The following is a 121,896-nucleotide window of genomic DNA, read 5'->3' as shown; positions in this document are numbered from 1 at the left end:
TTTCTACAATAATGTTCTTTTCAACGAAAAAAATCTTAAGTCTCACGGTTATGCCGAATAGGCTAAAAGAGGTGGTAATGATGAGAAATGAATGAAAGGGTGGAATGAAGAAAATGGGAGGAAACAAAAGAATCCCGAGAAAAACCACGCACACGATGTTTGTCCACCACAAGGCCTACTTGGCGTGGACCCCATGCACCAGAGGCTCTTCCACTTAATCATCGCGGACTCTACCTTCAATGAAGTTCCTATATGAGACCCGTTCTAAGTACCTCCAATGAAACTACTTAGTTTAATGCCCAGATTGTTGAGCAATAATATATATATATATATTTAATGGGTACGGCTCGAGGCTATTTTCTGGACACGGTCTTGATGAGGAGGTAAATTCACTAGTTAAGATTATTGGTTCAGCAGTATACACCAACAAATACGGAAGTTGCTTAATTGATGAAAAAAATCTAGTTTTGCTGCTTAAACAAAACAAATTCTTCGGATGTATCAGGTATCTTCGAGGCATTGAATGTATTAGGTTTAATACCGAGGCACCCATTTTGCAATTTGTTGTTTTTCTTTAATGCTTGTTACTATTATAATGCACGGGAGGAACAGTATAAGTCAGAAATTGGCCAAAATGAGATAAGTCAAAATTGGATATCTACAGTATGTTATGCTAAACCTCCGGTTAACCTGGTATAAGCAGGCCCGTGCTGGCCCACCGGCACGTGTCCCGGTGACCTCTCCGAAATATCACAGTATAAATGAAGGTACAATGCGCGGCAAAAAACCTGCAACATGAGCATATAAGTTTATTGTGAAATGACAAAGTCTTTTGCTCCAAAATAAGTGTGCACGGGAGGAGGCCGAGGTTTATCCTGGCGTGATTCGTTCCACTTAGACGTTATGTTCATTCCCTGTGCTGTTAGGCGTAGTTTCACAATAAACTTACATCCTCATGTTGCAGGTTTTTTGCCGCGGATTGTACAAGTTTTTAGTAATAAATTCTTACAGTTTTGTTGGTAAAGAACCCGTGAAAGGTACAGTGCGCCGTTTACCTTAGGCGCCCTTGCTAGACCACATCAAAGATGAACGATTTTATTTACTCTTCTGTATAGCACAGTTCTGTACAATAAATACATACAGTTACTGTTGGTAAAGAACCCGTGAAAGGTGCAGTGCGCCCTTTCTATAAGGCGCAATACGAAACATCACATATTAGATACCGGTATGTGGTTTTAGTTATCCTGTATACCAGCTTTGTATAATAAATTCAAATACTAACTGGAAGTCAGCGGCGTAGCACACTTTTGCGGGCCCCCCCGCAAAGTATAGAGAAGGGGCCCTAGTTGTAAAGCTGATAGAAGTAAGATTGAAGTTCTACTTCTTTAAATCTTTACTCATAGCTAGACTTCGGGGCACCCTATACCTCGGGCCCCCCCCGCACTGCGGGGGTTGCGGGGGCAGCTGCTACGCCACTGCTGGAAGTACAGAATCTGTGAAGAATACAAGGCGCCCTTTATATAAGATGACATGGGAAATATCATATATATATATTTTATTTTATTCTTCTGTATTTCAGTTTTGTATTATAAATTTACACAGTTGTTAACAAAAAAAAATGGTTACTTACCAATGAATCCTCCCTTGGAATCTTTAAACACTTTTTTGACGTTTTGGAACTCACAGTGACAAGGTGACTCCTCAGTGACAAGGTGAAAGAGATTAAAATGGAAAGGAGATAAAAGGTGTAGAACAAGGAATACATACCACTAAATAAAATTAACGTACAGAGTGGATCCTGAGATGAGTAGAGCGAAGTGAAGAAGGAGTGAACTGAATTAAAGAAAGCGCGGTGTCTATGTTACCTCACTGTTGCCAGATTCAAAGTATGCATCAAAGTTAGGTACCCAAGTTCGATCAATGTTACCAGTATCAAGGTTCAATGAGGTTTGTACCTGTATTTATGAATAAAGAACGATTCTTTAAAATTTCCCATTGTCTTTTTTTTTTGTTTGTTTGTTTGTTTTGCTGAACCTATTGCGTTAACCTGTTTTATATTGTGTGAATGTTGTTTTAAATGGAGCGCCAAACCCGACATGCCTTCTTCTTGGGACTTTTTGATTGTCTAACATGTTTTTTAACACGCGTGTTAATATTGCGTTTCGTTTGGCCAATATATGAGGAGTCACATTCGCATTGGACGCGGTAAATACCTGATTTACTTAACGGATCAACAAAGTAGCTTTTAAATCCAATGAGATGTATTTTGTGTTTAAACTTTTCAAGGAGCCAATTTTTTTGTTAATTTGGATTATCCCCCCATGCTCCCATGTAATTATAATCATACAGTTGTTATTGGCAGAGAACAGGTAAAGAGTATAATCACTTATAAAAATATTATAAAGTTATGTAGCTATGAAACGAACCAATGTGATACATCAAGAATAGTTCGAATAGTCAAACGTACGATGCATTTATGTAATACCACACTGACACTAGTCTCTAATTTACGACTTTTACGGCATCGAAGCTTTCACAGTCTTAATATGCATCCATATATCCGTACATATTGATTGTTCCTGTGTGTTTTAAAGCATTGTTCGGATAATCAGTACCTACTGTATTTCTGAAATATAGCTATATTAATTTCAAGTAAAATGTGGCTTTCCCGTCACCACTGCACGGCGCGTCTTCAGGTTGTGGAGAAGGCCTCTGGGATTTAGAGGTCAGCTGGGAATATACTGAATAAACAGTCGCGGACAGACAAGGGCTGATACTCCAACTTGAGGATTTGGTGTGGGGCTAACAACCTCATCGGGTAAAAGAAGAAGGATTGTTCAGATAAGTTCGCAGAATCCTCGGATCAGAACTGATTACTTCTCACAAACTCAACAAAGTAAAATCGACATGAGATTTGGAACATGGAATATAAGAAGTCACTATAGGCCAGGCGAGTTAAAATTTGTAAAGAATGATTTTAGAAATAGAGGATGGACCTAGTGGGATATCAGGAAGTTAGATGAGAAAGAAATGGAGGAGCCAAGTCGGGAAATTTTACGTTCTTTTACGGGGAACTAATTAAAAATTACCAACTAGGAACAGGCCTTCATGTTTTTCGCCTTAACTATGTCTGCCTACAAAACTACTTTCCTGTTTTTCTCACACAATTGCATTAAAATCTCCCAATATAATTATATTTGCACCCACCTTCTTCCTTCTATAGTTTCTTCTATTTTCCCGTAAGCTTCCTCAACTTCGTCAGTTGTTACGCGAAGTGGCCAGTGCGTATATCTGTGTCACTACTAGATTCTTCATTTTTTCCTTTAAGTCTTAACATCTTAACTCTAACATCAATAAATTCTACTTTCACTGCCTTCTCTTTTAAACACTTACCAAGAATTATTCCTACACCTTATGACCATCCTTTTCATTATCTGAGTAAAACATTCTATATCCTTCGCTGTTCAACATCCCTTCCCATCTAATTTCCAAAACTCCTACCAAATCTAGATCGTTTTGTTTCAGTTCTTCAGATTTTGTAACTTCAATTCCTGTAATATGATGAGTACGTTCCACGTCCCTATTCTAAGTTTTATACTCTTGCTTGTCTTCGGTTTCCTATCTGTCTTCCCCACATTGTTACTCTATTGTTCCATAATCCTTCCCTGCGTTCACCTCTGGTGCATGGGGTCCCGGGTTCAAACCCTGCTCCCGCCAAGTGAACTTTGTGGTGGACAAACACCGTGTGCGTGGGTTTTCTCGGGGTTCTCCCGTTTTCTCCCACTTTCTTCATTCCACCATTTCATTCATTTTTCATAATCACCGTCTCCTTTAGCCTAACCGGCATAACCGTGGGACGTAAAACTCAAAGATTTCATTTTTCATTTTCATAATCCTTCCCAAAACATCTGCCTCCCGGAGATCTGAAGATCCCCTTTGAAACTATATTTTGACCTGCGGAAGACCATTATACATATGCTCTTTTCCTGCTGTCTGCAAACTAGAGAAAAATAGAGTGGTGGTTGTCCGTTGCCTTTTGACCTGCACAAATAAGTATCTTCGTAAAGGTGAGGATCGTTTATCGAGGATGGACTTCATTTCCGCTATACAAATTCAACCGTTTTCTCATTTGAAGTGAATTTTTGTACGTAGTTGGTACGTATGGATTGGGCTGGATATTTATCATTTCGTTTGCATTCAAATATGCATCATAAGAGGCAAAGTAGTTCCAAGATATCATTCAAAAATTTTCCATAAATGTATTCTTCTTGCATAACGTTGGTTCTTTCGCTACATTAGAATACATTTTGAGAGCAAAACATTGCTCCACTTTTTTCACTTGTTACAGACTTTAAAATATTTTTGTAGCACGTGTATTTATCTCTTTACTGAATAGGAAGTAATTTCGTATTGATACACACTTCTTTATGACCATGAAATTAAGACCTTCGTTTCATTCTTCTTAAGATAAATGAACATTTGTATAGTAATATTCCATTAGGCAGTAAACAACACGCGTACTTGATATAGGAATATGTATATAAAGAAAACAACTAAATATACCTGGCACAAAGTTTGTCCGTATGATCATTCAAGTGTACCAATTCATAATGATACTTTGTGCGTTCCTATTGTTCTTTCTTCAGAAAGGCGGTAAGTGTAAAATAAGTATTGTGTTACAGTATGATCTAGCCAATATGCATAGTGATGTTCAAAACACTTAGAGCCTTGCTTCTACTTCACAAAATTTAGAGTCTACGGAGGACGAAGTTAATTTACTTCAACTATAAACTACAGTACATTATCGTTGCAGGTAGTGTACATTGGGAACTTCTTTGAGACAAACGTCATGTTAATTCAAAAATGAGATGGTAAAAATATGTACAGGGATTAAATTATAATGCATGATTTAAAGAAGTTATACAAACTACTCCCTCCAATAGTGAGGTCGAGCAGGTTGCCCCATTGGGGTAAGTGAGTACCTATAATAAAATTAAGATAAAAGAATGTACTACTGCTACACGTATACTTACTGTCCTAGATGATCTGTGAACTCTGAAAACACATTTCCAGGAGTGAAGCAAGGAGTCCATTTTATAAAACTTGGGGGTAAAACAATGCACGTACGTGTATATGTTTGTACTGATAATGTAGAGAAAAGTAAAATCTCAGAAATGGTATATTTTTACTCCACATATTTTCAGAAATGACGGTGTAATCTTATTATAGATCGAAGCATAATAAACACTCTTGTCTCGAAAGTAGACAAATTGATTTTTTATACTTTTTCTGCAATCTTTTTTATTTATAGAAGGAAATTCTTTTAATGATATTATTTGAAAATAAATTAAATATCTTGCAGAATTTTTACATTTCCAGCAAAAAGTTAGCAAAGACCACCGAAGCAAAATCGTAAATACGTCACTAGTTCCCATATATATATATATATATATACATTCTGAGAAGGGAGCTGACAGGCGCTTACTCTGAGAAGGGAAGAGGCGAGACTCATATTACAGTAGATGAATCTGATTTCTAGGTGAAAATGGGCCTCCCCAAATTTACAGAGAAATCGGCGCTCTTGCTAATTTGTAAAACTCGTCTATTTTTCTTCTTATTTTAAATAAACAAATGTTTTTTTTTCTATTTGGTGAAAAGAGGAGTGCATAATCCTTTATGTAATGCAATGAATGTTCAAATCAGATACATTTTAAGGATTATAGCCTATCCTTTGTCCCCTTATGTATGTAAATAAAAAGTTATGAAACTCCATAAGATGACGAACTATGGGTTCTGCTAGTTCGTTCCAGTCATCCTATTCATTCTTAAGAGCGAAACCATATCATTACGTTGGGAAATATGCATTCTCTGCTACGGCCAAATAGGAAAAGAAATATTTAAATATTATATTACTTTTCAGAGCAAATTCTGCAAGCTTTGTTTCGTTATGACAAAATTTATGCAGTATTGGCCCTTGTATATGTTAAAAGATAACTTCATTTCTTTAGTTTTTAATTGTAGGTTAAGGTATGGGTACTTCAATTATGGCTTCAATCCTTCCAGTTTCAACCTAATTGAAACTAATTTGGAGCCAATCGGTACACTTGGGGAAACTGGTGCTCAACAAACGAGATTTTTTGTTGTGTACAAATGATGCACTAACGATTCACACCATTTTGGTGCCAATCGACAGAAGGGGGCGGGGGGTGCCCGTAAGGCAATCCACTAATTAGTTTCTGAGTACCTTAAAATTGGTTTGTGCATAAACAGTTTTGCGTACAGAGACGTGCACAAATGATGCACAAACACTTGAGACTATTTTGGTGAAATTCGGAAGAGGTGAGGAGTTGTCTAAACGGACGTGTCCAAATCCACCTGTGTTAAATTATATATATATATATATATATATATATATATATATATATATATATATATATATATATTACAAAGTAATGAAAAGTAGTAGCTGTTTTGACACCAGATACACTGTCAAACATTATTGTCGCATGTCTATAAATATTTTGTAGGAATAAAATTTGATAACGAATTCACCCTGTATTTCTTATAATGTTAGTATGTGTATAACCGGCAAAGACATGTATGTGGCAAATGTCATGTCAAAAGAGGAGTAAATAAGAACAATAAAACGAAAATAAAACTTTCTTGTCCTTTTAGCAACATTTTGTCTAATTTTCGTATTTATAATTCTTTTCCTATGAAATTTACCACAAATATACATTTCCCGATTACACAAGTAGTATCAGTATTAAAAGTACCCTGCACAATCATTATCAAATTATATTCCTACAGGAAGACAGTTAAAGATATGCGACAACCATTTTGGACATGAGTGTACGTATATACATTATAAAGAAGTAATATAAAATAAAGCACATTTAAAAAAGAAATGTATTGAATGCAATGATATAGTAAATTGGAGTTCGAAACACGAAGTCGAAACCTTGCGCCATCTTGTTATGAAGCTCATAGTACAATTCCGTGACATCAACAAAACTGACAAATAACAGAATAGATTTCCTAACTTCTATGTCTAAAACACTTTGTCCGATAAGTTCCTAACTATTTTTCTACTACCCTGAAATTCTCCTCGGCGCTACCTCGATTTAAAATTTTAATACCGACGCTAGTTAGAATCACTCTTCTTCTTTGAACCACGCTTCTTCTTTTTTCGCCCAAATTCTAACATCCCTATTTTGCCCTCAAGCTCGTATAATCGATATTGTCATGCGCCCATAGTGCCATCTCTCTCACCCATCTCCTCCATGGCCATAGCGGATATATCGTTAGTTAATTCCTAGACTCGTTTATATAAAGTCCCGTAAATCATATTCTCCTCTTTCTGATGAACAGCTCTTCCCATTCTTTTGTTGGTTGACCCACTTAGTAATTTGTTTCCTTGTGTCGGTACAGTCATCATTCCTTACATTTCTTTCTCTCTGAGATTTCTTCTCAGTAATCTCGTGTCAATGTTAATTCAGTTCTCTGTGCATCTTTTGTCGAATCATCATCTGAACAATATAATTCTATCAGATGGAAATACATTTTCTAGTTAGTTACCTTTTAGGTAACGAATTGTAGCGCAAGCTGTGGCGAAGCGTGAGATGAAGAATTGGGTAGACACAACACCAGACACACACACACACCTATATATATATATATATATATATATATATATATATATATATATATATATATATATATATATATATATATATATGTGTGTGTGTGTGTGTGTGTGTGTGTCCTCTATGATCATTCTTACAGAGGGTATGGGAAAATGATGACCCTCATTTCTAGGAAATGTGGTGCCATTCGGAAAATCTAGACTTCGAAGGAATAACATACTACATGTATAAAATCAACTAATTATGAACTTTTATACTCTATACTCAACGAAAAAGAGTAAATAGATATATAGCAAATAATAATAAAAACTCAAAACATAAAAGTATGAATGATCAGGGATCATCAGCGACGGCCTTTACATAAGGCGACTGGGACACCTACCTGGGGTACCGCACTTCAGAGCACTGCCCTTGATCATAAAGGACACATGTATGATCAAGTGCGTCATCCAATAAAATTATGAAGTCTACGATGTCCTAATCGATTCGATCACAGTTTTATAACTGCAGGACACCAGAAAATGCAGCATGGATAAAAGTATTTCCATTATTCTCTCCATCAGCATGGAATCTGCGACTAGACAACCTGTCTAGGGTCGCTGAGCTCAGAAAAAACGCAAAACAAAAAATCAACCTTTGGAACAATTTCATTAGTGGATAGCGTAGCAGCAGGTAATACAGTGACGGGCGAAGTGGGGGCATTCGACCATAAGTTGTCTAGGCCGCAAAATACCTAAATCCAGAATTGCCCTCCATCTACGTATATTTCAGTGTTTTAATGAGTCCCGTTGTTCTTCAATTTATCCTGTAATATCCTTGTAGGTAAATTAATAGAGTTGTAAAATTCAAATTGTATTTTCTGAGCAGTCTTACGCAAGCGATAGCTTTCTGCAGCAGCATAGTGACGTAAAACTAAAACAGAAAGGTTATTTTCCAATACTAGTTCAACTTGCTTTGGTGTGGGAGACAATGATACGAAAAAGATTGTAGTTCGTAAACGTCAAAGTTCGCTGAAAATAATTATATTAAAAAGTATAACAATCCATTCAGTGACTTGCACACATTTGAGAATAATTTCTTTAAATGAGCTGCTAACCAACATTTTCGAAACAGCTCTTCCCAATAGTATAGTGTCTAATGCGTGGGCCATTAATGTATATACATAGTTCTGGGTTAGAATCCTATTTGGAGAGCGTTGAAAACTTCAACGCATTTGTAACGTACATACATTAGCATATGTAAATATATTAAAATCATGCTATGCATATAATTATTTTCTTCAAATTTACATATTTTACAGATATTTTACGTATATTAAATTGAAATTAGGATAGAATAAGTAAAGGATTAGCTGTGGGAGTAATTGTGTATAGTTTATTTCATTTTTGTGTTTATTATTATTATTATTATTATTATTATTATTATTATTATTATTATTATTATTATTATTATTATTATTATTATGTGTGTTATATAAATGTCATGGGAAGGATTAAATCAAGACAGAAGTTGAATTAAACATCTTGATTGAGAATAATATGTGCAGAAAGCAATGCTTTGGAAATCTTAGGGAGTTGGACGGTACATCGCATGAACCCAGCACACAGAACAAACAAAAAAAAAAAAGCAAAGTTGGGAGATTCTTTGTCTCAAGGAAAAGAACACCCAAGAGTTAAGGCAGCTGGTCCAGGGTTGCTAACTATAATTTTCAGAAAAAAGAGAATATGGATGAATCTTCAGTGTGCATAAACCTGCGATAGATACACATGGGAAAATTACTATGGTCAGAGACGATGTGACATGTAGTCTCCAAGTCGGATACAGCTATTGTTTAAGTTTGCTTGCTGGAGTTCGTAAGTACATGCGAAACTTCGATTACAAAGAGGTGTGATAATTTTAGAAGTTGGCCAGAAGTAACACTTTTTGAGCAGGTGGCGTCCCTTCCAACGGAAATTCCGCCAGCCAGAACCAAACCTAGAATTTCGCAGCTCCCCTCACCTCACCGGAGAAAAACCGAGGAACGAAGCATTTCATGTAGAATCCTTCACCCCTGTAGATAATTTTACTTCCACAAGTAATTCTTTCAATATTGTAAAGATTTTAGTCGCTGTATTGCGTTATTTTTGTCTTATCAAAAAAGGCTTATTTCAGTACAGGACGACAAGTCCGGCAGTACTTCATGGAAGGAATGCATGATAGATGTAAGAGCATAAACATCGTGTATCTTGACAGGCGACGTCCTGAGGGGAAAAACTGCACCAACATGGGAGAAAATGTAAAATTTCTATGTTGTTAAGATATGACAGCATGTCACACTTACAAATAAGCTGTCTTATTGTATATAGGTGTTAATTCTCGTGTGTGCTATGTTGACAAACACTTTAATTCAACAACAACAATGAAAATATGACAACTTCACATAGCAACCCCTCACCCAGGTGAGTGGTCGCGGAGAAATCCCGCTAGGTGTCAGGATTGTCAGGTCTGCATGAGAGCAGCGTGTGTTCTCAGCTGAAAATTAAACAATTTTAGTGAGAAAAACGTGAAATACATTTTAATAAGAACATGGTTAGTGTAGTGCTATGCATCATTCTAAAGCTGGACATTTCAGCTACACTGTGGATACATCAGTTTGCGAGTATCTATTAACAATTTTAAATGGTGTACATTAGAAACAGTGAAAGTGTAAATTCAGGTCAGAGGGGACAATGACCTCTGTAGGAAGGCAACCCCTTTTCTTCCCCACTTCACCCCGTCTTAAGACTCGCAAAAGCTGAGATGCGAGCCCAGCTTTTTGTGTGGAAGGTGGTTTTGACAAAACCAAGGAGGCAGGGGGAAGAAAGGCAATTCGTGTCTCGTGATCGGAAGAGAGGATAACTCTTCGTGTGCTCGTATAGAGAAATTCGGCTCTGGACGTACAGAGAAACTTGTGACTTTAAGCTCATGATATGAGCTATGTACGTAAACAGTTTGTAAATACTTAAACTATTATATATTCAATATTTATCATAGTTCCGATATTTATCATAAAATGTGTATATATAGTATCTCTTGTTCATAATCCTGCACGACGAACTTGCAACTGTGTGCGCTTAGTACAGTACAGTGGTGTACGAACATTTTTTATATGAGCAGGATATTATAATCCGTTAAGCGAACCCGATAGTGTCATCTTCCCTTTTTCTATAAGGGTGATGAAGGTAGCTAGTCGAGCAATAGCCACCTAACAGGCTGGATCGCGTTAGGTTAGGCGAAACAACCTGTGCCAAGATCCACTGCAGACACAAGATCCAGAGATTGTTTATTATTCTCTGAATATTCGACTGGGGACAAACCAGGAGGAAAGCAGAGTATTGTCATGTTCAATGTGGAAGAAAACGTGACCTCCGCGGGACCTACGTTCTGCTAAAAAGGGAAGACAGCAGAGCCATCGGGAGCAGCAACCATCCAGGAGAAGAGGACATCCAGGAGAAGAGGAGAACCATTGAAGATGCGATAAAACGTGCACGAACATTTAATACAAACAAATAAGATCTTAGTTTAAAAATCAAACATTTCGGCGAAACAATTTTGAAAATTTCAAAATTATTTTTTTTGTAAGTCACAGTGTATAGTGTTGTTGCGTGTGTTATTACACCTAATTAAAAGCTTATCCAATGAATTTCGTGTGCACATCATTCTCCACAGGAAGTCTTACAAGGTATGTGATCAGTGTGATATTATCGTGTCTTTCCTTTCAGCTGCCCTGGAGTAGTCAATGTCCGGTAAAATGCGGTCTCCCAACAACCAAGTGTTGTTGTGGGAGTGAGAATTAGTATTGTCTCTAACCACCTGGGGAAACACGTAGACCTGAAATTAGAGTCTCACTTTTGTTTGAAATGCTATTCTAAATTACTTCCATTTTGTTCATTAGATCACTTTATCTTTCTAAACTACATAGTTTGCTCTACCGACATTTTAATTTAAAAGCTCTACCGGCTTAGCTAGTTATTTACGTAATTTTCAGAACATTAGCATTTCAAGAGTAGCATATTCAAATTTATTTAAATTTTGATTTAATTTACATAGTAATTAATTTATTCTCCACTCTACGGCCTTCCCCTTTACACATTACAGTGGTTCCAATTCCACCGTAATCTGTAACTCCGCGTCTTATATAAAATTGTTGCTAAAAAGGGACGCTAAACTTTATAGAAATTTTCGAAGTATTATACGTTAGGAATTCCATAATACAGTGTAAGTAAACACACATCCAGAGCGAGAGAGAGACCGCCGTAATCACCTCACTTCCAATATCTTAACACAGATATTTTCCATAACATACAATTGCATGACATCAACCTAACTTAACATTAACGGATATATTTTCTTGTTTTTCTAAAACACTTCCTTCAATTATTACCTCACAATTTCTCATTACCCAACATTTATGTAGAATAAAACAAAAATTTAATTCAAATATCGAAAGTATACAAATCATTTGTCTATACTATTAAATAACACAGCAGGAGGAACTGATTCAGCATCGCGAAGACCATATTACACTACTATAGATAAGAGCATGAAATTTGGACAGAATACTTCTTTTGACATGGAAGTGGAAGATAAGGAAGGATTGTTTGAATTATGTATCTTAAGAAGGGTAACTAAAGTGTTAATTGTAATGCCAAGAATAGAGTATCTCATGAATTTCTGAAGAGATATTTGACATTAAAAATATGTATTTCTGTGTTTTCGAAAATTTTGCATCTAATGGGAAAGCAAATCATTTCTAGAATATTTTAAAATTTCCTTTTCTTTCTTATTTCATATATTTCTTTATTCTTATTTCATATATTTCTTTATTAAAAAATCCCAGATATGAGGATTCGTTTAAGTTAAAGATGAGAATTTCTGTTTGTAGACTCCTAATTAAACTTAAAAAACATATACTTCTGCTATTCAAAAATTTGGTTCGTGAAGCGTAATGGAGGTGCATTTCTATAATGTCTATATTTCTCTTTTTTACTCACAAAATGCTGAATGTGAGGATTTGTTTAAGTTCCAGGTATGGAAATCTTGCTCTAAACAATTAATTAGAAATAGGGGGTTTAAGGGAATGCATGTTTCAACGTTTCCTAAAAATCTGCTCGTAACGGAAAAGGGAAAATTCGTATAATATTCAAATTTCTCATCCTTTATCGAGAAAATGCTCAATGTAAATGTTTGCTTAAGTTGGAGGTGTAAAGTAAGTTCACAATATCTTTATTAAAAATAGATTCAATGTTTCGACGTTCTCAAAACTTCCACTTCTGAAATGGAGAAATTTTCTAAAATATTCAAATTATTGATGTTATATTTATTATACTTATTTTTTACGTGAGAAAAACAGTCACTTGTGCTAGTATATTTCACTCTAAAATTCAGAAGGTATACTGCAGGCTTTTGCGTACTTGTAAATCAGTTGAAAATCAAGTCAACAACATTCACATTTTTTCTTTTCTTTCCAGGAGCAACCAATTCTGCTGATGAGCTTATGAAGATTGTGGGTGGACATAATGCAACTAAAGGTAAAGCCATAAGAAAGCCTACGTTGAACTTTATGTTGTGTTTGTCTTTTACACATGTATCATTACCTGGTTAGTTATTTTTGTGTTTTGTTATTTCCTTGTTCTGTAAATGAAATATATAAATATTTACTTGACTTCAGTTGCTGTTTGTAGCTGCATACTCATCAATGGTCAAATGCTTATATTTATCAGTTATCACAGATTAATAAATCTAAAAGCCAGTTGTATGTAACGTGTATGTGTGAACCATGCTTTGCAGAAAATATGGCAGAGTCCAGAGAGAATCAAAGATGTAAGATGTTACATTTCTTCATTCCAGAAGATAGTATTAGGGGTCTTGCCAAAGAAAATATTGTAGATCTACCGGTAGATGGCAGATATCCCAGCCAATCGAAACTGCATTCGAAAGAAAATACAGACCGTAGAACCGAAACAATTTTCAAATTGTATCACACATTCTGGCTCAACAATGATTTAGAAACAAACAACCATTCTTGCTGGCAATTTATAGCCTAAAGACTCGTGATTACCGAGGATCTAAATAACATTGGAAGTGACTCAACACCTCGAATATGTAGAGTAGCGTTCCCCTTAATTGTCCTGAGCTAGAAACTAAGAACTATGTTCCATAATTGGGTAAGGAAATAGGCTTTGCTATACACTCCACTCTTCCTCTTATCGGTCTTAGGTGATAATATATCTGAGTGACAAACTATACACGACACATAAAGTTCAGGGTTTTCTTGAGGTGCAAAAGGAAAAGAAATTACTTCAATACAATTCAGACAAAGTCTAAGAAAATAAAAAACTTACGAAACAAAGAAGAGAAAGAAAGAAAGAAAATAAGATAGAAAAAGACATCTGCATATCCTCATTCACTCAACTCTCTCTCAACAAGAATTAGCTGTTTGAGTTCAAGGAAACAAGTTTTAGAATTCTACTATTTAATGAAAATTAAAAAAAATACTAAAAAACGACACCAGCGTTAAATTACAAAACTAACGTAATTGATCTAATTACTCTTAGTAAAATTTCGTAATCTCCTTCCTTGCTGTCAATTCAGAATAGAACGAACATCTTAGTTAATTACTAGTTAGCAAGTGTTACTCTTTATTCAGTCAGCTATGTATTAAAATATTTAAATTAAGATACTAAAATATGAAATTCAAAAGAAGCGCGTGAAGAGAATTAACTTTGATTCCATTAAATTCAAATGATTTTAACCTAATGTAGCTTTAGCTTAGTCAGCTAATTATAATTCTTGTTGCAATTGATACTCACCAATACGAAGCAGGAAATAAGAAAATGACAGTAAAGAGTATAAAATGCCAATCTACGTAGTTCCTGTATACAAATATTATGCCCTCTTCAACATATAATTTATTACATCTGTCTTATAACAGTTTACAAGTTGCTTTTAGTTATCGTAGAATAAATTTAGATATTATCCTTTTTATCAGACTAAGAGGTCATACATTCAATTATTAAATTGGACTAACATTTAAATCTTTTTGTATTATTACAACAAATCCCTTTCATTAAAAAATCAAATCAATCCCCTATTTCAACTACAAGTTATGAGAGCCAATCGGCCATTTTAACTTCTTCGGTTATTTAAGTCATGATTACTTTCAATTGTTTACAGTAAAAGTTTTAGTTTATTTTGTTTAAATTATTAAACAAATCTATACTAACGAAGTTTTTAATTAATAAGATTTATCTAATGAACCAAAATCATGTTAATTATTATAAATTTTAAATTTCCATAAGATTAATCAGAATTCGCTTAAACTAGTATAAAACAATGTAAGGATACTAATTTTAAGATAAAATTAAATTATTAAATTAAATCTCCAATTATTTAAATAATTAACTAACTACAACTTAAATAACTGATTTAATGAATTTTCAGGTATATTACTGATCAGGTAGTCTTAGTTTTAAATGAAGAGTAAAAAGTAACTACTTATAATCCATTTTCGACAGAATTATGTTTCTTCTTCGATTTTGATGTAACTTTCCCACATAGACTAAGATATGAAGAGAAATTCTGGTGAATTCTGAGTTCGTAACGTAAACGGGTTTTCATAACGGTCCGCGTTCATACGAACACGCTAGACGGATATGGAAGCAAGTTTCTTGATAATATTTTGATGGAGTAGTCAATTAAAATTTTAGACATTTATTAAAATAAATATAATCCTTTAGTGTCTTAAGCACTATTATATTCTAGAAGATAACGTTATGGACGTTTCATCTTGATACACCCTTGTAACTTTTCAAATAATATATAAAATTCAATGAAGTTTTGTAACATTCAAATATCGACAGATGGATATTGTTTGACAATTCTGCAAGACGAACAAATCAGCAGCGTTTCCAACCCAACTTACCTAAAGTCATGTTTCAAACACCATTTTATTACATATTTCAAATCTACATATTAAATCGAAACTTACAATACCACATTTATTATTCAGCGTTACAAACGAAGGCTACTTCAAAATCATAGACATCAGTAAACATCAAAGTACTAACTACATTAACTTCTGGGAACATGATTATCGTAGCGTAATTCAGGGAAAATCCGAAGTTTCAGAGTTATGACAGCAGATAAGTTGTGCTCGGTAAAGATCCAGAAGCTCCAATCTGAATTCAAGTGTCGTATATTATTGATGGATTATGCTATACTCGAGTAGATATAAGCAAATATGTGCGTAAAAGCTGAACACCGAAGAACATGCTACTTATTTGAAGTTCATAAAACAATCTTGAGTACCTTCTAAATATTACATATTTAACGATGGAATATAAATATGACAATGATTTAATAAGTGTTGTTCAAATAATCTTGGCTAGTGAAAATATCGAGATAATACGTATATATGACTTCCCACTAGAACTTCAAATGACTTCATTAGGAGAACTTAGTAAATATGGGCGGGTGTATACGACCTAGGAGCAGTATTGGAGTCCGCCGCGGCCGTTGCCCCAGGAGTTGATAGTGCTGTGAATTTGATTCAGATGAAACTGTCACTCACCATTAACAGTGATAGTAGTGGGATATAGAATGGGATTATCATATAAAAATCAGTCAATAACCTGTTCTTTTTAATATAATTTTCAATAATAACAACCCTTAATTGATGTGTTCTAAAAGTGTTTACGAACACCAGATTCGGAAAAATGAAATGAAATCTAAGTTTACGTCCCACGGTGATGCCGACTAGGTTAAAGGAGACAGTAATGATGAGAAATGAATGAAATGGTGAAATGAAGAAAGTGGGAGGAAACGGGAGAACCTCAAGAAAACCCCCATACACGGTATTTGTCCACCACAAAGTTGACTTGGTGGGAGCTAGGATCGAACCAACGACCCCATGCACAAGAGGTGAACGCTCTATCACTGAACCACCGCGACTTCTACCAGATTCGGCTCTCTCATCAAGGTCATAAATGTAATTACAAATGACAAACTTAAGTCAACTTCCAGTTCCTCCTACCACTACACCTAATTTTGAGGTCTTTAAAAACTGTGTCGGCGAATGTACAGGAACAAAAAGTAGATCCAGTGCAAGCAGATTCTCAGAATTTAATGAAACTTATTTTTCTACAACTGCCCCATGGAGTCAATAGAAGAATATATATATATACATAGTATATATATATATATATATATATATATATATATATATATATATATATATATATATATATATATATATATATATTCCCGTCTTACACTGTATTTTGAATATTAATGAGGACTACATATTTTATGTTATGCTTCTTTTGTTTCTTTATTTATTCTTCTAATTTAGTTTGTTTACGTAATGCTACGTGTAACAGCATTTGACGTCATGTCAATGAATATTCTTCATATACATTCGGATCAAAACAAACTGTTCCTTTCATAATTTATCACGAAGGATAAATGTTACGTGGTGTGCGTCCAGAAATATATTTTTCAAAGTGGCCATTCCTTTCGATGTTACTGATCTATTGTAAACGATAGTAACTAAATTAGTGTTGCTATTTTGGTTAAGGAGGGGGGGGTTATACGTATCACATTGTGTTCGATGATGAAGGATGAGTGATTAGTTTGCCATATAGATTACTACACTACACCCCATCAGGCTATTCACATATGAAAGAACGAAAATCCTTTTACGTAACCGTGGTCCTTTCTCCACACAAAGAAAAAAAGTTGCGTATTCTGTAAATGATGTCAAAAATACAAGAAACATTGATTAGTTTAATAGTACTTTCTGTTTTCTAGAAAATTACGCACATAAAATAAAATGGGTTATTCTATCTGAAAAGGGGTTTTTGAGGTTTGAAAAACGAAATTTTCACACTGTTCTAAATTATTATTTTCTTTAGTTTTCTGTTCACTATAATAACTTATAACAACAAATATACTAGTGGTTCAACACGAGAACCAATATTTTGAGAAATATTAGTAAATTTGAAAAATGCTCTGAACGGAGGGGATAACTAATTGACTGGAGGTGACTTCATACCAGCATGGATGTGGCATCACATGAACGAAGGTGACCAGACCATCTGTAACCAATTGAAAAGTAAAAATTTGTAACGAATTTCGAAGAAAAAGTAGTATTACATAATATAATATTAGTATTACACATGCGCATAAATGATTTCCAATGTCCAGAACTCAATTGTTAACATTAGCATTCAAATGAAGTACAGTATTTTGTTTAATATATGCTATCCTTAATAAATTGTTTATTATAAGAAGAAATACAATGTGCGCATTAAAAATATAGCTACTTAAGAGGCTTCATTGTGACGAAATTAAACTTCCGCTAATTATACAGTTTTTGTGTAATATCTTCAAAATGGATAAATTTTTTTAGTCAAAAAAGTGAAAACTTGTTATACTAAACGATATTATTTTGCATGAAATACCGTTATCAAGACTCACCTATGTACTTTCATTTGGCAGCTATTATTTAACGCGAAAATAAATGTCGTATCTATAAATGTCCGCAAAGCGAAAGCAAATAGGTGAGTCATGAGAACGGTATCTCATGCAAAATACTCTTGTTTAATATACTGCATTTCCACTTTTCGATTAATTGTATCTATTTTGAAGATATTACAGAGAAAATGTAAAATTAGCGGGAGTTTAATTTCGATCCATTGAATCGTTTGAGTGGATAGCTCTTAAAATCAAATAGAGCCAGGCACGAAGAATCACATCTTCCAATTTAAAGTTTCAATATAGGTTTTGAAAATAAGGCAAGTCTTCCGTAAACATATCTTGCCCTCGACTGGTTATAGCAGGCCATTTCAAACTAGCAACAATATCCTTTTTGTCCACATATGAAAAATCATCACAAACTGGAAAGGTAAATGTCTTTTCACAAGGCTTCCTCATATTCTTTACTTCAAACTCGTCATGGGCCACAGATAATATCAATCATACGTAATGTCTGAAGCTCTTAACTGTCAATAACAAAATTATTTTTACATAATGTATGTTGTGACTTATCTTCGACACAGTGGTCTTCCTCGCTTTCTGAACTGGTGTAAGCTTCTCTGTATATCGATTTTCTTTGTATGTTAGTACCTGTTAATAAGTTAAGGAAATGTTAGATACACATAAAAAGAACAACTTGACACACATACAGAGAGAAAGAAGTACATAAAAATGTTGTGAAAACGAAAAGGGAAGGAAAATTCTATTTTTAAGTTAACTAGGTAAAAGTCAACAAGTGGTGCCTTTAAATTGAGCTAAGCAAATGCAAGATCTTTTTTTGGTTTTAAAGAATAATTTTCTTTGCTGATGAAAAGTAAAAAGTTAATTTTTACAGAGTTAAAAACTATGTTTAAACTTTAAAAAATGTTCTCATGCATGTCTAATTAAAAGAATCATTTTTTTTTTTTTTTTTACCAATTTTGCGAATGTTGCAGAGTTTTTGATACATACTGTATGTATACAAATGGAAGTGAGTGCTTGCTTTAAAAACGTTCCATATTATAAGGTATCACATTGCCAAAAATGGTGTTGATATGTTCAGTAGTTTCTGAGTCTATAAGCCTCAAAGATGAGTATAGAAGCCGATTTAAAGAGTTTCTCTCGCTGTCACTCAGCTCAATAGTTTAGAAAAATTCATGAAGGTGTGATGGAAAATGTTCAGTGGCCTATTGAAGTCTGATGGTTCCAATATGGAAATGCTGGCAGGAATCATCGGGTTTGCAATGAAGGCGCCTTAAGCTTTTCGGCTGCAGAATACTTTCATCTGATTTCCTCCACACTATTTGGTGAACCTTCATTCTTCCTTTCAAAGTAGGCTAATCATCAGGTATCATTTTATCAAAGTAGTCGAATTTAGTTTCACCTATTTCCATAATTTTTATCCCCGGACACCTGTTCGTGAGGATTCTTATGAAATCTTTGCAGGTTGTTATATCATCTGAAAGTCTAACAACATTGTCAGCCATTCCTTTCCGGCATCCACGAACTCCATCTGGGGCACCTTTACCGTGGCCACTCTCTGAATAATGTCACTGTAAATGATCAACGCAAAGTTGTTTAGTCAAATATGTGCCCATAAGATAAAACATCTTTTTGTTTCTATACTGCGTTGAAGGATCATCGCTTAGGAAATTAATTATCTTGAGATCTTGGACATGGTTTTTAATGCAAACGATGACTGGATCAAGATGAGCGCAAATTGCAGCAGGATCAAGTTTCGTATTTGAATAGGATATTAAAACAGTAATAGTTAACACTAGATGAGAAAATGAAAAAGAGCCTATATGATGATGATGGGATTTAGGTAGGAGGTAGAATGATTAGATGCATAAGATTTGCAGACTATATGGGGCTTATTGCAGAATCTGAAAAGAAAATCAATAAAATTTTAGAAAAAATGAGGAAAGGCTTTGAAGAATATGGGATGAAAATACATGTTAGAAAGACAAAAGCCATGGTGATTGGAACGAAGGGGTCTGTGTCAAATATAAAAGTAGGAGGGGAGAAAATAGAACAAGTGAATAGTTTTCGATATCTGGATAGTATTCTTAGCAATAACATGAAGTGCGAAAGTGAAATAAAAGCAAGGATAGCAATGGCGAAAAAAGCCTTTAGGAGGAAGAAAAGTCTGTTTTGTGGGACCTTGAATAAAGAGTTGAGAAAAAGACTCATAAAATGCTTCGTGTGGAGTGTTGTACTGTATGGGGCGGAAACGTGAACATTACGTAAAGGTGATGAAAATCGAGTGGAAGCCTTCGAAATGTGGGTGTGGAGAACAATGGAAAGAATTAGTTGGGTCGAGCGGAAAAAGAATGAGAGAGTGTTAGAAATGGTGAGTGAGAAAAGAACACTTTTAGATATTATTAGGAAGAGAAAGAGAAACTGGTTGGGACCAGGGGCATCATTTAGGGGAGGCAGGGAGGGGTATTTGCTACCCCCCTGAGTTTGAAATTTATATAGATTTTATCAATAGAATAGTAGTAAGCCAGTGAAAAACGCGAAATTTTACATATATCAAGGGGTCTTGCCCCCCCTCAAGCCAAATCTGAAATGACGCTACTGGTTGGGACATTGCCTAAGAAGAGATTGTATCATGAGGGACGTCCTAGAGGGAGGGGGCGAAGGAGACTAAAATTAATGGATGATATAAAAACAGAAAGATCATACGCGAAGACGAAGAAGTTAGCGGAGGACCTTGGAGCATGGAAGCTTCCCAGCTGCGGCAAGCGACCTGCCAATAAAGGCAGAATACTTATGATGATGATGATTCATTGATATTCATACGTTAAAAAAGTCGTCTAATACTTGCTGAATAAAACATAGTACTTTAGTTATTTCGAATCATTCAAGTAAAACTGTAAGTGGTTACAACGCATGGTGGTGACATATCATCTATTTTTACATCAATATTTTAAAATAAAATTATAAAAATATTACTGAATTCATTATTAATTGTAAGTTACCCTTGCAAAGTATGTACTTATACAATTTCAACGTGTTTTGACTGCTATCTGCCTATCAACATATCAGTTACATCAAAAGTCCCATTTCAAATAGAATGACCCTAATATCGTTTCTTTCATTTCTGAACTACTGTGGAAAAGAGAACTGGAAATGAAGCTAATAAGCATTTAAGGCTTGAATATACAAGTCACGAGTTACTTGAAAGACCTTAGTGTCAGTTTGTTTTATGGAAAGATGTTTAATGTTATTGCAAGTTGGTGTCGCCAGATTTTGCGTTATTGTATGCACTTAGTATATACTTCGTGTATGATTAACTGGATGTCGACACTTACTTGCTTCATGGTGGTTCGTAGCATATCACACGACTTCGGTAATCACTTACGTGTTTGGATTTCACAATAAGCTATAGACCTACACCTGAATCTTACTAACCGACTTCGACGCTTGAATATTCCTGTAATGTCAAGTAAATATATATTATACGGCAGGAATGCGCAAGTTGAAATAGGGGATAATGCAATTTAAGAGAACTTACTAGCATCTAGGGCCCTGCAAGACTATGTGTGACATTTTCACAGAAACTAAAGAGCCATATTCAATGGAGAAATTTGTTCATCCTACATTATCGCAGACACACAGAGATTATTATAACCGTAAAAAATGCATCACTTATTAAGGAAGAGCAGAACAGACCTATTTGCTTACCATTTGAATTTGCAACTTGACCCTTTATGTCTTGAATCAGTCTTTTCCTGTTCGGAGGGGTACTGGATGTTTCAACACGAAAGCTGTTTTCAAAATCAACATCGTTTACTCTTGCCTCTCCTTTGACTTTCACTTGATATTTCGTTTACGTGGGATATTCAGGTCTGAAAACGAATTGGTTGGTTGGTTAGTTTGAAGTTTAATGTCCCTCTTAGATCCGAAGCAATACAAAGCGTAAGCCTACAACTTAATGTGGAATTCGGACCACATGATCTATTACTTTACAAAGTTAGAAAATTGAATCTAGGGCGCATCCTAATCATACAGGTACTTGTCGACATCAGGTGAATATATGTCTATACACCAAGAGTATTAACCAGGGATGGGAAAAGAACCGGATCTGACCCGCTTTTGAACCGGTTCAGGTACCAAGAACCCATGCTAAAGATAGAAACCTGTCCAGAGCGTTTTCGCAAGAACCGGTTCATTTCCTAGCCCTGGTATTAACTGTATCCGGTAGTCTGAAAGGTGGTGACAACTACTTGTGACATAAGAACGTAATCGCACAAATTTTATTTATATGAAACAATTTGATATTATCGTTTTTATACAAATTTATGACTTGTGTATTCGAGCCTCAGATGCTTCTGATATCATCATTATTTTTTCCAAAAATAATTAAGAAATAATAGAACAATATTATAATTTGTTTGTTTTATTTTCTAGAGAACACAAAATATTAATTACTAACTAACCAATGTTTTTTTAGATGGTCCTTGTACTTGCTGAGTTTGCTATCAAAACGAATGAAATTATAATTAATTGAAGACGTCAACACAAACTATTCCATTAAGCGGTATTTTCTAAGAACTAAATACAAGTAACTACGTAGAGAAATTATAGGACTATTTTTTTCTTTTGCAATGTTTTGAAAAATGTAGAAAAGTGGTGGCGCTTCTGATAAGCACCCAATAGACATAAAAAAAAGTAGTAACCTTAAAGCCGGACAGCTCAAAACAAGAAAAGTATTGACTCGTCTACAGTATGTTCATTGTTCGTCCTGTACTTCTGTCATCCGTTACTTCTGTCAAAAATTATATTTGCTTAATTTAGATCAGAATGTTGAAAATTCCCAAAATTTTAGTTTTTTAATTATATATTTTAACCCGTATTAATTTCGTTATGTGTGTAGATCCGAGACGAGAGAGATTTAATTCTTGTCTCGTCTCATGCACATCTCTACTGGTGTCAATGATCTTGTTCGGCATCCTTATCTATAATGGATTAGCTCTAAATTAATTTCAGACAGCACTAAATATAATAACGTTTCTGAATTGAGATGTCTAATATTGTTCTATTATTCGTATGGAAGCGATATGTCGACACATCTTTGAGAAAAGATCATTGGTTTACCGAGAAATGGGCAGACCATTACGTATAGAAAGATATCAAGACACAACAGATAAAACTATTCTAGAAAGATTGACTTCTTCACTCAGGGAAAAATTTACAGAGAAGCTTTTGTTTCTGCGTTCATTGCCCTTCGAAATCCTTACACCTTATGATTAAATAATTACAACATATTTGTAAAAGAAAAAGCATTATCTATAGGATAATCTTATTAATACATAAAAGGATTATATGTTAATTTGAAACTGTAATAGCCTAGGCAAATTAGCTTTATCAGTGGAACAAATTCGGAACAAGCTGAGTTTTGGTATGCAGGTTCAGAATAGCATTAGAAACAATTCTAGAGAGTTCAATTTATGTCCTAAAAGATCGCCGCCATCTTGAACAAACTATTTTCGGTCATTTTTCTTCACAATTTTGTTTTTGTGCTAAATAATGATGTCAGCAGAATCAGTAGGCCAACGTCATCTTCTACTAAAACTACAGGCTTATTATTGACTCCGGTACCCAGTTTAAAGCCGTTTGCACGATGAGCCTATCTGCATCATCATTTGCTTGAATGACAGTAATTCCTTTGTCTTGGAGTTATTATGTGAGTTGCTGAATAAAATGAGACTTAATCGCAAGATTTGACAAAAACTTACTTCTTCAATCATTGAGTTAATACTTTCTTCAAAAACTATGTCAGGGCAAGTTATTTTCAACGATCGTCTCTATTTTTGTTAGTGCTGATATAGATTCATAACCATCAAACACTACTAGTGAGCTATAGCCAAAGAGCTTGATCACATAACTGCTGTATGTTTTGTATATATTTTTATATGTGGTTGGGGTAGGCCAAACCACTTTGTGTAGCAGATGACTTCCATCAATTACGTATTCAGTTTTCTAGAGGTAGATCCTCAGTTGATTTGAAAAGAGAGTAGAGAGAAGAGTTTAGGGGCTTTCTCATTTCACCCTCATCAAACAATGATAATGGTACTGGAGCTAATTCATACTGAAAGAAGGATGACCATTCATATTTCTCCTTTACTGTTCTTATTACTCGTTGGTACAGTGCACCTGATGTTGTTGGTAGTACAGTATCATTTATCTTGGTGTGTTTATTTACAGCAGAATGTGGCAAAATTCTTAAGTTACGCTTGTAGGTGACACAGGCCGGTAGCCAGCCCAAAATTGTAGGGGACCAGTAGAAGTTAGGGGGGGGGGCCGATTCAACCACATTATAGTTCGTCACCACATTATAGTTCATTTGCAAGCCAACCGTGAAAAGTTTAAGGGGCAGCCAAAATTTAGGGGGCTGCTCCCTAGACCTCCTGTGGATAGAGCCTGAGGTGCGGCATGGAAATTCTTGCCAGAACCTCCCTTAGCAAGATACGTTCCGACTTTTTTCTACTGCTATGGCAGTTAATACTGTCGTTATCAACAATTCCAGTTGCTGAGGACACGATGTTGTAATTTCGGGGAACAAAAGACTGGTGATCTTGCAGCCATTTTTCAAATATTTCAATGTCTCTCATCTCACGTTTGAGAGAAGAGCTGGGTGCGGAAGCGTGTTGGTCTCCTCCAACATATTCACGACCAACAAACATTTCAAGTTGATAACTGGCTTCGATATAAGCTGGCATTTCTAGAAACCATCTGACTAACGTTCATGAGGATACTCCCTCCCGTGAGTCAGGCTCCCAGAAGTCTTCATGGATTCCATCAGCGTCTGCTCAATTGTAATGTTAGTCCATGTTCCTGCCCATGCTCTTTTAGTTCTCCATACGGTGAAGTATCCTTTTTCTACAAAATCTTCGAACTCTTAGATAGTAAGTTCACGTTTACGTTCAAGCATTTCTTGCAAATATAACATAAAACTCTTTTCCTAACTGTAAATTGCGTGTCCTTTAGTGAATGTCCACTGACCTCTACGGGTCAGCGGACCACCATGGCAGAAAATAGTTTTTTCAAGATGGCAGTGATTTCCCAGGTTTCCCATCATTAACATCAATTGAAATCTCCAGTATTGTTTCAAATGCTATTCTCAACGTGTGTAGCAAAAATCAGTTTGTTCCGAATTTGTTCCATTGATCGCCTCTTTTTTAGTTTAATTTGCCTGGACTATATAATGGCTTTTGAAAAAGTATGCTACACTGTGAATCAGATGTATTTTTCTTAAAATTACCATAATTACGCATCAATGTAGAAATTCTATTTTTCCAAAATATATCATTATATAAATTACATGGAATGAGAAATGCATTCAAGGGTCAGAACTTCTTTACGTCTTCTTGCCCATATTTCAATTTCTTTCAAATATTAAAGGTCTTGTTTCGTCCAGACGATACTTTTAACAAGAAGCAAGTTGTTTCTTGGTGTGTATGGTAACACTGTGCCCTATTTCAAACGTATGTGAAGTTGGCTCCCCCACTTTCAAATTTCGATTCGAAACCGAAGCCAATCGTTTGTTTTTCGTTTGTTATTGATTGTTTTGGAGAAAAATCGTTTGTTTCGAAATACGTACAGAAATATTTAAAAAATAAAGTTGGGGGTGCAACTTCACACTAGCCCCCACTTTCAAATTTCGATTCGAAACCGAAGCCAATCGTTTATTTTTCGTTTGTTATTGATTGTTTTGGAGAAAAATTCGTTTGTTTCGAAAAACGTACGGACATATTCACAAAATAAAGTTGAGGGCCAACTTCACGGGGGTCTACCCATAAGAAATCCACCCCTGAAATTTTGCCGTACATTTTGGTTACATATAAAGGTAACCAAGAAAGTTCTATCATCATACTAGAGAGCCCAACGGGAAATTGCCCACCCCAAATTTTATTTAGTAAAAATCTTCGTAGTTTTTTGGAAACAAACGATTTTTTTAAACAATCAATAAAAAACGAAAAACAAACGATTGGTGTCGGTTTCGAATCGAAATTTGAAAGTGGGGGGCAGCGTGAAGTTGGCCCCCCAACTTTATTTTGTGAATGTGTTTGTACGTTTTTCGAAACAAATGTTTTTCTTCAAAACAATCAATAACAAACGAAAAACAAACGATTGTCTAGGTTTCGAATCGAAATTTGAAAGTGGGGGGCCAACTACACATACGTGCATTTCAATGTTTTTTTTTTCTTGCAGACCTGTGCGAACCTTTTCTACTAACTTATTTTTTTCCCTTATTTCATAACAACACTTATAAAAAGTATTTTTCATTGGGTGAATTCTACCCTCCTATCCTTGGTTTTATTAATTTCGTTTTCTCTTCACGTTACCACTCAACTACTTGTCTCGCTTTGTATAATGGCTAATTTGTTGGTCTATATAAGAAGGCAGTTGGATAAGTTTTCCATTCACGTATTTCGATACAAAATTTCATAGTTTGCATCATAAAATTGTGGAGGAATATTTATATAAAAAATACTGTCATACTGCAGCTAGTATTTACAATAATACTATGACAGAAAAAGACCTGGTAAGATTTGATACTATGTTTTCAATGTAGTAGTTCTGAATCCACGATAGTCTTGCTCTTCAGAATGAAGTTGCAAGGTTCAGTGCTGAGTAGTGCCAGTTTCCTTCTACGAAATTACCTTGTAACCGTGTTGCCTTCTATTAACCTGTCAAACAGTTGTAACCCTTAAGCGCGCAGCTTTGCATATATGCATTGGCACCGATTTCTCTGTAAATTTGGGAGGCTCATTCAGATGCAGAAGGCATATATGAGGAATTTTAAGACGAATTACATTCAATTTATGCCAAATATTGTATATTCATAAATACAATGTGGGGTCCCACATGAGCTAGCCCTCCCCTTCCCCGGATCGGCGCCATTGCATATATGCAAAGTTCATTTTGAAATTGTATTGGACCACATATTTCTAGTTCGGACATAGAAAAGCAGCTTTGCGTATCAGCTAAGACACCCTTTCATTAATGAAGTTCTGAATTCCCCGCTAGATGTCATAGTAAGCCAGCGTTGGTCTCTTTGTATTACTTGCTGCACGCCGAGTTGTGATCTTGTCATCTTTAAGCTGTCTTTGTTCGTTTAGCTGGACAAGTTTTGAGCTGTTAACTTTTTCTGTTAGACAGAAGGGTGATGAGTGCAAAAGTGCAAGTACGCTGATATTCGTCACATTTTATTGGTTCTATCTGGTTTTAGTGGACTTTGCAGATGTCAACGCGCAACTTTGCATAGACCCTACATGCAAACACCGTAAAATATCCCATAGACCACATATTATTTGCATTAATTAAAAAAAAAAAAAGATCCCATGTTTCCTACACAAAAATCACTTCAAATTTAAAAAAAAAAAGAAATCAGTTTGATCGAAAAAATGGTTCGTTAAAAAGCTAATATAGATATATAAAGAAAAATGAAATAATTTTGATAAAACGTCATTTACAGGACTACGTGATATTTTTTTTTTTTTTTTTTGCACATAATGGTAGTCGTATTATTGTAGTGTCTGGAGCTCTTAAATGCCCATACACAGCTCTTAAATGCCCATATACATACAACGCCCGTTGGCAACTTGGCATACTAACCTTGGCAGTAGTCCTTTTCAAATACATTACTCAATATCTTTTTCGTTCTTTTACTTTTTAACAAAATTAATATTTCAGAAACGAACAAAACATTTGTATTTATGACAGGGCCGTGCCGTGGAAAATCAGCGCCCGGGGCGACAGTATACGACGGCGCCCCATACATATATTCCAAGCAATTTTTCCCATCTTTTTTCCTTTCCCTTAGTTCGGCGCCAGTGGCCGTCGCCCCACTCTGCCCCCCCACGGCACGGCCCTGATTTATGAAGGAGCAAAAGCATGCATTTCAAATGTAGCCGGGATCTACAGCTGTTACAACTGTCAGAGGCTAGAAATATGTTATGATGGAAGACGAGTCTTAATTTTTGTTTATTCTCGAATTACTCAATGTATACACAGTAGATATATGGTTGCGGCATTGTGTATTATTTATACAACTTCATTGTTTCCATATCAATTCTGGAAGATTTCTCTAACAATTGAATCGGTCATTGCAGAAAGGGCACAGACAGAACATGTGCCCTTTCTGCAATGACCGATTCAATTATGTAAAGATATTTCATAAACACATAGACGATTTTCTCAATTCTGTGACAAATTAATTAAGTTTATTTCCTATTTATGAAGGAATCATTGATTTAACATTATCAAATATAATTTTGTTACATATTGTTTTGAAATATTTATGGAGTACTTCGTTTACTTATCTAAATGACAAATCTGTTTGCTGTTCTAGGTCAATTTCCATATCAAGTAATGTTACAAATCAAATCTGAAACGGATTCTCATAAGTTTTTGTGTGGAGGGTCCATCATAAGTGAGACATGGGTATTGACTGCAGCTCACTGCGTAGATGGACAAAAACCTGCATCTGTTAAGGTAAGGTAAAAAAAAAAAAAAAAAAATAGTTTCACGTAAAGTTTAATAAAAATGATCTCTGGAAAAGGCGCAGTACAGAGGACCATTCAAAATATATGTATAGGAAATGGGTAACCACAGTCAAAGTCACAATTACCCGTTACAATATTAATGGATGGACTCCGTTAACAAAGTTGGTCGTTCCAGCTGTCTACAGCAGAAAACAGAACTCAAAAATTCGTTCGTAGCGTATTGGCTATAGATATTTACTGTTATCCGTTATAATCCGTTAAGTCCGTTATCCGTTAAAATCACTTACATGTATGTAGGCTATAGATATCTACTGTTAAAGTCGCCGTTATCGCTTAATGTTCCAAAAGATTGGCTCAATTAACAAGCTTGGCCAAGGTACTCGCTCTATCCGTTATTACAAGAAACAGTACTTTAAAAAATCCCTTGCATGTATGGGATATAGGCTAGAGACACCTACTGTTAAAGTCACCATCATCCGTTAATGTCCTTAAAGATTGGTTTCATTAACAAACTTGGCCAAGGTAATCGCTCTATCCGTTATTACAAGAAACAGTATTTAAAAAATCTCTTGCATGTAAGGAATATAGGATATAGTACCTACCGTTAAAGTCACCGTTATCCGTTAATGTCCCAAACGATTGGTTCCATTAACAAACTTGGCCAAGGTAATCGCTCTATTAGTTAATACAAGAAACAGTATTTAAAAAATCCCTCGCATGTATAGGATATAGGCTAGCGATACCTACCGTTAAAGTCGCCGTTATCCGTTAATGTCCTAAGCGATTGGCTCCATTAACAAACTTGGCCAAGGTAATCGCTCTATCCGTTATTACAAGAAAGAGTACTTTAAAAAATCTCTTGCAAGTATGGGATATAGGCTAGAGATACCTACTGTTAAAGTCACCATCATCGGTTAATGTATCAAAGGATTGGTTCCATTAACAAACTTGGCCAAGGTAATCGCTCTATCCGTTGTTACAAGAAACAGTATTTTAAAAATTCCTTGCATGTATGAGATTTAGGCTAGAGATATCTACTGTTAAAGTCACCATCATCCGTTAATGTCCTAAATGATTGGTTCCATTAACAAACTTGGCCAAGGTAATCGCTCTATCTGTTATTACAAGAAACAGTATTTAAAAATCCCTTGCATGTATGGGATATAGGCTATAGTACCTACCGTTAAAGTCGCCGTTATCCGTTAATGTCCTAAGCGATTGGCTCCATTAACACACTTGGTCGAAGTAATTGCTCTATCTATTATAACAAGAAAGAAAATTAAATTCTCTTACATGTATGAGATATGGGTTGAGATAGTCACCGTTAAAGTCGCCAGTATCCATTAAAACGCTAACTGATTGACTTCATCAACGAACTCGTCCGAGGTAATCGCTCTAGTTGTCTATTCCGAGAAACATAAAAGATGCGCTTACACGTATGTGATATATGCTATGTAAAGCCACCGGTAAAGTCGTTATTACCCGTTGCAATATTCACACATCGACCATACTATCGAATTTGGTCGAGACAAACTAACTACCTGTCTGTTGTAAGAAACAATTTTTAAAAATGTATGAAACATGGTCTATTGATGCCCACCGTTAAAATTCGACACTATCCGTTAATACTTTAACGGATTGACTCCATTAATGAAATCGGCCGAGATAATCGCTCTAACTATATATTGCAACAAGCAGAATTCAAAAATTCGCTTACATGTATAGGATATGAAAGGTAGATAGTCATTGTTAAAGGGTTTAAGGTCCGAAAACGTTTCCTCCACGTTTCTCTATCTTCAGCTTTCTCCTTTATCTCCCAATATTTTCTTCTATTTTTCAAATCATTGATAAGTTGTGTTCTTTTCTCCCAACTCCTCGCTTTCTTTCTACTTTATCTTCAATGGTAGTATGAAGAAGGTAATTTCTACACAACATATGTCCAACCCATTCGGCCTCTCTACAAAGGATACTAGGTAAGAACGTTCTCTTCTCTCCTACTCGTTGTTTCTCTCTCTTTTCATTTTATCTTCTTCACCTTCCTAAAACACCACTTTAGAGCTCTCGAAGTTCCGTAATGTTAAATCTCTGAATCATACAAGACATATACAGCACATGCTCCATATACAGCACATTACCAGCTTCTTCCTTAGTTCAATATGACGTCTGCTAATTAGGTGTGATCTTTCCTTGTTGAATATCTCTTTTGCTACAGCATTTCTTGACCTGTTCTCTTGGATGCAGAAAACACATCTCGTCAAAACACTTCCCAGATATCTGGCACGAACGATCTCTTCAAGCTCTTTTTTGTTTTCCTTAATAGTCTGTTTCCTCAGGATGATTTTGGACTTTCCGATGTCCATTTCCATTCCATATTGTTTCCTAACGGTAACACTTTACTCATCATCTCCTGTACTCTTTCTTCAATTTTACCTATATATGTAACAACCATGTTGCCCACATACCTAACCTTGTTGATGGTCTGTTCCCGAATTTTGAGATTTCCATCTTCCGTTAATGGTTCCTTCATTAAGCATTCACTGTAAATGTTAAATAATTGGGACGACATACTACACCCTTGAGTAACTTTTCTTCCAATCTCCACACTATTAGTTTCCCCTTCACTCGTTGTCCTATTTACAGGTTACAAATAAGTCGTCGGTCTCTCCAGTTGACCCTGATTTCTTTAAATATTTTCAGAAGTGTTGTCCAATTGACCCGGTCGAAAGCTTTTTGTCAGTCGATGAATCGCAAACATAACTCTTGCTTTAAGTCAAAAACTCGTTAAGATATGATCATCATCAACCCAATAGCGTCTCTGGTGCCTTTTCCTTTCCGGAATTAAATTTGACCTTTTTTCAGTATCTTTTGTTTCTTAGTTTCCAACCGCTTATTCAATATACGCGCAATAATCTTCCCAGTGTGTAAAATAAGGTTAATGGTTCTATGATCTCTGTACTTATTTCTTACTTTTCCTTAGGCAATACAGTCATTGCAACATCTATAAAATCAGTCGCCATTCTTCACTCAGGTAGCTCTTGTTAATAAGTGAAGTCAGTACTTTCATCTTATTGTCTCCTATCCCTTGAGAAAGTTCGCTGGTAATTCGTAGTCCCCTACATTGCCTATAATATTGACTCACTAATTATGCAGGAATTCACAAATGAAAAATCATTCAATTAATGGTCAATAACCTTCATTCGCTCACTTTATATGGATTAACTCTCCTGCATATAGTATATGTATAGTAATCTTAAGTATGATAAAAGACGATGAAAGTAATAATAGAAAATATTGAAATGTTACATTTTCTACGTAGAAAATAAACTTTGATTGAAAGTATCGTATGGGTTTCTTAGTAATTCACATTAAAATCGTGAGAACGGCATAAAATGTAAATAAAACTGAGTAGTAAAATAATTTATAATAAACTTGAAATATACATGGTGAAGATATGTTTCAATTGAATATTTCATTATTAAAAATACTCTACATGAACATTTCTAATGTTCCAGGTTGTGGCTGGCGAGTGCAATGTGAAAGAGGAGGAAAATACAGAGCAATACCGAATAGCAAGCAAACTGGTTGTGCATGAAAAATATAACGGGTAATATTCTTTTTTTATATATTTGATAACAGTTTGAAATAAAAGTTTTAGAAATGCATGTAGAGAGGCTGCTGAAAACAAAAATTGAAGTAAACATGAGTATAAACACAATACAGGATGATTGACGGAGAAATGGAAATATTTTCGGTGCTGGTAATATGGGCGATTCTAAGCCAACAAATTCGTATGTTTATTCTCAACGGTCCGATTCTGAACGGTTAGCGATCCACAGGTTGTTAACCAGTTTGAACACCTCCTTACAGAAAAATATTTTTGTTTTACATGTAATCGTGGTTTTGAGAAATACTAAATGGGCTTTGGAAAGGTACAGGAGTGACTTTTTGAATGATGTATTTGAGAACAGACAGTGAAGCACAAAGACAGATTTTGTCGTTGGTTATCCCATAACCAGAGAGTTGCTTCCGTATATTTTGTATAGTATGGTGCTGTAATGCACCTGGTAGGGAAATATAAAGGGAAGTTTTCAATGTTCACTTTGTCCAAATAATTTGTGGGAATTGGATGCCAACACTGTCGCCGAGGCAGGCAAAAAAAAGTAGCACAAAATATTGATAAAAAGTTTCAAGTTGTTAGTCTCTACAGTGCTTGAGAGCAAAAAAATATTTTAGATACTCAATCTGACAGGAAGAGAGTAGCATTTTTTTTAATTATTTAAAAAGTCTCCCTTCCTTTCCATCCTGAGTGGTTAACAACACACACTGGGCAATGCAAAGAACAGACATAGTGTGAAGATATGTGATAACACTAGTATTTCGTTCATGCAGTGTATGTCCGGATAGCGTTAACGTAGACATTAAGTGGTGACAGAGAGCAGTGCTAATTCTCCTTTAGTAGCGACCAGTGTTGTGTTTGAGAAGTTGTTGTGATTGTTGAGTTGTGTGAAGAAAAATGCCACACCCACTTACAAACGTGTTTCGTGTCTTGTCGTTAGATCTCGGTGTAATGCAACTACTAGGGAAATATAAAGGGAAATTTTCAATGTTCACTTTGTCCAAATAATTTGTGGGAATTGGATGCCAACACTGTCGCCGAGGCAGGCAAAAAAAAAAAGTAGCACAGCGTAACCCGTAGTGCGTCAAATATTGATCAAAAGTTTCAAGTTGTTATTCTCCACAGTGCTTGAGAGCAAAAAAATATTTTAGATACTCAATCTGACGGGAAGAGAGTAGCATTTTTTTTAATTATTTAAAAAAATCTCCTTTCCTTTCCATCCTGAGTGGTTAACAACACACACTGGGCAATGCAAAGAACAGACATAGTGTGAAGATATGTGATAGCACTAGTATTTCGTTCATGCAGTGTATGTCCAGATAGCGTTAACGTAGACATTAAGTGGTGACAGAGAGCAGTGCTTATTCTCCTTTAGTAGCGACCAGTGTTGTGTTTGAGAAGTTGTTGTGATTGTTGAGTTGTGTGAAGAAAAGTGCCACACCCACTTACAAACGTGTTTCGTGTCTTGCCGTTAGATCTCGGTGTAATGCAACTACTTGAAGTATCCTCGTCGCCAAAAGTGCCTTTACATCGCCGTGAAGGGTATGTGACCGCGCAGTACTCTAAGGAAGGGATGATTGCATAAGAAATTATGATTAATTTTGAAGAGTTTTTATTTTGACTAGGGAAATAACGTAGGTATAGGAAGTAAAGGCATAGATTAGAAGCATCAGCGAAATGAAAAGATTCGTATTCTCAGTTTTTCAATTTACTGTCTTATATGTTAATAACTGCTAACAACTGCTACTAGCGCTTTTCACTCTTCAGGAATTTACTACGACATATTCTCAGGGCACTTTTCTAAGTCCTAAATGTGTGCGTGAATTATTTCATTCCTCTCACTGTAATTATTTGAGAATGGAAACTGATTACGCTGAACGTGAATATGTTTCGCTGCCGTAAAGCAAGGACCGTAATAAATGTAGATAAGGTTCTTATTATTATACAAAACACAGAAGTATTTATTCCGTATATAGAACAATATAATACAGTAACTAAGAAACATCATAATCACTAACGTCCGCAGGATTTTTCCAACGGGGGGGGGGGGAAGGACAAAATACCGATATAGAGCTTTTCATTTTATTGCCCTATATGTGTTAAGTTAAAATCCATAACATTAATATTGATAGCGTATATCGTCTTTCGCCGCTGTAGCCCATTAGTCAGAACATTCATCTCCAGACATGATGTCGAGAGAATAGAAAGAAAGAGATATGAACAGTGGCGTAATTAATTTTACTGCGCCCTGGATCGATCGATCATTGATTTACTCATACTTCACCAGGCCCCCTGTCCCAAGTATTTCAGCTGCTGCCTTATATATATGGTTCCATGTCAGAAGAGCAGACAAAATAGCAAACACAGAAAGGCCCGACTCAAAACGGCCCGCGACAAAAAAGACCCGCTACAAAAGGGCCAGACCAAAAAAGCCCCGCGTCAAAAGTGACCGGGTAAAAAGGTCTCCGCAACAAAAGGGCCTTAGTCAAAAGGGACCGAATCAAAACGCCCCTCATAAAAAGGGCCCTGGCCAAAAGGATCACACAAAACAGAACCCGAGTCAAAAGGCTCTGCGTCAAAAGGACCGTGTCAAAAAGGGGCCCACTACAATAGGGCCCGAGTCAGTCCTGCATCAAAAGAGACCGAGTTAAAAGGTCTCCGCAACAAAAGGGCCCGAGTCGTAAAGGGGTAGAATCAAAACGACCCATATCAAAAGGGCCGGGTCAAAAGGGTCCCATGACAAAAGAGTCCTAGTAAAAATGGAACTGCCTTAAATAAGCTCGGGTCAAAGGGGGCCACACTACAAAAGGGCCCGAGTCAAAGCGGACCCGCGTCAAAAATGTCCGGGTGTAAATGTCTTCGCAACAAAAGCGCCTGAGTCATATGAGCCCGCATCAAAACGCCCCACATAAAAAGAGCTCTGGCCAAAAGGGTCCCACAACAAAATGTCTGTGTCAAACGAGCTCCGGCTCAAAAATGGGCGTCGCTACAAAAGGGCACAGTCAAACGGCCCCGCATCAAAAGGGCTCGGTTCAAAAGGTCTCCGCAGAAAAGGTCCCGAGTTATATAACCTTTCATCAATAGGACCTGGGTCAAAAGGATCCCATGACAAAAGGGCTCGAGTCGCAAGGACCTGCGTCAAACGGGCCCGGGTCAAAAGTGGCCCTGCTACAAATGGGCCCGAGTCAAACGGTCCAGTTTCAAAATTTCCCGGGTCAAAAGTTCTCCGCAAAAAAGAGCCCAAGACAAAACAGGCCAAATCAAAACTCTATTCATCAAAAGAGCCTTGGTCAATATAATCCCGCGACAAATGGGCTTTGCGTCAAACGAGCCTTGGTCAAAATTGCCCCGCTACAAAAGACCCGAGTCAAAACGGCCGCAGGTCAAAAGGGTACGGGTCAAAAGGTTTCCGCAAGAAAAGGGCGCAAGTCAAATTTGGCCCCGGTAAAAAGGGGCAGGAGTCAAAACGGAGCCGCGACGAAAGGGCTCGGGTCAAACGTCTCAGCAACAAAAGGGCAGGAGTCGAAAGGGCTCGGGTCAAACATCTCAGCAACAAAAGGGCAGGAGTCAAAAGGGCCCGAATCAAAACGACCCTCATCGAAGGAGCCGGGTCAAAAGGGTCTCACGACAAAAGAGCCCGAGTCAAAGGGGACCTGCCTCAAACGAGCCCGGGTCAAAAGTGGTCCCGCTATAAAAGGGTCCGAGTCAAAACTTCTCCGCGTCAAAAGGTCTCGCGTCAAAAGATCTCGGCAACGAAAGGGCCTGAGTCAAAAGGGCCCGAATCGAAACGCCCTACATAAAGGGGTCGGGTTAAAATGGTCCCACGACAGTAGGACCCGAGTCAGAAGACCCTGCGTCAAACAGGCCCGAGTAAAATGGGGCCCCGCTAAAAAAGGGCAAGAGTATAACGGAACTGCGTCAAATGTCTTCGCAACAAAAGGGCCGGAGTCAAAAGGCCCGAATCAAAACGCCCCTCATCAAAAGAGCCTGGGTCAAGAGAGTCCCACGACAAAAGGGTCCGAGTCAAAAGGGCCATGCGTCAAACGGACCCGGGTCAAAAGTGGTCCCGCAACAAAATGTCCGAGTCAAAACAACCCACATCGAAAGGGCCCAGGTAAGAGGTCTCCACGAAAAATGGGCCCGTGACATAATGGTGCTGCGTCAAAAGGGTGTGCGACAAAATGACCCAAGTCAACAGGGAACTACGTTAAACGGACCCTGGTCAAAGTAGCACCGCTACAAAAGGGCACGTGTTAAAACGGCCAGGTTTCAGCTGGGCCTGAGTCAAAAGGGTCCCGAGTCAAAATGGCACAAGTCACAAAAGTCCCTCGTCAAAAGGGCCCGGTAAATACGGTTTCACGGGTAAAAAGCTTTAAATTAAAGTAAGATTGGAGATCAAGCATGCACAGGGGGTTTATGTCCTCTTAGTAAATTGAAGTGTTTGTGCAAAAGAAGGATATATGTCTGTGGCTATTAGTAACAAATAGGAAATTTGAATGGTGATATTAGTTTTGTTTGCTTGTTGATTGGTTTTCAACAATCGCTTTCGCTTAAGTCGGTCTCCATGAAAGTTTGCTTGCACTCCCGTCATAGGTGGACTGGGTGTGTTAGGGCCTAGATAGTGGTTACCATGGAGGGAGTTCAGACTATAACACCAATTTCTAAAATATCGTACAATCAGTGGCGCAACCAGCTATGGGGTCGGGGGCTCATGCCTCCCCGAAACAAACCTGGTATATCTTATACAGCCGCGCTGCAGACAAATTTCGGTGAAATTTCAAAATAGATCGATGCATAAATGAATATTGAATTAAGTCAAAGCACTGTCGAAAGAGAAATACACAGAAAACCCCTACATTAATTTCTTAGAATAATAAACGTTAGTAAAGAGTGCATCATTTTATGCAAAATTAAAGATGTACAATATAATAATTATAGTACAAATTTTAACTTGTAACCGTTAATAATAGGGAATTTGTGAATTGGAATTTTCATTTTAAGTTTTTTTTAGCAAGTTAATAATAAGGATAACTAAATTGCTTGTAATGAGGAGAATTCAAACTTTCAATTTTGTCCATATCAAATGGTGCAGCACGTCGAATTGCGGACTACTGTATTGAATATTCTTGTCCCCTCCCGAATGAATTCCTGGTTGCGCCTGTGCGTACAATGAATATATGCGATGAGCCATCGCGTTAAGTAGATGTAACTTCGTTGTTACATGATAGCTTTTGCAAGCTATGATTTTTCATTGGTCATTGGAAATTTGATGTCATAACAAGCACAGGATTTCCATAAACAAACTTTCAAGAGAATATTTTATAATTATTATTGTAATGCCACGCGGGGTGTCTAGAAGTCCCCTGACTTAGGATAACTCTGTTATTATCAGAGTTACAACAAAATGTAAGAGAAGAAACCGTCTTTAAATAAAGTTTTTAATAGATAGTAACTTCATCCATTTATGTTCTGGGTCCAGGTAAATTGTAACGTTGCATTTTCATGTAACATTATGCGCATATAGAGCGTACAGCCCAAACGGCTTGTCCGATTTGAAAAATTCTTGCACTTTAGATTGAAAACATTATATTTGGAGACGGTTTCCACTCCTACATTTTGTTGTAACTCTTATAATAAGAGAGTTACCGTATGTCATGGGACTTTTAAGACACTCTGTATAGTAGCTGAAACACTAAACAAATAATAGCCAATAGCTTTTTACTATGGAAAGAACAGAACAGCTTACTGAAAATTGTAACAAACAACTAATAATAAATTTTCACTCTGGAATGAACACGACGTTTTACTGAAAATGAAAAACACTGCTGAACTACTAAACAACTAATCATTTTAAAACGTTAAGATTCTTTTCAGTTCAGATTATGAATGGCAGAGTTCCTGAATAACTTCCTTCACAGACACTAAATTTAACATATCTCTTTCCATTTTCATTAGTAAAAATGTGTCCAAAATGTCTTCACACAAATTAGCTCTGAGATTTGTTTACTCTCTAACTTTAACTTTGAGAAGCACCTTTCACATGTCACTTGTGTGCATGGTAGAGACAACGCATGTTTGTATGCAATGTATAAATTATTAAAACAACTAGACTGACAGAAATTGGTACAAAATTTTCCCTGCACATGACAAACAATTTTTACACAAGGTGTTTGCAGCATCATTATCACTCTTGCCGCGAATCCCGTCCAAAATGTTCCATCTTACATAGCATGCTCAGATGCTTAATGATCATCATCTTCTTCTACGGATTCAGGGGCATCATTCTCTTTAGGATCATCAAAACCAGAACGTTTTGTGACAGAATACACGACAAAGAACTGCTGGAGCTCTTTGTATATTTCCTCCTATTTTATATTTGGTTCTTTCTCAAGAACTCTGAAAGCTCCTGCAGACACACCATTCTTCCCGATTTCCGAAAAGTGCTTGGGATCCAGCATTTGGAGTTTATTTGGCTCCTGAAATCTATCACTGACACATGTAAGAATTTTCGTTGAAGTTTTTTATTCTGAATAAATAATTTTCACTTGTATTTAAGTTCTTTCCCAGTTCAACTGCCGCAAGCTTACCTGACATTTTCTTCTTCTTTAGGATTCTTCTGGGCGGAAAGTCTTTTTCCATTGCTATCTCTACACCAGATTGCACAAGCTGTTGTTTTTTTACACAAAATATTTTTGTATTTTCGTAAAGCTTAAACAAACATCTTTTGCCTCTATTTTCTTCTGAAGCTGCTGCTGCAAATTGTCTACAAGTTTCCAGGTTGTACGATAGTCCAATCCGTGAGACTGCAGGTATTTTGAAACACGCTTCGTTTCTGTAAACAAGTCCTGAAACACAGAGCACATCATTACAGTGTTAAATTCTGTCAATTTATTCAGCAAAGTTTAGCTTGAAATGTTGTTTCGCATGAAAACTTCTGTCCTGTACATCATCATTGAGGAACAATAAAAATGAAAGAAATCTTGATGATGATAGACAGTAGTCTCGTCTTGGCTTCATGTTTCGTAGCGAAACTCGTTAGTGTCGACTACCGCATTCAGTGCCTTGTTTTTGCTCTACAATCGTGTTGCACCAACTTGTTGAACTTTTCGTACTTTGTCATATCCCTCGTGGCTTGCATCAATCATTTTCTTCCAAACATTCTTTCTTTTGTAGTATTCAGACAGAACACGGCACTGGTTTCAACCACACCAAATAAGTTTGCAGCTTCAGGGATCTACTCAGTCAAATTTGTCATAACCAAATTAAGAGCATGAGCCATGCATTGGGTGTAAATGATTTCAGGATTATCCTTCTCCAGTAATGCTTTAACTCCTTTATAGCATCCACTCAAGTTAGTAGCTCCATCAAAAGAGCAACTTACAATATCAGACATCAAAACATTGTTGGCACAAAGTACTCTTTTGTTTTCATTTTAAGTTACTTGTCTTAGTGTCACTCTTTACGACAACTGCTAACAGCCGCCCAAATACTTGACCGCTTATAACGCAGAGAATTACTATAGTAAGCTGATTCAGCACTGAAACATCTTAAATAGAATCAACCATTATGCTGCAAATGCCCGCTTTCTTGCCGTCTTCCACTGTTTTCTCCTGCAATTTTGTAAACGTTTTTGATAGAAAATATTTTTTTTAAAAAATACGCTGTTTTTCCATTTTTGAGTTATCAAATATAGACCTACAAGATGTATTAACATCCATAAGGTACCAATCAACCTGTGGTTAAATATGAACCCAGCTACAAACCAGACCCCAGTCTTCAACGATGATAGGGCCCCGACTGTCCAACATAATGAAAAAAGTTCCAGCTCCCAACACCTCAACATGATGAAGAAAGTGCCTAGGAGCCCAACTGCTCAATGAAATGAAAGAAGGTCCCCAACTGCCCAATATAATGAATAAAGCACTCAGGGCCACAACTGCCCAATGTAATGACAGAAGGCCCCAACTGTCCAATATATTGAAAGAAGGGTCCAAGGCCCCATGTATAAACTAAATCACAGTTTCTGTTAATAAAAGACCGTAGTGAAAGATGGACCTAGCCACAGATCCAGTAACAAAAGGGCCCTATTGAAAAAGTTAACTTACTGATTGATGAAAGGATGGAAGAGGAGTGTGTGTTGGCAGCATAATAACAATGATCTACCGAATTATTTAGCTTTCTTCTGTTTTAGCTTTTCTCTCTTTCTCTTTCTTTATTGTTTCATAATTTTTTCTGAGAGGGCCTACGCCGCAATTGCGGCCTAACGGCTCTGGCCAGTCTGCCCCTGACTCCCGTCTTTCCGAGTTTGTATTCTCGAGACATAGCCCAATCAAACTTTATCTATTGTTGATTTTCCCCTTACTTGTAAAATTCCATTTCTACCCCTGAATCAAAGTATAGTATGAAAAATATTCTGTGGAAAAGATTAGTTTAATTTTACTGTGAGAATACATATGTGGATCTGTATACAGAGTTAGTGAAAAGTATTGGAACAGAACAATAATAACGACATGCGCGGACGGAGGAAAAATAAATGTTACAAATGGTATTATTGCAAAACCTGCATTGACATGGAGTGTGGGCACCATGGAAGGCATCTTGAATTCCGCAATATTGCATATCACACAATATTGTTTTAAATGTAAAAGGTTATGATTTTACACTTTAACTTAGGCTTGAATATTCCCACAAATGAGAATGTGAACTCATTTACTACACATCATTTGTTTGAGACAGAGTGTTCTATGTTTGACATATGTATCTAATAGAGAAAATGTATCATGATAGGGCAGTAACAAAAAGATGCATAGACGGAGGAAAAGCAAATGTTACAATTTTTCATTGGTGTAGAAACTGCGTTAAATGATTTAGTATACAGATGGTGATCAGAAAAATGGAAACACCTTTAGTTGGCAACACGTCACATGTATGGGTTGGCAGTGGTGTCGTGGCGCCCGCAGCACCGGACCGCTGTTGGTGGTGTGTTAGGTCGGTCTCCATACTACTCAGGCGCAGTGGAACAGAAGTGTCCAGTGGCTGCAGCAGGCGGAGGTAGTGTAAAATGGGAGACCTCTCAGATTTTCAAAGAGGCAAAATTGTTGTTACGCGGTTATGTGGAGTGAGTGTGACGGCAGTGGCTACTGTGTTAGGTGTGTCGCGTGGGACAGTGTCGAAGGTGATGACGGCCTACTCAACACACGGGAAAACTACATCGGGGAAGCGGAACAGTGGGCGGAAGAAAATCATGAGTGACAGGTAACGCCGGGTTAAAGCGCATTGTCACGCAGAACCGTAGTGCCACTGCGGAGCAAGTGACGGAGGAACTCAATCAGCACCTCCCCCACCCTGTTTCGACAATCACAGTCCGCCGTGAATTACATGACATGAACTTACGGGGTCGTGTTGCACAGGCCAAACCTCTCATCAGGGATCATAACGCTTTTGTACGCCGCAAATGGTGCCGCGACCATGCAACTTGGACCGTTGAAGACTGGAAACGTGTTATATGGTCGGATGAGTCATCCTTCACTCTATTCCCAACCACGGGCCGTGTTTATGTGTGGAGAACGCCCAAAGAAGCTTATGATCTACAGTGTCTCCGACCAACGGTGAAACATGGCGGCGGCTCGGTGATGCTGTGGGCCGCCATATTATGGTTTTCATTGGGTCCTGTGGTCACACTTAGCGGACGAATCACTGTCAACGATTATGTAGCAATTTTAAGAGATCACTTGCATCCTATGGTCCGGATGTTGTTCCCGGACAATGACGCCATCTTCCAGGATGATAATGCACCCATTCACACAGCTCGCGTTGTTGCAGAGTGATATGAGAAACATCGGGATGAAGTTCAACACCTCCCCTGGCCCGCTCAATACCCAGATCTCAACATAATTGAACATCTGTGGAAAGACAACTCCAGAGACGATTTCCACCTCCATCCTCTCACACAGACCTGGCCGATGCCCTGTACAAGTAGTGGTGTAAAATTCCACTTGGTGCCATTCACGACCTCTATGCCTCCTTCCCACGTCGCATCAAGGCTGTTCTGAAGGCGAAAGGTGGCCCGACACCATATTAATCTGGTAAGTTGCAATTTCGTTAGGTGTTTCCATTTTTTTGATCACCATCTGTATATCTAATAAAAACAAACATGTATCAGATAATTTTGTTGTGTAGATACAATTTGCAAAAACTAAGGTTCTCGTTTGGAATTTCACCGTTCCTTCCCGTCCCCTTCACCCACTTATCGTTGGACCGTTTTCTAGGAATTAGAATTCCTCCTTTGCATTATGGCGCCTTTACTCTAATCATCTTCTCCTCCGATGCAACATTTTCGAGCCGTGGAATGATAAATACTCTCTGTGATTTCCTATAGGAGTTTTATTCTGTTCATCCGTTATTATCTTCAACCGTGTTCATATTAGTGGTACTGGACGTGTTATCTGATACAGGCAAGATGTCTTGGCGACCACTTTGAAAACGGTGGCCCATGTGAACAATCTTTTGTCACAACGCTGTTTAGAGTATGAAGATCTATCGAATGAGGTATCACGTGACCCATATTTTCATATAAAATTTCTAAGTTGGGCCTGGGCTAAGATGAAAGGCGGCCCAGGGGGCACCGCGACAACATTATTCGATTTGCCCCATGACTTTGCTATTTGAGGTTTGGTTTGGTTCATTTTTGTTCAACCGTTTCCATATTAGTGCTACTGGACGTTTATGTGATAGAGGCAACATATTTTGGCGGCCATTTTGAACACGGTGACCGATATGAAAAATCTTTTGCCACATCGCATTTTAGATTTTAAAGATCTATCGAAAAGTCTCACTCGCCCCATGTTTCCATTTAATATTTTTAATTTGGAACCGGGGCCCCTTGAAGAACGGCCCTGGGGGCATCGCGACATCGCCGTTCGATTTGCCCCATGGTATTTCCTATTTGAGTTTTTGTTCAGTTTATTTATGCTCAAACGTTTTCGAGATATTTCCGTGGAAAGATTAAAATAGGCCATCCTGTATATATAATGTGTGTGTCTACTCCGCCACTGGTTTAACGTCCCGTTCAGCAGCGAGGCTGTGTGAAAAAAGGCATGTGTTTCACAAATTGATGCTAGAATCTTCCTACAAACTACGTTCATCGTCCGTTTCAAAAGCGTCGTAGTCTACATTATTTATTATTTCCGTAATTTCTCGGGGCGAAAATACGCCACTATCATAAGAACCACGACTTGTCGAGGTGGTATTCATAGCCAAAAGCTCAACGAAAAAGAAGAAGGAATAGTAAGCAAACTACAAGAAGGATGTGAAACAACCGTACACACTTTCACTAACTAATAGAAAAGGGGAAAACAAAAATAGCTATATGTTTTTGCCTTTTGAGTACTCATATCTTTCTGGGAATATATACTTGACCCCACACTTCATTTAAATCTACGCAATACGTGACCTGTACGCATGAAAGTGAAAAATATTCGTGAAAAGTAAACAATAGTTGTATGTTGCTGTTGTATTCTAACAGTCAACTCAATGTTCAACTAACGGAACTGACCTTGATAGGTACTGACTATACGCCTTGTAACAAGAGAGCAACTAATTACTCATGGGTGTCTTGCAGCTATACAGCGAGCTGTGTGCGTTCTGAGTCACTCGCCTGGCTGTATTTCAGGGCCTCGCGAAAATATTGTTTGCTTTTCCTGCCTTGGGGCAAGGATTAAGAAGGCACCTTTGCAAACCTTCGGAGAGTGGGACGGAGTAACATAAAATGATCGAAAGACGACCGACGTTAATATAGAGCAGTGTTGGGCAAATTTCAATTGAATTAACGATTAACAATTAATCTGTAAATTTAATTGTTAATTGCAATTAACAATTGAAATAAGTAATGGTTAATTGTTAATTGCAGTTGACCATTAAAAAAGGAGAATCAATTGCAATTGATCAATCGATTGAAAGTAATTGCAATTGAATTCTGTAATTCAATTGCAATTGAAATTAATTGGCAATTGATTCAATTGCAATTGATTTCCACAGCAATTACTTTCAATTGATGATCAATTGCAATTGATTTTCACTGATTAATTTTCAACACTGTAGTTCAGAGAGGGCGTGGGGCAATGAAAACTTTAGCCACGACCAATTGACTCACCACCCGTCGTGCCCCACGACCCACCGTGACCCATTCTGACCCACCAAACACCATAAACCACTCTTACCCACTGTGACTCACAGACCCATCAAAACCCATTGTCATCAACTCTGACCCATGATTCACGCCCTTTTCTCTACTGACTAAATAGTTTAAACTTGTAATAAAACAAGCCTATAAAATTATCGCTCATTGGAGTTTGAATTTCTATGATCAATCGCTCAAGCACCGCACTAATACAATAACGGCAGATCTGACCTTTCTAATAAAAATAAAATAGAGTTTGTTCGTGTGTCTCTCTGTCTATCTTTGTGCGGCCTGTGGACGAGACGAGTGGACCGAAACTTTTCAAAATTTGGTCACGGGTAGCTTGGTCTAGGCCCCAGTCCAAAACGAAGAGGTTTTTTTTAAATTTCTTACTAGGGTGTCTCCAGGGAACGTTTACCGGGACCGGTATGGGAACCAGAAAAGTCGACCGAGAGTTACCAAATTTTGATCAAAGATATCTGGTCCAGGTCCCACGCCAAGGCAAAGCGTTTTCAACAAGATTCGAACCAGGGGGTCTCAGGGGGGCGTTAACCGGGACATGTAAAAGTAGAACGATATCAGTGTCGATTTCATAGTTTTCGCGGTCGCTGAGATCAATGGTGAAACTCTGATCGCATTAACTTCCAAATTCACCGTATTCGGCTACGGGCCGTGGGTCAACCGGGGGGGGAGGGGGATACCGAAACGTAAAAGTAATCCAAAATGACCGATATTAGTGTCAAATCCATAGTTTTCGCGGTTGCTGATATCAATGGCGACACTACCATTAGCGATGAGTCAAATTCATCCACGGTTGTATGCGGGCCTTCGGTCACCAGAGGGGGGAATTCTAAGACATGTAAAAATAATCGAAAATGACCGATATTAATGTCAAATCCATAGTTTTCGGGGTCGCTGGGCTCAATGCTGAAACTTAAAACCGCGCAGCTAAGGAACGAGGGCATTATAAAGGGGATCACGAGACAAGTAAAAATAATCCACAATGACCGATGTCAAATCCGTAGTTTTCGCGGTCGCTGAGATCAATGGTGATACTTTCATTAGCGATTTTTTTCAAATTTAGCCACCATTGTATGCGGGCCGGGAGTCACCGGGGGTGGGGATTGCGAGACATGTAAAAATAATGGAAAATTACCGATATTAGTGTCAAATCCATAGTTTTCGCTGTCGCTGAGATGAATGGTGATACTTCCACAGGCGTTGACTTCCAAATACAGCCCCCATCGGCTGCGGACCAGAGGCGTTGTTTTTTCAAAATTGGAACCAAATGATCATAGGGGCTTTTACCGGGATATGTAAAAAGTAGTAGAAAAGGGCAGATGTTATTTTCACATTCATAGTTTTCGCAGTATTGGTTGGGGACCAGAGGTTTTTTTTTCACAATTTGAACCAATGGGGTCTGAGGGGGCGTTCACCGGGACATGTAAATGACCAATATTTGTGTCGAATCCATATTTATTGGGGTTGCTCAGACGTATAGTGACACCCCCGATAGTGTATATGTTCAAATTCAGCAGATCGGCCTTCCCAATGAAAACACATGTACGTTGTTGGATATATATTCACACAAAATATATCCAATTTTAGAAATTTTTCTTAATTGTTCTCCCGTTGTTCAGTTCGTTTATATTGATATTTTATCTGATCGGTGCGAAGAACGGGCATAACAGCTAGTACGAAATGGTAAAGTGTTTGTTATGGAACAAATTACAATGAATTCAATTATATAGATAATAATTATAATTATAATTAATAATTATTTCCTTGTTGAATTATAGATACTTTTCAGTGGAAAACTGAATAAAATTTAAAAGTCCCAAATCAACGTAAAGTAGACCAACGTAAAGGAAAAATGTATAAAATTTTCCATATAATTAAGCTTACAAACTTAAATGGAAATTTAGCTTAATTACATGGAAATTTTTTGTGTCGTTTTGTGCGCCTATTTCCTCGTTTTCTGCGTCACCGGAAATGGGTCAATGTTATCCTACAAATATGGCGGAACAAGTTAATGCTGTTCCGTCAGGAACGATTTCGAGGTCGTTTCTTTCACATCATCTTGTGCGTGTTTTCTACCGTTTTGTGAGCCTATTTCCAGGTTTTGTGAATCAATGGTGTTGGGTCAAAATGGGCATTCAATGTGGGAAGAAAAATGATCCACTCTCCCATTAGTATCGAATTTCAAGGTCGCTTTTTCGCATTGTTTAGTGCATGTTTTTACCGTTTCTGCGCATATTTTCACGTTTTGTATGCCAACGAAAGTGGGTCAAAGACGACTTACAAATATGGCAGAAAAAGACATATTCATTCCACTTTCAAGGTCCATTTTGACCCTCTCCCACTGATGCACAAAGCGACACAAATCATGCATAAAAAATGTGAAGGAAAAGACCTCGACATACGATGGTGACGGAACAGCATTAAGTTATTCCGCTATACTTGTAGGCCATTTTGACCCATTTTCGTTGTCGCACTAAAGTGGAAATACGAGCACAAAACAGTACAAAGCAGACACTATACGATGCGAAAGAAACGACCTCCAAATTCGATAGTGGCGGAATAATGCCTCTATTTCCTCACACATTGATGGACCATTTTGACGCATTTCTGGTGATGCTCAAAACGTGGAAGTAGGCGAACAGAACGGTACAAAATACACACTAAACGATGTGAAAGAACCAACCCCGAAATTCGATAGTGGCGGAACAGTGAGCCATTTAACTCCCACTTTTAATTCCTGTTTAACTGACTTCAGATGACGCACAAGACGACGAAGTAGGTACAGAAAACTTTTTAAAAAATAGGCACTAAACGATGCGAAAGAAACGACCTAGAAATTCGATAGTGTCGGAACAATGGGTCATTTTGGTCACACTTTGGAGCCCCATTTTGACCCACTTCTGGTGACGCACAAACCGTGGAAATGGGGGCACGAAACAGCACGAAAATTCAGTAGTCGATGCAAAAGGAAGGACCTCGAAATTCGGTAGTGCCGGAGAAGTGAGTCATTTTCGTCCCACCTTCGAGGCCCATTTTGACCGTCTTCCAGTGACGCACAAAAGGGTACGCGATGTGAAATTAACGACCTCGAGATTCAATAGTCGCGGAACTCTTGGTCATTTTCGTCCCACCTTGGGGACTCATTTTAACCCACTTCCCATGACGCATAAAACGGAAGTAGACGCACAAAACGGCACAAAACGATGTGAAGGAAACGACCTCGAAATTCATTGGTTGCGGAAGAGCAATAATTTGTTCCGCCATATTTGTAGGCCCATTTTGACCCACTTTCGGTGATGCACAAAATGTGGGAATAGGCGCACAAAGCGGCACAAAACACGCACAAAAGATGCAAAACAAAGTACCTCGAAATTCGTTGGTGGTGGAACAAGTTAATGACGCCGTGAGCACCAGTATAAGTATATTGCAATTGATTTTCAGAGCAATTACTTTCAATTGATTGATCAATTGCAATTGATTTCAATTGATTTTGCCCAACACTGATATAGAGTTAATAGTTTCGAGCAGTGGCGTATACTGGTTACAAAGCATGGGCTACCACTGACCTTGTATATTATTATTATTATTAATGATAATAATAGAAAAAATTAATAATAATAATAATAATAATAATAATAATAATAATAATCAATAAATTTGCATAACAATTAACAAAAAGTGGTTGTGTTTTTTTTCTACTTTTGTTTTGAGACCATTAATGTTTTCCACCGTAAATGAAATTCCACCATACATTTGCGCAGTTCTCGCAGATTACATTCGTAAAATGTTAATTTTTAAAATTGTAACTTCCATCAAATTCGCCTCTGTTACTGACGTTGGTTGTCATTTCTTAACAGTCTTCGCAAAAATTCTGAGTATAGTAACGTAATGCAAAAAAGCAGACAGTCATCATAATTGTTATGTTTATTATCGCTACCTAAATCCCAAATTTTTGAGTAACAAACTATTCTCGGGCCCTTTTGTTGCTGAGATCTTTTGACCGGGCCCCTTTTGATGACGGGCGTCCTGATTCGGGCCTTTTGACTCGGGGCCTTTTGTTGTGGAGGCATTTCGACCCGGGCCCTCTTGACGCGGGGCCGTTTGACTTGGGCCCTTTTAGAGCTCCTCCGTGGCTAATTGGTTTGCGTATGCGCCTATGGCGTGGGAGATCCGGCTTCGATTCCCGGCGGGAGCTCATGTGGTTCGGATTCCATGTTAATTAGTAGGTCCAAGTCGCATATAGCCTCGCTGGAGAACGGGACGTTAAACTCAAAATCAACTCAACTCAACAATTGGGCCCTTTTATAACGGGACCATTTTTGAAAAAGGCCCGTTTGACGCAGGTCCTTTTGACTTGGATCATTTTGTCGTGGGACCCGTTTAACCGGGCTCCATTTATGAGAGGCGCTTTGATTCGGCTCCTTTCGATTCGGGCTCTTTTAACCAGGTCGTTTGACTCGGGCCCTTTCTCACCTGGGCCCGTTTGACGCAGGGCCTTTTGACTTGATTAATTTTGTCGAGGGACCCTTTAACCCGGGCTCCTTTTATGAGGGGGATTTCGATTCGGCCCCTTTTGACCAGGGCCCGTTTGATGAGGGGCGTTTTGATTCGGGACTTGACTCGCGCCCTTTTGTTGCGGAGTCCATTTGACCCGGGCCCTTTGACTCAGGGGCCGCGGGGGCTCAGTAGTAGAGCGTTCACCTCTGCTGCTTGGGATCCCGGGTTCGATCCTAGCCCACGCCAATTGAACTTTGTGTTAGACAAATACCGTGTGCGTGGGTTTCCTCGGGGTTCTCCCGTTTCCTCCCACTTTTTTCATTCCACCATTTCATTCATTACTCATCATCACCGTCTCCCTTAGCCTAACCGGCATAATCGTGGGACTTAAAACTCAAAGATTTTTCTATATCGGTCTTTTGCCCCCCCCCCCGTTGGTAAAAATCCTGCGGGTGTTAGTGATTATGATGTTGCTTAGTTACTGTATTATATTGTTCTATTCACGGAATAAATACTTCTGTGTTTTATATAATAATGAGAACCTTATTTACATTTATTACGGTCTTTGCTTTACGACAGAGAAACATATTCACGTTCAGCGTAATCAGTTTCCATTCCCAAATAATTACTATGAGGCGAATGATATAATTCATGCACAGATTTAGGACTTAGGAAACATGTTCTAGTAAATTTCTGAAGAGTGAAAAGTGCTCTCAGTCGATCCCTATAGTTCCTTAGTGAATTACATAAATCTTACAGATGTTGTATCTCTTTCTTTCTCTTCTCTCTACATCATGTCTGGTGATTAATGTTTCGACAAATAAACTAAAGTGGCAATTTTAAAAAGTAAGGTGATCTACGCTATCAGTGACAGATGTTATAGTGTTTAACTTAATATATAAGACAATAAATTGAAAAACAGAGATGACAGTGCACTGATGCTTGAAATATGTCCCTTTACTCCCTATACCTACGTTATTTCCCTAGCCAAAATAAAAACTTTTCAAAATTAATCACAAATTCTTATGCAACCATCCCTTCCTTAGAGTAGTGCGCAATCACATACCCGTCACGGCGATGTAAAGGCACTTTTGGCGACGAGGATACAAGAGAATATTGTTATGAGTATAGAACGAAGCCCGACCACCGGCTCAAGACGGAACCATCGACAAATCCAATAACTTCAACCGGACAGTGAAGCACAAAGACAGATTTTGTCATTGGTTATCCCATAACCAGAGAGTTGCTTCCGTATATTTTGTTTACCGACGAGTCCACATTTACGTGAGACGATATCAATATTACCCGTAACATTTATAATTTGTCAGTGAGTACTCTGCATTCTATTGTCGAACCCAATTTCCAACAACGTATTTCTGTTAGTGTGTGGTGTAGCTTTGGAAATTATAGGGGGAAACTTAGGTAATGACACGCGGTTTTTTCAATTGCTCGGAACAGCAATGAGAGAGCACCATGGATTCTAATGAATAGTGCTATACATACCTACGTTGAGTTCTTAGTTATTTTTTTAACTTCCATATGATGATATTCTCTAAACGTATTTGCTTTCTTCGCTCTTTTTATTGCAGAAGAGCCTTACGACGCATTGCTGTTAGAATTTCTGAGCTTTCGTGCTTTCCTTTCTGCTTCAATGTCGATAGTTTTTGCCTAGGAATTGGAGAAATTGCTGTTAACGGGATTATTGCGGAGAATGTTTCGGAATGTGTGACTTTCTTTGATGGTCCAGCGGCTGACAGTTCAGAAACATCACTAAATTTTTGTTTCGTCGAGTCCGTTGCATCATGAAAAAGGTCTCTTTCCATATTCTCCTCAGTCTGACTACAGCACTGATCACTTACAGCAAAATCAACATCTATAAAAAAACTTCTGGATTCATGGGGAACGTACCACACTTTTCAAAGCCTGATGAGGCATTTTTAATCACACGCACTCTTGTGTTCATGCATGCTATTACCCCAAATCAGGCCATCTTGATTCTTTTTGTTCTTGACTGGCATGCATATATATTATAATAAAATACTAACTCTATATTTATTCTAAATTGACTATTCATACATATTGACTACAAAAATACCGTACGCCAGAAGTAGGTTTCAACTTAACCCTTAAAGAAAACTGGTGAATTAAAAAAAAAGATTTTTCAATATATGATCACACTCCGCAGCGTTCTCCCACTCAAGTGAGGTTCGATGGGCACGTTGTTGGTGGGGTGGAGCACCATGCAGGCATTCTCCTTCTTCTGCTTCTTCGTAAACAGGGATACGTGCAATTACCTCGTTTTCGCCTATGTCGATTGATCCTGTAATTTTTGCAGAACGAATGACAGACTCACGTTATCACTTTTCTTAGAATACGACTTACCTGTACAAACAGGAAATGTACCTTATCATGTCTAACCCAATAGGTGGATTGGACGAGGGAATCTCGTTCACTGGCCTACAAATTTTCCTGATCTCACTCGTTGAATTTCTGTGTATGTGGGGTGGTGAATGAGAGAGGTGCATGAAACCAAAGTCAATACAATAGAGTTTTTGTTCGTATCAACAATGCCTGTGCCCTACTGAAGGACAACTCGATGCATAGACGTTCCAATCAAAGTGCCTTAAACAGAGTTGACAAATGTGTTGAAGTTGGTGGTGGTATCTTTGAACACTTACTATGTGACGTATAATACGTCAAGGGTAAAACAGAAATTTTCGAGTCTATCTCGTCTTGCGAAACTCAGTGGCATGTAGTTTGTAGTTACTACTTACTGCTTAGATTAAACATTCATTTTTGAAAAAAAAAAAAAAACTTTTCGTTTTATTATATTCCATTCAACTCTTCCATTCAAGTTCCATTCAACTCTTATGTGCCACATTTCTCTGTTTTATGATTATTGTAGTTCTTCATTAAAGCTTGCCTTCTGTCTCCGATTTTATTATGATTATTCACTTCCGTATTCGTTCCCCTTACAATCATTTGGTTTCCAGTTTTTCTGTTAGACGATTCTTATATCATCAGTGACCAATGTTAGTGTTTTTTCTCATTCATGAAGGCTAACGACTTGAAACATTTCATCCATGTTGGGCGTACAACTGGTTACATTGTGCATTTTTGCCTCGAAATATATCTATATGAAGAAAAATGAAAGTGATAATGTTTGTAACTTAAGAACTCTTTAACTACCCGTTCGATCTCGATCAAATTTTCAACATAGATGAGGTTGGGACCTGCTATGGATTTGGTCATTTTACTTTGACTGTGCAGCTTAGGGGAGGAGAAGAGGAAGATGTATATAAAAATGATGGAAAATAACCGATATTAGTGTCGTTATCATAGTTTTCGGGATCACTGAGATGCACGGAGACACTTCCGATGTGGCTTAAATTCAAATTCAGCTCTTGGGGAGGGGGAAATATATAAAAGTCATCCAAAATGTACGTATGAGAGAGTAGTAGTAGTAGTAATAGTAAAAACTGACTGACTAGAGCAACATATTACTAACTTTCCTTATTTTAATCAAGCGATGCGCGTAATTGACCCTAAGATAGACAATCTTGATAAAACTTTGCACTTTGACAGAAGTCATTCAAGGCAATGTTTCTTTCCTTGTTTTCTTTTTCTTTCTTTTTTTATGGTGCTAAGGCGTACACCTTATCTCATAAAGGTTGACTGCACGCTTTATTGCTTTTTTGAGGCAAAAAGTTTCTAAGTCCAACTTCGGGTATCTTCGGAAAAAAAGCAAACCAGGTTCGAACCTCCAAGCCAACCTTTGCAATCGTGAAAAATTGCTTTGTCATTTAGCTCTCCATACGTAATGGAACATTTAGATACGTAAACGAATCTTTCCATATGTAAGAGAATGATCAAAATTAAGACATAGAACATAATTCTCTCCTGAGTACTAAAATAAATGGTGAAGTAGAACAAAAACAGCGTTTGTAGTGAATATGAATGTAATAATTATCTTGAGAGTCCTTATACATCGCTAGAATCATCCTCCGAAGAGTACTTGTGTTAGCTTAGTGTTAAGCCGTTGGATTTCAAATCATAAAGTTGTGAGTTCGATTCCCGTCTGAGTCCATGCCTTTTTATGAAATTTTATTTTCCGCAATACATGAAAAATTTTATAAAATAAATACATTAAAATATATCACTTGTATATATATATATATAACAATCAGTGCAGAACATTGTAATTGTTATGTTTAAAATATAATATCTGAGATAGGTGTTCACAGTAGGTTGGTGTTCTATATGTGAATGTTAAATACAAACTAAGAAAATAATATTGTCATACGGAGGTTACTTCTCAATATTTTCATTAAAGCAAGTGATTTGCGTTCTTGAAAGGTAAAGAGAATATGCAAGTATAAACAGATATTATTATACAAACTCGAATCTTGGTTCCAGACACAAAACTCACGAACCCCAAAACCATGTAAACAGGAAAGCTACGAACACGAAGTCATGCTAAAAAGACTTATTTATATTTAGAAAGAATGCAGAATAGGATTTCTTTCGAAAGGATTTTAGTTCAATAATCTGCAATGCTTTTGTATAAGGAAGTGGTCTCTTTCTTTCCGCCTCTTACATGTATAAATTGTGTGTGTGTGTGTGCATGTACGTTCCATCATGTAAACAAACTTCCTACATATAGTGCTTACGGTCTAAAAAATAGTACCGTTGGGGTAAGCTATTGGGAGTTGGAGGGGGATATATATAAAGTAAAAGCGATCGATATTAGTGTCGAATCCATAGTTCTCGTTGTTGCAGATATTAATAATTATAACTCCGATAGCGTTACAGTCCAAAATCAACTCGCATGGTAAGACTCCTTTCTGGCTAAGCGCATAGCGTACACGCGTTCGGCGTGGGATACCCAGGTTCGGCCCAACGAGAGCTCATGTAGTTCGGATTCTACGTTAATTAGTAGGTCTAGTCTCATATAGCCTCACTGCTGAACATGATGCTAAACACAATATCAACTCAATCGATTCAAATTCCATCGTCATGGCGGGCGATAAAGGATGAAGAATAAAATGTCTCAAATGACTGAGATTAGTGTCAAATCCATAGTTTGAATTCGTCAAGGTAGTACAATTGCAATGGCATATAATGCAACGTTTTGGCATGACCGACTATGTCACCTGGATTTTGAATTTACAGGGCCAACATCTAAAGCGTTGCTCACACAGCTCTAAATATTCTAATGTATCTATAAGTGTATATTCCAGAGAAACTCCGGAATGTGTGGAGCAACTTTTACCAAACGTGCGAGACATACTACTTTCAAACTAAGAAAAAAATATTGTGAAAGTCAGATACCCCAAGGGATGAAAGTTGAGAGAAGTGATATGTAAAAATACTGTAAAACGACTGATCGTAGAGTGTTACTAATAGTTTTCTGGGTCGTTGAGATGAATAGTGAGACACACTCAATGGCGTTCTATCAAAATTCATTTCCATCTTCACAGGATGCGGTTCTCGAAGATATGACTAATAAAATGTAAAAACTTACTTAAATATTTGTAAAATTGATAGTTTTCTGGGATCGCGAAAGCGTTTCAAAATGGGCTTTTAATCGTATGAATTTCTCACCTTAAGAAGAAATGACCATCTCAGCTAGTACTGTATCAAACCAGCCTTCGCAATCGAGAAAAAATGTGTAGATGTATGTTTCGTCTTTTAAATGATATACTACATGTTAAAATCAGAGGTTAAGTGGGACGATGAGTCAAACGAGTCAAAATTTCTGAGTGGGTCAGTGGATCGTGGGTCAACAAGGCGTGACCCACTGCGAAACACCACTCACCGTGACTCACACTGACCCATTCTGCTCAGTTTCTTGTAGATAGCATTTTTTTAACTCTGGTGAGTTTGTCTACGTTTTACTTTCAAGACCTCCATTTTTCTTCTTTTTTTCATTTGGTTCTAATGAAAAAACAAGTTGAGGCTCTTTCGGATTTTGATATTTGCCATTGTAACAATGGCAATAGGACTTACTACTTGGATTTTGAGATGCAGTCTGTGAGTTTTTAAACGAGCTAACTACTGGAAAAAATGGTTTATTACATATATAACTTCTTTAGTCAGTAGAGGCGTGGATAATGAGTTAATTCAGGATGGCGTGGATCATGGATAAAGTTAATGACGATGTATTTTAGTGGGTCGGAGTTGGTCACAATGCTTCAGACTTGTTTATAGTTAATGGTGGGTAAGCGTGGGTCATGGTAGGTCAGAGTGGGTAATGGTGGGTCAGTGGGTCACGTTGGGTGGAGAGTCATTGTAGGTCACGGTGGGTTGTGGGTCACGATGTGTGGTGGGTCAGTGTGTTGTGGATCAAGGTTTCATTGGCCCACGCCATAATGAGGAGAGGCTCTGAAGGTGCGCTGTGGCGATTTTCTCAAATTTTGCACATAGTTCGTACCCCACCAGAAAGCAATAAAACTCGAAACGGTTCACAGTACTATTTCACAGAACTCGAGATAGAGGGATTTGTTTGATAGGCTAAATTAAGACCTCAATAATTTATCCTTTGACAACCGAGATATTCTTCATCGTTTCCGTGGCGAAGTCAGAAGAATACGCGGCTAGTAAACTTAAGGTTGAAGGTTCGCGCCATCCCGCGGGTTCTTGCTTTTTTCTAGTGCTTTTTTGCACTCACCTAAATATAAACAAATCAGGCATATAGGCGATTTAACATATTTTGGGGGAGTAATTTTGTGGTTTGTTGGCGTTTCGTCGAGTCTCTGCCGTTGATGGTATAATTTTCAAAGCGGAAATGGGTCCACCCCATATCGTAGCTGCAGGATCACCAACTTTTTTCGAGAGGTCGTCAGTTGCCCATCGGTGATCCACTGAAGCTTATGGCATGGGGGCCTGTATCTGAAAAGTAAGAGAATAAATAAGCATGATGCCCGTTATCACTCCTAAAAGTCTGAAACAATTAAAAGATGTCAAAACCGGAAAACACTTTTTTTATAATTTCAAAGATACCCCATATCGAGGTAAAAGATTTGCCCCAAGGTCCCTCGGAGGGTCTCAGGAGGAGTGCAACTCAAAATTTGTAAATGACAGGGGGAATCAAGTAGTAAATCACTTTAAAGTATTGCTAATATTAAAAAAGATGGTAAGAGTCTCGAGTCTTTATGCTAAACTTGTGCAAAATAGCGAGCGTCCAAGATGGTAATAAATCCTTCATTGAAAACTCCGTGACCAGCTCTAGAAATGTGAAACTGATATCAGAAGAGGTAAACATTTGTCTTAGCATTGCAAAAGAGTAATGTACCAAGGTAAAACAAGAAGTGCCCAATGTGAGTTTATTACATCACTAATATTAAATTCTACGTTCCACGGTTGTGTCTTTAGGCTAAAGAACAGGGTGATTGTGAATTATGAAATTAATGGTAGGATACAGAAGTGGAAGGAAAGCTGGGGCATCAATCATGCTGGGACTAGCTCTTACGTAGCCAAGTGCTTGAAAAAGGTAAAAGCAAAACAAAAAAATGTGGATATTGTCAAAGTTTATGACAAACTGTCAACTCTACTAGTAAATAAAACTCATCTTGCCCAGCATTCTTTCCATTTCTATATTCTAGCATTAATTTCATAATTCATAATCACCTGTCTTTAGCCTAAAGGACACAACCGTGGAACGTAGATTTTAACATTAGTGATATAATAAAACTACAATGGGGCACTTTTTGTTCTACGTTGGTGCATTATACTTTGCAATGAGAAATGAAGTGTTTACATTTTCTGATATCGGTTTTACAGTTTCACATTTCTAGAGGTGGCCACGGAGTTTTCAATGAAGGATTCATTACCATCTTGAACACTCGCTATTTGGCTCAAGTTTAGCAAAGACTCGAGATTCTTAAAATCTTCTTTCTTCTAGCAATACTTTCAAATGATATACTACTTAATTCGCCTTGACATGTTCAAATTTTGAGTTGGACCCCTCCTGGGATCATGTTGGGGGCCCTCGGGCAAATGTTTTTACCTCGACTCGGGGTACCTTTGAAAATATTAAATATGTGTTTTCCGGTTTTGACATCTGTTTCACCATTTCACACTTTTAGGGGTACCAACGGACTTCATGGATACCATGCCGTAAGCGTCGGTGGACCACCCGTGGGAAACAAACGAACTCTCGCCAAAAATTGACGACCCCGCAGCGACGATCTGCGATTGCTCCACTTCGGTTATGAAAATTATAACACCAGCGGCAGAGACACGACGGAACGCAACGAACTACATATCTACATTCCCAAAATACGTTAAATTTCCTATATGTGTGATTTGTTTATATTTAGGTGAGTCAAAAAAAAAACACTAAAACAAATACCCCGGGGTGGGTGGGAACTATCAACGTTACGATTATTAGGCATGTGTTCTTCTGACTTCTCCACGAAAACGATGATAAAAGCTTCTTGTTGAAGGATAAATCGTTGAGGTCTTAATTTAGCCAATCAGACAAACCCCTATATCTCGAGTTCTAGGAGGTGGTACGTGAATCGTTTCGAGATTTCTTGGTTTCAGGTGGTGTACTATCTATGTGCAAAATTTGAGCATAATCACCGACGTGCACCTTAGGCGCCTCTTCTCTTTAGTACAATTTTAACCAGAGATGGTGTGGGTCAATGAAAATTTGATCCACGACCCACTATTACCCACCACCTAAATGACCCCTTGACCCACTCTGACCCACTACTCATCGTGACCTACTCTGACCCACCAGCAACTATGAACCACTCTGAACCATTGTGAACAACTCCTACACACCAAAACCCATCCTCATCAACTCTGACCCATGATCTACGTCCTCTCCATTAACTAAAGAGGTTACACTTATAATAAAACTAGACTGTGAAATTATCCCTTACCAGAATTTGAATTTCTAGCGTCAATCGCTCAAACACCACTCTGTTACAATACCGGTTGATCTGACCTTTATGATATACAATGGTAATGTGTTTCTCATCTTCCGAATGAAGATGAATTTAAATTTATCATATATAATTATTTTTTTGTTGGCTTACAGATACATTTCAGTAGAAAATAGGATGAAATTTGAAAGTCTCAAATCAAGATAAAGTAGACCAACGTAAAAAAAGAAAAACTAGTTTTCCGTATAATTAAGCCTGCCGTACTAATTTAAAATGCTCATGTAATTAAGCTTGGAATACAAATTTTATGGCCATTTTTCTCACAACTTTAGGGCTTGATTGCCTTATGCTCTGAAAGCTCCATACTTAAACACCAACTTCAGTAATTATTGTAATAGGAAGCAGTGGATATAAAATGCGAATAACTGTAGTTTTCATTTCTCATTTTGTTTCTCAACTAATATCAATCATTTTCGATTATTTTTACAGATCAACCCATTACCAATTTCCAATATATAGAAAATGCCCCCCGCCCGCTCATACAACAAAATTTTAAAAAATGCCAAGACATGTTTATTTTATTTTTAATAAAGAGTTATATACTGAATTTCAGCTCTCTAAGTTGAACCCTTGTGAGATACTCAATTTTTCGCAAAAATTCGGACCCCTACTTCCCCCTAAGAACATGTATTATAATGAAAGTGATAAGCGTATGATAACTTCACAGTTGAGATTGGGACGTGATTATATACCAAACCTCATTTCATTTGACTTTTCAATTTGACCGTGATGAGCACGTAGACATAGTTACTTACAATTTTTTATATCATAATTCATACATTACAGGCGAGTCAAAAATATTTTTCCAGCAGCTCCTCTAAAAGCTCACAGGCTGCATTTCAAAATCCAACTCTTATTGCTATTGCCACTCTTACAATAGCAAATATCAAAATCCAAAAATGACTGAACATTTTTCATTGGAGTTAAATGAAAAAAGAAGAAAAATGGAGATCTTGAAAATAAAACGTACAGTGTTCAGAAGATGCTGTCTACAATGCACTGAACAGAATGGTTCAGTGGGTCAGTGTGAGTTACGGTGAGTGGTATTTCGCAGTGGGTCACGTTTTGTTGACCCACGATCCACTGACCCATTCACAAATCGACCCATTTGACCCAACGACACACTCAATCTCTGATTCTAACATCTCTTATTTCATTTAAAAGACGAAACATACATCCACACAATTTTTTCACCGAAGGTTGCCTTGATATAATAGTTGAAATGTTCTCAACCTCAAAAGCTATTAATTCGACAAATATTTCAGTAATTTTTGGGATTTTATTTTTAGCTTTAACAGGACATCATTCTGTGAAGATGGGGCTGAATTTGGATGTAAACTCCATTGGGTAAATCACTATCCATCTCAGCCACCGAGAAAATTATGGATAAAGATTAAGATCTTGTTTTACATTATTTTTACATGCCACACCTCCCAACTTCCATAACTTCAAACTACCACAATATTTTCTTCTTAGCTTGAAAGTAATATGTCCCCCAAGTTTGGTAAAGGTTGCCCCAGACATTCCGGAGTTACGCTGGAATATGTATTTATTCAGAAACAAAGCTGTGGGAACAATGCCTTCGATGCTGCCCCTGTAAATTCAAAATCCAGAGGACATGTTCGTTCATAAGTGTTGCTATTTATCTCGGGGATAACGAAACTATGGACTCTATACTAATATCGGTCGTTTTGAATCATTATGTATGTTACTCCCTTCGACTCTCCTTCTTATATGTGCTAGGGAATCTTACTCCTACTGGATGTTAAACTTAAAGGTCATCAGAACTGATCCCAATGAACTTGGTGACCCCGAAAGATATGGATTCGACACTAACATTCGTCATTTTTAATGACTTCTACATGTCACAATTTCACACACCCCTTGAGGGTACTAATGTAAGGTTTAACTTACATGGGATTTGGAGTACCACTCTTTATCTAAGCGACCCCCAAAACTATGGATTTGACACTAATGTCGGTCTTTTTAATAATTTTGATGTCAGTCCCTTTCATTGCTCCTAGGGAAGCAAACGGATACTGCCACCGCTAGAACTAAATTTGATCTTAAATGGCATTAAAATTACTACCAATTTTATTCAGCGACCAGTGCTGCATCTAGCAGCTCGGCGTCCCTACGCACTTTTGCTCTCGGCACCACCAATAACTACATATTTTTCCGCCCCTTCATCCCTAACTTAAAAATGAAAGTTAATTCGAATATGCGTAATTAGTCAATTTGTTACAGTAAAATACCACTCACTAGATGCTACAGCTACAACTACGTAACAAAAAATAACAAGTTAGAAACATGTTCTGCATTATTCTGAGATTATTTACGCTATCATTAAATATATTAGAACAGTAACAAAGGGTTGTTTATGAAATAGTATATTTTCTCCTGACTTTTTTAACTTTTCCATACTAAAAAATTAAAACATTATGCAATTTCTAAACTTTGCGCTCTTCAAATATGTTGCCCTCTAGGCACGGGCCTAGTTGGACTAATGGGAAATGCAGCACTGTTAGCGACGCTGAAAACTTACGATTCAACTCTAATATCGGTTGATTTCGATATTTTTATGTCGCTACATAACCACCCTGGGTGCTAATGGGAGCTTAATTGGACTTGAATTGAAAGCAGAACTATTTACCTAAACGACCACGAAACTATGGATTCGATACAGTACTCTTTTCTAGACAAAGAAATATGGTTAAAATTGCTCTAGACATATCAGAATTCAGCTGAAACATATACATACATCCACCTTTATATATATAAACACAGATATAAATACAGAGTGAGCGAGCAAGCGAGCGAGAGAGAGAGAGAACGACTCAAGTTATTACCACTTTCACGTTGCAAAAACATAGATCAGGAATTAACTTGAAAATCTATGTATAGACTTTCTGCTGTGGCGTGCTTCATAAGGACAATTCTAGTCTGCTTACGTGACCATTGAAGTTCATGAATCTCTTGCGAGCGTTCCGACATTGCAGTCTCTGTTTATACCCTGTTCTTTATACCTCGGATAATTTTTCAAGAACGTAAATGACATGCTGTAGTATGAATGTTGAAAAGTAACTTCTATATAAAAAATAGCTGCAAATAAATACACTAACTAACTAACTCTATTGCCTATGGAACCCGGAGGTTCAGTGCCGCGTTCACAAAAGCTCTCCACTGACTTCTATCCTTAGCTAATTGCATCCAGTTTCTACTTTGTATTCCTATCTCTGCGAGATCCATCTTAATATTATCCTCCCATCTGCGCCTAGGTCTTCCTAATGGTCGTTTTCCTATGGGTCTTCCAGTCAAGGCTTTGAAAGCGTTTCTACTTTCTTCCATTCTAGCTACATGACCTGCCCACCTAAGCCTCCTAGACTTGACGACCCTAACAATGTTGGGTAAACCGTATAAACTATGTAGTTCCTCGTTATGAAGTTTCCGCCATTCCCCATTCTCGTTCCTCTTGGGTCCGAATATTCTTCTCAGGATCCTGTTCTCAAATACTTTCAGTCTATGTTCTTCCCTGAGAGTAAGTGACCATGTTTCGCAACCATACAGAACAACACTACCATTCGCAACCATACACTACATAATTTATTTACTGCTATAAGCGATTTTCTTGATTTATATTTAACATTTTAATATATAATACCGAAATACTGAGAACACCTATCTCAGATCTTATATTTTAAACATAAGAATTACTATGTTCTACATGATTACATTATATATATACAACTGATGTATTTTAGTGTAATTATTTTATATAATTGTTCATGTAATGCGGAAAATAGGATTTCATAGAAAAAAGCATTTACCAAGATGTGAATCGAACTCACAAACTTACGATTTGAAATCCAACGGCTTACCACTTCGCTAACACAAACACTCTTCGGAATATGCTTTTAGCGATATATAACGACTCTGTAGGTAATTTTGACATTCATATCCAGTGCAAACGTTGTTTTTGTTCTACTTTTGCTTAGCCCTTAGGCAAGAATTATGTTCTATGCCTTAACTTTGAGCATTCTTTTACATATGGAAAGATTCGTTTACGTATCTAAATGTTTCATTACGTATGGAAAGCTAAATGACAAATAAGCATGTGCTGACATTAATATAAGGTTTCAAAATATTATATCATTAGTATTTCAATCATTATTTCTTTTTTCTACACTTGGTGATAAGTCTTTTTATATTTAAAAGAAGAAAAACACATCTGCAAAATTTTTTCCGATTGCAAAGGTTGACTTCGAGGTTCAAATCTGGTTTGCTTTTTTCCGAAGTTACCCGAAGTTGGACTTAGAAAATTTTTGTCTCAAAATAGCAATAAAGCGTGCGGCCAACTTTTATGAGACAAGGTGTGCCTACTAGCAATTTTCAAATTACACTCTTTGCTAGGGAGCTTGCTGAACTGAATTTTGCATTTTAATGCCTTTGCCAAGCTATATGTATGATACGATACAATAAAATAATAGAATAGAAAATATGTCTCACAACCTTACTTAATATTGACCAGGATTATGTCTCATGCTCAATTCAGTCACGAAGCTCTCTGTGAGTTTGCAGTATGTATTGAAATTACCTTCGTCTTTAATGAACTTCCCAAATATCTTATTGCTCCTTAGAATTCTATCACTTCCACTGAGCGGATGAATTACTATTTAAAGAGCATCTAGAGCATCACTGTTCATCTGAGCGACCCCGAAAACTATGGAAATGGCACTAATATCGGAAATTTCCATCATTTTTAAATATAACCTCCTCCCCTCATCCTGACATGCTGACGAACAATGGATTTGGACTTTTGGAAGTGTTACTATTCGTCTCAGCGATTCCCTCATCCCTTCTGTCCCCTATATCGTAAGATATCATAAGAACCTAAGTTACCATAATGTCCAAACATGTACCAAAATTCAAGATTGGTGCAGTGATCTAGAAAGAGTTATTTGTCAAACATCACAACATTCATCCGTACACATATATATCAACACACTAAATCAACACAGCGTAGTGAGTAAGGTTTGCGTACGTGCGTATGTGTTTATGTTCTTATCTTCCTCTATGCTTAACTCTGTCCAATAAAAAGTTATACAACTAGGGAAATTTCTTTCCAAACACCCAATTCAAACATGAATCAGGGAAAATATCTTTCTACGCTTTGGAAAGGGGTATATTTTAAACCCAAATCTCTTATACCCTCGTCACAAAAAAAGAAAGCAATTATAATAAAGAAACAAAAAATTATGAAGAACATTGTGACACGTATTTGATATTAAATAAGGATGATTCGTTAAATGAAAAAGCGATTTGTTAATCAGGAATTTTAGTTTTAATTTGTCGAACCAATTAATACTTTTTAAAAATAATATTTCAACAAAGGTGATGATGTCATAGAAACATAGAAATATCATAGAAACCAATTTATTATGTCATTCTTTGAGTTTAACTTTTCTTTTTAAATATTAGAATGTGTAAACAATATGTGTAAACTATATTAAGATAAAATAATACTAACTTCATTTTCATAGGAATCTTGTAGAAAATGATATTGCTCTTATTGGTTTATCTTCACCATTTGAGTTCAACGCTTATGTTCAACCGATCCAACTATTAACTTCAGGACCTAAAGCAGGTAAGATTTTGATTGTTGTTAGACCAATTGAGTTTAAATGTTAACGCACATCGTGCGATTTGGTCCATCATATGCCGCAAAGGCTGTTATTCTATACCATTATGGAATATTTTATACTCGTAAATCATTGTACCTGTTCCAGAGAACATTTTGTTTACTTATATTTGCTGCTACTATTCTCAACTAATACTGAGTTCTGTTCTCAACCAATACTGTAGAAGTAGATACGCTGTTCTGGCAGGATATGTAATAAGGACAAATACTATAATCTGGAAGATGTTATGGAAAATACACAAGTGTTCAAAACTTAAGCATAATGCAAGAAGTTGCATGTAAAATCCGAGAAGGGCATCGCGAGCACGGGAATCGTAGTGGAAGACGTGTATTACTTGTGAGGAACATTGAACCGGATACGACAAACGTCCGCCTGGCCTTCTATGGGAAAAAATCGAACGCTAGTGCTTGGATTCGAAATAGGCACATTCCGTGTGTGCAGTAAGTGGAGTATGAGTAGTGAGCGGAGGGTATTGTTGAGTAGAATGTGGCAAGAGATTAATGGAATGTAGCACAAAGACGTCATTTGGATGCGTTTACCAAAGGCCGTATCGCCAAGCACTTGGAAAAAGATGACACACAGGAAGCAGTAGCACGAGCCATCAATGTGCCACAAAGTGTCTTGTCTTGGTTCTGCAAACAGTTTATCGACACCGGAGACATCAATCCTAGGCCTGATGGAGGACATTCAGAAGTAACATTCCAAAAGAGGACCGCTACTTATCAAAAACTGCGCGTTGGAACCGGAGCATGCATACAAAACAACTATCAGCGGAGCTTGCAGCTTCCTCAAGGGTGAGAGTATTACGTCAAACAGGCGTTTTTGTGTGCCTGAGTCAGTGAAACGCATGTCGCCGTCTGGCATACAGACTACTGGCTCTCAGTCTCCGGTACACAATCTGGCGGATGTGGTGGCTCGCTGGATATGGTAGTGTAGAGCATCAGCAGTTGGTGTTAAGAGCCTCGAGATCTTTACTTCCTTTCCTAAAAGCATAGCCTCTTACTTTATTTATGTTCACAAGCGGTGATGATGGAAGATGTAGTCGTTAGACAAACTCCTCCGCTTTTCTCAGCGTGTCTTTGATCACTTCACCTTTTCTTAAACCGTCAAGGAGAAACGGCCAGTTCTTGCAAACATGCCATTCAGTCTTTTTTCCCAATGCCACAAAAATAACTAACAGTATCACAGTCTGTAATATGAAAGGCTACGATATTATACCTCAATTCATTAGCAACACAATATCATGGACAGCAATAAACCTAAGTTGATTTGTTGTTCTGCTTTTAAACATATTTACCTTGGGAGTTGATCAGTAAACTGCATCAAGATCACAAAAATGTCTGTGTCGTTGGCAACAACAAGTATACATTTGAAACCTCTTTGCCACGCGTCAATCCCATGAACAATTACTCTGGTGTTACCTTCGAGTTTCAACTTTATCATCGATACATCTCTCTGTGTTGAACATTGAACCTCTTTTGGTTCAATAAACCCACCCGATACTATTATTTCATACCTTTCCATTTGTTTGCCTTTTATAATCAAGTGTTCGCATAATACCTCTGCCAATTAGCTTTGTTCTCTGGCATACTAAAGAACTAGTTACAATTCTTTACCATTGGTAAGTCATAATCAAGGGAAATTACTCACCTAACTGAAGAACGTTCTGTTCCTTGTCTTTTATTTGAGTTGGCTGCTTGATGGAGATATCATAATATCAATCAAATACAACATCTACCCTAGAAGAATTAGTGCTTAAGTTCTCGAAATCTTTCTCTGAGTATCTGTCTGCATACTTCCTAAATGAAGAGCATCCTGGAATTCTTACCAAGGCCTGCACAAGTTGTTGTCCATCTGTGATAGTGCATGTAAACACATCACTAGATAATGGAGATGACGTCACTATCCTAGCTGCCAATATGTGAATGAGTTCGGACTTGGTACACGTCGTACGAAGACCATCCTTAAGATCAACAATATAGAATTAAACCGGAGCGAGTTTGTGTTCGAGAGTAGATTGCAGATTTATTTCTCGACCTGACTCTATTTCAACCAGCAATCTATGAAAAATGTCTACATTTCTTCCACTAATTTCACTTTTTCTTCTTTAGCATATTGAGATCTGTCTCTAATATTCTCCAATGTCAACGTCTTGATAGGTTTCAGAGACTCATGAAACTTATGAGGTGTATTCAATCGATACTGATCAAAATTGTTAATAATATCAGTTACTCTTTTGTATGTCGACAATGAAGACTTTGTAATATGAGGTGGGGCTAGATCACGTGTCGAAATAGACATAACATTTTCTTAATTTACAGAGAAAACACCTAATTTTTCAAATTCATATAAAATCTTTCTAAGCTTCCGTTTATATCTTTCGAATCTAGATTTTGAACCGTCCTTGGATTCTGAAAAACAATATTCATTATCCTTCACTCCAAGACCGAACTATCATAGGTCTCCTGCAGGATACGACTGCGTTTGTTTACTGTTATACACCACCTTTCTGTTGCGAAATCGTTCCAGGTTATTCCAATCAACCCACTTGCAACTTTACTTACACAGTTAATGGTTGTAATCCATGGTCAGTTGATATTCTATTGAAAGCATTCTGTGTGTACTGTAAAACTACCAGCATAAAATTGCTCAAATACATATGGATGAGTCTCAGGTAACAGTTTCATATCAGCTAAGTAGATAGTGCCCCAACGGACATAATTGTGATTATTGTAAGTAGCAAACCAATTAAGCATCTTCGTAAATGATTAGATGTGAAGTTCCCAGTTTCTTTCTCTTTCTGCTTTAATAAACTGAAGTAATATTTCAACCATACTCATATACTGTTGCCAGAATTTTGAAGCGGAATTTTGAGCGTCAAACTCTTTTAACATTGATTGCATATTGATATCTTCTAATACGTGTTGCTACACAAAATAACCTATCTTCTTCTTACAGCCTTCTGTACCTATGGACTCCTGTGAGCCTTCTTATGAACTCATGTTGATCTCAATATGAGAGCAAACATTATCAACTACTTGTTCTGTTTCATCTAATGGTATTTGAATTCCTTCATTGGTTGTTCATTCTATAACATATGACAATAAAATTCTTTGCAATGCTTCGTGCGAACGAATAGAACGATTTACGATATTTCAGCTAAGATATTTATAGCTGCCTTTGCTCCAAACATGCCACTTTAATACTAGACTTCAGTAAGATCTGAACCTGCCATATGCTCTTCAATAACACGCGTGAAGTTCAGAGTTACGTGAAATCCCCGAAGTTTGATCACAAGGTTTCTGCAGGCTTCACTGTTTTAACATGTTAATGATTTTGCTTTGCAGTAAAGATTTCCGTCAAATATTAAAACTGTTGGATGTCCAGGGTTGACTTTGTTTGATATTTTCAGGCCTTGTTTGTACACAGTATTTTCTTTATGAGCAGCAGCACTGATAATTGGCATACATCCCATAGTTGTTAAACTATTTTTGATCGATATAGAAGACAAAGTATTGAATCCTGTAAACGAAGGAATCTCCTGAGCGTTTCAATCACTTATTCTACAAGTACCCAGGCAATCTGTTGTGTAAGTGCCTTATCAGCTTCCGCACTTTCATTATTTATGAACCAATCTGACTTTAAAACTCCAGGTGAATATACAGGAATTGGTCGGATTTGCCCCCTATAAGGTGCTTCTATCACTTGGTTAGGAAGTAATTTAGAAAATTGGAAAGTTTTTTCCATAACTACTTTAAGTTCCTCCTGTTGTTCATTTTCTGCAACAACTGAAGACTTAACTTCATATGCTACCACCTGCGTTGCATGGAAAGTTTCCGCACCATCAAGAGTCTCTTCAATAATATCAATTTATCTGGTGTGACGTGCACAAAACTCCTGCTTAAAGATTAGAAGGAATTCCTATATTTCAATTCAGATCAAAGTTTTCACATTCTTTCTGTGCTAATGTTTTGTCGATACACGGGACCTAACCGTAGCGTATAGTATTTCCCGTTTATGCATTAGATCAACAAGTGACTTTGATCTAGTAGCTTGAAGGACTGCCATGCCAAGGCCAATGTCTTTTGGAGTTAATATACCACCTTTAGGAATAGCATAAACTATGTCCTGACACTGACTGAGTACATTATATTATCTTTGATGTTTGTAGTATCTTCATCCCATGCATCATCTGTAAGAAGGGTATGAATAAATATGTATAGACTTTCAGGAATCACTTTCTTAATTAGATCCTCACTAACATGAGCACAATTACGATATGTTGTTAAGGCTTTTACCTATGTTCTGATCTTTTTCGCACAATGATATCAAGTGAGCAGGGTTTTTGATTCGCAGTTCGTCGTATGTGCTAGTCTTGTGTCCTCTTCAGTTTCTTCACGTGTAACCAATGTTTGAGATTCTTTATTGCAGATTTTCCATGTCTTGGTGAGAAGATGAGTTACATTTCATGCGGATCAAGCTAAGAGACAGTCAACCTTACCAGGCATAAGTTTTAGCAATTTTTTTCTGAAGTGGTGTTTTGAATGTTTGTATGTCCCTACTGTAATATTTTCCTTTTTGCCTCGTAGTATTTCCACATATTCAAAAAATCGTCTTGCCCTCTTGCGATTCCTGCACGAGGAGAATTGACGACCTTAAAAACACAAGTTTCCTGTGGATTGTTTAAGCCATCACTATTTTGGTACTGTCTGTTTTTCTTCACATAGCATGGAAGATGGTATCTAGCGTTACCTGCGATGAAATCAAACATTCCTAATAATTGACAATTAAGAGTTCCATCTCTTTTTGATATTTCTAGTATTCTATCTGACATGGGTTTGGTCATAACATTTTTTGTTGGTTTACCTGTGTCAGTTTGACAGAACACACAAAGATATTTATTAGACGGTTGAACATAGCCACTAGTAAGTAGCTGCAAGTCTTCTAATACATGTGTCTTCTTTGAGGTAGCAGGTGTTAGTGGTGTTTTGTGACATTTTTGAACTTAGTTTGTAATTTCTTGATATTGGTTTTGGTTATGTCAGAATAGCAGCGAAGGTGGTAAAAATATCAGTATTATTCTACTCTACTTCTAAGTCAATTTCTTCAAGTCTATCGAAAATATCTACATTTTTCTGGCCATGGTACTTGATACGATCCTTTACAGGTTCTTTCAATTCAGGACACCTTGTTCTCTAAGCTTTCTAAGACCATCACACAGTTCACTTTGGAAAATGACGCACCTCTTCCAGTTCAGAGATGTATGAGTTAGTTTTCTAGAAGATAAAACAATAGCTGGTTGCATCTTCAATTAAGAATATTGAACCTGAAAATAAATTAAAACAAAATGAACTTTAATATTTAAAAAATAATTATATAATCGTAAAGTGACAATTTATACTTATAGACTAACTATTAAGTGTAAATTCTGTATCTGCTCTAATTTGAATCATGCTATTGATAATCACTGCTGTTATGCATACAATTATCACACAGTGCTATTGTAGCGATTTTGGAGAAAAGGCTTTTATTTGAAATTGAATCAGTAGTGCAACATGTGAGGGTTTCAAATGAGTTGATAATTTTAACTTGATAAACAAATATTCATAATGTTGTTTCATATACTTTTTGCTTGATTTTAAACATCTTCACTGAATTTTGCATTCTTTTAAATATGTTTGATATCGAACTTGGGTAGGTTAATACGTAAAAACGCGACGGCCATTTTGAAAATTCTTGTCCGCAATATTGAAAATACATTTTATGCGCCCTAGTATCAAAATTTTAAACAATTTGTCTTAACGTATACAACCTCATATACAAACTTATACTAAATATTCATATATTGAGCACCTTTCATGTGTATATTTACTGACAAAGTAGTGTATTTCTGACAACTACGAACACTTTAGAAAATGGCGGCTCCTAACGTAATTTTTGAAATTCAAGAATACCAATAAGCCGTTTCATGTTCCCTAGGGACCCATAAACCAAGATATATTAGTTGGCACTCGGTAACATATTGTACCCCCTAACTCAATTTCTAAGCCCCTTTTCAGAAAACGTCGCCAGACTTAGACGTCACTCGAACCAGAAAATGAGGAGAGAGCTTCTGCCCCTATTTCGTGGTTGACGTATCATTTATCATCTGTCATCTGATATATTTGAAAAAGGCTTTAATTTAGTTACATACTTGATTTGAACATAACAGCACAATATTTATGTTCTTGAATTTACACACATTGGCATCCAATGAGAAAACTTGACTTATTCATTTAATATACAAGAGTAACTTTATTAATGTAAGAAGAGCTCCTTCGTGGCTAAGCAATTAGCGTACGCGCCTTTCGCGTGGGAGACCCGGGTTTGATTCCCGGCGGGAGTTCGTGTGGTTCGGATTTCACGTTAATCAGTAGGTCCACATCTCATATAGCCTCACTGCTGAACGGGACGTTAAACTTAAAATCAATCAATCAATCATTAATGCAACAAACGTTGGAAGGTTGTTCCTGACACTCAGAGAAGCAAACAGGTCCAATGAACATAGAGTATATTGGACATATTACTAAAGTTAGCGAGAGCCAAAAGCTTGGGATCAGTAAATTCGACACTGTATATATCCTAAAATAAGAAGCTTAGAGATGGCGGTCTATGAAAGTCTAGGCGCTGGTATTCAATATGTAGTTACTCGGTTTGCACACTGTAATGTTAGATTGGGTGTTAAATGAAATAACACAAATAGACCTACATCCGGGAGAGGGATACACAATATTAATAAAGGTCTCCCCCACACCAATATAAATCAAGTCTATCCAATGAAAATATATTAAAAAATTAAGCAATAAATGGGTTATTACTCTGAAATAAGTTATATGAGGTTTGAATATAATTTTGACTTAAATGATAATTTCAAACTTACTACAAATATGTGTGAGACATATATTTGAAACAAATTCTCCAACAAAATTAGCGATATAAAAAAATAATAACAATCCAACTATAATTACAAGTACAGCAAAAAGCTCTAAATCGAAGGTACCCTGCTAGAATAGCATTATATTAACTTTACAGACTCTTCATTGGTCAAATTCTCTCGTACTTCGATAGGTCACCAGCACGGATTATAAACCAGAAATGCCTCGGGATACAACAGACCAAAGAAAGTACGTAATGTATAGCAAAATTAAATTTAAAAAAAAATCAATTAAGCAAGCAAAATATGACTACTGAAAGCAACTAGTTAAATTATAGAAAACGAGAAAAAATGCAATACTTACGTTTCCTGTTGGATCACGTAGGGCATATGGTTGATAAATCCGTCTAATGCCGACACAAAGTTACAATTATCAAACCAACACTCTTAATAATGCTTTCGACTAAATATTTTCAGTGCAGCACCATATTAAATAATGAATTACCGTATATCACTTTCACCCAAAATATAGCACTAACAAAGAAGCCCTAATGGCACGACTAATGATGAAGAAAAAATTGCTCCCGTAAGTCAAGTAGATTTCATGGCTCCTAACCTGGTCATAGATGACGAGGGCCAGAAATCATGAAAATTCCCACCAGAGGGCAATACAATAGAAGCTTACGTAGATAGATACATATTTCAAGTACACCAAGGAGCAAAAGTTCATACATTCCATCTTGACTTGTTTACCAACATTTAAATAAAAAAATACAATGTAGTAAATTAAATTTAGAAAAGAGACTTGGGTAAGAATAATAACGTAAAGATTGAAGATCATACGTTACAACCCACAGGTGGCGTTTGTGTTCAAGACGCTACAGCGAAGAAGTGCAGTTTTGTGCTGTGAGAGTTGAAGAGGAAAGTGGCAGTGCTCGACCAAAATATATGTTATTCACCGCGAAGGCCGACTTGCAATTTATGTGCGGTTCTGCAGCTGGTAGTGGATGTTTAGCAGCACGACTCTTTTCAGGAGCATTTTCCTAACAGACAACAACCATTATATAGAATGTTTGCAGCAATTTATCGCCGCGTGCGTGAAACAGAAGCTGTACTCCTGCTAATGATGATGCTGGTCGACCCCATCGTGTACGAGCACCTGTTATAGACGAACGGTGTTAGAAACTGTGGACAATGAGCTAGGTACAAGTACGAGGGAACTTAGTCGTTTAATGCACTTTAGTCATATGATTGTGTGGCGTGCCTTGCATGAAAATGTCTTGTTCCATACCACCTGTAAAGGATACAGGGACTGAAGGATTCAAGAACCGTCAGGAAGGACCCAACAGAGCACTACCCTCATTCTGTTTCAGGCATTAATACTGTTCACTAGTGACGCCACGTTGAAAGGAGATGGTATCGTCAACATGCATAATACACACATGGACAGATGCGCACCCCGATGGTAGGGCTGTCACTCATCATCAACACCAATTTGGACTGGATGTGTGATGTGGTATTGTCCATGATGAACTGATCGTCCCATACATTCTACCAAGAAAACTTAATGGAGTACAGTATTTGACCTTCCTGCAGGATAAACTATCTGAATTACTGGAAAGTGTTCCCCTAGCTTTTTGCCACAGTAGAAGGTACATGCATGATTAAGTGTGAATGCTCGCCGATGGTTGAACAACTTCCCAAGACGTTGGATCGGGCGTAGTGGTCCAGTGCATTGGTCTGCCATGTCAATGGATCTGACTTTACTGGACTTTTATGCGTACGAACATATGAAAAGTGTTGTGTATGCTACTCTCATCAAAGAGGTCAGTAACTTGGAACAGCGTATCGTTAACGTCTGTGCAACTGTTGGCTATGATCCAAGTATTTCGAATGAATTCGTCAATCTATGATCCAACGTTGTCATGCACGCACTCCTGTCCATGTGAATACTTTTACATTGTCTGTAATCTGCCTGACGAAAGTACGTTTGTCTCTCTCTGCACGTAGATATCTACAGCTTAGAACTTACTGTTCTCATGTTTTCCGCCCTCGCTAACTTTGCTAATATGTCCAATATGCTATATGTTCATAGGCCATTTTTTGCTTATCTAGGTGTCAGCAATCACCTTCCGACGTTTGTTACATTAATCAAGTTGCATCTTGTACTTTGTATATTAAACCTTCTGAATCAAGGTGGTTCATCTTTACTTCTATGAGAATAGAAATCCAAAACTAAACAATTTTTGCTGGGCAAAAATAATTTATCTATCTGAATACCACTCATTCTAGCTTTGGAACTTCTTGTATAAATTAACAGACAAATTCTGACCAAAGCATATGTTAACTAATAAATAATAGCGTTACAGTTTCGGCAAATTAACTTTGCCTTCATCAGACACATTGTGTCTGTGTGATGAAGGCAAAGTTAATTTGCCGAAACTGTAACGCTATTATTTATTAGTTAATATATGCTTTGGTCAGAATTCGTCTGTTAATTTATCTATGTCTTAGCGTAAGAAGCAATACTTAAAGGCTTGTCTGAAGGCGCTTGATAACATACTATAGTTGTCCTCTCTTGACAATTTATAGTGCTGGTTTTTTTAAATCAATGTATTTTCTTTTTCAACGGACAGGTACGCAATGTATAATATCAGGTTGGGGAGATACAAGTTCGACAAATGGAAGGATATTACCTGAAAATCTTCAATACGACACTGTGTCTGTCTTGAGTCACTATACATGTGTGTTAAGATGGTTTATTAGTAGTTCACAGTTATGTACTGGACCCTTGTATGGCGGTAAAGGTGTGTGTAAGGTTAGTATCTTCAATATCTTCCTATTTGATTCCAGTCACGTTAACACATACAGTGCATGCTATGAAAAAGTTTACCTCTGTAATATGGCAGAAACTAAGGTGGATAGAGAAATGACATTTTGTATGTATCATGCAACTATAGGAAAGAGAATTATCCGACATACTCTATAGTATAACCAGATCACCTGTGCTGCAAACCCAACGTAAAGGTTTGCTTTTTCAAGACGCCTATGCCAGGTTATTTCGAATTCCAAATTTTCATACTAAACAAAGACATATCATACCATACGTTTTGTTAAGTGTTACAAATTAAGAAAGTTACAGTATGAGAACGTTTAGAGTAGGAGACCTGTACAACTATAATGACGCAAGTGGGGCAGATAGGGCAATGCACATCCACAGTACCTTAATGTCGAATAGTGTGATCATGGTATGAGGGATTTCGAATAAATAAGAACGAAGTTACAAGGAATTGAAAATAAGCTCTTTTCAAAAGACTGTTTCAAAAAAGTTCTTACAGTTAGAGAAATACCATAATTAGGTCTAATGACATAGATGGTTTTCACCAGACATAAAGATCATAACAAACACTCTTTACTCAGTTTGATATCTCAAAGTTGGGGCCACGTCAGCTCAATGGTAGAGCACTTACTCCTGGTGTGTGGGGTCAAGTAAGTTTGTGGTGGACAACATCGTGTCCGTGAATTCATTTGGAGAACTCTCGTTTCTTCCCATAATCTCATTCCACAAATTGTTCCATCATCAATCACTTGCCTTAATCATCTGTTTCCCATAGCCTAACAGACATAATCATCGGACGTTAAACTGAAAGATTTCATTTCAAAATATATCTCCAGCCGTTTCGGAGATACGAAAAACATGGGAAGAGATTGCTATATTGCTTAAAATGACATCTTTCAAATTTGTATTGCTTTCCTTTGCCACTTTGATGTTACACTAACACTTTTGATAGTTACGATTACAACAAAATCCTGTAATTACATGATTTTAAATTGGGTTTCAAATCGTTACAATATTCAGTATATCTTTGGAACAGTTTGAAATATTAATTTGCTGTAAACTGCATTATAACAATTACGTCCATTAAATACCATACATGTGGTTGGATGTGGTGCTGATCTGAGTACTTTTCGAAAGAAAATCTTTAGAAAAAAGTTATTTTTTAAAAATTTCTTATAGCCTATTGTTATTTATTCAAAAAACGTATGATGATAATAGTGTTTATCACAAAGCTTCTGTGAATGTGTATTGTCCCGTCGGTCTCACTTGCGTTTTCAGCCTTGTAGAGGGCTCCAAAATATGGTTGCTATCTGATGTTTTTCATATAATATTGTCCTTAGCTTGCAATACTGAACAATAATGTATTGTATGTTCTCGTTTAGTATGCAGATATAGAAATTTGTAGTAACCTGGCGTAATGCTCTTTGAAAAAGTACGTTATGCTGAGTTGGCAACAATGTTAACCTAGTTGTGTTTCATAGTATGTCAGACTATCTTCTACCGATATTTGCATGGTGCAAAATTTTGTAAAGCTATCTGCCTAGATTCGTAAAGTATCACAGCAGTAGCTTTTTTGTGGTATGCACTGTATAAACTAAAATACTGATACAAAAAGGATACACTTAAAATAGAAGTACTAAAGAGGTATCAAAAGTTGTCTCAGTGGATGAAATTAGAACAATTACTCAAGCTTGTTCCACGTCAATATATAGAGCCAAAATTTTTAAGATTTTATTAAAGAAACATATTTTTAAAATTAAATGGACGGGTGAAAATTAAAGCTTTATAAGTTACTTTGTTCAAAAAAAAGACAGAAAAACTACATATAGGTAAGTCGATCTGTTAACAGAAAATGTTAAGTAAGTCAGAGCTTAATTCTGAAAGATGGCAGATATGGAAAACAAACGATTATGACTAGGGGAAACAGTTGTCTTGTTTCTCAGAAAACCGGTGTTAGTGAGACAAGAAATTATGACTTACACCACTGCAACTTTCACCCATCCAAATATGCATTTACAGTAGTTGATGTTGTTCAGTTGATAACCTGATCTAAAATATAAATAACATCCTATAATACTACCTGATAATGGAAACTGATTTACCATATTCAAAACTTAATTGAAATGCCCAGGGAATCTACATGATAACTCCATTCGTTTCTTTCGATTTTCGGTTTAAGTAGTGATTAGCTTGGTGGAATTGGAACCGAAATGATGATGAAATATTAAAGGGAACAGCACGATAAATTCAAAGATTTTTTTTAAAAAAAAAAGAAGAAGAAAAATATGCTCTCAGGAAAATAACATAGTAAATGCCGATCTTCTTTTGGATCTTCTTCCCTAAGTCCTTCAATTCTGCCTCAACGAATTTTTAATGTAAAATAAATAAGAATGAAGATCTGAATGTACATCATTCTATCGCAGTTTTATATTTAGGTTGTAAGCAATACAATCAGCATTGATAGGAACTAATATAAAATAAATACTGTCTATAATAGTTGGAAGTTTATTTTTCAATATTGGAACCTACTTACATTGCATTACCATTATAAACTAGAGAACTCGATAACGGTTTGAGCTTCCGGAATATTGGAATGACTTAATGTTTCTAACTGGATCGGTGATTGCAGAAAAGACCTGAGTCACATTTCTATGAAATTTGGTTTATGAACTTTTAAGCTCCATTAGAAGGTATACGTAATTTTGTGCAAAGAAAACAGATGTGGAATGTGTTACAACAATGTAAAAGTAATAATACTATAGACTAAGCGCAAGAAAAGTCTGTAGTCCTAAATTTACAAATTGTTCCTTTAATATCTAGGTGCTACACAACATGGATTCAAGTTCTTTCTGCAATCAAAGATTTAATTCCTGTATAAGGTGCATTCATCCACTACAGTCCAACAAAGTTAGTAAAACAAAAATAGTTGATTAATATATACGCTAGCCGTGCGGTTCAGTTCAACTTTCATACTCTCATTTGTCTGAAAGTTCATTGCAATCAACTAAGTAACACAAAAACTGAAACTGCCTCTTAGTAATAAAATAGTGACCTCTCTTACTGCTAATATAGGATCTGACTTTCCTCCTGTGATTTTTTTAAATGAATCAGATGCTTTCAGTTTCTTGAAACAAAGGACACCTCTCAGCTCAAGATGCCTTATTTTCCACATTTGTCTATTGCTACTTAAGCTTAAACTCTACTAATGGTATTCATTAAGTGTGTTAATGAGAAACTAACGCAAGGAAGTAGTCTCTCATCCTATGAATATTTATTTCCTGCATTTTAATAAGAATTTCTTCATCTTACGTTTGTTCCTTACTCGCATTTGTTAAAGAATTGTTTTACTTGTTTCTCAACTACTTTAAGACAACACAGACAACCTTTGCAAGGTGATTCCTGACACCAAAAGTATAGACCAACCTGGGTGCACAAATGATTCCTTTCGTAGTTATAGGCTGCCGAAAACAAGAAACAAAATGAAATTTAAAGGTTCATGGCTAAAAAATTATTGGACTTACCGTAGTCGGGTCAAAACTTCGCTTAGGAACTAATATGTGGAATTATCAAAAATATATGTTTTAGAATCCTAAGGTACTCACACAATAATTTTTGTAGAGGCAGTTTGGAGTTTTATATATATATATATTTTCGGTCTGGCTTATAAAATAGTGTTCTGTAGTATTGGGGGCCATTTTTAGAATACGTATAAGGAAAATGTAATAAAACATTAAGCTCTCACAAGGAGCGTATCATCCGGACGTCCGAATCTAATCTAGTCTAGTCGATAAATATAAAGATATGTTCTTGCATAGGAAAAAAATAATAAAATAAATTAGATGCTATGGATAACGAAGTAAGTCCCTGTGCCCCATTAACCATGTTAGTATGAAGAAAATCGTAGACTCTCAGTGAAATATCTATTTTGTGAATACTGTTAATTGGAAGGTCATTGTTTATAGTTCATTCTCTTCAGCATGAAATAAGCTTCCCAGAGGTGTTATGTATTGACGAACAAAAAGTACTTGAACAGGGAAAATTGGGATAATTTCGGGAAAATTCCCTCTAAAAATCCCTCCTATCAATTTGTCCCCCTCTGGAGTAGCCCAGGGTAAAAGCACCCAATAAAAATTTATCTCGAAAAATTCTATAGGGATTAAGAAAAGAGTGTACCAAGTTCACTCGATTCTTTTTATATATGCACAGAGCGTATTGGTATACAACCTTTCCCTTCATACCTATTCCGCCAATCCAAAACAAACTTGGTACACCCATGTCCTAACCCGTATTGTATGTTTCGAGATACATTTGGATTATGTACTTCTACCTGGAGCCACTCCAGATAGAGGCCAAGGTTGATAGGAGGGATTTTGGTGGGAATTTTACTTACATTATCCCGGTATTCCTTGTTCAGGTACGTTGTGGGTGCCAATAGATAACATCTCAGGAAAGTTTGTTTCATGCTGAAGAGAATAACCTATAAACCGTGATTTTAAAATGAACAATGGATTCAATAGCTATTTCACTGCGAGTCTACGATTTTCTTTATACTAACAGGTTAATGGGCCCCGGGGACTTACTACGTTGTCCATGGCGCTTATTTTTTGTGATGAACATATCTTTGTTATGTTCATCGAATGAACTAGGTTAGATTCGGATGTCCGGATGACATGTTCATGTCCGTTCCTTGTCAGTATTACTTGTTCAGCTGTTTTCACCTAAAGCAATAATAATTAAACGTTGGCATTAAAATTAAGCACCAGAGTATAATTGTCAATAACTTTTTAACTGTTTATTCACTTTTCAGGGTGACTCTGGTGGCCCATTAGCATGTAACAACCAGTTGGCTGGTATCGTTTCGTTTGGAATGGTACCTTGTGGTCAGCCGTTCAGTCCACCTGTTTTCACGAAAGTTTCTTCCTACCTTGGTTGGATACAAGGAAAAACTGGACTCAAATTATCATAATTGAAAGCCTAAACGCAAATGAAATATTCAAGGATCTTGTAGATAAAAGCAAACCTCAGTATCATCTAGAAGAATCAATTGAAGACCTGAATTGCATAACACCCCAAGTCCACTCTTTTTCTTCTTATTTGCATTTTTTGTTTTTATGTTAGCATCTTTGTTATAAGGGATATTTACTTGCTTAATACGTAAGTTGAAATCAAAACATTTGTTTAAAAAATGCAAAATAATTTCAGATAAACAGAATAGCATGCCAAGTATAATCTTCTTGTCTTTCTTCTAAAAACAGAAAAGTACTCCGGTAGACTTGGGATGTTCTGCAATTCAGGTCTTCAATTACACAACTTAGAAGAAAAGACTAGTATTTTGTATATCTTCTAGAATGTTGTAAAAGAAGAGTACAAGAAAATAAAATTTCATGATGAAAGAACTATTGCATAACTGGTTTTGGATAATAACAAGCAGTTTAGTTAAAATAGTCTAACTAAACTAAGTAACTAACTCTATGGCCTATGGAACAAGGAGGTAAAAAGCCTCGTTCATAAAAGCTCTCCATTGATTTCTATCCTTAGCCAACTGGATCCAGTTTCTACTTTGTATTCCTACTTCTGCGAGTTCAAGATATTTTCCGATTGGTCTTCTAGTTAAGACTTTGAAAGCGTTCCTACTTCCACCGTGGCTATACGACCTGCCCACCGGAGCCTCCTAGACTCGATGACCCTAACAATGTTTGGAAAAGCGTATAAACTATGTAGTTCCACGTAAAGAAATTTCCGACATTCATCATTTCCGTTCTTCTTGGGTCCGAATATTCGTCTCAGGATCTTGTTCTCAAATATTTTCAGTTTACTTTAGTAGTATGGGCCCCACTTGACCGCGTTTTGTGATGAATTTTCCACTTTTCCCAGGTCCTGCCTGATCCGATGGACTCGATTTTGCAGTGTCGCACGATATGTCGAGTCACGCGTATCCCCAGCCGTGGAAAATTGAACACTCCAAAAACTCGTTCTCTTTTATGAGGGTGTATTCGTTCTCTCTTATGACCACTTTTTGGGGATGTATTCTTTCTCTTGTATGACCACTTTTATCAACCTCTATGTAACATAGCAGAGACTATTCTTTTACGGGTGTACTCGTTCTTTTATGACCACTTTCAGGCGGTGTAATCGTTCTCTTTTACGAGTACTTTCTCAACCCCTATATTAACATAGCCGACTACGAACACCTATTTTCGCGGCCCTCTATGTATAAAAGAGTAGGGCTTATTTTTCCACCACCATCTTAACATAGCACAGAGACTACGAACATTATCTTTTATGAGGGTGGAAACGTTCTCTTGTATGACCACTTTTATCAACCACTATGTGACATAGCAGATCTGATAGACAATGAACACATTTCCAACCGCCTATTTAACATAGCAGAAATTAAATAAGACTATGTAACATAGCAGAGCTAATAAAAGAGTATGGCTTATTTTGCAACCCCAATTTAACATAGCAGAGATTACATAAGACTGCTAACACATAGCAGAGCTAATAAAAGAGTTTGACTTATTTTTCCACCCCTATTTTTATGTAGCAAAAATTACGCAATACTAAGAGCACAGAGACTACGAACGCACTCCTATATAACATAGCAAAGACTACTAACATAACAGAGAATAATGGGGTGTATCGTTCCCTTTTACGAGCTCTTTTCTCAACCCCTATTTTAACACAAGAGAAATTACACAGAGACTACTAACACCGATTTTCACATCCCTCTATGTATAAAAGAGTATGGCTATCTTTTTAAACCACTATTTAACATAGCACAGATTACAACTCCTATTTAATACAGGATCAATAGCAGGAGCGTACTCGTTCCCTTTCATCAAAACCTATGTAACATAGCAGCAATTACACAAGCATTCATCTAGTACTGCATGTCCCAAAAGTACTGAACATCGTGGTCAGGGGTCAAATATTTAAACCCGAATAATTCGTAAACGGAGCAACATATAGAGGTGTTGTTTCCACATTTAGTAATAGGTCATCAACCACTACAGGTCCCAAAAGTACAGACCTTTGAGGTCGAAGGTAAAATATTTAAACCCGAATAACTCGTAAACGAAGCGACAAATTGAGGTGCTGTATCCACATTTAGTAATAGGTCATCAACTACTACATGTCCCAAAAGAACAGACTATTGAGGTCAAAGGTCAAATATTTAAACTCGAATAACTCATAAACCAAGCCACATATTGAGGTGCTGTTTCCACATTTAGTAATAGGTCATCAAACACTACGTTTCCCAAAATTACTGACTTTCGAGGTCAAAGGTCAAATATTTAAACCCGAATAACTCGTAAACGTAGCAACGTATAGAGGTGTTGTTTCCACATTTAGTAATAGGTCATTAACCACTACATGTCCCAAAATTACTGACCTTCGAGGTCAAAGGTCAAATATTTAAACCCGAATAACTCGTAAACGGAGCAACGTATTGAGGTGTTGTTTCCACATTTAGTTTATAGATAATCAACCACATGTCCCAAAAGCACTGACTATGGAGGTAAAAGGTCAAATATTAAAACCCGAATAACTCGTAAGCCGAGCCACATATTGGGGTGCTGTTTCCACATTTAGTAACAGATCACTAACTACTGCATCTCCTCGAAAGTACTGATCATCGAGATCAAAATCAAAAATTTAACCCTTAATAACTTGTCAATAGAGCGCCGGATAAATTTATGTAACTTATTCAGTTCTGTACTAAGCAGAAAAAAGCGAAAAGGTCCATTTTAACTGGCTGAGCATTTTGTACTTTTTGTAATATTTAAACAAACGAAGAGATAAATTTATATTTACCAGAAAAAAGTGAAGAATGAATAAATCTGAGTGTCCAATTTCCCTTTGTAAGAAGCAGAAAAAGTGAAGTATGTATAAATTTGGATGTTCTACTTTTTATACCAACCAGAAATAAAAGCGTGGAAGAGCCATTTTAACTAGCTAAATATTTTATATCTTTTTCTACCATTTACATAAGAGAAAGAATAAATTTGTACTAACCAGAAAAGGCGAAGAAAGATTATTTTAACTAGCACAAACAAACGAAGGAATCAATTTCAGTGGCTTATTTACTTTTCTGCCAACAAGAGAAAAGCGAAGAAGGACCATTGTTAACTGGCTTAGAATTTTATACCTTTTGTACTATTTAAACAAACGAAGGGATAAATCCGGGTGTTCTATCTTCTTTTGTACCAACGAGAAAAAAGCGAAGAAGGACCATTCTAACTAGATCAGAATTTATGTACCTTTTGTACTATTCCAATAAACTAAAGAATAAGTTTGAGTATTCTATTATCATACCATTTTGTACTATTTAAATAAACAAAGGAATAATTTTGTACTGACCAGAGAAATTGAAAAAGAACTATTTAACTAGCTCAGTATTTTATAACTTTTTCTACCATTTAAATAATCGAAAGAATAAATTTGTACTAAACAAAAAGGGCGAAAAAGGATCATTTTAACTAACAGCATTTTATACCTTTATGTGCTATTCAAATAAACAATGGAATCAATTTGAGTGGTCTATTTTATTTTTGTACCAATCAGAAGAGAAGCAAGAAAGGTCCATTTTAACTAGCTCAGCATTTTTTACCTTTTGTGCCATTTAAAGAAATGAATAAATAAATTCGGGTGTCGTATTTCCTTTTGCACCAACGAGGAGAAAAAGCTAAGAAGGCTCATTTTTGACTGGCTTAGATTTTTATACTTTTGTAATATTTAAACAAACGAAGGGATAAATTAGTGTGACATTTTTTTAGTTTTATACCAACTAGAAATACCATTTAACTAACTAATAATTTTTGTGCTACACAAATAAACAGAGGAATAAATTTCTACTAGCCAGAAATAGCGAAGGAAGACCATTTTAACTAACACAGAATTTACACCTTTTTGTACTACTCAAACAAACGAAGCAATAAATTTGAGTGGCTTATTTACTTTTGTACCAACGGGGAAAAAGCGAAGAAGGATGATTTTAACTAGCTCAGTATTCTATACATTTTGTACTAAACAAATAAATGAAGGAATAAATTTTAGTTCTGTATTTACTTTTGTACCAACGAGAAAAGAAATTGAAGAAAAACCACTTTAACTAGCTGAGTATTTTGTAACTTTTGTACTACACAAATAAACGAAGGAATAAATTTGCACTAACCAGAAAAACCGAAGGACCACTTTAACTAGCTGAGTATTTTATATAATTTTGTAATATTGAAATAAACAAAGGAATAAATTTGTACGAAGCGAAGAACGAGCATTTTAACTAGTTCAGCATTTTGTACCTTTTTGTACTATTTAAATAAACGAAGGGTTAAATTAGAGTGACCTATTCAATTTTGTACCATGCAGAAAAAATGAAGAATGAATAAATTTTGTTGGCTTCTTTACATTTGTATTAACGATTAAAAAGAGAAGAAGGTCCATTTTAAATAGTTCAGTATTTTTGTACATTTTGTACTAATGAAATAATCGAAGGAATAAATTTGGTTGACCCATTAGGTTTGTACCAACCGTGATAAAAAGCGAAGAAGGTCCATTCTAACTAGCTCAATATTTCCATACCATTCTGTGCTACTCAAACAAACGAAGGAATAAATTTTAGTGACCTATTCAATTGTTTACCAACGAGAAATGCCATTTTAAATAACTCAGCATTTTATACCTTTTGTGCTATTGAAATAAACGAAGGAATAAGTTTGTGCTAACCAGAAAAAGCGAAGTAGGACCATTTTATCTAACTCAGAATTTTATATCATTTTGTAGTAGTCAAATAAACAAAGAAATAAATTTGTGTGATCTATTCAGTTTTGTAGCAACCAGAAAAAGGAAGAAAGTACCATTTTCTACTAATTAAACAAATGAAGGAATAAGTTTGGGTGTCTCATTTAGTTTTTTACTAACTACGAAGAAAAGCGAAGGTCCATTTTAACTAACTCAATATTTCTGTACCATTTTGTGTTACTCAAATAGACGAAGGTATAAATTTGGGTGGCTCACTTATTTTTGTACCAATCAGAAGAAAAGTAAAGAAGGTCCGTTTGAACTAGCTCAGCATTTTATACCTTTCTGGGGGATTCAAATAAACGAAAGGATAAGTTTGAGTGGTCTATTTGGTTGGCGTGCTAGATTGTGTATATTGTTGTGTGACCCAGAGAACAGACCACTTTAAAGTCGCATTGGTAAATAAATTTTAATTGCCTCTCCTGTCATGCAAAAACATGCACTATATAAGCCTAATGAAATTACACTAAAAAAGTAATGTTAATAGCCGTTTGCCTTCCATATTAGTAAGGTGCTCTATGTTATATAAAAAACAAATTTATGCTCAATAGACTCTACCTTAGGACCCTCACTATACTAACAATACAAATTTTAGGTAACGCATTCGTAACGTTGCTTAAATATCTCGCAGCAACAAAAAGAATAATAGTTTTGAGAGTTGAATAATTCAGCAGTTTTTGTAGATGGTGGGCAACATTCAACTTTAAAGACTTTTCTTCCTTAATGAGCTGATTTTTACTTTGATATGATCTCTTCGTGTGGTTTTCCTTCTGTCTTTTTTTCTATCAGCACTGTGATCCGAAATGGCCAAGCATGCTGTTTCTTCTATTTTCTTTAGTACGTCTTCATCCCTTAATAATGCTAATTGCTATGGAGTCTGTTCTACAGAGTTAAGTTAAAATTCAAGGTATGACGCAACTGTTTTCTGTAACCAATGGCAGTTCAGGTTGGGTAAACCTTTCGTTCAAATATGTAGTTAGTGACCGGTAAATTTTGGACTTCAAAGTCGCCGTTAGTATTTTGTCAACCGATACTAAATGTAAGACTTAATTTGCTAAACGTCCATAAACGCTAAACGCTAATAAAGTCCATTACCCATATAACTATGAGCTTACTTAGCGACAGAAGAGGAAATTTTTATTTAGCAATGCTACTTTAAAGTGACCCTTCCTCAAGGTGACACAACAATATACACAATCTAGCACCACAACTAAATAGACCACTCAAACTTATTCTTTCATTCATTTGAAACCCCCAGAAAGGTATAATATACTGAGCTAGTTAAAATGGACCTTCTATGCTTTTCTTCTGATTGGCACAAAACTAAATGAGCCACCCAAGTTTATACCTTCGTTTATTTGATTAGTACTAAATGGTACTTCCTTCCTTTTTCTGGTTGCTACAAAACTGAATAGATCACACAAATTTATGCCTTCGTTTATTTGACTACTACAAAATGATATTAAATTCTGAGTTAGTTAAAATGGTCCTCCTTGGCTTTTTGTGGTTAGTATAAACTTATTCCTTCGTTTATTTGTATAGGAGAAAAAGATATAAAATGCAGAGTTAGTCAAAATGGCATTTCTGGTTGGTACAAAATTGAATAGGTCACTCAATATTATTCTTTCGTTTATTTGATTAGCACGATATGGTACAGAAAAGGTAAACTAGTTAGAATGGACCTTCTTCGCTTTTTCTTGGTTGGCACAAAACTAAATGGGCCACCCAAAATTTATTCCTTCGTTTCTTTCAGTAGTATAAAATGTACATAAATACTGTGCAATTTAAAATGGACCTTCTTCTCTTTTTAATCGTTAATACAAAGGTAAAGAAGCTAACAAAATTTATTCATTCTTCATTTTTTTCTGCATGGTACAAAATTGAATAGGTCACTCTAATTCAACCCTTCGTTTATTTGAATAGTACAAAAAGGTACAAAATTCAGAGCTAGTTGAAATGCTCCCTCTTCGCTTTTTTCTGCTTAGTACAAATGCATTCCTTTGTTTATTTTAGTATTACAGAACTGCGGGATTCTGCTTAATAATGAACGCAAAGTTTATTTTTGTTAATATTTTAATTACTGGACTACGTAGAACATTGTAATTTTAAGGAACGTTCAAGTTTGAATTAATTTGTCTAACTATTTGTTTATGTAGGTCTAATATTTACGTATAGTTAATCGTAAAAGAAGGGTCAATTTCTTATAAACTAAATCACTAAAAGAGTAAGGAAATACGAGCAGTGGATGATACTGAATTTGGACACAGTGGCGATAATAGTATATAGACAACCTATGCAGAACTAAATATACCTTTGTACACTACACATCACGATATGGAATAACTGTAAATTTTCATTATGAATCAAAATATTTCTTAAGACGGTCTACAGATGAAGAATAAGAAAAAACAATACACTGTCCATATTTAAATATGTCATACTTCTCATTCACTCACTACTTCTACTGTCAAAATACTACTTTACACATATATACATGTTACATTCCACGTAATCTAAGAAAGTAAATACCGATATATATATATATATATATATATATATATATATATATATATATATATATAACTATACATGTTCACACATAAATTATTACATCACTCATATATATATATATATATATATATATATATATATGAACTAAATAATATTATTTGAATTCTCTAATCGGCTCTATAAACTGAAGAAGAGGGAAAAGAGATGAGCTAAATAGCGCTTCTCTAAACTAAATCATGTTCTCCAATTTCAGTGTTAAAGCTATTGCAAGGAATATCAAAAGTTCTATTTGTGGGGGTCCCTTTCCTGAATTGAAAAGGACCCTAAAAAATTGTTTAACTCATTTTCGTTGGAAGCTTACTCAACTTAAGAGTAAATGAGAGCCCCTTTCTTCGTTTACACTGCCATGATGAAAATTACCTTAACTGCTACAAAATCTGATACCGCCATGTTACTAATTATTAAAAAAAATGCACTAGCTATATACACAAACTATATATGTGGACAGGTCGCTGCAAGCCTAAACTGAATTTTGGGAGGGTAAAAAAGGAGATTTTAACAAATACTAACCACAAAATCTGCACTTGAATATGCACACTTTTATGAATTCTCTTCATCACTATCTGTAGATGACATCATGGTGTCTGTCAAGCTGACTTCTATATTTCACTGTTTTTATGAGTACTGTTGAGGCTTCTATCTAAGGCTCTCTGTCTGCTTCCAATCATTTAATTTCTCAAATAGGGCTAATTTTAACTGAATTAACTGCCTGTTTTGCTATATAATCACCAAAAGATCCGCAGCAAACTGACGTTGTTGTTGCTCAGATAGTCGTAAGTTCTAGAATGGTCATTCTCGCGCCTTGATACCATAGCGTCAGAAAATAGTTCAATCAGAACAAATGGTTTTGGCGGTGGAAGATTAAAAACGAATAGAAAGTGGTAAAAACTGGATAAAACTGGATCTTGGGGTGGCATCTCAGAGGGAAAAAGGGGACTTAATTATTTTGACAAAAATCAGATTGGTGGTTAATCTCGAGAATTTCTGCCCAATAACATTCCTATATTTTTGTATAGCATTAAGATGATGGTTTCAATATTTGTCCATTTGAAGTACCCATATACAAGATATTAGCACGTAATAATGTACAAATAAAGATATTATTCCCCAAAATATAATCTCTACTAAATTATTCCAAGCTTCCACATTAATTTTGAGTTGAATAATAATCGAATAAATATATTATGTAAACCAAAAAATATATTGTGAAAAAATTGCATGGTACAGTATGTGCAAAAAATACTTGACCCAACCCAAAAAAAATATCATTACACATATTGTAATGGTACATTGTAACTTTCTTCTAGTTAATCTTTCTTTTTAACGAATTGAGATTTAGTAACGACACACACAGAACAAACGTATTTCTTAATTTATCTTCCCTTCTTTGTTCTTTGTATTCTAATAGTGTCTTTATTTGTCCTGTTGATTTCTTACACTTAACATAATACATTACATTTATTATGCAGAAAATCATTTAAGTTCTCTTTCTATGTACATAATAACAAATAGCAACTGTCCTTCATAGAAAGCTGTATTTTTATCTGCTTCAGTAATAATTACATCACCCTTTTTAATGTCTAAAGGAAAAGTTTCAACTAGAGCATCGTTCAAAAATATTTGTAGGTAGTATTTATGTAAACTCAATTCCATGTGCATTGTTGTTCCATTATAAAGAAATTTATAACCATTGCATAGATTAAATATTCTAAATTTTGGATCTTTAACATTTTTAGTTCTCAATCGACATAATAAATGTGTAGTTTCTTTCTTCATAAGGAACATATTTGCTTCTTTGTTTGATGTTTGGAAGTCTTCTTTTGTAACAAATTTATCTAACGTCGACTAAAGCTAACCTAAAGTTACAGCTTTATTACCTAGAATTGCATCACGTAAATGACTCACTCGTCTATTTCCGAAGAGTATATATGTATCAGCTATCTGAATACATAATTTTGATAATTCTGATTTTATATTCATCTTTATTTAAATATGTCTTCAAACTTCTTTGTATCGCTTTCTAATTGACTATTTATTGATTCAAGCTGATGAAAAGTTACTATATCTTGTTGATCAACTGCATTAGCTACATTAACAAGTTCTTACTTTTAAAGTCAATCCATGTTCTATTATTATTATATGTATAACTTTATCTAGATTACTAAGGTTTCTAAACTCTTCTGTCCTACATAAATTCTTTAATAGTTCAAATAGCTCTTAACTAATGTTAACCTCACCTTCCTTATTTTATTACCAAAGATATCCATTGTTTATTATATATAAAAGTTCAGATTATTTAACAGCAAGGAGAACAGTGATACTAGCTCCACCAAAATCAATTAAATCACCATTCTCATCTCGAATTGAAACTTTGATAATGTTAAATTTAATTAGGTATATTGGGACAATATCTTCCCTTTAAGCTCATATATGATTGGTTCTCTAAACGCAGCAAATGTTGTAAATGTTGCGATTAAATCTGTTTATTTTTTGGGGGGGGTGTTGTGTCAGCATGTTTTAAAATCATACCTTCTGCTAAATCACAGTGAATATTTATAGTATCGAATGGATGAAACTTTGGTAGCTTATCTGTAACATATTCTGTTCTGCCAGATAATTTCTTCTCACTAAACCTAATACAGTATTAATAATATTTAAGATAATATAATAATAGCTTTCGCTTAATATTTTAGCTCTACTGCTCTTTCTGTCTCCAGTAAATTTAATATCATCTCCTAATCAAGTATTGAACTGCATGCGAATTGTAATATACTCTTCTAATTCTTTAAAACTATATTGGCCAAGCGGAACTGTAATTTGCTTTTCAAAGTCTCACTCTCTATTAACTGTTAATTTATTGTCTTCTTCTGTAATATTAGGAGTTATGTATGTTGTATAAAATCCCGCAAGAGCTATTTTTAAATATTTTTCAAATGGATAGTACAGAGTCTTGTTTAATACAGATAATTAACCATCTAAATTAAATACTTCCATTTATTATATAATAAAAATAAAATGGATAATTGGGATATTAAAATAAGGTTAACAGAACAAAGAGAAAGAAGAATGGTGTATTACTTCCTGATGATCTAAGATCTGTAATAGTGGGGTCTAGTGGATGTGGTAAGGACGTTGATGACTGATAGTTTCTTGTTAGCACTTGACTGGTTAAAATATGCATATGTTTGTGTTCTAAAAGTCTGAATTAACCTAAATACCAACAACTACTGCTCTTTCTGTCTTCAGTAAATTTAATATCATCTCCTAATCAAGTATTGAACTGCATGCGAATTGTAATATACTCTTCTAATTCTTTAAAACTATATTGGCCAAGCGGAACTGTAATTTGCTTTTCAAAGTCTCACTCTCTATTAACTGTTAATTTATTATCTTCTTCTGTAATATTAGGAGTTAGGTATGTTGTATAAAATCCCGCAAGAGCTATTTTTAAATATTTTTCAAATGGATAGTACAGAGTCTTGTTTAATACAGATAATTAACCATCTAAATTAAATACTTCCATTTATTATATAATAAAAATAAAATAGATAATTGGGATATTAAAATAAGGTTAACAGAACAAAGAGAAAGAAGAATGGTGTATTACTTCCTGATGATCTAAGATCTGTAATAGTGGGGTCTAGTGGATGTGGTAAGGACGTTGATGACTGATAGTTTCTTGTTAGCACTTGACTGGTTAAAATATGCAAATGTTTGTGTTCTAAAAGCCTGAATTAACCTAAATACCAACAACTAATGCCACTTTTCGAGATATAGAACGTGATATTAAAGATACAATAGCAATAGTAAGAGGAAATAACGAAAAGATTATTCCATTAGATGAATATGAGGATAATTCTGTGGTTGTATTTGGTGATTTCATTTTAGAAAAACAAAACAACGTAAGAGAATATTTTACTCGTGGTCATCATAAAGGTTTAAGCAGTTTCTATCTATTCCAAAATTATTCCAAATTATGAAAACAATTAATTAGAGGACATAGTGAATCTAAAACACATATATGATGAATTTGTTGGATCTTATATGCCGTCTGAAAATTACCTTCTTTATGCAATAGGTGTTGGGGAGAACAGCATGGTTTCTTAACAATATATATGACTAGGAAAACGAGTAATGGTAAATATTGAAATAAAATTAGAGTTTCTAAAAGTGTAAGTTAAACTAGATGAACGTACGTAAACATTGTGTTGTGTTACGTTGTGTTGCGTTCTGTTGTGTTTTTTATTTTCTTTATACAGAAATAAAATTAAAGATTTATATATAGGTGAACGTGAAAGAACGTAAATGAACGTAGGCGAACGTAGATGAACGTGGATAATGTGTTACGTTATGTCATATTTTTATTTTTCTTTATATTATAAATGAATGTTAATAAAGCTAAGAAATGTATAACTTAAGAGAACATGCTAAAATTTTAGGAAATTAAACAGGCTAAACAAAGTAAATATCAGAAATATAAAGAACAACATCAGCCTGTTATCGATGCACTTAAATATGTAGGACAAGATATATCAATAGTAGCAGAAGAAAATAAAAATCTAATAAAAGAGTTAGTTCCAGTTGTACATAAAATTGTGAGAGTAAATTCAAGCTTATTAGTGACACCTTCTGTGTATGATAGTCCTATAAGTGAAAGTGATACACTTATAACAGAAGAAAGAAAACTGATGAAAAAACAAAAAAAAAAATGAAATGAAATCTTTGCGTTTAACGTCCCACGTTATGCCAGTTAGGCTAAAGGAGACGGTGATTATGAGAAATGAATGAAATGGTGGAATGAAGAAAGTGGGAGGAAACGGGAGAACCCCGAGAAAACCCACGAACATGGTGTTTGTCCACCACAAAGTTCACTTGGCGGGAGCAGGGTTTGAACCCGAGACCCCTAGCACCAGAGGTGAACGCTCTACCACTGAGCCAACGCGGCCCACTGATGAAAAAACAAATTAAGTATAAAGTAGAAGGAGTAGAGTCTTTAGCAACTACTCGTTTTGGTAAGATTTCCTCAAGATATTATGCAACTACAGATGATAAAAGTTTTGGAATATAGCCATATGGTAAGGATAGGAAAATCATATATATGATAGGGGATACGGAAGTTAACATTCATGGTGTTGATTTTGTCACTAATAATCGACATTACAAAGGAAGAAAAGGTTTATGGAACTACTAACGAAACATAATCCAACAAACTATAATGATGATGACCTAAATATACACAAATAATCATTGTTTCTAATGTTGCATTTCATAACAATGATCCAAATACAAGAAAACAACGATATAGTAAAAGCAAAAAATATTATGAAATTACCAAACCTATTTTGAAAAATTATTCAAAATCAATTTTTGCTCCAACACCAACAAAAAGGAAAAAAGGAGAGGGAATCAGGATATACTACGAATCACCAAAAGAATACATATGAATGGATGATGCGAGAAAACTAACCGATAAATTGATTGTTTTCGATGGAGAGGAAAAAGCCGAAAATAATAACTTTTATAATGAGAAAGTAGGCATTATGGATATGATTAATTCTCAATTCTCACAATTTATTTCTAATGATCCAAAGGGTATAGGTTATTTGATAAATATATTGAATACGCTCTCACCAAAATTTTGGAATAATGAGAAGTATGGAAAAGGATTACTAAATTATTTGATTAATAAACTTCCATTGGAATTACATATTCCAGGATATAGTAACTGCTGTCAATTTCGGGCCACTGTCATGTTTTAAAAGAGCATGGCAATACACTCTTTCTTGGAGGAACGTCCTTAGAGCCTAATCTACCACCTCTATTTGAAAACTTATAGGGGGACTCGGGTAATGACCCAATACAATGGTAAAACGATTATAATTGGTTAATCCGCAGACGAGCACTTAAGTTAGCAAAAATGGTCAGGCTAATATGGTGCTGTCTCAGAGACTGAACGGGTGTGGTGGTGAGGAGTGTGACCATCTCTAATGATCCATTAAGATACAGTCCAGCCTTCAGGGAAACTTGAGGGGTTAACTGCCAAGTACTAAGGTACAAGAAAGATTAGAAAGAGGATATAAAGGTATAAATCCATTAGACGAAGCTTGTGGAGAACATGGCATCTACTGCAGAGATAACAATGATATGGCTTCTAAACATATTGCAAAGAATTAGAAAATAAAGCATGGGAAAGAGCATTGCTAAGGATGCAAACTTGATAACAGAACGTTTATTATCCTTAGGTACTGTTTTGGCTAGGAATACAAATCTAAGGTTTGGTTTAGGTTTATAAGTATGTAGAGTGTTTAGATTTATAAACATTTTAGTTTTAAAATATGTACTGTGTTTAATTCTTATGGAAATTCTTTTCTTTTGTAATAAATATAAGTATGAAGTTAAGTAGTTTTACATTTACAATTCCTAACGAGGAACTTAAACACTTAAATATTGATGACATTTTAACCAAGAAACAAACCATACAAAAAGAAGCAAAACTTAGTAAAGGACAATGTATGTATTTGTCTCTTTCTATACCAAGGGTTATGAAAATAAAGAAAGAAATAAAGACAAATATTAATAAAGTTCATTATTGGGTTTCATATCAACTATTACAACCATTTTAGCTTTAATAGTTGCTCTTGGTTCTGCTGCTGTTGCCAAAACGTTAGATGATGTAAAATAGAATAAAAAGTATAGTCACTCACAAATAAAAAAAATGGTGTTTTTTAATACCTAAGAGGATGGTGAACATTTTGGTACCAAATAGTACCCGGTGGCCGCTGATTAATTGTCTACTAGCCAACAGGCCACCGTTGCCCAGATATTGGCCAAAACATTTCGAATTTCTAGATTTGTAAGCAGCCATATCTCGAAAACTGTAAGTCACAGAGAGATGATAACTTGCTAATTTTTGCGAGAAAAAGAAGAAGGTGTGGATAGAAAGATTTACTTTTACATCTAGAAGCAATCACAGTTATCCTTCCCGTTCCATCTCTTCATTCTTTTTAAGCTCGTTCTGGGGATTCTCTTGGAGCATTCTCAACTGGTTAAATATTATTATTTATCATTCACATCAGCTTTCACTGTAGGATATATGAAGATGCGTTGTGTAGCGAGAGTTTGAGCTTTTAAGAGTAAATTATTATGGCAACCAGGGACCTCTCGTTTTGTACCTTCTGACTCTCGTTATTATTATTATTAGTGTCTACTTGTTTATTATTATTATTTTCGTGGCTCGTAGATTCGATTGTTCTGACAAAGGTAGCCTTGTCTGTAAGATTTTAATACAAATTCTGGCTTTCTATTTTATCTGTAATTATTTTCTTTATTTCTTCTTTTTCCTTCTTAAAAAATCTTATTACTTTCCTCAACTTATTCATTCTTATTTCACTCATTCATTCTTAGAAGATACCACACGAAAATGTACAAAATCCCACATCTAAGTGTCCTCGTAATTTCTGTATTTGTGTCCCTGTCGTGTTGGATAGCAGAATTGAGCACAAAGTTGACCAAGGAAACTGATGACCCGGCTGGCGTGAAACAAAGTGGCTGGCGAACTGAATTCCCACGCAACAAATTAAGATTCTGATTTTATCCACCAAACCATTTTTTGAGTGTTTGGTTTTGTCACTCAGCAAAATATTATTGGATAACAATAGAAAACCTCATACGCAAACGAGACATCGTCAAATTCTAACATCATACTGTATAAATAACGTTAAGGTAATAATTTTGGTCTATTGTGCTGCATAAATCACCGTATCTCGGTAAGGCTACTTCGTATATGCAGTGGTGCTATTCAACCGGTTTACACCGCTTCGCTAGAACAGGTTGTTAAAACATTTCGAGTTCTTCGCAGAACCATTTTTATACTCAGACATAACAGTAAATTTTGCCCAGTTGTGCGCAGGCATAGTAAATTTTAGTTTAACTATATTTGTGTTTAGAAATTCTTACAGCAGACCAAATATATGATATCCGAGAACAATGTATAACCGTTTATTTCACAATCTCAAATACTCACCTATCAAGAATGAAAACTGGGATCACATGAATGTACATAGGTAGTGGTGAGAATTATTTATATTTGAAACGCATAATACTGTATTTTCAATAATTGTCGATCCATTGCTGGATTAAAATCTTTCCAAAACTTTTTGACAACCATCTACTTTGGATAATTCTTTTGTAAGACATTTGCAGTGTGCTATATAATTTCGTCATACCTCATTGTATTAGGATGCTGTGTACGTTACTATTTGTCACTTGTAGTATCTACATAGGTAGTAAAAAGAATCCTTTGGTCTACTCTGTATGGTTATTTCCTAAGAGAGTTGTATCTATCCATCTACCCCCGCCTCTCTCAAGGTATAGGCCCTATATACCCAGGTAGCACCGGACGTCATTTATGACGTATTCTGAAGGTAATGAAATAATGTCATATGGTACGTCATAATGTCACCAAATATCACGTCATCTGGACGTCATGAACGGACGTCACATTATGGGCATTTAGACACATCCTTATCTGGAGGTTCACTGTTCTGTATAGCTGATTCGAATGTCGATAACGACTTGTAAGGCGGCCAGAAAGCTTCCGATTTTCGCGGCGTTAACCATCCCACATTAATAACTGCAATCGGATTGCTGTCTCCTATAGGTGCATCTTCTCAACTACAGAATACATGTTTCTTCAAATTAAAGTAAATACAGCAACTTTTCATAAGAATTCAATGACAACAAAAATACACAACATGCAAACAAACATGACCGTTCCATTGCCGGGCGCCAAGCTGAACTTTTGCGCATGCGTGTTCCATTAAGTTTGGTCTGTCTTACGACGTCACTTCTGTCACTATTATGGTCCATACAGTTTGCGTTCATTTTTGATCCCACTTTGAACGTCATTTTTGTCAGTATTATGGTCCGTACAGTTTACGTTCATTTTTTGTCTCGTGGTTAACATTATTCTTCTGCCATATTCGGTTCGTACAAATAACGTCAGAATATCTTGCAAGACGTCATTTCCACAAACGACCCCTTAATAATACGTGCAGTGTGCGTCAGTGTGCTTCCTGGGTATATATACGTATACAGGGTGTTTGAAAAATAACTCCCTAGATATAAGTATAAATTTAATTAGGAAATGAATGAAAACTTACATCAATGAGTACATATCACGAAAGAGAATTCCTTCAAGTTTCGTTTAATGGTAGACTTCAACGTGGGATCTATTTGTGGCCCTGCACACGTCGAGACGATATTCCACTTCTCGCCACATATTCACCAACATTTCAGATGCAACTGTCCCAACCGCCGCGACGATTCTTTCCCACCTTACTGACGTCTAAAATTATGTTGCACTGTTATAACTGACTCAGTTTTCACAAGCCAAATAACACAGTGCGCTTTCTGTTGCGGAGTAGACATTGTTGCTGAGTTGCTCTGCACTGCACGCCTGCCTGGACTGAAACTGAGCAAACGGAGAAAGAAAACCGCACTGGTGCCGTCTGAAGGTCAAGCAGACCTGCCAATTGCATTGGAGCCAAATTTGGAGAGTTGATGAATCAAACACCACAAACTAGAATAATGTATGTCACTTTGAACAGATTCTAGGACACATTAAAACTAGGGAGTTCTTTTTCAAACACACTGTATATATATACAGAACCGGTTGTTAAAGAATTAGAATAACACCACTGCGTATACGCATGTGCCATGCCGCTGTAATCTTAAAAATGAAATGAAATCTTTAAGTTTTACGTCCCACGTTTATGCCAGCTAGACTCAAGGAGACGATGATGATGAGAAATAAATGAAATGGTGGAATGAAGAAAATCAGAGGAAACGGGAGAACCCCGAGAAAACCCACGCACATGATGTTTGTCCACTACAAAGTTCACTTGGCGCGAGCCACTGTAATCGTTTGCACCTGATAGGATTTGAATGTATTTCAGTCATTTAGTCATTACTTCTTGGTGTTGCAATTTTCACAAACAGCATTTCCTATATATATCATATATTGTACACGCTCGAATGCTGTTTCTGAAAATTGCAGTATCAAAAAATTATGATGAAAACGAAATTCTGTCACACAGATTATTATTATTGTTGTTTTATTTTTATTATTATTATTTTATTATTATTATTTCGAACGAACAGTAAATCATTGTTATTTTAAAATTGAACTTCATTTAACGTTTCAGAATGATATTATGGGAGACATTTGCAAATCTGTCAGTGAAAAATATTTTTATGCAATGACTCTATGGAAACTAGCACGCAATAAACATTTGACATGCACAAAAGCATATTTCTCGTTTTCGTTCCGTTATTTATTTGAAGGTCAAAAAACAGATCAATTTTATTCCTATGCAAGTGTGGAAATAATGACAATAGACGAGCAATTGCTTTCAAAAGCCAGAGAGACAAATAAATATTATAAACATTTATATTATGTTTCCGTGCATTGAAACCACATTAATTTTTCAGTTGCTTTTATAACAAGAGCGTGCGTGCTATAATAAAGAAATAATACTTTTGAATCAGCAAGTCAATTATGCTTGCTACTAAATATTTTATTATTGACCTAAATTTAGTTGCCTGCACGTAATTTATTTGAATTATTCTTCAGGAGAACATTAAGAATGATAGATGGCTTTTCCGCATAAAATTAGGATTCCATGATAATGTTTATAATGAAAACTAATAGAATTACAGTGCTTCGCAAAAGTAAAATATTGTCCATCCACTGAAAACAACAATAGTGCTACGTCAGTTTATAAGGTTAAATGATTAATTTTAGTTAATAACTATAAAAAAAATAGTACTTTTCCATAAATTAGAGGCCTAAAATTAGAACTAAGAGGTAGTCATACTGCTAAAAGTAAATATTATTATTATACTTGTAAAGTATTAGTTTAGAAAATAAAGATAATTGATGGTAGAATACATAATATGTTCAAATTTCTGTAATTTTAAATTAATTACTGTGAACGAAATACAATGAATTGTGAAATGACTGTAATATCAAATGAAGCGCCAGATTTTCAAGTTTTCTTTTCGTGACTTGAAGTTGTTCGTTTGTTTACTACACAGTGACACAGTCGCCTAAATCAAAATGGAGACTGTTCAACAACGTACTCAGTTAGGGATGTGGTAAGCCGAGACAAAATCTTTGATTTTATCTCAGCAAGGAAATTTCAGACGAGCAGTGACAGAACCGGCTTTGATTGCCGGCGGGAGCTCAAATGATACGAATCACATGTTAAGCTGGTAAATCCGCATTTCTTATAGCCTCGCTACTGAAAGATCGCTAAAATCAAAATTAAATCAAATCAAACAACAACAGAGGGCATGTTGAGAGAACATGGCAAAAAGTTGAATACAGACTGGTTATTTTTGGGTTTAGTTGATTTTGTTTTTAACGTTTCTTTCAATAGCGAGGATATATGAGACGGGGGCTGGTTATTGTTTTTTCTACCAGTTGGGCACATATGGAGGTATATTAGTGTTGTATACTAGAGTATGAAAAATAAAATGTATGAGCTTTTTTTTTAATTATCATCCATAATCTCTTTTTGATAGTTAGGAAGATTTGACCAGAACACTGTATAACTTCGCGGTTTTAAGCTCCGTATTCATCTACAAACCGAACTTAGAATGCCTAGGATAAGAGCATTATAACAAGCTGATTACATATACGTCTTATTTTAAATATAATGCTAAAGACTAGAAAATCTACTTCTGTGTATTTATTTACTCATTATAATTATTTTCTCTAGTGCCCCTTTATTTCATATTACTGACTGACAAGGAGAAGGGAAACTTTGGTAAGTGAACTTCGGGGCCATTTTTTGCGAGGCGGTAATGCACATTTAAAGAGTCAATATTACAAACTGGGAGAGCGCAATAGCCAAGAACAACGGAGAAAAACCATCTTAAAGTTTTCTACTCGCCGCATATATCATACGACGCTCAAACTTATTAAGTGACGGCGTGGCAGAGTGAGAAGGATCTGCAACTGAAGTGCAAAGGGTCTCGAGTTCGATTCCTGTTCGAGTCAAATTTTTGTTTCTTGCTTCAACCAATCAAATAGCCACTTGTAACTATAAGTAAAATATTAATATACCATATGTTTATCACGAATTAAAACAATAGAAATTTTCAATCACTTGTGCAATCTTTCAATGTTCCATGTTATCTAGGAACAAAATCTAATCTCTTCCGTAAATATTATTGGTACCGCAGTGGTTGTGTAAAAAATATACTTGAAGCTTCGTGTCTATATTTGTTGACAGTGTGCGAATTACAAGGGGAATGAGGGGGAAATCTCCTTTTGTTATAGCAACATCCAGTATTAGCAAAGGGGATTTCCCGCTCAACTTCTTTTTAATTCGCACTCTGTCAAGATACGTAGACATGAAGCGTCAAGAACATTTATTACACAACTACTGTCGTAACCATAATATAACTCATGATATCAGTATATTTACGGAATAGATTAAATTTTCTTGCTAGTTAACATGTAACATTGAAAGATGTTACAAATGACTTGAAAATTTCTATTGTCTTATTCATTATAACCATATGGTGAATTAATATTTTATTTATACTTACAAATGACTACTATATTGGTTGAAGCAAAAAACAAAACAAAGATGAACTCGAACAGAAATCGAACCCGGAACCATTTAGGTATGAGTCGCACACTTTCCTCACTCTGCCACGCCATCACTGGATATGATTGTGCGACGTACGGTATATGTTACGAGTTGAAAATTTGAAGACGTTTTTTCTTTTTTTTCTTTCTTTTTTTTTTGCCCATTGCGCTCTCCCAGTTTGTAATATTAACCCTTTAAATGTGCACTACCACCTCGCAAAAAATGGCCCCGAAGTTCAATTACCAAAATCTGCCTTCTCCTTGTGAGATAAAAACGTACGGATACCTACAGCGTGTTCATCATCGTTCCAGAATGCCGAAATATTCGAGTCCAATGTTAATGTTTGTTTGCATTAGTATTTTGAATACTCATAGAACTTTAAATTGAATTTATTTTGGCAAGTTTGCATAAGTCATATTTGACAAGATGTGTGGAGAAAAAGGGTGGTGGTGTGCTATTCCTTGTTCAAGTATGAGTATGGTTCAGATTTCGGGAACTTAAACTTATTAGCAACACCGTTGAAGTCTCCATTCCTCGAACAAAAATAGTTTATGACTCGATACGCCGCTGTTTTCGATCTGGGAATGACGTCGCGTATGTAAATTTAATGGGAAATGGAAACTGAGAATACGTTCTTCTATACTAAAGAAACAGAAGTGTGACCTAAATAACCCACATTATGTGAAAAATAAATAAATAAATAATAAACGAAATAAAAAAGTTTTGGAACAGAAGTATATTTCTAAGGCTAAAGTGGCGTATTTGGGTTACGAACCCACGACCCGTTTTAATTAAAGCATTACGTAATAACGAACGAAAAGATGGAGACTGATTTCACGGTAAACGAAAATCCTATCTCTACGCGGTACTCCAGGGCTGTAGGAAAATAAGATCCTCTTAAACAGTGAGAGCAAGCGAAAAGTTATTTTATTCCTGTAGTGTAATCGGAAATTCACATGCTGCAATGCTGAAAACGAGTTTTACTCTAATTTCTGGGGCGTAGGGACGGACTAGACTGATTTTCTCTTTTCGCGAAAATATGAATTAAAAAAGATGTTGAAATTAGTAAACAAATATCCTGAATTTAAATTTGGACTAAAAGGCATGAAAATAAGTTCAATTTAGTCCATGATAGATTAAGTTAGAAACTTGCCTGCATTGCCTTATTATTTTAGCCTAACATACCCTTAAAACAAATGTTATTCTTGGAGTCAAGGATACAACTTGTTCAAAAAGGAAAAAGTTCACGAATTTGTTTTAACAGTAAAATAAAAGCTTTAGTGAAAGCTTAATAAGTAAAACCAATAATAAAAAAATAAAAAATCAAGCATGATGAAAATTAACACTGAATCTGAGATTTATAATAATAAAGATAAGAAATAAGGCATAAGACCTTAGCACCAAAATTAATTTATTTGAATTACATATTTGTTTTCTTTCTTGACTTACAGCTTGAATGAATTTTTATAAATGATCTGACACACATAAACAAAGTAATGAAATTGTTTTTCATAACCAATCGCAAGTGAAATTCAATTTTGTTTATCATTACATAATGAGCTTTCGTAATCATGTACAATACAAAGAAATAGTTAATTTGCAACATTACATTTGACAACAGGGGCGGACTGGCCCACCCTGCTACCCTGCAAATGCAGGGTGGGCCCCCCAAACAGGTGGGCCCCCTCCACCAATTTTAAAAAGATGTGCTCAATTAAACCTACCAGCATAAAAAATATGGCAGGATAACTCCCGCAAACTTGTGTTTTGCATAAAAGAGACATAAAGTTAAACTTTTATGAACAGACCTTATTCTTCTTCACGTTTATCGACTTGGAAAGATTCCGTCTATGAGACAATCAGGCCCTAAAACATTGAGGGGTTTGTGATACAGCAGCTGTTAAAAACGAGCACGTTAACTACTACTTTTTTTAAATATAAGAAACACAGTAGGTTTCAGGCTGTTATCGGATTTGGATACCATTGCCTACTCCGGTCCTTTTACAAGTCGGCGAGTGGTGATGTTTTAACCCTTTCCAGCCCGATTTTTTTGTGTGTTGGAAAAACATATTTTCACAGTATTTCCTCTTGTAATGATGCCACGTCCTAGATCCTCTGTTTTGCTTCACCGCGAGTAAGTAGAGGTACCAAATTATGAGATTGACTCGAAAGAAGAGTGTTATGATTACATGGGTAAACTGCATGAAATAATATTAGATTTATGATTATAAAAAGTTAGTGATTCCAAATGTTATCATTGGGCTGGAAAGGGTCGTAGATATTGTTATTGTGGAAAGTGGAGGTGGAGCCGGAACATTTTTGAACTGCATTGTTCTCAGACCAAGCTTCGAAGAAAGAAATCGGATCAGGCTTCGTTTTTTTTTTCAGCGCGGTAAAGCGAAAAGAAATTAGTCGCCACTATCAACGATTGTTTTATACAAACCTCAAACAATTACTATGAAGTTGCTGCCCTCGGCTCGTGTTTTATTTGTATGTTACAATCAGACTTAAAGGAAAAACGGAACGTGTTTTGTTCTATTGAAACTAAAGCTATGGATTTTGCAAAGGACTTGAAAAGACAATTGAAGGATGCAGGATACGATGTTGCAGTTGAAACTTCTGTCCTTGCAAAGAGAATACCAGTAGCAACTCTTCAAGCAGACGAGCTTTCCCATGATGAGGTAAGAATTTTAGATTCTCCATTAAAAGTGTTTTAGATAAACGTTTTCAATGTTATTTTCGATACTGCAATTGAGCAATTATATTCTCGGTTTATCTGCAATGACAGTCTCATGAAGGACATTGCATGGCTGGATCCTACCCGTTTCCATGAGATAAGTACTTTAGAAGAACTACCTGATTTAGCTCTCAATACTCTACCACATTATTGCGAAGTGGAAAGAGAACAAATTCAAGAGGAACTGCTCCAATTTGCTCGTCATTATAGGGACTATAATCCACCAATATGTAAAAAGCAAGATATTTTAAGAAATGAGCATGGCAGGGAGTAATATGCTCATAGTAGTGAAAAAGAGGAAAATGAAGAAGAGGAAGATAATAAAACTGAGAGTGAGGAGGAAGATGAATGGAAATGCAAACCTGCAAGACAGTATAAAGTGTGTCTAGTTTGTGCACTGCACCTGCTTCACAAATGAAATCTTTATGGTCCATTATATCCATCGTTGTATAAAGCGTATAAGTATGTTCTAACTCTATCGTGTGTCCAAGTATCATGTGAAAGAATTTTCTCGATTATGAAAGTGATAAAAGATCGGTTGCGTTCATCGCTTGGACAAGATTTGTTGGAAGACTTTATACTTTTATACATAGAAAGATCATATACGTTTGATTACGACAAAGTGATTGACGATCTTGTATCAAGCTCCAAAGAATTAGGTAGATATTTGAAATTGTGTGTGTAACTGGATGGGGCATAATGAAAATATTAATATTAGGATACATTTCTGGCATTCATATTAATATTATATTATATTAGGTTACAGTATGCAATTCAGTAGAAAATTTCAACCAATTTGATATTAGAACTTATTTATGAGGAAAGAAACTTACATTATTTCTGTCAGTGCTTTAATTATTTAGTGTTTCAAAGTTGACTTGATATTAGCTTTTACTTATTGCACATGTATATACCGTAAATACGCGCATAATTTTCGCCCTCGCATAATTTTCGCATCCCAATTTTGAAGGGCATTTTCTGTATATTTTATTTTCCTCGCGTAATTTGCGCACGCGGAAACTTTTTGTGAAACGGCATTTTTCCATGAATCAATTACGGTAGCTAATGAACAATTGGTAACGCAGCAAAGCCATTGTTGTAAGGTAAGAAACCACACCACTTCTTAATCATTTTTTAAATGTTATTTTTCTACAAATTTAGAATTAGTTGTTTGTTGTCAATTCTTGCTAAAAAGAAAATGTGTACGGTGTTTTCGTGTTATTTTGACTGGGGAAAAAAATTAGATGATGTTCACTGATGTGGCTAATTTTTTTTCCCCGCATAATTTACGTACCCTTGTTTCAAAACAACTTTTTTCGTCTAAAAGGTGCGAAAATTACGCGAGTAAATACGGTATTTTGGGTTTTCTAAAACATGACATTCATTTGTTTACATAAATGGTTTAAATTCATTACATAAAAAAATAGCACTATATAAATAACTGAAAGCACCAATTCCGGTATTGTGTGTGTTTACAATAAAAAATGATAATGAAAATTACACACTGTATGAGTTACTATTAAAATGTTCCTACTTCAGATTTTTTGTAATTAATGTTTTGCTTTTGTATGAATATATTGGATACTATTTATGGGTTCAAAGATGGACTTTTATATTTAATACATATGAAGAATGCCAAGTACATTTTTTTACATTTTTATACAGTGGGCCCTCATTTCAGTTTAGCAGGGTGGGCCCTATGGTTGCCAGTCCACCCCTGTTTGACAATACTTATTCACGCGATATGGGATGATAAACATATGACTAACGTTGATCAACTGATACCTTGTTATTATCTATGACGTCACCAAATTTATTAATTATAGAATAATATAATTTTCGGGAATCTAAATGTAAATAATACGCTTTATACTGAGTAAAAATTTAGAAAATAATGGAATAATTTACATAAAATACATGGTATGAATGAAATGAGTCATAACTTCGAAAGGAGGGGAAATGTTGAAGGAAATGAAAATGAAATCTTTAAGTTTTACGTCCCACGGTTAGGCTAAAGGAGACGGTGATAATGAGAAATGAGTGAGATGGTGGAATGAAGAAAGTAGGAGGAAACGAGAGAACCCCGAGAAAACCCACGAGCACGGTGTTTGTCCACCACAAAGTCCGCACGGCGCGAGCTGGGATCAAACCAGGGACTTCAAGCACCGGAGGTGAACGCTCTACCACTGAGCCACCGGGCCCAAAAAATTTGGAAGGAAATATGAGTTTACCTAATGAGAATAAGTAAGCCCATGGCTTCTAATCGTTTATAATCATAACCTAAGATTAGGAGATAATTACGAATATATGGAATTTTATATTAACATAAACAAGAATACATCATTCACATACATATATCAATGCGGTAGCATTGTCATTTGACCATGAATAATATATACACATACAAATTACTGAATATGGAAAATTCCAACAGACACAAATATATATAGATATAGATATAAATAATAAATATAGGCATGCATACACATTAGATAATTAATACTTAAACATTCATATTCAACGCAAAGACGTCTTTTAAAGATAAAAGTGTTAGACAAATGTACTTGTTTTCTATCGTTTTTCTTATGTTGCAACAGTAATATCTGTATACATCTATTATCGTGATCTATGCGCATAGGTTGTGATCTCTCTATTGTTTAGATTGCTTTGAGTTAAACAAGTACGTTTTGAATATATATAGATATATGTATATGCATAAAAATATATCACCTACACAAAAATGTATGTAAACACTTTAATTTTTCCGGGAGTCTGAAATTTTAATTAAAGAAAATTTACGTATAACTTTAGTACGGCTGATGACCGTACACTGGGCTGCTTTTGTAGCTTAGCTGCTCATTTTATCTTTTACTTTACGTGTTGTATATATATGAGTGTGTTATGTGAGGTAAACTTGATGTATCACTAATTGCTTCCGACTCACTTGTAATTCCTGTTTGCGACTGACCCGAAGTTTTGAATTTTCAACTTGCCGAACTTTTGGGATACGCCCTAGAGCTCTGCACGGGCTCAAACCGAGCAAGCGGGCCAGACTCGGGCCTATAAAGCATATTCACTTTGGGCCTGGGCCTGGTTCCGGCTGTAAATTTTTAAATATAGAACCGTATTTCTCGGGCCTTTCCGGGAATACCTTTGTAAATACACTATACAACGATATTTATTAGGCCTTGCATTCTGGAGAACTTTTAAAGTACAACTGAAATTAAACCTCTAATTGCGGTGAATAAAAGTACAGTTTTGCGTTAATTATTAAGTTTCTGTAATTCAGGTTTATTTCGGGCTCATTTGATTATCACGAGCTCGAGCTGGACTCGGGCCTAAATCCTAAAATATATTTCGGACTCGGGTGGGACCTCACATTATAAATTCACGGGCCGGGCCGGGCCCGGTTTAAAAATTTTGCCCGTACAAACCTCTAACACGCCCCCAACTGTATTTCCGATTTCCTCCTTTTTCTCTCATTCGTCAAATTATTTGTCGCGACCTCAATTTTATTTTCTTTGTATCCGCCCATTTACGGTGCTCGTGTTCGTTTTACCAAAGTACGTGATTCCTTCAAGTTTCACAGGTTGTTTCCATTAAAAAAAAAAAAAAAATCACCTGGAGTCTTTTCTGGTTCGTGCTGCTAGACGAACTTACAGATCTGTGCAAAAATCTTATATAATTTATGGACGGAGATACATTTATTCGAATCTGCGTTTAACAAATTCGCAGGGATTATTTTCCACATCGATTGTATTCAATTCGATAGACTTTACTATTTTTCTCCTCTTCCACAGAAAGATGCTAAAAGCTCTTCTGTTTGTAATTTGGGTTCGTAAACGTCCCTCTGTGTGCGTATGTAGTCGTGCGGTGGTGTTGACATTGTTATAATGTGCAAAAGAAAGTACCTTTTCTTCCTTCCCGCAACAGGAGGTATGCAAATATAAAAAAAGCATCTTACGTTTGGATAGGGAAAGAAAATAATACTATTTCAGTTTCCTTTGCTGCTTTTACACAAAATTTAAAATTACATTCACTAAAGTTGTTTTAATCACATGCATAATTAAATCAAATCAATTTTAAAATTAAATAAAAATAGATATGAGGCAACTGTCACAAGTTGAAATACCCAGATTAAAGACACTAATGACTACGAGGCAAGGAGTAATAGCTGCGACCTTAATGAGTATGATAATTGACTGTAACTGTAGCATTTCTCAGTGTGCTTTGTAGAACTCGAGAATTTTACATAACCGTTATTTCTATTATCTTCAAACGATGTTGCAACTACGTACTGTAACTGTTTTGATACAGATATATTGTAATAGAACACAAGAAAGGTTCCTTTTGTTCCTATAAGAATGAACGATTTCGTCTTTAAATAATCATTTATTAATCTGTACAGTCGGCAATAAAAAATCAAACCAATTTATTTAAAGTAAAGGTGAAGCTAATTGATTTTGTTTTATGAATTTCAATACATATGATGCATTGGATGAAACATGAATATATATATATATATATCAGCTCTTATAGTTAATGGTTAGCGTTCACTTCGTTTGCGAACAAGATCTGGGTTCCATTCTAGGTGGGTGCTCATGTAGTTCAGACCCTATTTTGGTTGTGGATTCAACTTTCTTGCAGCCTCAGTGCAGAAACAGTTCCAAATATTGAACTCCAAACCAATCAAATAACGTAGTATATCATGCTCATGTACCACTGAAAAGAATTTGGGAACAGAAGGGTCAGATTGAATGTACGGAGTACCTAAATAAGTAATAATTCAGTTAGAGCATCCACATATACAGTATATGTATAAAATCATTCTTAACATTAACTTACACTTTATGTTAAGTCCCATTAAGGTATAATCGAAATTAACATATGTTTACACTTAATTATATGTGCCATTAATATATAATTGCAGTTTATCATTAAAAATGTTAAAGTCCAGTTTGGCAACATATCAACTGACTGTTGCCTTACTTCTATTTTACCTAATAACGCAATATCGATATACGTATTATAAAGTCCTTTGGATGAAACAAATGATATAATCTTAAGGACAACACATAAAGCTTACTCCAGAGATATTGTTTATGTCTTTAACAAACTACAGAATTGACGATCTGTATAATATCTTTACTTATATGTGCTTTTCTTCTGATCACCATAAATTCAATTTTATTCTATTGCCTGTTCGCGATATTTGGAAGTTTAATATATTTTGGGTGCAAATATAATACGGTACTAGTAAAATTAAAATTGATCATACAACTGTAGTAACATTCATTACTTAAGTTGACCGTTAACAATAGTCTTAAATAGTTTCTTCGTGGCATATCTAACAAACCAAACTGAGATTTTTGTTTACTCTGTGTCAGAAGGTTATTTCAAGGATTAAAACTGATTTGAATTATTGAGAGAGAGAGAGAGAGAGAGAGAAGATAGAAGTAAAACGATTTTCAAGTAACTAAGTGTAATATTAATTAAATAGCGTATATTCCCAGATAGCAAAAATGACTTGCAACAAACTTACAGCAGATTTGCAATTCAAGTCTGGCAAACATGCAGCAGACTTGTGATGCAAGTCTGCAAGTTTGATGCAAGTTTAATGCAAACTTCCTAGTTGACGCTCTTCGAACTTGCGGCACGCCTGCAGTGCAAGTGTATGGTAAGTTTGCAAAGCAAGTTTCTGCAAGGGGTTTACTTGCACAGCAATCCTACTGCAAGTTTCCACTTGCACAACAAGTCGGCAGCAAGTTAGTGCAGGTTTGACACAAATCTATGCAAGCATATCACTTGCACTACAAGTGCATAACAAGTTGATAGAAAGTTTGTGTAGGTTGAAAGCAAGTCTCTGCAAGGATACTACTTGCACTGCAAATCCCAAGCAAGTCTACAGCAAGTTTGTAGTAAGTCTTCTGCAAGTATATACTTGCATTGCAGGTCTACAGCAGGTCTTCAGCAAGTGAGTGTAGTAAGTCTTCTGCAGGTATATACTTGCATTGCAATTCTACTGCAAGTGTGTAGAAGTTAGCATAGCAAGCCTGCAGCAAGCACTTTACTGTATACGAACATACACACAGTGTATGTATGTTCGAGTATACGAGTATACGTACTGTATACGAGTTTTTCTCAACAACTTTGTCAAACAATACACTTTTAAAATATAAAATATCTCTACATACTGGATACTTACGTAATTATCTTAATTACCCACTTATTTTAATGGTTCACACACTTCGCACTTTTTACAAATGACGACCTGGCGGGGAGATTTCTAAGATTAGACTTTTGTGCCACCTGTTGGTAGAAACTAGAACTGACACACTTGCTACAAAGTTGCAGCAAGCCTCCGAGGCAAGTAAAATATAGCACGTGAAAATCAAATGACTACATTCGCGAGTAACTCTTTCAAAAAGCCTGCAGCAGGTGTACAGTGCACGGAAAGTCTAGCAAATTAAAATCAAATATAGTGAAAGACTTGCTGCAAAATAACATGCTATTAGGGTTCTGTAAGAACGCGTTGCGTCAATGTACAGATACTTACCGATTTAATGAAAACGCCTGCAATTGGAAATACGTCAGATGTCTAGGTTGGTAACGGTCAGGCGGCAAACACAGAGTCATACTGTTGGTAGTCGTGTGTTAATCAAACTCCTTACTACATGAAGAACAATAAAATTAAAATGTGCAGTGAACGTAGCAGATGGAAATAGCATAAAATGGCCGACATTTCTGATTTCAATAGAGGGCAAATTATTGGTGCTTGGTTATGTGGTGCGAGCATGGCGAAAGTGGGAAGTGTGTTGTGTGTGAAGAGGAACAACGGTAAAAAAATAAAAACCTTCAGTGACAAGGTTCAGCAAGAATTAAAGCGAATTGTCTCTCACAAGGGAAGTTCGGAAGTAAGCACTCGCCTGCAAAGAAACTAAACACGCCATTTGAAAAACCAATTCATGGTATTACAACAAGCTAATAAAATTCCTGAAAGTGTTCGAGTGATTCAGCTTGGAAGTTTATATAAAAAAATGAGTATATGCGCACTTAAACGTGTTAAGTACAGTAATATTGGCAACGAATATTGACATACGAACTGAAATCTATCGAAACTAACAGAAAAACTAATTTTGCAATATGTAACGGGTTTGTTAGTTAAAATTTGTCATTATACTGTTCAGAATAACGATAGGTTAGAGATGAAAATTTCAACGCATTCATTTTCTATATTGCCCATAGTTACAATGGCAGGGATTTTGCAAGAGAAATTGCTCGTAACATTTCAAGAGAAGCAAAAGAAGTTTGGCAATTAAGTATGGGAGACTATGACAAAATCAACTAATTTGATGTTCAACGAATCTACGAGCGGCATGATGAGGAAAGAATAATGCCAGAAGTATATAACCGAGATATTCTCTCCTATGGCGAAGCCTGAAAATTTGAGCGGCATGATGAGGAAAGAATAATGCCAGAAGTATGTAACCGAGATATTCTCTCCTATGGCGAAGCCTGAAGATTTGAACTTGTTACGGCTTGATCACTGGAGTCCATTCACAGACAAATTATCCATTGCAAGTTGGATGACGGATGGCAAAGACGTAACGGTTGAGAATATACCAAAGAACTGCACACGATTTGTACAACCATTTGATGTTTGGATTCCGACTAATCAAAGAGTATGGTAGGAGATTTGTACATAGTATGAAACTTCTTCATCTGGACGTTATGATGTACCAACGAAACAATCAAATAAAGTTCGTGTCCATGCTAATGAATCAGTTCCGATCACCGAAACACATTGGATTGTTTCAGTTTGAGTTCCACAAGGCAGGTTGCCGAACAAATTATACATCTCTTAAATCACCTGTCGAATTTGCTTTTCGCTTTGATTGTGCGAACTTGCAATTGCACTTATAAAATGTTAGTGGTGCAAGGAAGCCTATTACCTGCGTCATTTCTTCATAGAACAGAAAAACAACAGTGTCAATTTTCATTTCTCACCTACCATTATTGTGAATAGTATAATGATTAATTTTGAACTAACAAACCCGTTAGGGTGCAAAACGGGTTTTTCTGTTACCTCCGATAGCTTTAAATTAGTATGTCAATTCGTTGCTATTAATGTTGTTCTTAACCGTTTAAAGATGAATGTACTCATTTTTTCATATAATTTCCAACTTGAATCTCTCGAATAGTTCTCAGCCTTACAAGAATATTATTAGCTTCTTGTAATCACCATGAATTCGTCCTTGAAATGAGATGCTTAGTTTCTCTGCAGGCGAGTGCTTTCTCCAGAACTTCCCTTGTCAGAACAGTCTTGCGACTGCAGTGCAAGCGGAGGAGCCACGCAGTACCTCCTACAACCTGTGTCGATAATCACAGTCTACACGGATTTGCATGATACGCATATACGAGTACGAGTTCTGCAGGTACAAGTAGAACCGCTGATAAAGGGTCATCACGCTTCAGCATGACGCCAATAATGTCAACAAGAGCAAGATGTACTTCTGATTGCTTAAAACGTATTTTATGGTTAGATGAGTTATCGTTCTCATTATATCAGACCATGGACTATGTTTATGTATGGCAGGTGCTCAAAGAAGACTATAATCCACAGTGTCTTTACAAAGTCCTGAAATATGACGGTGGTTTTGCTGAGGCTGTGAGCCGTAATATGCATTTTTAGTAAGTCCTATAATGATACCTTCCCACTGCGCCACTGCCCATTCGCCATTTTAGGAGACCGTGTGCATCCTGTTGTTCAGACGCTCTTTCTACATAAAGACACTTAATTTCAGGATGATAATGTGTCCCATTCATGTAGCTGAAGCTGTTAGGGCGTGGTTTAAGCAGCATCGATATGAAGTGGAGCATCTATACTGACCAACACAATTCCTGAACTTGAAAATAATTGAATATACGTGGTCAGTTTTGGAGGTACATATCCGAAGTAGACTTCCATCTCCATACGGAACTCAGTGATGCACTCTGCGCGCAATGGTGTAATATTCCACTTGCTACCATCTTCAACTTCTATGACTCTGCTTCACGTAGCATCAGAGCTGTTTTGAGGGCGATAGATAATCCTATATCAGCTAAGTATAGGCAACTAGGAAAGCAACATTGTGAGCCTTAATTTTGCGATTTCACAACCGCGCTTTCTGAATGAAAAAAGGTATATCAGGAAATGACCAGTAAAGTAATCAAACGTGTTGTCAAATGTTCTCGGCTTACTCCCAACTTAAAGTGTATGGATTGAATTGCTCCGAGAAGAAGTGCAAGAACATTGAAAGCAGATGGCAGCACTTGTGCTCATGAAAATTTTGTCAGAAAATTCTACTGTGAAGAAAGTTTACAGAGAACACAATTTGTTGTTCGTTACTCGGTATAAATATCAAATATGCCGCATAAACTTTCTTCATAGAGAGAGAATTTTGAGATGGCTGTGATAGTTTGCTATCATTGTTCTTTGTAAAAGATAAGTCATTAACGAACAATACAGTTGTTGGTACTGGTACTTCAATGCCTTCGATTCATCATGCCAGTAGTTGGGGTTTTACTAATAATACAGAGTATACGTAGCGCTGTTCCTATTTTCGTATTTATTCACCTACGGTACTTTCTTAACACCCCGTGGTGCTATTTTCACACTAGCTCCGTCAAGCCGGTAACACCCGAACTATGTTAACAACAACACCGGGCTTTTGGTGTTAAAATAACACGCTAAAGCAGTAGTGTTGCTGGCATTATTGATATCTGTTAAAGTTCAGGTTGTATTAACATGATCGTTCTTTACTGTGGACATTCAACTCCTTAGAAAATATTTATATATTATTGTAAATTAGCATATATCAATGTAACTCAACATTTATAATCAATTTTTATTGCTATTATTATTATTATTATCCAATTAATCTTCTATTTTATTCAGGATCAAGGAGAATGGACAAACTCAGACATTCACAAACACTACTACAAATTGTTTGTCTAGTCTATCATGTGGAGATGTCGACCCAGAATTCACTTCTCAGAGATATTACATTAGCAACTTCCATTCAAAATCAAGTATTTTCGGAATTTGAATCGATTAGGAGGCAATTACTACCTTCTACTATAGTTACAATTATCAACGGAAAATCACGTACGTCATTGATGTCGAAAATCATGAATGCTCTGTTCGAACGTTACGTGTCTAGCGCAATAGTAAATTTTGATTACATACTAACAATAAGCGAAGAAGGAGCAAACGAAGAAGTTACCACGTCTGTACTGTTGATAATCACCGGTGATACAAATCTTATTCCTAAAATGCTACAAAAGGTCACTCATCTCCAACGTCGAAATCAACAATCCACTGTAGTAATATTTCTTGAAGACAATAACATACCTGAAGAAAAAATAAGGAATTCCTTCTATGCTGCATGGAAGTTGAAGTTGCTTCGTATATTCGTAGTCTTATGTTCACAAGAAATTATCAGTTCCGTGACGCCCACCATACCAATCAACGCAACAACGATCATATATTCTTACCACCCCTTCTATAGAGATCCTTCTAGTGGAGAATTTAGAATCAAAATAATTCGCTTTACTCAAAACAAAGGAAAAGTTAATGAGACATATTCCCGAGTAAAGAATTTGAATGGATATCCATTAATAACATCTTCAGCATTTATGGTCGCTACATCTTCCGTGAATGTGAAATCAGATCGGACTGTTGAATATGACGGACCTGGAGGGAAGTTCTTCGAAACCTTAGTGAAATCGATGAATTTTACTCCAATTCACAAACACATACATCCGAGGAATGCTGTTGGTGGTAGATTGCCGAATGGTACATGGGTTGGAGTTGCTGGTGACTTGAGATATGGTCGTTCTGATATATCTTGTAACGAATTCATCTTACTGTACATGACATATAAATATTTAGATACAACATACCCTTTACGTTTTGACTCTACTATTATTATCGTTCCAAGAGCAGAATTTTCACCATATTGGATGAATTTCATTGTTCCAATGAAAGCAGAATGTTGGATATTTATATTTTTAACTATTCTTACTTTTGCCATTTTCCAAGGAGTGTATTACAAGATTAATAAAAATATAGGTATCCTTACTACAGTGATAACAGTTTTGGGGACATTTCTTCAGAACGCAGAGTTCAAATTAGCAATTACTAGTATAGAAAGGTTCGTGTATATTATTTTCGAGTTGTTCAGTTTAATTGTTACTACGATCTATGTAGCACAAGTGATGAAGTTCTTAGCCTCTCCTCATAGACAACATAATTTTAACACTTTAGAAGATGTTGCAAATTCCGATTTGTTGCTTGGGACTTTCGAAGCTGAAATAATGTTAATGAAAGACTCATCTAATAAAGCCATTAGGAAAATGTATGAAAAACTGATAATACTTCGTGGACTCGAAGCCTTGAGATTCATTCAGAGAGTAATTAAAAGGAGAGATGCCGCTGTCATTGGTGCGAATAGTATATTGGGGTATTATGCAGAAAATATTTTAATTATTCGTAAAGGTGAGTCTTTAGTACATATTGTGAAGCAGGCCTTGTGTTATAACATGGGAACTTTTCCTCTTCCTAAGGGTTCACCATTTACAGCGAGAATTAGTGAAATTGGAAAAAGACTAGTAGAAGCAGGAATGCTTATGAAATGGGTAGATGATGCCGTACAGAACGGTAAATCATCAAATTCAGAGCAGGAAGCTGAAGATTTAGTGTTGACATTAATGCACACGTTTCCAATGTTCAGTATTTTGGTGCTTGGATACTTAGTGAGTACTTTTGTGTTCCTTGGCGAGAAATTTGTTTACTACATTACTACAAAAAAGAAGAAGAATCAACAGCAAAGATAGTGATTTTTTTCTATTCATTTTTTGAAAGGTGTCATTTTTACCTCGTTTCTTTTTGGTCTGTATACTATTTGCTATCCAGGCTGAGTCAAAAGTCCCTTACTAATACTTATACAATCAAAGCGAGTGTAGATAGCCGGAATTGGTAATTTTAGGGACACGTTAGGCCGAGAGGGAACCGCTATGGTGTGTGTTAGATGAACGACCTCCACCTTGCTGTCCATCATTTTGAATCTCGCTCAAAAAGTTTAAACGGGAATGAGGCAATGCGATACATGAAACTGGGCTATAATTTTAAGGGAAACTTAATGGTGTAATCAGATTAGACGCAACTGTTAAAACTATAAAGGTATAATCGCATTAATCTCAGATTACCTCTTTCAAAATGCGTTCAATGTGTTGGATGTGTTGGGCTATGAATGTTTGCAGACGTGGTTCCCAAGTTGCATGAACACGGAGCAATATCTCAGGTGAGATTTGTGCACGTCTATTCTGTAGCCGTTGCTCGAAATGATCCAGATCCCTATTTTTTCGTAATATAAAATTGCCTTTAGGTGACTCCACAAAAGGTAAAAGTCCAATGGTGATAAATTAGGTGATCTGACAGGCAATTCCACTGGCCCACATCGAGCAATCTACCACGAAATAGTTCATACAGATACTGACGATGATTTAGTCCACATTGAGTTGGTACCCCGTCATGTTTGTAAAATAAAGGAAACCTGTCATTTGTAGTTAAGTTACCAAGGATAACAAATGGACCAATAATACATATCCCTCAGAACCCTACCCACATTTTCCTGTACCAACTATTTTACACAGATCTGTGGAGTTATCTGGAGACCAGCAGTATAGATTTTTTGTTTACCTCCCCTGTACCATAAAAATTTCCTTTATCGGTGTGTAAAATTTTCATTGGAAAGTTGAAGTTCAGCCGCAACTGTTCACACACAAAATTGAATTATGCGATCTGGGTTCTTAGAAACACTTTGCTACATCTGCTACTTGTAAGAATACCATTTATGCTTCTGTAACATCCTGCAAATGGAGGTTTGCCTGGCATGACAGTATAGTGGTAATCGGTGTGTGCTGTTCTCTGGAGACTTAACAAACTATGTGAGCACTGCCGTATCTGTCTTTCTCAGTGGCAGTTCTGAGCCTACCTGATCGTGGTCTGCCCTCGACTATACCTCGCTTTTCGAGATTGGTCAGTAACTGTGCAACTGCAACGTGCGAAACTGGAACATGTTGAGGGTGCCTTTCATTGAGAACATAAGTCACAGCACGGGCACTTCTACCAACCCACATCTTGACGATCTCAATGCGGTCGACTTTGGTTAATGATATAGTTCAATACGTAGAAATAAGAGATAAATTTGGGTTTCTTGTTATTATAACTTCAAAGTTATTATCAGTTATGTTAAATCCGATTACATAATTAAATCTTAAAATTCTAGCCCTGTTTCATATATTAGATGACCACCTTCCAATTTATACTTTTTGAGGAAGATTCAAAATGACGGACAGTAAGATAGCAGCCGTTCACTTAACACGTATCATAAAGCTCCCCACTCGGACAAGGTGTCCTTACAATTACAAATTTCTGGACTACATTCGCTTTCATTTTATAAGGAAGGTAAGGGACTTCTAACTCATTCTGTAAGTATTAATTTATGTAGTTAGGGATATAAAAAGTATTTATTAGGCATGTTATGTACAGATGAATTTTTATGTTATATTTTCGTATAAGTAATGAGCTCTTTAGCCTAAGTAAAATACTTTAGAAGAAATTGCAAGTTCACATTCTTACTTTAAATTTTCGAAGCTAAACGAAAACCTCAAGTAATGAAGCTATGCGAAAAATGCATGGGAGTTCTATTATCCTTCATGGTTTCAAAACTATAACTTTCATTACAGAATAATCAAAAGAAGGAAATTTTTCTTATCTTTAGAAACGCAAGGAAGATAAGCGCCCAATTTTATTAATAATTATTTCCGATGTGCCTTTTAGATGGATGATATCAAGTTAATATTAGGTTTAGAAAAGAAAACATTTTATATGAAAGCAATTATTTTAGTAACGATGTACCCCACGGCTGCTTAGTTACGCCTTTTGATAGTTTTGATTACTTTATTTACTGATGATTTTGTGCCAGTACATCTAAGAAATTGTGACGTTTTTCAGAGTTAAGTAACTGCCTTCATATAGAAGTAAATACTCATGCACATTGAAGAGATATCTTACTACTGCAATTTGATGAAACTAGATACTCTAGTTGTAAGATCAGAGTTATTAGCATTTCCAGATTGGAGTTGCTCTGCGCACCGATATGTTATATTTTATAGATTGATTAAGAAGCTCATTTTTTTATACTATTTTTTTTTCCTTATCGAATTTAAGAACTACAGAACAGTAAGTTCCCCACAATAAAAATAGTCTACTTCACTGGTCTTCTCGAACGATACATTTAAGCGATGTTTTATCCCGATACATTCCTGAGTACTTTAGTATATCTACTTAATAAAATTATTAGTTTAGCACGATCCGTGAAACGATGAAGATAGAAGTGGCAGCATTCTGGGAAGGTTTCATTTGTGGACTTTCATTCGCTTACTACAGTTGTTCAGCAATAGTGAAACTATGCAAAAATGATGGCTTATTTGTCAGTAAATCTTTTGTGGGCCTCATCATCTGACGATGTGTCCAAGGTCCCTGCGGTACGTAGTCGGGCGGAAATTAAATGAGAATGCAACCCAGACTGCTCTAACTCCTACTACATTGTGCACCATTAGAAGAGCAGTGACAGAGTACAATTACAACGCAGAGGACTTTGGTAATATCTCAAACGACACGGTTTCCAACGTCATCCGGAAGAATTTTGCATTGGAAATGCGTCACAAAGCGCGCGAATACCGTCTCACCAACTGCCACATCCATGAGCGGGTATGTCCACGGAAATAGGGACAAAAATTCATGAAAGAAATATAGTTATAATTTTTAGTCAAGTTGTTCTTTTGATAAAAAATATAGTTGTATGTAGCTGGCATCATAATTTTGTTTTCCAAGAATTACTATTTTCTTATTTTTTACGTAAGTTACCTTTCATCTACTAAGTTTTAATGCTGATTATATTATACAAGGCTTATTTATTATTACATAGGTCTTTTTCTTTCTGTCGGTATCCCAAGTAGAATTTCATATAACTGATGAAACCTTCTCTTAAAGTAAAGTTCAATGTTCAACTTAATTAAATTGTGCTTATTTCAAATTATTATAAATATATGTTGCTTATACTTAATAAAAGACCGTTGACAAATGTAACGTGAGTTATCCGACTCTGTGCATATTCCACTAAAATAAGTAATCATAAAATATAAATAAAAATTTAATATTTTTGCCATAATTAAATTATGTATGTCCCTATCTTACATAGTAATTCCATGCACATAGCTATGCCAGGACAAAAGAAAATGTACTGAAAAATCAGAGGTTCTGAACGTAGGGAAAAAATTTGTAACGTGAGTTACTATAGTATTTTCTTTTCTCCTAGGTTTGCTGTATCATATAAAATGACGATATTTGGGAATTATCTGTATGAATATGACAGCTTTCCTTTTTTTTAAAAAAAGCGGAGGTTTTGTTTATTATGGTTAGTATCCTTCAAAATATACGTAATTGCGTAACGTGAGTTACCATGGACATACCCGAGAGGTTCGCAAACACCAAAAAACTGTGCATCTGGCAGAAGACAAGTTGAAATCGGTGTGTACCTTGGATAAGGGATGGCCTTATTTACGTCAGTCTAAGAGTGTTAGAGCCGTTTTATACCATCAAAAGACTACAAAAACTCTCTTTTTTGTGCTGTGGACAAAGAAAAATTTTACAAAGGATTTCTGGTGGTCGTGTGATATTGTAATTGAGAAACCCTGCCACCCATCAAGGTGCCTTTCAATATCGGAACAGCTTATTTCTAAGAGAACATCGTGGAGCCTATATAAGACACATACATTCACCAACAATACGATGACGGGACCACAAATGTGTATATACATATGGACAAGGACCCTAACTTTCGACCATCCCAGCATTGTATGAAAGGAAGACAGAAAAGATAATGATTTGGGTGACCCAGTTTCGTCCATCCCTGTGAAATTTCATGACAATTCACCTATAGACTACTGTGCATTTGGTCTATCGAATAATAAGAACTTGCTCAACACCGTCCCCGTGCCTTACAGGGCCTTCGAAAAGTTGCCAAAAGGATATTGAGAGACAGTCCCTTTTTTATTATACGCAGGAACTTGAGAGTGGAAACTTTGCTTGCGGGAGATTTTTGGGATCCATGGTCAGCCAATCGAACACAAATGGTAATGAAGAAAGGAGATTTACTAGCCAAGTAACTAGTAATGGGTTTTCTAGTAGTATCCCATATGCAATTTAACGGTAGAGTATTGTGAATGGTATCATTTTGTTCCTTATAAGATGGAGAATGACAAAAGTGATGATGGACATGTGAGACCCGCGACTGGGAGGGTGGGGGAAATGATGAGTCATCACTCGCTTAACCCATTATAACTTTGCTCCTAATCATTTGATTTTAATTTTTTTTTTTTAAGGAAAAAAGGTCTAAGTACATTGTACACATTATGCTATTAGCATCTTTTACGTAAATGTGGCCGTTTCGGTTAAAATTTCAAAAAAAGAAAGAAAAAATATTTCATTTGACAAAATAATCATTTTTGTGTTATTTATTCATGCCCAATAGCTAAATTTATAAAAGGAGCATGAAGTACGATTTTTTTTTTAAAACGTTAGGAAAAGAACAGTACACAAAGTCTAATATTAGACTCAAGAGAAGCAATTAATATAGTTTAATTATAATTACACCTATTCCAACAATTTATTATATTATGCAATCCATATTAATATTAATTCTGTAGATGTTCATAAGTATTTTAGAAATATGTTTTATTTATCATGGAATAAGAACTCCAGTCATGTGTTTTCTTATTATATTGATTTACTGAAAAATAAAGGATATTCTTCTTCTGATATGAATCCACACGTTAGTCATCTGGACGCTTCCAGAATCCGAAGTTGTCCTTTTTACTTCAATCTTCATAACACTAATTCTTCTTAATATTTTAATATACACTACCTACACTATGACACCATATTCAGAATACACTAAGGAGAAAAGGAAAAACAAGAAATGGTTAAAAGGTTGACAAAGGAAACACACAAACACTTCCTGATTTCCGTTCCTTTACGTCATAGGGATTTTACGCTGTTCAACCGATCGGCAGCAGATCAAAAGACGAACGGACTGGTTCATGAAAGATTAGAATAAGAAGTTACATAACAAAGGGATTTCCTTAATCGATTTATGACAGTGCTCAATTCCTTCTTATTTCACGAGAGATTATTTCCTTCGCATTATCCTAGTAACAGATTCCCTATCTCCGTAGTCCGCTTCGAGGTACCCTTCTCAACCATGATTCAAGAGAAGCTCTTTAGGTCCACAAGGAATATCACACATTATTGGCTCGTATTGACCTTTCCCATTAACAGTCCAACTCCAGTCAGTTACTGTAGGTAGTTCAGGATTCGCAATATGTGCTTTACTCATAGCACGCGTACGAGAGAGCATAAAAATGTGCTCTTTCTATGGCCGGACGCAGAGTATCTTGTGTTGGAGGCATGCATGATCCACAGACTTTTTTTTTTTAATGAACAACCACCACCACAGTTCTTTCAAGGATGTTATCTTTGGGATTCTTAAGTACGTATGTAGGGCGTATAGAAAAAATGAAATGAAATCTTTGAGTTTTATGTCCCATGGTTATGCCGGTTAGGCTAAAGGAGACGGTGATGATGAATAATGAATGAAATGGTGGAATGAAGAAAGTGGGAGGAAACGGGAGAACCCAGAGAAAACCCACGCACACGGTGTTTGTCCACCACTAAGTTCAATTGGCGGGGCTGGGATCGAACCCGGGACCCCAAGCACCAGAGGTGAACGCTCTACCACTGAGCCACCGCGTGCTTACAAGATGTGCACCACTGGTTTCCGTTGATGTCGAGCGAAGTTTCTCCACAAACAAGGATCTATGAGCTCCAAGCGACAGAAACTAACATTCAAAAACAGAAATATTGAGCATAATCAAGTATAACCAGTTTCTGAAAACCCCGTAGTATATAACGGTTTCTTAAGCCACGATATTGCTAAATCAATGTTTCTTTTAAAACATCAAGTTGGTTTGAACCACAATTTTATTACAAGAATGTTGAATGTTGTACAAATTGGTCGGGCAACTATCTTGTTGCTCTGGCTAAATGCATTGAGTCTTATGGGAGTCCGCTCACTGAGTCGATGGCGACAGAAAAGTTGCCGAGGTGTCGCCAAGCAGAGAGATAAAAAATAAATGTTTTCTACAAGTTTTTTCACATAACAGTTCCTTTCGTGTCTAGCGCATGAAAAGAAGTGTTCGCAATGGAAGCTAATACATGTATATCTTTTATTAGTGATAAAGATAATGAAAAATTTAGGAAATAGAGAAACACCCAGCGTTATATTAAAAAAAAAGTTTGCAAGAATATTCAGATATAAATTTGAAGAAGAAATTGTGGAAGGAAGTGTGTTTCGTTATTGTAAGAAACTGGAATGAGCTCTCCAACCAAGAAAAGAAAAAAAAAACAGATATTTACACAGGAGTCAATTACATTTTGAAATGAAACCTTGGAGTTTTATGTTCCACGGTTGTGCCGGGTAAGTTAAAGGAGACGGTAATGATGAGAATGAATGAAATAGCAGGATGAAGAAAGTAGGAAGAAATGGGAAAACCCATGCACACGGTGTTTGTCCACCACAAACCCCACTTGGCGCGAGCTGTGCATCAGAGGTGAACGCTGTACCACCCAACCCTATTAGATTTTGAATCTGATATTGCAGTACAAGTAAATGGACCAATGTCATTAGGCGGTCTGATTAACGATTATCTTACAGGTAAATGAATCTATTACACACATAGTACATGCTTCCTTATGTCACTATTAGCCTTTCTTCAGCTGGTACAGCTAATCTGAAGATTGTGTTTATCTTTGTTATTGCTGGGGCTGCTAGAAACAACAGTTCATCAAAGGTAATCACATTCATTCTACAGTAGCTAAAGAAATTCGAGGGATAATTGCGTAGCATTCTCTCACTGTATATAGGATATCTAACAGCACAAGATGTGCTAGGCATGTGCCATTTAGGTGTCTCAGCTACTTTTAGGTACCCGACACTTGGTACATATGGTATTCATGTGCTAAGTATGTACTTCAGCTACCTAAAATTTTAGGTGCTTGTTACACCTAATTGATATTTGCGACTATCTACCACAAATGTAGCATTTATATACCTGGCTCAGTTTCGCACTGTGAAAATCATTTGTTTTTGTGTCGTCACTTGGAACACTTAAGATGTGCTAGGCATGTGCCATTTAGGTGTCTCAGCTACTTTTAGGTACCCGACACTTGGTACATATGGTATTCATGTGCTAAGTATGTACTTCAGCTACCTAAAATTTTAGGTGCTTGTTACACCTAATTGATATTTGCGACTATCTACCACAAATGTAGCATTTATATACCTGGCTCAGTTTCGCACTGTGAAAATCATTTGTTTTTGTGTCGTCACTTGGAACACTTAAGATGTGCTAGGCATGTGCCATTTAGGTGTCTCAGCTACTTTTAGGTACCCGACACTTGGTACATATGGTATTCATGTGCTAAGTATGTACTTCAGCTACCTAAAATTTTAGGTGCTTGTTACACCTAATTGATATTTGCGACTATCTACCACAAATGTAGCATTTATATACCTGGCTCAGTTTCGCACTGTGAAAATCATTTGTTTTTGTGTCGTCACTTTTACTTTTTAAAGTGTTTTTTAGACTCACCTTAATGTAAACAAATTATGCATAAAGGCGATTTAACATATTTTGGGGGAGTAATTTTTGCCTACGGTATGGGGAAGAACATATTAGGTAAGTTCCCAAGGTACATGTCAGGCATGTGCCTAGGTGCGGACATACACTGTGCCTATCATTTGCCATCCATGTGATTTCCCCCTCAGAGGTACATAAGGCACTTACTGGACACATTCCCATGTACCTGAGGGAGCATGATAGGCATATGCCTGCTATGTAATTGTGCTGTTAGGGTACAGGTCTGTAAATTTTTGTGTATTAACTTATGACCCCGGACTACATCCACTCACAAATTCAGACCTCTACGTCAATTGTTTCCTCTTCCCAGACATGTTTTCAATGTCCAAACAGATTTTATGAACAAAACACCTCCTAGAATATGACGTCATTACTTAATATTTTGACCCCTTATGCTCAAAAACACAACATGCGCTTTGTTGTTTGTTATGGTATACTAAAAGACTAACTATTCCCAAAATTTCAGATTTTTATATCGAGGCCCATTGGAGATATTGGACAGTGAAATGTGCTAAATTGGCATAATTCTCCAACTTTACGATTTTTTCAGGCCTTTGGAGCAGATAAAGGTCTGTACATTTTTGTGTATTAACTTATGTCAGCGGATTACATGCTCACACAAATTCAGACCTCTACATCCGTTGCTTCCTCTTCCCAAACATGTTTTCAATGTCCAAAAATGTTGCTACTGCAGACCCTGATTTCACCCCCTTCAAGTGATTTTAGGCAAAAATGTTAAGAGATCAAAGTTTTAGTTCTGCACGAGTTGGAGACATCCAGCAACTTTCAGTTTGTTAGGACAAACACATGCTGAGATTTTGAAAACAACGTAAACGCCTAAAA

General features: G+C 36.2%; 1 protein-coding gene across 1 annotated transcript; it reads left to right on the top strand.

Annotated features, from left to right (window-relative positions):
* Positions 1-4,562: 4,562 nt before the first annotated feature.
* LOC145662809 (trypsin-like) lies at positions 4,563-78,809 on the top strand. The gene is made up of 7 exons (XM_081728697.1): positions 4,563-4,653; positions 13,136-13,195; positions 28,543-28,685; positions 32,209-32,300; positions 63,503-63,606; positions 73,211-73,392; positions 78,221-78,809. Exons 1-7 carry the CDS (start codon positions 4,584-4,586, stop codon positions 78,377-78,379), a joined length of 810 nt encoding a protein of 269 aa, XP_081584823.1. The 5' UTR covers positions 4,563-4,583; the 3' UTR covers positions 78,380-78,809.
* Positions 78,810-121,896: the final 43,087 nt, after the last annotated feature.

This window comes from Thermobia domestica, chromosome 10, assembly GCF_964235325.1.
Source record: "Thermobia domestica chromosome 10, izTheDome1.hap1.1, whole genome shotgun sequence".
NCBI classification, from domain to species: domain Eukaryota; kingdom Metazoa; phylum Arthropoda; class Insecta; order Zygentoma; family Lepismatidae; genus Thermobia; species Thermobia domestica.
Note: the sequence above shows the minus strand (reverse complement) of the source record. Positions and strands in the feature narration are given on the sequence as shown.

What these genes read in the sequence shown, in the direction of transcription:
- LOC145662809 (XM_081728697.1), top strand. Translation starts at nt 4,584, where the DNA reads ATGATCATTCAAGTGTACCAATTCATAATGATACTTTGTGCGTTCCTA. An exon ending in TGGACATAATGCAACTAAAG is followed by an intron (nt 13,196 to 28,542) that starts GTAAAGCCATAA and finishes TTGCTGTTCTAG; the next exon opens with GTCAATTTCCATATCAAGTA. An exon ending in GTGCATGAAAAATATAACGG is followed by an intron (nt 32,301 to 63,502) that starts GTAATATTCTTT and finishes TCATTTTCATAG; the next exon opens with GAATCTTGTAGAAAATGATA.